Below are 144,179 nucleotides of genomic sequence, written 5' to 3'. Positions count from 1 at the left end.
CTTTGCCAGGAACCCCATCTCTAGTATTTTTGTTAAGGGTCCTGAAAGGTCAAGTAGTTTATCCTGGCAGGATCGCCAGGCTCTGTCCAGCCCTTTTTTCGGATCACAAGACCATTTCTTCATAAAATTGACCATGGTAGGGTCTACCTCTGGAGTGTCCGCCACTTTGCTTTCCAGGTCTGGCGTGGGACATTGAGATTTAAGCCTCGCCCTGGACTTCCTTATCAAAGCTTCATCAGGAAGGGGGGACCAATTGCATGAGCGTGGGTGAGTAATTTTGGACGGGTCAAAGGTAAACACCTTTGAGGGGCTGGGGCCTGGGTTCGAATTCCGATCTCGTCATCTCTCTTTACTGAGGCCAGGAACATCATCCTGGTCACTATCGGAATAGGCCTTGGATGAGTCTGAACTTGACAGGTCAAATCCCTTAGAGGGATCTTCTGAGGATGATGCCTGTGGCTGAGAGTGACAATAACAGTGTTCATTCTGGATCGTCGTAGACAATTTTTCAAAGACCTCAGAATGCCATACTTCAACCCCTTTCATTTTGCCCTTCGTCTTTGCCCTCTGTGTGCGAAGCTGGAGTGGTAATCAGGTCACCTGAGGCTGGGAGAGGTGGAAGCCAGCCTTGCCTACGTGCGAAGCCCTTAAGATGGGAGGTCAGGGGGCCTAGTGCTCTGGCCAGACCTTTATTAACAGACAATTGGACACTGGATTCCAGTGCTTCTACCAAACTTTCTTCAAAAGAAGGGGGAAACTCTTGGTATTGCTCTCTGTCCTCTTCATAGGGGTCATATTGGGCCATTCTGAAGCAAGAACCCCAAAGTAGACGTGAATATATGGCTGTAGCCCAAATGAGGGGGTGAGCAACCCCACCAGGTGCAGTTTTCAAGTTAAAGAGTGGAGGGAGGCACCTGGAGCACTCTAGGCAGAGCCTATGCACAGATTCTACAATCCTGGGCACTCTCTGATGCCCCAGGGCATGGGGAGCTATGTAAGGCACAGGGAGGAAGACTGAACATCATTTCGGATTAAGAGGACCAACAACATGGAGCGGACCGCTAATGCTGCCTCCACGCCTACAACAACTTGGAGAAAACTTGCGCGCCTGCCAGAAGTGCAGCCGAGACTAGAACATAGAGACGTGACTGACCAAGATGGTGGCCGCGTCTCTGCTCCCTCTCCTGCTCCACAAAAAAAAGGTGGATTGCGAATAATCACCTCTCTGGAGGTCGAAGTGCTCCCAGCTGAAAAGGAAATACCAGCGTAACAATCACAGGCTTCGGCATTCGAGGCGCGTCATGCCGATGAAATTAAAACACATGAACAATGCAATATAAACATTAGCCAAGACGTGCACTTAACTGGCTGCGGAGCAGCAAAGAAAGAGGAAGTCTTGTGATGTCAGGAGTTTATATATGTGGTCTATCTATATGGTTGGTACATGGTTATTGAAGTTATGGGGTATGTGGTTTTAAAAAAATCTCTACTTTTATTGGCTGCTGAGTAAATAAAAGCTTGGAAAGAGAAACATAATCTGAGCCTCTATTCCTGACATAGAATTAGCGGTAATGGTGAGGGCGCAGGTCACACTAGGGCATTATGTGGCACTTGGAGCAGTCAACAATAAATGAGTGGCTGCTGACACTCATTTAGCATTATTTTTCTGTTTTTATATTCTTATTTGCAATAGAGTGCCAGGACAAAAATAAGTACAATTGCATGAAGCATGTTGCCAAGTATGGGAAAGGGCTAGATGGCGCCCCTAGTGGTAAAACTGTACGAAAATCCAGCGGTGCAGCTTCGTAGGAAGGGTCTGCTGACGGGACCCCCAGGAATGGGAATGACAGAGCCACCCGTTTTCAAACTTGCCACCCCTGGGTTTCATTAACGAGGACTGTCGATGTCATCTCCCTCGCAGCCAGTCACAATCAAGGAAAGGTGTGGGCGGGTCCGCGGGCTCACCTATCCTGGGGGACTACCTACCGCGCAGGCGCGTCGCGCTATCACTCCCTTCTACCAATCCAGAAGGGTGTTAACGTCAAACTGGCAGGCCGCACCGGTAGCGTGCGTCCCTGCGCCGCGGCGGCCATTTCACAGCCTGCCGACGGGGCCCCTGGTTCAGGAAAGGGGGGAGGGTGCGCCGTTTCGCCTGACTCTAAGATGGCGGGCGCCGCGGCTTCACCCTCGACCTTGCGTCATCGGCGTGCGCCGCCGGAGTGCAGATTGCCTTCGGACGTTGCTGGGCCTTGGCTCCCCGCCTGTGGAGGATCCGGTTCGCGCCGTGAATTCTCGTGAAACCCAATGGAGGAAGAGTCGAGCGTGGCCTCCGCTGGCGACGGCGTCGAGCCCAGCGCGGCGGACAGCGACGATTCTCCGCTGCGCAGGGAGAAGCCCCGCACTCCCGAGAGGAGAGGGAGCCGGTCCTCCCGGAGCTCGTCCTCCTCCTCGAGCAGCAGCAGCACGTCCAGCGGCAGCTCGTCGTCCTCTAGCAGCGGCTCGTCGTCCAGCAGCTCCTCTAGCAGCAGCAGCAGCAGCTCGTCGTCCCAGAGCTCATCCAGCAGGGGGTGGTCCCCCAAGAGGGGGTCCGCCAGGGCCCGCCCACAGTCCCCCAGGAAGAGCCTGTCCCCCCAGGGCGCCTGCAGCGGCAGCCCCTCGCCTGAGAGGTCAGCCGCCAGGAGGCGGGCCGGCGAGAGCCCAGGCTTCGCAAGCCGCAAGTGGTGGTCCTCGTCTCCGGAGAGGGGTGCCAGCCTGTCACCCCAAGGGGCGTGCAGCGCCAGCGAGTCACCCCCCAGGGCATCCAGCCGGAGCCGGTCACCCGCAGACATATCTAGCAGGTGCCACTCCGTTGCACAGGTGTCCGGCACCAGCTCCCCCCGAGCAGCATCCGCCAGCAGTCGGTCGCCCCGAGGAGCATCCCGGGGTAGAACGTATCATAGCGGAACGTCCAAGAGGCACCAGACGTCACCAGATGGAGCCCCGCGCTCGTCTGCTCCGTCGTCTACCATCCAAAGAAATGGCAATGACAATGAGGGCTCCACATCTTACAGAGCCCAGGAGCGGGCCCCATCACCTTCATCGTCTCAGCTTCCTCGCGTCGCTTATGGTCTCAAAGTTTCAAACATATGCAGCAACTCCAAGAGCAAGAAGATCAAAAACTTCCTCAAACAGCGCTTCAGGTATTTTGGGCACTTGGTCACTGCTACTATCCAAGGTACTGGCCAGAATCGTTACGGCCTTTTATTTTTCAAATACGGGCTTGATCGAGAGAAAGCCCTGAAGGCAAAAGTTAAAAACCCTTTTGGAAAGGCCCTTCAGATGGAATGTTGGGATGGGCCCCTACCAGTCAAACAGGCTGAAGGGTCAACACCTCAAACTTCCAGTGCTACTTACGGTCTCAGGGTCACAAATATAGATGTTGGTGTTGACAAGCAACGCCTCCTAATAAGATTGAAGTGGGAGTTCCGAAGATTTGGAAATGTAGTCTCGGTTGTGATCCAAGGTGAGGGCAAAGACCGTTATGGTCTAGTGTTCTACAAACATCAGAAAGAATTGAAGAAAGCTCTTATTTCCAAAAACAAGTTCAGAACCTCTGTTGGAGATCTTAAAGTGACACCATTAAATGAGCCCCCATTAAACAGCCAAGGACAGCTAAGCCACATCATTAAGCAAGAGAAAATTGAAGCTCCCACTGAAAGGCACCACAAGGATCAAGCACTGCTGTCCTCCATATCTGTGGAAAGACAGAGTGCCATTGATTCTAAGTCCCCTGATGTTTCCCCGCCACACTCTCCCAGTCGTAGCTTTGCACTGAAGGTTACAAATATTGGTTTCCACTTTAAAAATAAAGTGCTTAAAAGGAATCTTTCACATCCTGTGATTAAAAGGTTTCTTAAGAGAGAGTTTATGATGTTTGGAAATGTGACTTCCTTGGAGACTTACGGTTCTGCTAAAAACTGCTATGCTCTGGTGTTCTTCAAGCATCGAAGACAACAGAAAAAGGCCATTGCCAATAAAAAAAGGTTCCGTTTCCTTACTAAGAAATCTAAAGTAATGGAGTGGGACGGGCTACCACCAATCAAGGAAAATAGGCACAACCTGCCTAAGATACATTCAAGGAGGTACAGCAGGAGTCCAATACATTTGTCCCGGATTGCTTCCAGGAGATCCAGATACAGCAGAAGCAGGTCCCCCCTTATGCCCCAATCTGGCATTAGGAGAAGCATTCACAGCAGGAGTTCATCATCTTCTTCCCACAGATCTAAGAACAGATCTTCCCGATCCAGAGCTAGGCACAGCAGGAGCCAGTCACCCTATCGTAGAAGCAGACGCACTCGGAGCCGGTCACCCTATTCCTACCGACCGGCCCAGGTGCTGTCAGAAACTAAGCATGAACAGAAGGCTATTACCGCAGATACACCACGGTGTGTAGTAATTGAGAATGAGAGGTCATCTGCACAGAGCCCCCTGGTTAGGAATCGTACAATATTAGGTCTGAGTGAAATGTCTTCATCTCTTCACAAAGCCTCTTTGACACTTTGGATTAACAACCTGGCAGAAACAATAACAAGTGCAGACCTCTGTACAGCTTTCCAAACTTTTGGAGAGGTACAACATATTGAAATTCGGGAAGGTTTCCAGAATCGTTGTAAACAGGCCTTCTTGCAGTACAGTGCTATCCGCTGTGTTTACAAAGCTATTGAGCAGATGAATGGGAGATTTTTCGGTAACAGGAAACTCCAGCTAGATTTTGCATATCCACGACATGCTACAAACTCTGTCTGGGTGTACGGGCTCCTCTTAGCCAAAACCACACAACTACATTTAACTTCTGTTTTTGAAGCGTTTGGGCCTGTGTTGAAATTGTTGCATGATCCTATACAGGGAACAGCGCTCGTTCTTTACAGTGATACAGCTTGTGCCAGAAAAGCTGTAGAAGAAATGGACATGAACCGCATTGCTGGACACAGAGTCAGGGTGGGCTATGCAAATTTACGATGTCAGCTAGGCTTTTGTCATTCCATGGAATCTTCAGGGCAATCTGTTGGAGACTTCTATAAGCTAGTGGGTGTCTCGTAAAATTGAACACTGGCAAATATGAAAATCTGCCAGTATTGACTTGTTGTGTCTAATGTTATTTTCTCATGTTTTCATGGAGAACAGTTTCAAACCCAAAATGGGTAGAGCATTTAGGAATTTCAATCAATATATGATTAATATTTTTTGGGAAATAAATGGCTCTGAAAATTCTCTACAAATGTAAACCTGTTGGACATTATTTCAGCTGTTAATTGAGCCTGATTTTGCTATTGTAGCCCAGGCTGGTTTCTTCTCTTAGGATTCATAATCTGTCTCTGACCATCTTAGGATGTGTATTGTTTTTTGTTTTCGTAACTTTTTTTTTTTTTTTTACCCTTTCCCCATTTTGTAGATTCTTTAAATTTATTTTTACGTTCACCACGTTTATAGAAATGTCTCAGACAGAGCAGAATAGGAGTTATCAGACTAAGGCAACACAAGACTATTATTGTGAAAGAGTTCTATAAAATAGTTTCATTTTATAGTTAAAAATCGTTGGATAGCATTTGAAACCAATTTTAAGCACAAGCCTTTTCCTGAAGATTATTTTTTATTTATTTTTCTTTTTTTGGAGAGTTTTTGCCCCACTGCTAAGATAATACTTTTCCTGTTTACAATTCATTTTAATCTCTTCTCGATGTATATGTCAGTGCACCCGTTAGTTATGTATAATGTTTCTTTTGTTCATGAATGAAGAAGATAGTCAGACCTGGTGAGTGCTAGGGTGTTTGGTCTTTTGAATATCCACATGCATACTAATCTTTCTCAAAGAATGTTTTATGTATTTAAATTGAAGAATGATTCTAAATAGAGTATTATGAAATGTTGAGTTGTGGATGGTGGAATGAGTAGCTTTAGGTTTAGAAGCACATTGTATTGATAGGGGTGGCCTAATATTGACTCTTTATATTTCAAACAAAAAGTTGAAGGAAAGTTTAGGTTGACAGGTGTGGTGTCCTGTATGTAGCCTGCAAAGGGCATGGCCTCGAGCTATGCAGTGTAGCGGCTGTATACACGGACTGGGCGGCATGGCCTTCTGCCCCAAACATCATATTAAAGACAGACTATGACTTGACTGCATCCATGTACTGTTGCATCTTTATCTTACATCCACATAGGTTCTACTGAATGTGCACCAGAAAAGGGATTCTGTATAGGTGAAGAGGGTTTGTGACGTAGCACATACAGCCTATGCTCAGGGCAAGGGCAAGCCTAACTCCAATGGTTATGGATTTGGTTTTCTAGTTTGAGCAAGTAAGAGAAGCTTAAGCACAGGGAAGCTGTGCCACTTTTGTCCACAATACAGGCTAGTTCTCAACAGCAGAATGCCGAAATCAATCAGCTGTAGCTGCCAACCATTTTATCCTAAAACTCTTAGAGCGTATCATGGAGATGTCTCTGTTCACAACATGGTCCTTCATGGTCCATTAGCTTAGTTGGTTCTAAACAAAGGGGCCTGATAATACAAGGTACACAAGCTGCCTGTTGTGAGGCAGAGAGCACCCATAGCCTAGATAAAGCTGACCTGGTATTAATCAACTGTGGGTGCTTGTCCCTTTATACCCTATGAAAGATGTCTTTCCTAACCCTAATGTCCCCATCCTCCCATCTTAACCTAGCTCCCTCTCTCCCACCTCTGCCCCACACTTTTCTTTAAAGATATTTGAATGTATTGGTGGGAGGACTGGTTCCTTTATCCTTCTTGGACAGAATACTAGTAACACACCAATAGCGGAACAGTGACCCCCAAACAGCAATAAATAGTGCAGGACCATAGTGACACCAGTAGGCCTTATATGCTACATAGGGACTAAACTGACTTTGAGAGAAGATGGTTTTATGTGCTGAGAATGGGTGATGTTGCCATGCCAAACTATTTAGACATGTTTTCTGGAATATGCTATCAGCAGAGAGGCTGCATACTGTATCTGGTAAATCTAACAAGTCCTCAAAATAGAAAATGCAATGCTGTAAAATAATTGCATAATGCAAGATAATGCCCTGCCTGGATACTGTTGATTCTGTATTGAACACATTCACCATGGGTTTGGTGCTATGGTGAAGCTATGAGGTTGCAGCAAGCGACGTGTACAGACTCTGAAAACATTGAATCTGGGAATTATAGTGACTGTGGATGTGGGTTCCTGAGAAATCTCTGGCATTCATAGGTCTGCACATGCCAGACAACAAACATAACTACAAAGGAAACAATGCTAGAAGAGGATAACTCTGTCTCATTCGTAAGAAGGCGGAACAAGTTGTTAGGGTGTCTGCTCTCCAAGGAAAAAGCTTAGGAAGAATCGCCCAGCTGGATGTTGGAAAATCCGTAACCCCACAGTTTGAAGACTGCAACACTCCTCTACATAGGCCTTAAAAGAGTAAAATACAGTTTACCCATACAGCAATCCAGCGAGACTGAATACATGTCAAGCATTGCCACAGCTGACGTGGATGAGTTAAAGGGCTGTAAAACCCATATTGCCCTGGGGAATAACACTTCACTTTCACACATTAGGAATTAGGTTTGAAAGCCTTTAAGATATGCTCAATTCTCTTCCTACAAACCACTGCACCCACACAGTAAATTGCATGTGAAAACTTGTGTTGATGACCCAATTCTGCCAAACTGCTTTCATTGTAATTTTTCTGTTGAATGACATTCACAAAGCTGACTAACCCTGTGCTATGAATGCCTTTCGTGGCACATTGGGTTTGCTTTTTCCAAATGCATTTCTTGGTTGTGACTGTTCATTTTCTGGGGGATACCCTTAAACCCCCATCTTTTTTTCTTCTCCATTGCGCCACCTCTCTGTGACAGCACTCAAATATATATATATATATTTAGTGTTATGCTGCTTCAGTAGAGATGGGATGTTACAGGTAGAATGTGTGATATAGGTTACTAAGCATGCAGGTTGGAAGGTTGGTTTATCTTGTGAGATCTTCGGCTCAACAGTGCTGAAGTACTGTTACTCCTTATATTACCTGTATCAGGAAAATAAACTGGATGTGAAGCTGTGCCATGTGTATAGTCTCCTTTCCCTCACCCTCCACCTGACGCCAAATGGGCCTGGGAGCAACAGGACATCTTGTCGATGTATCCTGCGATTGAGTGATCAAGTTTAGATGTGTCATTGAAACAGTCATCTGTCTTTCATTTCAAACTTTTGCTTGTTATTGAATAAAACAAACGTCTGAAATACGCTATACTGTATGTGTTGTGGCATGTATAGACCTGTTATGGAGTTGCTGCTTGTGTACTGCGAATATATGTGGCTTTTGAGGGGAATTGTTGCAAATGGATTCCACCCATTTAGTCCACCTGGATTTTTCACTTTCGATTCTGTTTTTTTATTTTTTTTATTTATTTTTTTAACCTTTATATTGAGTGATGCTTTCTAGCTGAATGGCAAGAACATGGTAATTTGACCTAGTGTCTGCCTTTTAAGGTAAGGCCGCTATGTTTCAGCTAAAGTAAGGAGTGCTGGGTAGGTTACTTATGAACACGTGTTTCAGCTGTGTGTGTGAGACTTCTGTTGTGCTTAGTCCATTAACTGCACACAGGTAGTTTGGCGCCGAAGGGCAGCTGCTGGGATTGGTGCTTTGCTGGCCCGAGGTAGGCCTGCTAATATTAGTGGGCCCTCAAATAGGTTTTACTGAAAAATCTGTAGTGCTTTCTCTTGTTTATACATATAAGTAAACATCTGCCTTAAAGTACAGTTTTGCTCAACTTAGGCCTATACAGTCCAGCAAGTTGTCAAACTAGAGCAAAGTATGCACATTGACTGACTTTGACTATGCAGGTCCCAAAAACACACACACAAACATCTTATGGAATTGTCATTTTTACTTTACTCAACTCATAATCAGAATTCAGGTATTTGTCCCACGTGCTGGGCCAAGTTAGTTAATTTGCTCCCAAGGAAAGAGGAACAAAGGAATTTTGCCCCAGTGCCTGGGAGCGTGGGGGACATCTGAAACTGATAGTTAATTGTCACACTGCGTCTGGTCTGCAACTGCCCAGGCCTTCTGAACTAAGGAAGTGCAGTTGCTGATACCACTTTGTCAATTTTGTGAGCAAACGGATAATTCTCCAAATTGTCTTTAGTTAATTATTTTAGATTTTTAATTGACTAAACATTTTTTTGCAAATGTTTAAAATAATTGTTAGGGCCTTGGTTAGGTTCCTACAACATTAGCAAAACATTTTAAAAAGGCCTTTCTTTAGTTGGCCTGTCCCCCCAAAAAAAGGGATTCTAAATATCTAAAAATGTCTTAACTTTAGTTTAAAAAAAAAAAAGGACAGATGCAGCGAGCAAGACCCAGGAGTTCAACCTGGAAGATTATGAGACATATAGCTATGGCCAATTAAGGAGACTGCAGACTGTACCAAATTGGAACTGGAAAAAGCTTCAATGCAGAGAAACTTAAGTTTCTGGTGGCCCAGTATGAAAATGATAATCCCCGGATGATGGAGAAGATGCATCTGTGGTGGGTGAAGAAAATCCTGTGGAAAATGGGGATGAGTGTAGCTCCTCTTCTATCAGAAGCTCCAGAGCACCCACAGAAACAGACTTGGACATTGCCAGGCTAACCAAGAGACTGCATTGGAGAGTCAGCTCTTGGAAATAAAAACAACAGAGAAAAGAGTTGCTTAGGAGCCATCTCTGCTGGTTGCAGCATGCAAGTGTTGAGGGAGAAATCTTTCAACACTAAACTCCCAAAGGGAGTTGTGCCACCTTTCACTGCAGGGAATGATATAGTAAAGTGGTTCTCTGCCTTTGAAAGAGCCTTCTTCGGGTGGAAAATTGAGAAGAAACATTGGGGCACAAAGTTCTGAGTTATTCTTACGAATGTGCAGGGATAGACTCCTGACACTGAATGAGACAGATTCTAAATCCTATGACCTCATGAAGGGTATCCTGATTGAGGGCTTTGGATTTACAAATGAAGAGTACAGAATAAAATTCAGGGAGGCTTGAAAAACCCGGAGCTAGACCAAGGTAGACTCTGTGGACTATTCAGTGAAAAAGGTATTTGGCTTGCTGGAAACAAGGTACAAGTCTATTGTTTCAGTGATTGGCCAGGAATATCCCAAAAAGTGACTGACTTTTGTCAGTCCTATCCCACCTGCAAGGCCAGTGGCAAAGCAGGTGGGCACTTAAATGCCTCCCTAATGCCACGCCCAGTGGTTGGTGTACCCTTTGAAAGGGTAGAGGTCAACAATGTTGGCCCCCTTTACCCTTGGACAGTATCAGGACACAGATACATACTAGAGGTAGTGGATCATGTCACTAGGTATCCTGAAGCTATTCCCCTTAGGACCATTACTGCACCTGTAGTTGCCAAAGCCCTCCGGGGTATCTTCACCAGGGTAAGGTTCCCATAGGAGGTAGTATCAGACTGGTTCAAACTTCATGTCTGCATACTGGAAACATGTGGCAGGAATGTGGGGTGACCTATAAGTTCACCACCCCATACCATCCACAAACCAGTGGGCTGGTTGAAAGATTTAACCTGACCTTAAAAGGCATGATTGGAGGACTCCCTGAAAAGCTCAGTAGGAGATGGGATGTCCTGCTTCCTTGCCTGCTTCCTTGATTGCTGTTTGCCTACAGAGAAGTGCCACAAAAGGGAGTAGGTTTATCTTTGTTTGAAGTTTTGTTTGGGCAGCCTGTTAGGGGGCCAGTAAGTCTTTTTAGGGAAGGCTGGGAGAAGCCTCTCAAAGCGCCTAAGCAAGATATTGTACACTATGTGATAGGCCTATGTTCAAGAATGGCTGAGTACATGGAGAAAGCCAGCAAAAATCTTCAGGCCAGCCAGGAGATGCAAAAGCTCTGGTATGACGAAAAAGCTGCTATGGAGTTCCAACCAGGGCAGAAAGTTTGGGTGTTGGAGTCTGTTGCTCCAAGGGCCCTCCAGGACAAATGGTCTGGGCCCTATCCCATACTTGAAAGAAAAGGAGCTGTCACCTATTTATTTGACCTGGGCAGTTGCAAAATTTGCAAAAGAAAAATCCATGTCAGCCACAAAAACTCCTTTTATGTTAGAGCTGGCTGCGCCAATCGTCCAGTAACTTCCTCCAGAGTCGAGGTACCATTCTGCAACAAAGAAGAAACCAGAAACCCATTGAGGGTCACTTCACTTACCGGCCACTAACACCCAAACCAGGAGTGGCAGCCGGACCTAACAACACACCAACGACCATGAGGACAAACCCTGCAAGTGTGCCAAGATTGGTGGCACTGTGCTCTCCAGTGGCCAAACCGTACCAATACCTCGGGTACTGGTCAGCTGACGTTGGACCCAAGGTAAACCAGCACGTCCGGGGCTGGAAAAGGGCCAGGAGGAACCCCCAGTTGAAGGACTTCAGAAACACCCTGGACCTCCCACCAAAGTGCCTCCATTGTCCTGTAAGCGATCCTTAAAGTGACTTACCTACAGATCGCAGGAGAATCCTTGCGCACAGCTCCTGGCTCACAGATTCGCTCGGCACCCCGCCACCCTGTGCCCTGCAACGAAGAACCTGATGGGCTCTAAGGGTCCCCCACCCCTTGCAACCTCGACACTCCGAGGGGGCCCCAAGGAACCAACTCTAAACTTACCTGTGCAGAGTTTTCCAAGTGGTCCCTCTCAGTGTCCCTGCTCCAGCTCTAGAGACTTTTCACTGCTGCTCCCACTGGAACCGGGACCAGCCAAAACTTTTCCAGCTGGCACAGTGTGCCCACCAATGACCTCAACCAACCTGCAAAAGAAGAACTTGGTAACTCCAACTGTACGATTTTATATGTATTTTTAAACGTGAATTGCCACTGATTCCTGTTGTGCGTAATTACACACAAAAAGACTATTTTAATTAAACTTCAAAAATCCATATCTCAAAAAGTACTTAACCTATTTTGATAATCTTGGTATTAAAAATTACATAAAATCTGAAGTATTTTAATATATTGGTCTCGAGTTATTCCTTTGACAGATGCAGCGATCAAGACCCAGGAGTTCAACCTAGAATATTATGAGGCATACAGCTATGGCCAATTAAGGAGACTCTGCCGACTGTACCAAAGTGGTACTGGAAAAAGCTCCATTGCAAAGAAACTTAAGTTTCTGGTGGCCCAGTATGAAAATGATAATCCCCTGATGATGCATCTATGGTGGGTGAAGAAGATCCTGTGGAAAATGGGTATGAGTGTAGCTCCTCTTCTATCGGAAACTCCAGAGCACCCACAGAAACAGACTTGGACATTGCCAGGCTAACCAAGAGACTGCATTGGAGAGTCAGCTCTTGGAAATAAAAACAACAGAGAAAAGAGTTGCTTAGGAGCCATCTCTGCTGGTTGAAGCATACAAGTGTTGAGGGAGAAATCTTTCAACACTTAACTCCCAAAAGGAGTTGTGCCACCTTTCACTGCAGGGAATGATATAGTAAAGTGGTTTTCTGCCTTTGAAAGAGCCTGCTTCGGGTGGAACATTGAGAAGAAACATTGGGGCACAGAGTTCTGAGAGTTATTCTCACAAATGTGCAGGGATAGGCTCCTGACACTGAATGAGACAGATTCTAAATCCTATGACCTCATGAAGGGTATAATGATTGAGGGCTTTGGATTTACAACTGAAGAGTACAGAATAAAATTCAGGGAGGCTCGAAAAACCCAGAGCTAGACCAGGGTAGACTCTGTGGACTATTCAGTGAAAATTGAAGGTGGTTGGCTTGCTGGAAACAAGGTACAAGTCTATGATGGGCTATCTAACCATCTGCTTAGTAATTGTTTCAGTGATAGGCTACATCAACGTCTGGTAGACCTGGTCCACCTTCCCCTCAACAACTGGGGAGGAAGGCAGACCATTGGGTCAAGTCAATGGTGGCTAAGAGTATCACTGCTGGAGGAGACCAAAAGAAAGAGGCCAAAAGGCCCACCCAAGGGAAAGATGGGAACACCAACAACAAAGTATTTTCCAGGCTGCATAAACCTGTACACCAGGGTGGGCCCAGAGATGCCTCGCGTCCGGGGGCTTGTACAAAGGGAGACACTTTGACCCCAGCAAGGCTTGGTGCCATGACTGCAAAACTAAAAGCCACAAAACTGGAAACTCTAGCTGTAAGAACAAAAATAATGCCTCTATTCAATCTACAATAAATACAGTTTCCAATCTCCAGATGGGGTCAGAGGTCTGGCCTTGCCATGTCAGTGACCCCACAGTGGCAACATTAGTCACTGAGCGTGGGTTAGAATTATCCTGTGCTGCCTGGCCAAGAAATATGCAAAAATACAGGCACCACCCTTTGATTAATGGGGAGAAAGTAGAAGCACTGTGGAACACAGGAGCTAGTGTTACCAAGGTAACCCAGCAACTGGTCCACTCAAATCAGTTCCTTGTAGGTAACCAATGCTGACAGTGTGACAAAGGTCCATCCCATGGCTATGGTAGCCTTAGACTGGGGGGGGAGGGGGTCCTGGGGGGAAGTAGGGAAAAAACAAGTGGTGTGTACTCATCCATACCTGTAGATTGTCTGCTTGGAAATGACCTGGAGCATCCCTCCTGGACTGATGTAGAAATGAAGACCCTTGCAGCAATCCCAAGGATCCATGACTGGGCATGTGTCAAGACAAGAAAACAAAGTTCAGAGAGGAAAAAGGACAGCTTAATCTTAAAATAGTGGACCAGCCTACCAAGAAAAAAAAACAAGAAGACTGGGGGAGCAGCTTCAAAACAGATCCGACAACAGGACCCCTCTTCTCAAGAGGAGGAGTCAATCTTCTTGGAGGAAACTGAGCCAGAAGAGTCGAGGTACCATTCTGCAACAAAGAAGAAACCAGCAACCCATTGAGGGTCACTTCACTGACAGGCCACTAACACCCAAACCAGGAGTCGCAGCCAGACCTAACGACACACCAACGACCATGAGGACAAACCCTGCAAGTGTGCCAAGTTTGGTGGCACTGCACCCTCCAGTGGAACCGTACCAATACCTGGGCTACTGGTCAGCTGACGTCGGACACCAGGAAAACAAGCCTGCTCGGGGTTGAAAAAGGACCAGGAAGAAGCCCCAGTTGAGGGACTTCAGAAACACTCCAGACCTGCCAGAATGCCTCCGTTGTCCTGTAAGTGACCCTTAAAGTCACTTACTTCCAGATCACAAGGGCATCCTGCTCACAGCTCCTGGCTCACCGATTCATTCTGCACACGGCCGCCGTGTGCCCTGTGACAAATAACTCGATGTGATATAAGGGTGTCCCTCCCACTTGCAACCTCGACACTCCAGAGACTTAGCATCGCTGCTCCTGCCGGAACCGGAAGCTGCCCGAACTTCTCCAGCTGGCACACCGACGACCTCAACCAACCTCCAAAAGAAGAACTTGGTAACAACTGTATGATTTTATATGTATTTTAAAGGGTGACCTTCCATTGATTCCTATGGTGCGTTAGTATGCACAAAAATACAATTTTTATTAAACTTCAAAACTCCATATCTCAAAAAGAATTTAACCAATTTTGATAATCTTGGTCTTAAAAATTACATAAGAAATTCCATGATTGATACTGTGAGTACAACAAATGCTTTGCACTTCTCCAAGATTGGCCTAACTCCTCGACCAAGCTACCATATAAATTAGAGCATTAGGTGATCTAGTTTTGTACCTCTGTAAACCAACGTGTGGCTGCCTGGACCCCCTGCAGAGTGTGCCTAGCTTTGCACACTACATAAAAGGTCAGCCTCCTACAACCAGCTCCCAGCAGCGTGTGTGTTTTTAGAAGCCAAGACACCTGTTGAAAAAGGTCCTGTAATTAGCACTCACTGCCAGAAGCAAAAGAAGCTAAAGGTAAGCAAAGGTGGGTCAGTGGGGCCCAAGTTATGCACTTTAGAAGGGTTGGCACAAGTGTATTGTTTAATATATAAAATTACTTCCTTTGGGAAAGGGCCATGCAATGAGCAACTGGTGCGTGTGGTGGACTGGGTTCCTTTGGCCAAAAAGGAGAATGATGACTTACAGGTTGCTTACCCACCCCTTGTGCGGGCAGGAGGCAGGCATACCCTTCTCTGAGGAACACTTTGTATTGATGAAGCCTTTCAGAGGCTGCATGGATGATAGTCCAGTGGATACCAGCTCTGGCTTGTGCTTCATAGCTCCCCAGCAGCCCCCCCACCAAAAAAAACCCTGCCATTGTGGATGTCCTCAGTGGGACCCAGACACCTTAAATTAAAAGAGAGAACAAAATTACAGCAAAATTAAAAGGCACGTTAGGAAAACTAACTTTCAACCCTCCTCAGAGTGACACAAAGAAAACACAAACACCAGGCAAGGCTCCGGAACAGATTAAATGTTTCTTGAGGTACCAAGGTTTATTGGCAGGGCCAAGGCAGAAGGCAGACACACATCTCAGTGTTATGTCTTACAAGCTGGCATTTTCTGCCCTGAAGCATATAAGTCAGGAAGTTATATAAGTGCTGTCACAGCAAAACCCCAATAGGGGACACAGTCCAAACATGGGCAAGCATATACAAAAAGTAATGCTGCATATACAGAACTTCAAGACCACAGAGTAACATTATACATATCACAGTGTGAGCAGAGACAAGTGAACGGACAACAGGTGGACCCTAAGGAAAAGGGGGCTGGGTTGCTGACTGGCTGAACTTAAAGTGTGAGACCGAGCTAAACTTAACAACGTGGCTTGAAGAAGTTTATTTGCACAGTAGGCATAGGTGTCAGAGATACAAGCAGGGAAGTCTTGGGGCAGTGAATGTGGAGGAGTGGAACCATTCTGTGAAAGAGAGGAGCAAGCATCTTGGTAAAAGAAAATAATAAATAGCTTACAGGGATTCAGATAATGGAGGAAAGAATTGGAAATAAAGTATCATATCTATAGGTACATACATGGGAATATATATATATTTCTCAACAATACCTCCTTTTTGATAGTAATATCATACACAATTGCCTAAATATATATTCATGGCAGAAGTATAGTAATAACAATGTATCAATAAAATACATATTGTCGGATGGCATTACACATTTGTTTTAGATGAAATACAGATATTATCATCTAGCTATACACCTACGAGATATTCATTGTTCAAACATAGACAAAATGATATGCTAGTACCCAATGCATTCATGTGTTATGGGTCTGTAGCCACTAAATCAAACATTTGTTTGTGTGCTTCGTCTATATCTTGTATTCTAAGATATCTGTGGGCTAGCTCCTGCTCTGTAGGAGGTAGAACTTTAACTGAAGAAATCGAGTAGATGCTCTTACTGCAGAATTACTGGAGCATGGCAGAAGTTATAGATATGAAGTCTTTCTGTTACTCAGTTCTAAGCCACTTTCTCTGATTGTCAGTAAAGCAATGTCACGCAGTGTGCTGTCCTCTGCTTCTCCTACTAGTCTGCTGTCGTCTTGTTGAGGGGCCATTTCACGGACCTGCCCTGCGGTGTCCTCTTCAGTCTATTTTTCTGCAGGTGTGACCATCACCCATCTTCGGGACTATGTTGGGTGCTTCACTCAACTCCATCAGTTGATGTCACCTGACACTTGATGAGGAGCTCTCAGTGTGGATCTTAGGAATGGTCTGGTCTGTCTCCCCCTTTCCTGGTATGTTGCGCTGCTCCACAGGTTGCAGGGGCTCATCCGTTGCGGGCACCTCTGTCTCTGTTGTTGTTGGTGCGGGTCTGCACCTAGTGCCAGGAATCCACTCAGAACACCCTGCACCATCACTGCCGTTTGCGTCACCAGGAGCACGAGGTGTGGTCCAGTCCACCTACAACTAAGAGAAACATCTTTAGTTTTTCTCACCATGACCATGTCTCCAGCTTTTAAAAGGATGTGTGGGCTCTGAGGACGGATGGGGCAAAGTTTCCTTCACCTGGAGATGGTGAGGCCTCAAGACTGCTGACAACTTTATGGCATAGTCAACAATGTTTTCATTTGTCCACAGCAGTGCTGCTTCAGATGCTGGGAGAGGTAACTTCAACCCAACAGACATAGGCCGCCCCATCAGTGCCTCATGGGGGGGGACATGAGGGTTGTTTTAGATGTCGTTGCCCTTATGGCATGCATCATTAAAGGCAGTGCATCAGGCCATTTCAGGCCTGTTGCATAAGTTGTCTTTACTGATGTATTTTGTATTGTGGAGGTCATCCTCTCCACCTGTCCTGAACTTTGGGTGTGTTAAGGGGCATGCAGTTTCCACTCTATTCCCAAACATTCACACATCTTTTGCACAACCGCAGCCACAAAATCACCCCTGCTGTCACTGTTTATGCCCTGGGGGACCCCAAATCAGGGCATGATATCTTTCATCAAGCATCGCACTTCAGTTGCTGCATCATTCTTTCTTGTGGGAAACGCCTCCACCCATTTTGAAAATTGATCCACACGCACCAGCAAATATTAAAATCCATTCAATGGGGGCATATAGACAAAGTCTATTTGGACGTTGGTAAACGGCCCCCTGTGGTACTGGTAAGTGATCATGTGTAGCAGGGGACCAGACTTTAGTATGTTTGGCACAGACAAGACATTGGAGCAGAATTGTACAGTGAAGGCTATTATCTCTGGTGCAAACCATTCCTGTTTAATTAGCTCATTCATCTCCCCTTGTGTCAAGTGAGTGAGTCCATGAGCAAGCCCTGTAAGGGGAAGGAACCTACTGCGCAGAGCCACAGGTCTCCTATCCTGGTGGACCCATACTCCCTCATCATTTTGCTCACACCCAGAATCAATCCACACTATTTCCTCAGCTGGTTTTGCAGACCATTGTGCTTCCTTTGCATCAGCTAGCAACAATTGTCTCTGAATAGGCTGATTTTGGGGAATGCTTTTTGCCACTAGGCGAACCATCTATACTGGCTGTAACATGCTCTCTCTTGCTGCTGTGTCAGCCATGGAGTTTCCTCTGGCTGTCTTGATATTAGCTCCTGTACATGCCTCGCATTAGAGCTGCACTTTCAATTATGGTGTCTACTGTTGTTATTGCATACCCTGCTCTGTAATCAGTGTCTGTTAGTCTACTGGAGGAACCACCAGTGCACCACTCATAGTCTGCATTTTCTAATGGTGTCAATTGTAAATCTGGTCTGGGGGTGGTGCATGTTTGTACAACCTAAACACAATCATGGTCAGGGGTCTCATCAGAATCACTTATTGCAGGTAATAATGTTGCCAATTAACAGGAGAGCATTTTCTTTTTTTTTAATGGTGATATTAGTGTTAGACAACAACGTGACCTCACAACCCGTGTGCCTAGCCTCCAACAATTGCTGTGTTGCTGTTGATGACAACAACAACTGTACCGAATGTGGCACATAAACAATACAAGGGTAGTCCATCACGATGGGAGCTGCCGTCTCTACCATCACAGCGGCAGCGACCTCTGCTCTGAAACAGGCTGGATGCCCAGTCACTGCCAAAGGCAAAGTCACAGAGTAATACGCCACAGGTCTTTTTCCAGAGCCATGCTGCTGTGTGAGCACACCATTTGCAATGCCATTGTGCTCTGACACATAGAGATGGAAGGGCAGTTTGTAATCAGGCATCCCCAGTGCTGGTGCAGTACACAATGCACATTTCAGTTTCTTGAAGTATTCTGCAAGTGCATTAGTCCATACAAGGTTGTTGGGTGCATTTTGTTGTGTGCATTTCCTCAAGAATGCATCATAGGATCTGTACTCAGGGATCCACTGGCGGCAGTAGTTCATCATCCCCAGAAACAACATCATTCCTTCCTTGGTGGACTGGGGCTGCATACTTTGAATCATTTTTATTCTGTCATAGGCAGCCTGTACCACATAACCAAGGTAAGCCACTTCTTTTTGGCAGCACTGACATTTTGACAATGAGGCTTTGTGTCCTCTCTCTTGGAGGTGGTTCAGCAGAGCTACAGTGTCTTTTATACAAGCCTCAAGTGATGGGAATGCCACAAGGAGATCATCAGTGTACTGCAAGATGACACTGCTGCCTTCCAGGTGTAGGCTGTCCAGGTCTCTCTTTGCTGCCTGTGCATAGACCGTGGGACTCTTTGTGAAGTCTTGGGCCAGTCTTGTGAAAGTGCACTGGGTATCTTTTATTGTGAAGGTAAAGAGGTACTCACTCCCTGGATGGACTCTAATACTGAAAAACACACTTGCAAGACTTAACTGAAACGTACTCTGCTTCTGCAGGTATAGAAGATAATATAGTATTGGTGTCAGGCACAACAGGTGCTAAGGGAACCACAATGTTGTTTATCTGGCGTAAATCCTGTATGAATCTATATTGCCTAGTGTTGCGCTTGGGCAATAGAATTATTGGACTATTACAGGGGCTATTGGTCTTTTTAATAACACCCTCTTGTAAGATAGACTCAATCACAGGTTGTATTCCCTCCTCTGCCTGAGGTGACAGTCTACATTGACTCACATAAGGTAGTTTTGCATTTTCCTTAAGCGTCAATTTATGTGGACGGCATGTTTTTAACTATCCTGCCTCATTTTTGTGTTTTGCCCAAATCTCTGAGTTCAGTTGTTCTAGGACCTTGTTTTTAGTCAGCTGTAAAGTCATATTCCCTTCAAGCGTGTCAAAACCTACAGCCCTGTTGTTTCTGAGCATACACAACATTCAACACCATCCTTCTCCATCTCCAACACAGTCACAACTCCCAAAGGAAATGTAAAATCCCCAGTTCTTGGTAAGTCCCGGAGACATTTGACCATGGGGTTCAATTTTTTTGGGTAGAATCCTGGTGCTACAGCTATAGGTGTGTGCTGTTCTGAAGCTGGCCCTAAAAGAATTTCTCTTCCTGTGGTCCTAAGTCAATGCTCACTGCTGCAGTTAGCGCTCTGTTAATCAATTCTAACCTGCGCTCAGGTGCTTGTAAGTAAATCCTATTTCTTGAAAGCATATACTGTTGCAGAAATTGTGGCAGATGAGGTACCTCCCCAGCATGCTGGCGGGGCACATCCATATTAAAATTAAGAAATCAACCATTTTATCTCCTACCTTAGTTGGAAACATTGTATTCTCTTCAGGTGTGTCAGATACCTTCATCAGAAAGCATTGAGCTCATTGGTTTCCGCTGCATGGGTCATCTCTCTCTCTCTGCGTCATCCTATATTCCTACTTGTTTTCTCTGGAAAGCGTTCCTCATGCAGTGCTGTTTCTTCTGTGGGCTTCTTGGCATGGGCAAGAATAACACTGATCCGTACTCTTGTCTCCGTGCTGGTATCCTTGCCCTTCATTTTATCTATACTGTGCCCCTGTGTTATTCAATAATGTAAGCCCTAGCTTGCATCTCTCATTCAAAGGTACTATTCCTCAAGAAAACAGCAAAACCTCTGCCCTGTCCTTAATCTGCAATTCTTCCTTTATCCAGTCTTGTTAGTTGCATAGTGACGGTCCCTCAAGCAAGTTCTAATCCACTGAGACACCAGCTCCTTCTTTTACTTACTTTTTTATTGACACTGCATAATGCATCAAAAGGGGGTCAATCAGTTTCATTCTTGGTCCTAGGATGGACCCGTGGTGTTCAATTTAGTTCCAAGAGGGCTGAATCAAAGCCAGAAATTCATTGCTACCACTCTCTCAATTCTTCCATGTATTTAAATTACTAATGATGATACTGTGAAACAGTTTACATGTATTCAGCATCATTTTGACCCTCTTTTTCTAAACAAATGAAAGCCCCAAGACATTATCAGAGAGACAAGTTTTTTTGTTGTTTCTACATTTTCATATATTAGCACTTTTTACCTAGTACGTTCTGGTTTGTATATTACTAGTAGTGGGTTCTTCTACCTTGTAATATTTAGGAAATGTAATACAAAGGAAATAAGTTATTGTTAAACTACTCTTCAAAATTACAAGCATACATTATATATATATTTTATTTGGTTCCTAGTGCCTATTTAGAACAAATTGCACTCCAGAGTGCGTTTTTTTTTTTTACTTTTAGGAAATTTTGCTCATTCAATGTGGTGAGTGCTAACATGACACTACCCTGTTTGCATGTTTGTGGAAGAGAGGAGCCATCTCAAATGAGGGCACAGCTGCAAGCCTCCCTACAAAAAGAATCTGTTGCAAACCATAAGAAATAGAAGCAAAACTGCTGAAAAGAAATAGCCTCTCCTCCAAACAAGCTCACCCTTTTTATCTTCTTTATTATTATTACAAGTGGTATATACTAAATGTATAAATTGCTTTAACACAATTAAAAATGTACATGTATATATTTAAAATATGGTTATTATCTGCAATCATGCTTTCACAGTCTAGTGTAGACCCTTCAGCAGTTTGCCAAGCTTTGAAGCAATTCTAACAGCCACTACAATAAATGGAGACCGTAATAAAAGTTGAAATCACACAAAAATATTTTCTTTCAAGAGGCTCTGAAAAGTTCTTGCCTATATATATATTTTTTTTTTTCAAATACTGCATTTAGCTTGCACCAGCAAGTGTGTGCATGTGTCCCTTTCAAATCATTTTGATAAAACCAGTTTAATCAGTGTACTGCTAAAAATATGATGTAAAGTAGGACTGCCACAGTTGTCATTACTTATTTGCATAACTTTGGATGAGGAAATATTCAAAGCTACCCTTGAGTATTTGTTTTGTAACAGCAGTGCAAGTGAGGGCTAAATACAGAAGCTTAGCATCTGACACCTAAACCTGATGTCGTAAATTCACATCCCTTGTCCCAACACAGTTAACAACTGCTGTTTAGTGTTTGACCTATGTGAGAGTCCCATCAGGGCTCTGCAGGGCCAGAAGCAAGATTGCTTTGCATCGACATTTTCAGTCTTTGGAAAGGTAGGATTTAAAATGCTGTTTTTGTATTTCTGTGCAGTACGCTCTCTAGCACCCATTAACAGCAGCAGGGAAAGGTAACCTTCCAAGGAACTGGCTCAAGAAAATTTAGAATGTCAGTATGCACATAGAAATCCTGTGCAAAAAGGTAGGCCAGGAGCTGGGGTACTTGAGACACACGGCAGCCATGAGGCCACATTGAAACTAAAGCTCACATTTTAATTTTGTCTCTAAGATACAGGAATATTGGCATTGTTGGAGCTCAAAATCATCCTATTTTGTACTCAAGATATTTACCTGTTCAGACACAGAAACCTGAGTGCGTAATTTACACCTGTTGAGACAAATGACACAGAAAAAGTAGCATCACCTTAAAAGTGTGCTTGAAGCTGTAGAAATGCAAAATATTAACTGCTTCTTAATCTGATGTTACTACAGTACACTTATGAAAAGGACGATTTAAAATGGTTATGTTGACAGAATAATGCAAATCTAATGATGTGCCGTAGCCTTTCTGTTGCCTTACATTGTAGTACACCATGAGAAGAAAGGGGTGCAAAAAGTTGTGGGAATTGGTCACATAGCTGATATTCACAGTAGTGATATTAGACATTATAAACATCATAAAAATGCAAAAAACGATTTTATTAAAATTAATTTTAAGAATATTTACATGTATGTATGTTTAGCAAACCTTGTGGTAGTTGGCCATATTCAGCCTTGGTCATTATTGAGTAATGTTCTAGGGTCTGCATGCAGTAGCTTCCCACTGTAATATGTCTTTATTCAGAATTTACATTTTATGTTCATCTCTTTATTGCTGCAAACATGTCTTTTACTGTATCCTAAAAATGTGTATCTTATCCTTTAGAAATAAGTAATTATTTCCCATCCAACCACAAATGTACTTGAAAGGTCTTTTTTAACGTAGTATACCATGTGACCAGGGCTAGTAAATTAAATGCTGCTAGTGGGCTGTAGTACTGGTTGTGCCACCCAGACGTAGCCCTTCAAACCTCTAACCTGTCCCAGGCCTGCCACTGCAGCCAGTGTGCACAGTTTACTGATACTTTCACCTAGCATCCATTAGGGCTGAGAGCTAGGGTTTGGGTGTTTTTTAGGGCTGGGGCCGTTCATTAGGGCTCAGAGCTAGGGTTGGGGTGTTTATTAGGGCTGGGGCCGTTCATTAGGGTTCAGAGCTAGGGTTGGGGTGTTTATTAGGGCTCAGAGCTAGGGTTGGGGTGTTTATTAGGGCTGGGGACTAGGTAGGTGGGGCATGTTCTTTTACGTTTACCTGTCCTGGTGGTGTCATACACACATTTATTTTTTTCTTCACTACTGTGATAGATCTTATGACTGTCAAATTGATCTAATCCCAGGTGTGATACTCCCCAACTGTCGTGTATATGCCGTGTCAGAACATGAAAATCAACATTTACGAAAATATCTAGATCAATTCTTGGAGAATTGTTTCATCCGTCCTTCTAAGTCTCCTGCAGCCTCTCCTTTGGTTTTTGTTCCAAAGGCGAATTAAGATCTTCAAGCTTGTATCGACTATAGGGGTTTGAACAAAGTCACCATCAAGAATAAATATCCCTTGCCTCTAATTCCGGTTTTGCTGGAACAAGTAAAGAAAGCAAAAATCTACACAAAGCTTGATCTACGAGGTGCTTATCTTTTGGTCAGAATGAGAGAGGGCGATGAATGGAAAACAGCGTTCAAGACAAGATATGGCCTTCTTGAATACACCGTCATGCCATTTGGTCTGTGTAATGCTCCAGCTGCATTTCAATTTTTCTTGAATGACGTTCTTAGAAAATATCTTGACATATTTGCCATAGTCTAAATCAATGACATTTTGATCTACTCTGACAATGAAAATAAACATGTACAACATGTCAAGAAAATTCTTGCAGCCCTTCGAAAGCAACATTTATATTGCAAACTAACCAAGTGTGAGTTTCATGTTACCACAGTTGAGTTTTTGGGGGTTATCCTTACCCCTCAAGGTATGGTGATGGCAGAAAAGAAAGTAAAAGCCATATCAGATTGGCCCACTCCAAAGACTGTTCGTGATGTACAATGTTTCCTGGGGTTTGCAAATTTTTACCGGAGGTTCATAAATCACTTCTCCCAGACAGTGGCCCCAATCACTAAGCTACTAAGAAAGAAAGAAAAATGTGTATGGTCTCCAGAAGCGGATTAAGCCTTCTCAACTTTGAAGGAAGCATCTTCCACTGCCCCAGTCCTGATTCACCCAGATGCAGATCGTCCCTTCATAGTGGAAGCTGATGCTTCAGATGTAGCAATAGGTGCAGTCTTGTCGCAACGAAGCAAAGACACTGTCCAACTTCATCCTGTGGCTTATATGTCTCGGAAACTGAACGAAGCCGAACAGAACTATGTCATTGCTGAAAAAGAGCTTCTAGCAATTTGTGATACCTTTAAAGAATGGAAACATCATTTGTTGGGTGCCAAATACACTGTCACAGTATATACTGCCCATCGCAATCTCCAGTTCATGAGTTCCGCCAGGCTTTTGACTCCTCGGCAATTACAATGGATGTTGTTTTTTGCCGAATTTGATTTTGTGGTAACTTTCCGACCTGGTAAAGACAATCGCAAAGCTGATGCTTTGTCCCGCCAAGAATCTACCACGTTGCCTGCAGTTCAAACCTCCAGAGCTATCATTGCTCCAGACAAAGTCCTATGTATCATAAAAACTGAAGATTTCTTTGAAGACATCCGTAATTCTTTCACTGTTGAAAATGGCAGGCATGGGCCCAAGCAGATCCCAAAAGGTCAATCAAGCAAGGATTACCTTTTCATGACGTTTGTTTGTTCGTGCCCACTACCAAACTTCGCAAGATAGTGTTTCATTGGTTGCATGTTATACCTACGGCAGGTCATCCAGGTACTACTAAGACTCTTAATTAATCCAACACTATTTTTGGTGGCCTACCCTCACAAAAGATGTAAAAGCAATGGTAAACAACTGCGAAGTCTGTGCTCGCATTAAAACAAGTCATACATAACCAAAAGGGTTGTTGCATCCACTTCCAACTCCTAGTCGTCCTTGGGAGCACATCTCTTTAGACTTTATTACAGGTCTACCAGTGGTTCAACAACATTCAATAATCCGAGTGGTAGTAGATAGTCTTACAAAATATGGACATTTCATTGCCTGTAAGAAATTGCCCACCTCCAGTGAACTGGCAACTATTTTACTGAATAGAGTGGTTCGTTATCATGGACTGCCTCTCCGATCAAGGGTCACAATTTGCCTCCAATTTCTGGAAGACATGGTGCAAAACACTTCAAGTGACATCCACACTATCTGCTAGCCACCATCCCCAAACAGATGGTCAAACTGAGAGACTAAATCAAACTTTGAAGCAATACCTGCGTGCTTCTGCTAAAAAAGCACTTCATTCTTGGGCATCAATGCTCTGATTAGCTGAGTTAGCCTACAATAACTCATACCACACTTCTACTGGCGTCACACCCTTTTTGGGCTTGTTTGGCTATCATCCTGACACCTTGCCCATCACAATCCCTCAAGAAAGTTCTCTTACACCAGCTGTATCCGAAACCATTCAACATCTGCATCAAACCCTGAAATTTATGTAACAGCATTTAGAAAAGGCCAAACAAAAATACAAAAAGCATTATGATAAGAAACATTGTGAGGGACCGCAGTATCAACCAGGTGATAAAGTGTAGCTTTCCACAAAACATATAGACTTCAAGAAGAAGCACATGTTCAACCCCAAGTTCATAGGTCCTTACACTGTCCTTCAGCAAATCAATCCTGTGACCTATAAACTACAATTGCCACGATCATTACGGATTCATCCAGTGTTCCACACTTCCCTCTTGAAAAAAGCAGTCCAGAAGGTCCGCCCTCATCCACCTCCAGTTCTAGTACAGGGGGAAATAGAATACGAAGTCAAAAAAGTGTTGGATTCCAAACTGAGAGGGCGTAATCTATGCTACTTAATCTCATGGAAAGGTTATGGCCCTGAAAGTAACTCATGGGTTTCCGTATCTGATATCCATGCTCCGGTACTTGTGAGGCGTTTGCATCGTCTCAATCCAGACAAACCAGGCCCTAGAGCGCGTCTGGGAGAGGGGAGTACTGTCAACATCAGGGCAGTGCGTGCTATACAGGCGACTAGAATGCAAAAACCTAGCAATTTCAAGCTAACATAATTTATGCATTGTGCTGATATGCTGTTGTTTAACCTTTTGCATTGCAGAGTTTAATACCGAAGACTTATGTTCAGCGTGCATATAAATACTGTTCATATGCAATGTACTGCTGCAGGCTTTCAGACTGTGTCAGGGTGTGGTCCCTTTCCAGGGCCTTCTAGAAGCTTTTCCTGCAGCATGCCTGGGTGTGGTTGTGGGCTGGGCTAACGCTCTATAAAAGGGAGCCAGCCCAGCTCCACCTGCTCACTATTCAGAGGTCCCGGTGCAGAGCAGCAGCAACTTCCTGAGCTCCTATTCCGGAGGCCTACTTTGATCTTCCAGGCCTTGCCCTTTTCACTTTGCTGGTGATTCTAGATCGGGGCGGTAAGACGGAGGACGGGCTGGGCCCTCAATCCCGTTCTCGAAAGCTTTCGAGTTCTTGGGCCTAATTTGCATTCGTTTCCTGTGTTTAATTCATGTTCTTCATTGTATGCTACCATTTCTTGGCATTCCTATGGTGGTATTCGAATCGGCAAGACGCGCAATTCATTTCCTGTGTGTAATTCATGTTATTCCTTGTATGCTACCATTTCTTGGCATTCATATGGTAGCCTTCGAATAGAAATCATTCAGATTATTTCCTGATTCTCATTGCAATACATTATACTTGAATTTGAAAGTTGTATTAAACCTTTCTTGGTTCCCTCACAGGTATCCAGATATCTTGAAGCCTAGTTATTTAATTCCATGCTTAAATTGTCCATATTTTCAGAATGACAATGCTTAGAGTCATAGCCTAGTACTGATTAATATGATATAATCTTGATATTGTGTGTTTTAACCTTTTGCTTTCCACAGGTCTCCTTCCCAGCTGTTCCCTACCTAATCCCCTTTTCCCCACTTGGACTCTCTTAGACTCTGTGACATTCTAATCAGAGTATTGGAGCTGTCTTGTGGTGGACGTGTTGGGAACATGTGCAGACCCCGAGGATCTGGTGTCTCTGACAGTTATTGGCAAATACCACTGGCTCAAGAAGTCAGATGTAAAACAGCCTTCTCAACGCCTTCAGGACTCTATCAATTCAAAGTAATGCCGTTTGGATTGCATGGCGCCCCAGCCACCTTCCAAAGGCTTATGGATAGAATCTTAGTAAAACACCAACAACATGCTGCCGCTTACCTCAATGATATTGTCCTATTCAGTCCTTCCATGGGATATGATCTTTTATATTTAGACAAGGTCTTGAAATCTCTTAGGAAAGCAAAACTCACAGTAAATCCCAGTAGGTGTAAGCTAGCCCAAAGTTCTATTCAATATCTAGGGGACGATATTGGACAGGGCACTATCCATCCCCAAATGGCTAAAATCCAGGCAATACAAGAGATACCATACCCCACTACAAAAAAAACAAGTATGTTCCTTTTTGGGACTGGTTAGATATTACAGGAGGGTCATTCCCCACTTTGCAGAGAAAGCTGCCCCATTAACCAATTTATTACAGGGAAGAAATCCCAATTGTATTCCTGCCCTAACCAGTCAACAAACAGATAGTTTTGATACTCTACAACATAGTCTATGCACCAATCCAGTGTTATGTTGTCTGGACTTCACCAAGCCTTTTGTGCTTCAGTCGGACGCTTCTACTCATGGGTTAGGTGCTGTATTATTACAACCCGTTGTTCACAAGGACTTACACCCGGTGGTTTACATCAGTAGAAAACTATTACCTTGTGAACAGCAGTATCTGACCATAGAAAAGGAATGTTTGGCCATTAAGTGGCCCGTGGAATTCCTTCAATATTACTTGCTGGGCCGCCATTTTTCCATCCTCACTGATCATGCCCGCTGACCTGGCTAGCCCAATACAAGGACACGAATCCAGGGATCCTTCGTTGGTTCTTAGCTCTTCAACTTTTCTCCTTCCGGGTTACACATCTTCCGGGGAAGCACCAGATCACAGCTGACTACTTGTCCCACATGCCTGGACCATCATGGCCCGATCGGCTATCCTGAGAGGGGGAGTTCTGTACCGGCATCCCCGTTACATGATTGCCGCCAGCAAAGACAGTTGCCGGGGCAACATCTGACAACGGAATTGGAAAGTGCTCTGGGGGCACTTCCTGACGAGAAGACTCGGCTACCTCGGAGTACTTCTAGGGTCAGGATGATGCGAGAGGGCAGAAACAAAAGACAGACAGCGTGAGCGACGAGGAGGAGGAGAGAGCAAAAGGAGACTCAGGACGCCGGCAGCAAGAAGAGAGCAGCAACCCAAGAAAAGAAGATGATGTGGAGGAGCAAGGAGACGCAGAGAGGCAGGAGGGGGAGGAGGAAAACAACGCAAGGGAAGAAAGAGACACGGAGGAGCAGAAACCGGAGGGAAGAGGCGACGCGAGGAAGGAGGAGGACAGAGAGCAGGTGTGACGGAGGACAACGGAGAGCAAGATCGGGTGAAGAAAGACAGGAGCCTGACACCAGAAAGCCCTGCCATGTTCCTGAAGAGACGTGGCTGCACAAGATACCATTCTTTTTCTTACAGGATCTCCCATTGGAGTAAAAGGGGAAGGAGAGAGGGTGAGGGGACGATCAGGGGAACTAACCCTATAGAAAAGAGATGGAAAGGGAAACGCTTTGTTACAAGCACCTGTGCATGCCCGACACGTGTGACACCTGTGCGATCCCTCCTCACGTCCACAGTCACTCCCTTCCCTGGTGGACCCGCCCTATAATATATTAAACCACCTACCTGAAACCTGTTTTTTCTCCTCTCTTCTTCCCGAGGCACACCAGTCCAAGCAGGAGGCGACTCCAGAGGAGTAAAGACATCACTTAGAGGGAAAGAAAGAAGATAAAAAAGGACCTTAATATGTAGTAACCATCTTATCCCAAAACATACTCAGGAAATAAAAAGAATACGCAGACAACCCAATTAGAGCTCGTAGTCCATCTGTTACGTACAACAATTTGACACTTACAGGGACCTTCTCTGGTCACAGGGAACTTGGTACCATCAGTACCTTTTGCAAGGGACTTAACTGTGTGCCAGGGGTGTGCCAATCGTGAGAACAATGGTACAGTTTTTGGGAAAGACCACTGATGCTGAGGCCTGGTTAGCAGGATCCCAGCACACTCTCAGTCAAGTCAGCATCAATAGCAGGCAAAACGTTGGGGGGGATAACCATGCCAAAGAGGGCACTTTCCTACATGTATTGTCTGCTGAGCTGACAGCTAAGGCCTTCATACTCTCTGACAATTCCATTTACAAGGAGTATATGACTTATCAGAACTGGATTCAACAAGCAATTGAGACTGCCCTTCTGCTCAAGGAAATACTAGTGCTGTTGCGACCCTCAGCGTTCTGGTATGAAGATACACTCCGCTCTGCCAAACTTGAATGGAAAAAAATTGAAACACTTTGGTGAGTCAACCATGCCAATGAGGCCAGATTTAAATTGTAAACTGCATGGAAGGCATAAAAAGTCTTTCAAATTAACTATACTTTAGCTAACCCTTTGTAGGAGGCTGGACTGGCTTGTAGTGAGTACCAAGGGGTACTTGCACCTTGCACCAGGCCCAGTTATCCCTTATTAGTGTATAGGGTGTCTAGCAGCTTAGGCTGATAGATAATGGTAGCTTAGCAGAGCAGCTTAGGCTGAACTAGGAGACGTGTGAAGCTACTACAGTACCACTTAGTGTCATATGCACAATAGCATAAGAAAACACAATACACAAGTATACTAAAAATAAAGGTACTTTATTTTTATGACAATATGCCAAAGTATCTTAGAGTGTACCCTCAGTGAGAGGATAGGAAATATACACAAGATATATATGCACAATAGCAAAAATATGCAGTATAGTCTTAGAAAACAGTGCAAACAATGTATAGTTACAATAGGATGCAATGGGGAAACATAGGGATAGGGGCAACACAAACCATATACTCAAAAAGTGGAATGCGAACCACGAATGGACCCCAAACCTATGTGACCTTGTAGAGGGTCGCTGGGACTATTAGAAAATAGTGAGAGTTAGAAAAATAACCCTCCCCAAGACCCTGAAAAGTGAGTGCAAAGTGCACTAAAGTTCCCCTAAGGACAACGAAGTCGTATTAGAGGAATAATGCAGGAAAGACACAAACCAACAATGCAACAACTGTGGATTTCCAATCTAGGGTACCTGTGGAACAAGGGGACCAAGTCCAAAAGTCACAAGCAAGTCGGAGATGGGCATATGCCCAGGAAATGCCAGCTGTGGATGCAAAGAAGCTTCTACTGGTCAGAAGAAGCTGAGGTTTCTGCAGGAACGAAAAGGGCTGGAGACTTCCCCTTTGGTGGACGGATCCCTCTCGCCGTGGAGAGTCGTGCAGAAGTGTTTTCCCGCCGAAAGAACGCCAACAAGCCTTGCTAGCTGCAAATCGTGCGGTTAGCGTTTTTGGACGCTGCTGTGGCCCTGGAGGGACCAGGAGGTCGCAAATTGGACCAGGAGAGAGAGGGGACGTCGAGCAAGACAAGGAGCCCTCTCAGCAGCAGGTAGCACCCGGAGAAGTGCCAGAAACAGGCACTACGAGGATGCGTGAAACGGTGCTCACCCGAAGTCGCACAAAGGAGTCCCACGTCGCCGGAGACCAACTTAGAAAGTCGTGCAATGCAGGTTAGAGTGCCGTGGACCCAGGCTTGGCTGTGCACAAAGGATTTCCGCCGGAAGTGCACAGGGGCCGGAGTAGCTGCAAAAGTCGCGGTTCCCAGCAATGCAGCCCAGCGAGGTGAGGCAAGGACTTACCTCCACCAAACTTGGACTGAAGAGTCACTGGACTGTGGGGGTCACTTGGACAGAGTCGCTGGATTCGAGGGACCTCGCTCGTCGTGCTGAGAGGAGACCCAAGGGACCGGTAATGCAGCTTTTTGGTGCCTGCGGTTGCAGGGGGAAGATTCCGTCGACCCACTGGAGATTTCTTCGGAGCTTCTGGTGCAGAGAGGAGGCAGACTACCCCCACAGCATGCACAAGCAGGAAAACAGTCGAGAAGGCGGCAGGATCAGCGTTACAGAGTTGCAGTAGTCGTCTTTGCTACTATGTTGCAGGTTTGCAGGCTTCCAGCGCGGTCAGCAGTCGATTCCTTGGCAGAAGGTGAAGAGAGAGATGCAGAGGAACTCGGATGAGCTCTTGCATTCGTTATCTAAAGTTTCCCCAGAGACAGAGACCCTAAATAGCCAGAAAAGAGGGTTTGGCTACTTAGGAGAGAGGATAGGCTAGCAACACCTGAAGGAGCCTATCACAAGGAGTCTCTGACGTCACCTGGTGGCACTGGCCACTCAGAGCAGTCCAGTGTGCCAGCAGCACCTCTGTTTCCAAGATGGCAGGGGAGGTGCAGGTCAGGGCAGTGGTCACTCCCCTTTCCTTTGTCCAATTTCGCGCCAGAGCAGGGCTAAGGGGTCCCCTGAACCGGTGTAGACTGGCTTATGCAGAATTGGGCACATCTGTGCCCAAGAAAGCATTTCCAGAGGCTGGGGGAGGCTACTCCTCCCCTGCCTTAACACCATTTTCCAAAGGGAGAGGGTGTAACACCCTCTCTCAGAGGAAGTCCTTTGTTCTGCCATCCTGGGCCAGGCCTGGCTGGACCCCAGGAGGGCAGATGCCTGTCTGAGGGGTTGGACGCAGCAGCAGCTGCAGTGAAACCCCAGGAAGGGCAGTTTGGCAGTACCAGGGTCTGTGCTACAGACCACTGGGATCATGGGATTGTGCCAACTATGCCAGGATGGCATAGAGGGGGCAATTCCATGATCATAGACATGTTACATGGCCATATTCGGAGTTACCATTGTGAAGCTACATATAGGTAGTGACCTATATGTAGTGCACGTGTGTAATGGTGTCCCCGCACTCACAAAGTTCAGGGAATTGGCTCTGAACAATGTGGGGGCACCTTGGCTAGTGCCAGGGTGCCCTCACACTAAGTAACTTTGCACCTAACCTTTACCAGGTAAAGGTTAGACATATAGGTGACTTATAAGTTACTTAAGTGCAGTGTAAAATGGCTGTGAAATAACGTGGACGTTATTTCACTCAGGCTGCAGTGGCAGGCCTGTGTAAGAATTGTCAGAGCTCCCTATGGGTGGCAAAAGAAATGCTGCAGCCCATAGGGATCTCCTGGAACCCCAATACCCTGGGTACCTCAGTACCATATACTAGGGAATTATAAGGGTGTTCCAGTAAGCCAATGTAAATTGGTAAAATGGTCACTAGCCTGTTAGTGACAATTTGGAAAGAAATGAGAGAGCATAACCACTGAGGTTCTGATTAGCAGAGCCTCAGTGAGACAGTTAGTCACTACACAGGTAACACATTCAGGCACACTTATGAGCACTGGGGCCCTGGGTTACCAGGGTCCCAGTGACACATACAACTAAAACAACATATATACAGTGAAAAATGGGGGTAACATGCCAGGCAAGATGGTACTTTCCTACACCCTTCCTGTCTCCTAAACAGTCGGTTCATCTCCTACGTTAAGCAACAGTTCATCTGATTTTTTGTGGGAAAAGTAAAGGTATATTGGAGAGGCTGGGACATTAGACTGACAATGCTAATAGTCATCAGTCAGCTGCAGAAGGCCTCAGTGAGGCTATATGCAAATCCTACGAGTCCATGAAATGCCCAAGAAAGGAAGATTTGGGTCAAATGACTCATGAAGCCTTCTCTGACATTGACAATTCAATTAGTTCTGATTCATCTCTGGATCATGTCCCTCTTAAGTTCTAGATTACCATGGTGGTGTCACTTACTAGTTCGATGCATGAAATATGTAATATTTCCTTACCAAGGGGGCCCGTCCCATCCGAAAGGAAAAAAACCATGGGGTACCCTGCTAAAAAAAAGAAAAAAGACTGTGGCAGACCCTGAGGTGCTCAGCACCTATAGCCCAATCTCTATGCTGCCGTTCCCTGTTAATACCTTTGAAAGCTTTGTGAACTACAACGTATCAGACTTTTTGGAGACTTTCTGCATACAGCTCAATCAGGATTTTGCCCAGCACATGCGACTGAATCAGCAGATCCATCTTCCTCCTTTTAGATCCGAATTTAAGGCAGCAAGCCAGGGAGTTCTGCAGGAGTCTACCTTACGTTTACCATCTATCTTAGACTTCTAATTCAGCTAATCCGGTCACATGGGACGAGTGTGATGGCTATTCTGACGACACCCATCTCATACTGTCGGACGAGCTTTCTACCTCAAAGCCTTTGAGGATTTTCACAATTGCATAAAGGAGGTCTTGGGCCTGGTTCAGGTGGAACTCATTAAAGTTCAATGCGCGGAAAACGGAAATTCTGTGTTCCACAGGGAAACACACGCCATCGCCTTCCGCAGATGTTTGGCCTTGAGTTGTTAACACTGGTCCAATGGCTTCCACCTCAGTTTGTTATCTTGGCGTCCTTATCGATAAGGACCTGACTCCTCCAAGCCATGTTAACGGACTTTATACTACAAGCTTCTCCACATTAGGTGTCCTTAGGAAAACTGTACAGTTTTTACCTGCCCATACTCTATTGGTTGTAGTACACTCTACTGTTCTAAGCAGGCTTGATTATTGCAATGCACTTCACCTGGACTCTCCTGAGTTTCTTGTTAGGTGACTCCTTTGAATCCAGGCAGCAGCCACCAGACTAGCTCTGTCCCGACCGCCTATCATCCACCTTTGAAGCATTAGACCCTATGTACTGGTTACCCTTGCAAAACAAGCATTGGCAAAGCCAATAAGCCTCAGCAATCCGAGAGCTATAGGCGTTGGCAATGCTAATGCATTTGTGTACATCAATCAAAAATAGCCCCAGAGCCGTACACAAATGCTTTAACATTGCCACGCTTATAGCTCTCGGATTGCCTAGCTATATTGGCTATTTGATATATAATTCCATCTTCACAAGGGACTATTTCACATCTGAAAAATAGTCTCAATCATTACACTGTTTGCCACATTCAGTTTTTTATCTTGTGTATTCATTGTATAGAGAATGCATTTGTTTCTTTTTGTTCTTCAGCAGTGACAAATACATAGGTCTGTATTTAATGAACTATATAGCATGTATGCATTCAATGCATTCAACAAGCATTTGTACATACCAATATTCAAATGATTTACTATATAAACCCTTTTGCTGCTGGGCATTTCCCCTGTTAGGTGATAAGCCTTTTTTTGTCTATTTGGGGGAGTTCACGCTTAGGCCCTCATATCTTTTTGTCCACATAAGCTACCCATGCCAAATTTACGTCCTTTTTTCCAACATCCTAGGGATTCTAGAGGTACCCAGAGATTGTGGGTTCCCCTTGAGGAAACCAAGAAATTAGTCAAAATACAGCTTAAATTTTGTTTTTGCTTTGTTGTTTGTTGTTGCTGTTGGAGTCGGATTGCAAGAGGAAGAGGAAGCGATTCCCCATCCATCCCTACCCAGGGTAGGGGGGTGGGAGGCCCACGATGGAAGCAGTAGTGCTCCACACCCTGTGGCCCGGGTGCAGGTTGCATCGTTTACGTCTTCTGCACCCGAGTGGTGCAGCTGAGGATGTAACCGTTACATCCTGGGCACCCAAGGGGTTAAAGCTAGACGTCTTGGATTTGCCAGTGATTGTTTTAGAGTAAAAGAGCTTTTAGTATCAGCAAAAACTATGTGTATGTGTATATGAATGTATGCATGCGTGGGTGTATGTGTGTGTGCATATGTATGTATGACTATGCGCGCATATGTGTATTTGTATGTATGTATGTATGGGATGTTTGCATAGTGATTACCTCACAGAAAAGCAACGGAGGGCTTACAGGGTCAGAGGCAAAGATAGAGCGAGGGCTAGCCAGGTCGAGCCGGAGGGGAGGGTAAGCAGACCCAGTGGGGGCTCCAGGATTACCAGGAACGCAGAGGAATGTGGCCTATAGTGGTTTCAGTGCCAGTTCTGGGATTTTCGGAATCTTAAAGAAGGAACTAAGGGCCAGATGTAGCAAAGGTTTTTACCCATTCTGTGTCTACGGGAAAAAGTGTTCGTACATATGGCCCTAAGTATCTGGGAGTGGTCACCTCTTTAAGAGACTTTATACTGCAGTTGGTTTAAATGGCATCAGGGCATTAAGTGGGCTCGATCTCCCCGATCCTTAAATCCAGCAATAATTAAACACAGGCATTGAAACGGGTCCTACCGGGACATTTATTCATGTCATTAACTTCACAGGCGACATCACACTGATGGAATTCTGAACAATTAATGTTAAAAAGTTTTAAGGTAATCCGTGTCAGTGAAGTGGTTCCAGTTTATATTTAACATGGTTAACATAATCCTGCATTCCCAAACAGTGTTTTTTCTTTTTTCCGAATGTTGTGTTTATGTATTTTTCTTTGTTCTTGCAGACTTTGCTCTTGTATAGTGCGTACTTTGAAATGACTGGTTTCCGAGTACGTATAGCAGAGCACCAGCCTGGCTGCGGGTAACAAGGTGGTCAGAACACGTGCACATCCAATTCTTGGCCTCTCTGCAGAGCGTAGAGCAGGAATCACTTGCAGTTGTGGTTGTATGCAAATGTGAGTGGAGGTGCAGAGTTATCAAAATATTGACAACACAAAAGTAAAAGAAAATGCAGTGCAGTGGGTGTTATTTGTTTGTGCTGAGGAAGTGAATGAGATCCGGGGAAGTTCAGGCAGGCGAGAGTGAAATGTAGGTGTTGAACAGGAAAAAGATGAGATATGCAGAAATGAAAGATGTGGGGAGTTAGAAGATGTGTCTATCACAGACTGCAGGGGGCAGTGGTGTGGAGGTAAGACCCGGGTGAGACGCTCGGAAGACCACTACAACCCCCCCCCCCCTCACGCGTTCGTAGACCGTGCTAATGTTTAAATCAGTCTTCTACTGTTAGAATTGAAACAGTTTCAATATTATTTAAAACTAATCATCAATGTTACTCATTTATCTTAAACAGCTAACAACCTTTGACAAAGCCAATAGGCCTCACTTGTTTTAGGTTTAAGTCAGTTGTTCTGGTATATATCTGAATGCAATAACAGAAAGTTTTGAGAGTGCCAGGTGGCTGTCGAGTGGAAAGCCATGGGAAGCACAGAAGTTTACCTTACATTTAAAAGGCACACCATTAATTACGCATGTTACTTGGAAATAATTAGCCCACCCCGCCTTTAGAGACCCTCCGCTTTTTATTTCTTTCACCCAAAGCCCTGCACAGCATACTTGCATGGGCAGCAACACGTTTGGCACTGAGATACTAATCATTCATGCAGGCATACAAACAAACACACATGCATGAAGGGGCCGGCGCAGCGCTCAGAAATGAAAACAGAGCGACCGAGGGAGTGCAACATTTAGAAGGTGGAAGGTCCGGGGGGTGGGGGGGGAGAGGAGGGTCCCCGAGGGCCTTTGCTATGGGAGCACTTGACATGGAATGGGCTTCCCGTTGGACTTGTGCCTGCTCAGGCCGGAGAGGGGGCCACTGAGGGCAGTGGGAAGGGAGGGTAGTCGTTTTCATCACTGGGGGCTCTTTAAACCCTTCCAGGGCCTGTCCCTGTCACGAGTTTCACAAAAAAGATATAAAGATCTGCTGAGGAGGCCAGAGCTCACTGCAACCTTTGTGGTAGATGCTAATTTCTCCCCAACTTGTAAAATGTAGACTAGAACATGATTTACATGAAATGGGGAAATAAGTATAAACAGCCGAGGACTGCCAGAGACCTGGAGCAGGGGAACTATCATAGGATCAAATAACAAGCTGCTGGGCGAGAAAAAGGAACAAACCTTTGCAATGCATTGGGTCTCGCATTTGCTCAAGTTAGAGCTATTAGCGTTGTAAACGCCTAACCGGACTTTTCTTGACACACAAATTACAAGAAAAAAAACACACTGTGATCCCGCTATGTAAAATGCAGTGCAATCGCGCTGTGTGGAAAATAAAAAGATAAAGTAGTCCCGAAACCATGCTGAAAACATCGAGCCTTGTATGTTTTCAGTAGTTTACCAGTTCTGTGTAGGTGGGCTAAACACTAGAAAAGGCATGACGCATGCATGCCTTTCACAAATGAAAGCAAGCGGATTTTAAAAATCAAGCCCACGAACCAATGAAAGTGACTGACGTGACATGGGGGGTGGTTAGAAGCCCAAAGAGAGATTACAGCATGGGACGGAGCGCTTTGCGGTCGCCCCTAAAAAAGGCAAGCAGGCAGACGGTTAGGAAGGGCGAAACAGGAATACTATCTGAAAACTGCAGGGAGAGCGCTTTACAAATATTTCAAGTTTGTGAAGCAGAATGTCAGTATCTATATTTTACAAAAAAATATATTAAAATGCCAGAAGCAAGTTACAGAACAGAAACGGAATGAGGAGGTGAATAATAAAACCTGTGAAGAAAAAGAAGCAACAAGGTTGGGGCAGGTGGGAAGGAGGTTGTAAAATTAGGAGCACTTGTGTTGAGTGCCCCAACATAAAGAACAAGCATTTGCAATGCAATGGGTCTCAGGTTTGCCCGAGTTAGAGCGATTAGTGTTGTAAACTTTTAACCGTCCTTTTCTTGCCAGATAAACTGAAAATTAAAAGTAAAACAGTTTCACACAACCGAGCAGATTCAAAGCGCCACAGCATGAGCATGAAGGAGACAAACAAAAGGAAAAGGAAGTTCACTTGCAGTGAAACTTAGCAGCAAAAGCGCAATAAGCCACATAACAGGGTCAGTGGCCAAGGTGGTGACAAAACCACTTCCAGAGGGAAAAACCTAACCCATTTACCAATCTTATCAATGGATTTTTGAGGGGAAAGCCCACGAACGAGTGGTAGTGATGGGCATGTGTTTGGCGTGGTTAAAAGCCCAGATGCATACCAACATGAATGTATGTATTTATGCTCAACCTAAAAAAGTAGCTTCTAAGATAGGAGGGGTGGAAGGACACAAGTACTTGGGGCAATCTTTTGGGGGGAGGACTAAACACAAGAAGAGGCATGAGCATGCATGCCATGGACAAATGGGCACAAAGGATACGAGAGGGACGAAGGAGCGAGCAAACAGTCTATGTGCGGCTGATGGCCACAGACTGAAAACTACATGTTTTTTTGAGACAGAGCGTGCGCTGTCTAGCCGAGACCTAAAAAGCATTGTGTTTAAATCCTTGTGTACTGAGCATCGGAACAGCCATCGTAGTCTACAGCAGACATTTGCCTGTTACTGCCCCGCTTGTCTTGCTCCACTAACACTAATCTTGCATCCAACCCCAAATTTATAAAGATCCAGACTTGTGGTGGAGCATTCCCTCTCCAGGCGACCTTTCCCTGAATGGGCTCCCTCATTCTTTGTCGGCTAATGAACACTCATTGCTTTTGGAAGGGCTCTGAAAACCTGGCTTTATGCAATATTGATTTATTTATCCCTTGTCTTCTTAGTTTCTTGAATTCATCCATCAGTCAGTACCCTTCAGCAGCAGGACACTGTTTTAGACATCAGTAGTGCTCAATAAATGCCAGTGATAACATTAATAATGCAAAAAATAATAACAGTAGAAGTAGAGGTTTCTTGAAGGAAAAACATATTTTCTACATTATTAAAAAAGTTAGCAAGAGAATTTCAGCTGGTGCAGACGATTTTTTTCATGAGAAGAGAGACACATGCATATGTTCACAAGACAAAAATGTTAATCATGAAAATGTTCCAGACATACTCCTGGAAATCTGCGACGGCTGCTCGTTTTTAGAGATTCTACTGGAAACTTTTGCGAATTCCTTGAAAGTGGTAAATCAGCCCCATAAATCTACAGCTTCAGATATACCGCTGGCTGACCCAGACCCTGAGAAACACCTTTTCTCTCAGAACGCTGCAGATGGTGCACTGACCCTCTGAGCTATGCTATCATCCTCTGGGTAATGCATCGGGCGGCCATGGTCTGCCTTTGGAGTCTATTGTACCAAAGCTAACAAATGGAAGAATTTCATACGGTCTCTTACTGTTCAGTGACACACTCCTGCTAAGGCATACCAAAGGGCCTTGTTCAAAAACTGGTGGGCGCCCCGTCTGCCAAATGAAGAATGCTTTGATGTCATGTCAATGCCACTCTACTGTTTGCTACTTTTTGGCAGATGTGGTGCTCCGGCGAACTCTAAATAAAGCAAGCAGTCCTGTTTTCCGGCCAACAGCACTGCCCATCTTGGAACCTGCAGTTTGTGCTTCCGGTTGCAGGTACAGACCCCAAGCCCCAGTGCGCCAGGTGCTACTGGTTGAAAAATGGGGGATGGATGAAAGCCAAACAGGAAATTAGACCACTTGACAGCAGAGCACGTGTCATCCCAAGCAGGGTCATCCCAAGCAGGGTCAACCCAAGCAGGGTCAACCCAAGCAGGGTCAACCCAAGCAGGGTCAACTCAAGTGGGGTTAATCCAATGAAGGCAGAATTCCTGTTAGTTGCCTAGAAGAGCATAGAAGACATTACACGCATGAACCTTGGCGGCTCCAAACCACAACTGTCACCAAATGCCACGTCACTCGGTTTCACTCTGGAACATATTGGCAAAGTCAATAGGTGCGCCCTGGTACCAGCTCTCTTGTGTACAAAAAAGTGAAACCATTTCTTCCACAAAGCGACTTCAGAACTACTCAAGCCCTTGTTCCTGGGCTGTGGTAACCCCTGCTCCATGGTCCCCCAGATTCCACATTGGCACCCCTCAGGGGCATCCTGCAGCCCGCAGGATGTATCATCAGGCCTGATGGAACATGATCACATCACCCCAAACCTGATGGAAAACCATTGGCTCCCCTTAATGGCCTACAGCATCTTCTAAACCAGCTGCCTCATTTACAGAGCCGCCACATCCAGCCCTCTCCAGCCCCCGCTTGTCTTGCGTTCAGGCGCACCATCTCTGGTGGTTCTCGGCACACCCAGAGTCAGGACACCACCGGTGTACAGACTGGCGCGTATAAAAGAAAAAACAAGGCTGCAGGCCGTTTCCATCCATGCCCCCAGCATCTGGAGCGACATCCCTGTATCCACAAGAGTGCCACCAGGCCTGCCCCCACGCTGCCCTAATTCAGGAAAGGATTGAAGACTCGCCTTTTTAAAGAACACTAGCTCACGATACATCAACCATCCGCGAGCCAGCTTCCCCCCTATCACTCAGTGTCTTTAAGCTCCCCTTTGAGCATTTAATGCGCCGAGCTGCCTTCAGGCTAGGTTCACCCTATACATACATGGATACATGCATAGATATATATGGAGTAATTCTAAGGCAACCTAACAAATGACTTCTTATCAATGACACACCACACATGAGCACTGCAGCTGCGCACTTTTGGTTGATAACTGATGAATTCTGGGAGCTGTAGTCTTTGTCCACACCCTTTGAAGTCACTGAACTACCACCCGGATTACAAGACTTTGTTAAAGAAAAGGCAGTGACTGGAAACATGCCACCAGGTGACGGAGGGAGGTGGCCCATCTGGACTGACTAAGGGCGAGCCCCGGCCTCACACTGAGTGCTCTCTTAGAGTTGGCCGACATGTGCATGGCAGTGCCCCAGCCCTGTCACCTCTAGAGTACAAAGACTGACATGTGACTGACTCTAAGATCGGCCTCCTTTATTTCTGAGGGAAAGGCAATGTGATTGGACTGTACACTTTCAACTCTCAGAATCAAAGACTGACCCCTAACTCTCCCGTTCCCCAGGCCCACGTCTGACTAGTGAGTCCAGTCCATGCTTTTTTTCTTAGCGTTATGGGACTCGTGGTTTTATTTAGCCCAGTATAAAACCAGGACTACATGTCCCAGAAGTCTAAGAAAATCTAGGCTGGCCTTACTAGTCACTCGTGGCAGCTCTCTCCCAGCCCTTCTGAGCTCCCAGTGACTCTGCCCCGGCCCTTCCCTGCCCCACCGGACTCTGCAGCCCTCGGCTCACGCCTCTTTAAACCCTGCTGGCCGGGCCTGCCCCCGGAGGTATAAATGCGCCTCACCTGAGGGGTGCGGCTTTTCCAGTTGTGGGTGGTAACTGGTTTCTCCTGTTGCCTGGGAGCGCGTTATAAGGTGGGCAGGTGAGTGGGCGCCTCATACTGCATGCCACAGGTACTGGGTGAGATCTTTTGGGGAACCGGGGAGGGGTCAGCTCCTTGAGGCCCTCTCACCCCACTCTTGGCGCCCCACCCTGCAAGCCCAGGGGGCAATTTTTTTTTCGTGTGTGTTGAGGTGCTTATGAATAAAGCTCCTGGAGACCCTCTCAGCCTAATCTTGGCGCGCTGGGATTTTAACTCTATTGTTTAGAAAGGAAAATAGCCAGTCCCTGCCCCACCCCTCACCTCGGAAATCTTGTTCTTGGAGCAGGACAGAGGATGCCACAGGCTTGTCAGCGCTCCCCTTCACTTGGCCAATTCTTGTCTCCCTTCATAGCGCCTCGCGGAGGACTCCGAGCCTTTCGGTCGCCAGGCGCTACATTTCCTGAACACATGGAGAACCGAGGCCGGTCAGTTTTTCAGTAAAGGCGTGTCTGATCCTGCAAAGCTCAGTGAAGACCACCTTGGCGCTATACGTGTCACTGGCTCCGACAACCACAGCTCCTTCAGTTATACCAAGACACAGGCCCCTTTAACATGGGTTTTTCATTCATGCAGGCATCCCACCGAGGGCCTTCTCACCCTCAAGGCACTTGCTGTTTGTCCTTATGCCCCCAATCCATGAGATCCCTGCTGTCTGTACCCACCCACACTCAAACTATAATGGGGGAAGGTTCAAAACTACAAGTCCCAGCATCCTTTGTTCTCCTGGCTGAAGAACCAGGAGTAGCAGAAACTCAAACTCGTGACTATAGGCAAGAGAGCAGCTGTGGGTTGTAAACTCGTTCTCCAGGGGGCTTTGTACCTCAGGCCCCATGTCATGATAGCCCCTTGTCAGACTGCAGCTATCTCAGATTACAGAACAGAGAGGGTGGTGGCTGTCGCCAGTGCACAAGTCCTAAACAAGCAGTGGCAAAGCCAATAGGACTCGCTTCTGCGAGTTATGGGTTTATTTTAGAGGTGTTGTACAGTACTTTTAAAGTTTTATTCGAAGTTGCCATGAAACAGCCATTTATTTTTTTTTGATTTACTAAAGCCTAAGAGATTGATCTTTGAATTAAAATATGAAAAGGGACGTAATTGGTAACACTGACAATGGCTCTCTTAAAAAAAGTATTATGCTATAGTGAATACTGCACTTTTTATAGGGGTTTGGGGGTGCTTAATGTACAGAATGGGATGGGTAGTGTTGGGGAAGAAGGTGAACATTGGGTAGTGTGTTAACTACTTATCAATTTCACTGGAAAGGAATGTTTAATTTCTGAAGTAATTTAAATTGATGGAAATGATTGCAATTATGGTACACGCGTGAAAAGAGGAGTGACGTGTCCACCCTAACATTGCAAGTGAAGAGAGGTGAGAAGCGCACCTTTCTAATTTCTCAAGAGACGGAATGGACAGAGTTTGTGTACAACAGGCAAGCAGTTCCCAGAGTTTGATGACACGTGTGCTTCAGCTAAAATGAAAGCTTTTTGTTTTGAAAAGCACAGCAAAGGTGTGTCCTTGAGGCTCGTTTTTTGGCGCAGTAAAGTTGAAAATAAAACTTAGGGGTGTCGGGTGAAGTGCAGTAGCAAACATTATTGAAAGCTGTCTCACTTAAGGAAATTAGGGCAGCATTGTATGAGGCGGAATAAACACGCTTTCAAAGCTGAAAGTAAATGTTGCCCTCGTGGTCGCTTTTTGGGTATCCATAAGCTAACATTAGTGGAGGGTAATATCTTCCTGTGCACCATGCACACTTCCTGTGTTAGTGACAACTACTGGTTAAAGCTGTCTAAAAAACGAACTGAAAAGGAGCAATGTGAGGGGAATAAAATTAGATTGTGACTGAGGTGCAGTCGCTAATACTGGCTAAGCCGCCTATCATAACAAATGCACGCGCACTGCCTGAGGCGGGATAAAGTAACACACAAGCGCTCACATGCAAGCCCTGTGTCACTTCAAATAAGAAAACGAGCTCCTTGTAGGAAAGTACCATCTTGCCTGGCATGTTACCCCCATTTTTCACTGTATATATGTTGTTTTAGTTGTATGTGTCACTGGGACCCTGTTCACCAGGGCCCCAGTGCTCATAAGTGTGCCTGAATGTGTTACCTGTGTAGTGACTAACTGTCTCACTGAGGCTCTGCTAATCAGAACCTCAGTGGTTATGCTCTCTCATTTCTTTCTAAATTGTCACTAACAGGCTAGTGACCAATTTTACCAATTTACATTGGCTTACTGGAACACCCTTATAATTCCCAAGTATATGGTACTGAGGTACCCAGGGTATTGGGGTTCCAGGAGATCCCTATGGGCTGCAGCATTTCTTTTGCCACCCATAGGGAGCTCTGACAATTCTTACACAGGCCTGCCACTGCAGCCTGAGTGAAATAACGTCCACGTTATTTCACAGCCATTTTACACTGCACTTAAGTAACTTATAAGTCACCTATATGTCTAACCTTTACCTGGTAAAGGTTAGGTGCAAAGTTACTTAGTGTGAGGGCACCCTGGCACTAGCCAAGGTGCCCCCACATTGTTCAGGGCCAATTCCCTGAACTTTGTGAGTGCGGGGACACCATTACACGCGTGCACTACATATAGGTCACTACCTATATGTAGCTTCACAATGGTAACTCCGAATATGGCCATGTAACATGTCTATGATCATGGAATTGCCCCCTCTATGCCATCCTGGCATAGTTGGCACAATTCCATGATCCCAGTGGTCTGTAGCACAGACCCTGGTACTGCCAAACTGCCTTTCCTGGGGTTTCACTGCAGCTGCTGCTGCTGCCAACCCCTCAGACAGGTTTCTGCCCTCCTGGGGTCAAGCCAGGCTTGTCCCAGGATGGCAGAACAAAGGACTTCCTCTGAGAGAGGGTGTTACACCCTCTCCCTTTGGAAAATGGTGTGAAGACAGGGGAGGAGTAGCCTCCCCCTGCCTCTGGAAATGCTTTCCTGGGCACAGATGTGCCCAATTCTGCATAAGCCAGTCTACACCGGTTCAGGGGACCCCTTAGCCCTGCTCTGGCACGAAACTGGACAAAGGAAAGGGGAGTGACCACTCCCCTGACCTGCACCTCCCCTGGGAGGTGTCCAGAGCTCCTCCAGTGTGCTCCCGACCTCTGCCATCTTGGAAACAGAGGTGCTGCTGGCACACTGGACTGCTCTGAGTGGCCAGTGCCACCAGGTGACGTCAGACTCCTTCTGATAGGCTCCTTCAGGTGTTGCTAGCCTATCCTCTCTCCTAAGTAGCCAAACCCTCTTTTCTGGCTATTTAGGGTCTCTGTCTCTGGGGAAACTTTAGATAACGAATGCAAGAGCTCATCAGAGTTCCTCTGCATCTCTCTCTTCACCTTCTGCCAAGGAATCGACTGCTGACCGCGCTGGAAGCCTGCAACACTGCAACAAAGTAGCAAAGACGACTACTGCAACTCTGTAACGCTGATCCTGCCGCCTTCTCGACTGTTTTCCTGGTGGTGCATGCTGTGGGGGTAGTCTGCCTCCTCTCTGCACTAGAAGCTCCGAAGAAATCTCCCGTGGGTCGACGGAATCTTCCCCCTGCAACCGCAGGCACCAAAAAGCTGCATTACCAGTCCCTTGGGTCTCCTCTCAGCACGACGAGCGAGGTCCCTCGAATCCAGCAACTCTGTCCAAGTGACTCCCACAGTCCAGTGACTCTTCAGTCCAAGTTTGGTGGAGGTAAGTCCTTGCCTCACCTCGCTAGACTGCATTGCTGGGAACCGCGACTTTTGCAGCTACTCCGGCCCCTGTGCACTTCCGGCGGAAATCCTTTGTGCACAGCCAAGCCTGGGTCCACGGCACTCTAACCTGCATTGCACGACTTTCTAAGTTGGTCTCTGGCGACGTGGGACTCCTTTGTGTAACTTCGGGTGAGCACCGTTTCACGCATCCTCGTAGTGCCGGTTTCTGGCACTTCTCCAGGTGCTACCTGCTGCTGAGGGCTCCTTGTCTTGCTCGACGTCCCCTTCCTCTCCTGGTCCAATTTGCGACCTCCTGGTCCCTCCAGGGCCATAGCAGCATCCAAAAACGCTAACCGCACGATTTGCAGCTAGCAAGGCTTGTTGGCCTTCTTTCGGCGGGAAAACACTTCTGCACGACTCTCCACGGCGAGAGGGATCCGTCCACCAAAGGGGAAGTCTATAGCCCTTTTCGTTCCTGCAGAAACCTCAGCTTCTTCTGTCCAGTAGAAGCTTCTTTGCACCCACAGCTGGCATTTCCTGGGCATATGCCCATTTCCGACTTGCTTGTGACTTTTGGACTTGGTCCCCTTGTTCCACAGGTACCCTAGATTGGAAATCCATCGTTGTTGCATTGTTGGTTTGTGTCTTTCCTGCATTATTCCTCTATCACGACTTCTTTGTCCTTAGGGGAACTTTAGTGCACTTTGCACTCACTTTTCAGGGTCTTGGGGAGGGTTATTTTTCTAACTCTCACTATTTTCTAATAGTCCCAGCGACCCTCTACAAGGTCACATAGGTTTGGGGTCCATTCGTGGTTTGCATTCCACTTTTGGAGTATATGGTTTGTGTTGCCCCTATCCCTATGTGTCCCCATTGCATCCTATTGTAACTATACATTGTTTGCACTGTTTTCTAAGACAATACTGCATATTTTTGCTATTGTGTATATATATCTTGTGTATATTTCCTATCCTCTCACTGAGGGTACACTCTAAGATACTTTGGCATATTGTCATAAAAATAAAGTACCTTTATTTTTAGTATAACTGTGTATTGTGTTTTCTTATGATATTGTGCAAGTGACACTTGTGGTACTGTAGTAGCTTCACACGTCTCCTAGTTCAGCCTAAGCTGCTCTGCTAAGCTACCATTATCTATCAGCCTAAGCTGCTAGACACCCTCTACACTAATAAGGGATAACTGGGCCTGGTGCAAGGTGCAATTACCCCTTGGTACTCACTACAAGCCAGTCCAGCCTCCTACACTCCTCGTCCTGCTTTCACGGGCAATGTTATGGGCGGGGAGTGGGAATGGGTTACAATTTTTTTTTTTTTTTATTATTATTATTATTATTATTATTTTTTTTTTTTAACTCGTCCACATTATCTAATTTGCAGCACAATCGCAAAACGTTGCACAGCTGGGGCTTGAATTAGTTCCTCCGCTTCACAGGCCACAGCTCTGCACATAAAACACACGGCAATGAGGGTCTTGTCTGCAGATCAGAGGCCTTTGAAGCTGTGAACCGGTAAAAGTCAAGCTTCATGGTTGGAAGCACATTCTGTCTCACAGGAAACAGAATGGGAGTGTGTGTGTAGCAGCAAGGATGTGGTGACGTGTGCTTGAGCTAAGAACAAACACTCACTTGCAAAACCATGCAGTCACACATTAAATACATAGACTCAGGCACAAATGGTTTTTTTTGTTCTTTTTTACCAGTAAAGATGTAGCCAAGCTGCAGTTAGAGTGCTGGAAGCGAAATAAGCAAGCAGATGCAGACACTGGGAGGGTGCAGATGACCGTCAACTACAAAAGATGCCCTCTTTTGAGTGGCTCAGCCAAAAGACAAAAATAATCCCACAAGCAGTGTAAAGACGCAGCTACTTGGGCCATGATCTATAGGCGGATCACATTCAAGAAGATGGATTTTCAAACCTTAGTGCTGATCAACAATTATGAATGGCTTTGAAGTCATCCTTTTATAAGTAGTAGAGGCCTCTAGGCTCACAAACAGTAAACAAAATGTCTCAAGGAGATGGTGCATGTGCTCTCTAAGCGAGACTGTTGCACCTGGCCCTTTTTGCAGGGTCATCCCCACTCTTTTTGCCTACTTCCTCCTAATTTTTCTGATCAGTTTTTGTTGGCTTTATGACTCTGGACACTTTAACGCTGCTAACCAGTGCTAAAGTGCATATGCTGTTTGAGTAAATTGTATGTGTATATTGGCTTATCCATGATTTGCATGTTTGATTTACCAGTAAGTCCCTAGTAAAGTGTACTAGAGGTGCCCAGGGCCTGTAAATCAAATGCTACTAGGGGGCCTGCAGCACTGGTTGTGCCACCCACATAAGTAGCCCTGTAAACATGGCTCAGACCTGCCACTTCAGTGTGTGTGCAGGTTTAAACTGCCAATTCAACCTGGCAAGTGTACCCACATGCCAGGCATAAACCTTCCCTTTTACTACATGTCAAGCATCCCTAAAGTAGGCCCTAGGTAGCCCCAGGGGCAGGGTGCAGTGTATGTTTAAAGTAGGACATACACTACTGTGTTTTATGTCCTAACAGTGAAATACTGCCAAATTCGGTTTTCACTCTGCAAGGCCCATCTCTCTCACAGGTTAACATGGGGTCTGCCTTTAAGTAGCCTTAAAGTGCATATTCCCTTCGAGACAGACACAAATGTCGAGTTTAAGGTCTCTGAACTCCCAATTTAAAAATGAATCTTTTAGTGAAGTTGTTTTTTAAATTGTCTGTTTGAAAACACCACTTTTAGAAAGTAGGCATTTGCTTGCTTAAACCATTCTGTGACTCTGCCTGTTTGTGGATTGTCTGGGCCAATTTGACAGTTGGGCTGTTTTGTCACTCTCTAGACAGTGACACAAAAGGAGGCTGGGGTGTAGCCTGCATATCCTGATGAGCCATCTGATCTAGAGGGGAGAGAAGAGTGGTCTTTCACTCCTGAAAGGACTGTGCCTGCCCTCGCACAATGCAGTTTTTTTCAATCCCCTGGTGTCCGCCTGTGGCCTGTCCTGGCCTGGACAATGAAGGATCTCACAAACACTTGAGAGTTTGTTTTTGTTTGCCAACTTAAAAGGCAGAAAGGGGTATAAGAAGACTCAAAACCCCAGACTTTTAGAATCTTTCTGGAATCAAGAGGAACCTCTGCCCAGGAGAAGAGCTGAAGGAGTACTGTCCCTTTGCAGTGTTGCTTTGCTGGACTGGCCTACAGTTGCTGCTTCTGCATGAAAAGAGAGAAAATGGTGAACTTTGCTGTGTTCTGCTTGAGAAAGTTCTCAAGGTCTTGGAGTAGAGCTTGCCTCCTGTTGGAAGTCTCAGGGACACCAAAGACTTCAGTTTCCTCCACCTGCAGCACTTGGAAATGTTTTGTGCTGTTCAAGAGGAGAAACCACTGCGGAGCCGCTGGCCTGCACCGTGACCTGTCAACGCTGCACAACCCCACTTCGCACCGCAACCCTGGTATCACCGACGCGGTCATTGAACGACTTCACAGAGCTGCTGCCCGCAGCATGACCTATGGGCCCTGCACTCTGGCATCGCCTGCTCATACTGCAGCCTGGGCACCCCCGACAACGCTCTTGCTGATAGTGGCGCTGGTGCCTCCACCGTGGCCTGTAGACACCGCTTGTGAGGTACACAAAGCACCATCCCGTCCCGCACCGCAGCCCCATTCTACCCACGCCAGAATCATTGACCCCAGTGTCGTCACCAGGCATCACTTCCTGCACCGTGGCCTGTGGAAACCATTCGTGAGGGTTTCAAAGCACCGTCCTGTCCCGTCCTGCTAGCTTGGGCCTACCGATGGCTGCACTGTGAGCTGGTGACGCTGCACAGTGCCGCTTCACACCGCAGCCCTGGTCTCATTGACGCTGCTGTATGCGGTCACTGAGCCGCTGCCTGCACCGTGACCTGTGAGCACTGCACATCGCACTGTCCCGCTTCGCACCGCAGCTCCGACTCCTTCCATGCCAGCGCACCTGATTACATCAGCCAATAGTTCGATCTGCAACGTGTGTGACTTCAAAGGCGCGACGACTCCGGAACCAACATAGCGACATCAGCGACACCACTCTCCGGAGCTCACCGCGAGAATCGCGTCACCCTGCAATTCCAAAGGAACAGTTTGCAGGTCTTCCCAACACCTTAGCTAGCCCGCAATGCTGCGGCCGGCCTGAACTATTGGTTTTGTTCATGACTGTGATAGCCCCTGCTGGAGCTATTGACTTCAAGGAACTGTATTTCTGAGTAAATCTTGCAAAATTCATATCTTTAGCCCTGTATGTTGGATTTTTATCGTTTTTGTCTTGTTTTACACAGACAAATATTGGATTTTTTTCTAAAACTGGTGTGGTGTCCTTTTGTAGTGTTTTCACTTATTACTGTGCGTTATGTGCAAATGCTTTACACATTGCTTCTGAGATAAGCATGACTGCTAGTGCCAAGATACCAAGGGGGTGTGCAACGGTTATCTGAGTGGGTATCTCGCTTATACTGACTAGAGTGAGGGCCCCTACTTCGCAGGGGTGCAAACCAACTGTCAACTAGAGACCCCATTTCTAACCGAGCCATAAAAAAAAGTGGGGGGGGGGGGGCTAACCACTTTTGGCAGTATGCAAGTGACATCACAGCATGTGACATCACAGTGTGACATTGCATGTGGCGTCTCAGGATTTGACCTCACAGGAAATTGCATCAGAATCCATGACCTCACAGGAAGTGGTATTGCAAGAAGTAGCATAAGATCTTAAGACATCACATATGTTTAGCAGGTCTTTAATGAGTGCACTGAAGGACTTTTAGATTTAATGATTGATATTTTGCACTGGGGTTGTTCAAAAAAAGTAAAGCAACCCTGACACAAAATCTGGATATCAACTTTTACATTTAGTTTTTTAAATCTCTGCCACAACGAACTGCCAACAAGGAGAAATGTGGCAGTGAATTTGCTCTGCTGAATTCCTTGAAAAGTCTGCATTTTAAAATCGTCTTGGATTAAGACACCTGCTGCACAGATAATTATGTGCCCAGTAAATCCAAGGGAATAATAATCATGGAAAGATAACTCTGGGGGTTAACACATTTGCTGGAGAGATCTAGGTTTATCTAGTTCCAGTTTTTAATCAAAGTAGCACAAAGTGTTAATATGTCTTCTGCAAATACATCGTGTAATATGCACATGACAATGTTTTATTTTATGTAGCTATGTGTGGGTTACTGCCTTTAACAGGGCGATTCTTTTTCTTATCAGCAGTTATTAAATTGTAATTGGTCTAATATAGCACAGTGAGTTATAAAGGACATGTAACTCCTACATCTTGCAACCATCACTGTCTTATGTAGCACGTCCTGTACATTGATTTACATATGCACGATTTATTGTCAATGTATAATAAGCACATGTGACAAAGTGCTGACACCCTATATCCGAATGAGTAGGACAATAAAACAAATTAGTGGTACTTAAATTATTTGTGTAATTACTGTGACAAACCAGCACATCTCACACTCTTATAGTCAGGGCCACTGGAATCAAACGGCAGCAACGATTTTCACATAATTGTAGATTTTCCGCACTTACAACATAATCCATTGTCTGCCACGTAATCTGCAGATTCTAACAAAAAAAGGTTTCCAGCTCAAACAGTTCAAAATTTACTAAAAATGTGATAACGCATGTTGGAGCTCGGTGGAAGGACCTTGGCAAAGCTAGACTGGTCTCCTTTATATTGCTATATCTGTGTGTTAAACTGCTATTGATGAGATGCAACCAATGCTTAGAGTGCTACCAAGTTTAAATTAATACAGATTAGAAGGATTGGACACAACCACAGCAGAGTCCACCCGGCCTATATAGGATTTCCTGATCCATCCATATCGATGGGACTCGGCGTCATTAGGGTTGAGCAGACTACAAGTCCCAGAATGCACTGATTTAACTGCACTCCCAGGAGAAGAAACCAGGTGTCCTGGTGCCAAGTCCTGTTTTAACCCTGTTCATACCGTCCCCTCGCTTGGCGGGGGCCATGTTGATGCTTGCGGGGGCAGCCTGCCTCTCCATAGCTGATGGTGCCCTAGACGGTGCCAAGAGTAGGTTTGCCACAGCACCAGTCCTGACACTTCACTCGAGGCCCGAGGATGCCCTGTAGCTTCAGTTACATATCTGGGTGCAGGACCTTGGGTGGGTGTTAGTTTAAGGAATAATTAGGTAGAGTCCTTCCAAGAGGCCTATTGTGGGTTTACAAAGAACCTACAGGGGCTAACAGGCTGCCTCTACTTACCATTGGTTTGCTAAATTGTCACTCATTTGCTTGCCTCTTATTGTATGGCTTTTCCTGTTTCCACTTCTCCATATTGTTTGTCCCGCCCAGGAGCATAGCCTCTTTGATTGGCTGGCTTCTATTCCTCCATTAGGGGGTGGGAAGGAGTAGTACGTGGAAAATTGCGGCTTGCACCCCCAACCTTGGGGAAAGAGTGCTTTTTCTAATTTTTCTTTTTTTTTTTTTTTACATTTCATTATTTACCAATCTACTTCAAAAATGGCAACTGTAATTCTGTGCGCATATGTGTATACTGATGCGTGTGTGCACCTAGAACACTTTTTTTTTTTTTTTTTTTTCCCTTGCCCACCTAGCTGTTGGTGTAGCCAGTAGAGCCAGAAGACGTCAGCAAAGCCAATAGGCCGCAGCGGCTTCACCTGTTGGCTTTGACAATGCTTGTGTTTCAGATGGGACTTCTTTTTAAGTATCAGACTTTTACCGGGAGAAAGAGGCGGAAAATTGAGAAACATGAGAGAGGAAACAGTGACATTAAGGGGGGGGGGGGGGGGCGACAGGTGGAAGAAAAACTGGAAAACGGTGACTGGGAAGACAGAAAAGCAAGAGAAAGATGGAGGAAGAAGAAATGGGAAGAGCCTACAAAAGGAGAGGCGTGAGGGAGAATCCACACTCGGCAACCTCGGGACCCTGCACCCCAGGCTGGTTTGGAAAAAATGGGCTACCCAGGACTTCTTTTTATTATATACATTTATTAAATGCTGCTCCGGGTGGGTCCTCGCGCCAGGGCGCCCCACTTAGGCCACGCATGGCCAGAGCAGGGACAGATTTGCAGGATAACCACTGACCCCGAAAATGTTTCCCCTTAGACCGGTTTTTCGCCTCATTCCCTCCATAGTGCCATGCGCTTGGTGCCCTCTGCACAGGGGGGGGGGGGGGGTTTGCTGGGGCACAGACCCAGCAGTGCTAGTGTCCGTTCTGGACTGACTACTGGGGACCAGCACGGACCCTTTCATCTGCCCACTGGGGGTCACGCCCCGTGATGGGCGGCCCTCTACATCCTCTTCGAAATGTCTTTATTGGCATTTTATTAAAATCTCATCTCCGCTGGGTGCACAGGATACAATAATAATCTGTTCATTAAGTGGGCGCACAAACACACCCCAGCATGTTTACATGAATATTCGGGTAGCGGATCAGACGTCAATATGGAGGGGTAGCGGGGTGTAGGGAACGCAATGAATGATAACCCGATGGGCATCGTGCGCCCCGCTCTGCCGAGGAGTAGCCGGGGTGCGCATCACGAGATAAAGCAAAACAGTACCTTCCGAACCCTCTGGCCGGCTCTGTGCAGCCCCCCGGGATGCGGGGCGCGAGTGTCCGGAGTGTACTGCCACATGGAGGATATGTGGGCGGGGGGGTACCCCAGGGGGGGACGGGTGGAGGGACTAACCTTCAGACCTCCCTCTAGGAGAATGCAGGGTCTTTTGATGTCTGGTAAATAGATCAGTGGGCCGCCCAGTGGTATAATCTGCCCCACCTAGAAGTGGGGGGGGGGGGGATTTAGGCTGTCAATCAAAGAAGGGGGGGGCGGATTCAGGCTGTCAATCAATCTGAGGATATCCGTACCGTGCATCATTGCGCCCCCCCCCCAAGCATCCCCACCCCACAATCTGCGGTCGTGTACCATGGCGTCTTCTGCCAGTGGCTCTCTGCGTCCTTATCCAACCACAAACAATTACGAGCATACTCAACGTTGGTAAATGTCGACTCTAATATGATGTGATTCCAAAAATGAAGTCTTGCTGTCACAGCCGATGGTGTCTGCCCCCTTCCTCGGCTGCGCCCTGGTCTCTTAGGACCCCTGGTAGCTGCTGGGTGCCCCCTATGTGGGCAGAGGGTCATCCCAGGAACCAAGGGTTTGGTTGCAGAGTGGCCAGGTAATCCCACTTATTCCTAGTCCTCCAGAAATGACCTCCAAAAGGGACACTTTCTGTGTTACTTACTCCAAGGCATTGTGAGTGGTGATCATAGTTCCTTCAATGCATTTCCACGTGCATGGACGGCGTTCAGTGGGAGGCCAACATTTGATCCTTTGTGTAAGAAATTAGGTGATTAGTTTGGGATAGATACACACCTCGGGTAATAACCAAATAACCACAACCTCTGTCTGAGTTAATCACAAAGGTAAGTAAATAAACATGAGCTCCGCCCCTGGTAGCTATGGCCCAGAGCAGCTAGGCTTGCCTTACAGACAATGTGGAAAGTATTTATGCAGTACCAAAACAGTAACAAAAGTCCAACAGCAAAACAATAAACATCCCAAAGCAAATTAGAAAATATAAACGTTAAAACACCGAAGTGAATAAAAAGCCAATAAGGGAAACAAGAAATATAAATACTTAAAAATTTAAGAAGAAATTGTGCCAAGAAGCACAAAGTACTGATGATGGAAAATGTTCAGGGTACTAAAGGACCTGGGAGTAATTTGTCCTGGTAACAATATATAGAGGGTCAGATACACTGATTAGGTTTGTCTTGGTGAAAGATTTTACCTTCTGACTAACTCTTGAAGTTCCAATCCACCACAGCAGTACACCTCTAAAGCACCCCCCCCCCCCTCCCCCCAGGACCTTAGAGGAGGCACTTGGAGACTCACGGGGTCAGAGTCCATTCCAGCTCCAGTTGCCACTGCTCTGCTGGGCAACTGCAGGAAAGGCCTTCACCTTTAACTTTTGGTCCAGTCGTCTTTTGTCCTCCCTGGGTGTCCTTGTGGTGCTGGTGCTCATGGACAAGTCACTCTGATCATTCCGAACAGTTAATGATTAGACAATTGGGGGTGAGTAAGGTAACGGAGGCTTGGCTCTGCCAGCTGGGTAAGGCGGCTCTGAGGCTTGGCTTTGCTTGTTTGGTTCAGTAAGGTGGCTCCGAGTCTTGGCAGCGTCAGTTGGGGTGAGTAAGGCTGCTATGAGTTTTGCCTCTGCTACTGGAGGTGAGTAAGGCTGCTCTGAGGCTCGGCTCTGCTACTTGAGGTGAGTAAGGCTGCTCTGAGGCTCGGCTCTGCTACTTGAGGTGAGTAAGGCTGCTATGAGGCTTGGCTCTGCTAGTTGAGGTGAGTAAGGAAGCTGAGGCTCAGCTCTGCCAGTTGGTGACTCTGCATCTCGGGTGTAAGTTGGGTGAGTGAGGTGACTGTCTTTACTCCCCATCAGTAACACACATTGTGACTGCCAGTGACAGTGTCTGGTTGGAGGAGAGTGCGGAGAGACCACGCCGGCTCCTGTGGGCATCACCTGCCAGTCCCAGCCTCTGGGACCCTCTGGATGGAGCTGGGATACCTTCTCTGCTGGGGAGCTTGATGGGTGGCCCCCGAAGGATCTCACTGCCCCCCCCCCCCATCCTCCCTTAAGGCCCCTCGGGCCTCCCTTTGTGCCGGCTTCCCCGGAAGTGCTCTACTGCCCTGAGATGTGACTGCCTGCGCCCCGGCCCAGCCGACCTACTCCGATCTTAAAGCACCGAAACATCGTGCCAACCTGCAATAATTAACACTGGTATTTTTTGTAGTGTTTCGCTTCGTTAAAAATTGGTGCATTTTGGTAGGAAAATTAGAAAATGTTGTTCCCACATACATATTGGAGTGGAGGATTAAATGGGCTGGTGAACGGTGCGTGTTTAAATTGGGCCGGTGGCAGCCAAGCGATAAGTGGGAGGTAAAAGGCACCTTAAGTCGTATTTCCATCCCGCATCCCCACTCGACACTTCCATCAAGGACGTGTGCTGCTGTGTCGGACATCTGACTACACTGTTGACTCGGTGATGCCTATTGGCTTTGACCTCAGGGACTCCTTGCCGAGACCCCGCCTTTCCTAACACCCTAAGGCACCTGGGAGCCGTTCCCTTACCTCGCTTCTCCATAGGGTCCTGTAGTGACCTAACGGACTCGGACCCAGCCCCACTAGCCTCCCGGTGCCCGGCCTCCTGCAGAGCTGCTGGGCAGAGCTTGCTGGGCAGGGCTGCTTCCCCGGGTGCTTAGTCCCACGATGCTTTGGGAACAGCTCACCCCTGACACCATGGCCTCCAGGCCTTTGTGGCCCCTCCTCTCTGGGCCCAAATTTTACCTTTTGGTCCTGCACTTGGCCCTCCCTCCCCCACTCCCCACTGTGTGCACAGGTAACACCCACCCCTCACTGCTTGCACGTGGCCCCCCACCACTCTTTGTTCACAGGTAACCACCACCCCTCACTGCTTGCACGTGGCCCTACCTTCCCACCACCCTTTTGTGTGCACGTGACCCCCCTCCTCACCTCTGTGCACACGTGCCCTCCCTCCCTCCCGCCACTCATTGTGTGCTCGCTTCCAGTTTTCACTGCAATAACCTTTGTTTTCTTTCCTGTCGTTTCAGGCTTTGTGGTCACAAGGGGTCTGCTGCCGCAGCCGGCACCTCTGACAGGCCCTGGCGACCAGAAGGACCCCCTGGGCACACAGCAGCACTGACTGCCCGCTAGTTGTCGATGGTGCTTGGAAGCCCCTGTCCACCTCTCCTGGGCTCCTCTTAACTGAAGATCAGCTGTCCACCTTCACAGTTCTGGGTTGACTTTCAGAGTTCTCTGGTCTTGAGAGTTCTCCAACAGCATGAGCTACTACGAGACGCGTCGAACATCACTTCCAGGTGGTGCCCGGCGCCGCTCGTCTAGCTCGGACAGCCTGGCACAGCGGACCGTGGACTCGGTGCTCAGTGACCTGGCACCCGGATGGGCTGCCGTAGACTGTAGGCAAGCCTCGATGGTGAGCGAGGAGGCGAGGCTGAGGACATTCCAGCACTGGCCCTCCTCCGCGCCGGTCTCACCAGTGGATTTGGCTCGCTCCGGCTTCTTCTACCTGGGGCCTGGTGACCGGGTCCAGTGCTTCTCCTGCAGAGGGGTTCTCAAGTGCTGGGCCGCCGGAGAGAACGTCATGTCTGAACACCAGAAGTTCTTCCCAATCTGTCCCTTTGTGCTGGGCCGGGAGGTCCGCAACCGACCCAGGGTTCAGCCCCGAGGCAGGCGTCCAGACTGCATGGATGGGCAAATCCTGGGTCAGCTGCAGAGGATGGCCACCGAAGACACCCCAGTTCTGGACAACCCAGCCCACCCAGACATGGCTCTGGAGTGGACCCGCCTCTCCTCATTTCGATACTGGCCTCTTTATGCAGAGGGGCAGCCACAGCAGCTGGCCCGGGCCGGCTTCTTCTATGTAGGTAAGTGGCACCTTCTGGACTCGAACAATTGCTGCAACCCCAAGCAAGGTGTCAATGCCATTGCGCCAGAATCCCTACACATTCCTTTCCCGCTACTTGCCTAACTTCCATTCCTCACCTCAGCCTTGGCACCATCATTTTTATGTGCGATTAGTTATTGGCTCTTTTCTGTCTCATGTTCTGTATTGGTTAAGATGTTTATCGCTTGCAAGGGTATCCTGGTGATGAACAGGTGTGCACCCGGCTCTGCCTGAGATAGGTTGGTTAATCACCCACAGTGGTATCCTGGTGCCTCACCCTGCCTTGGGTGTGTTGGTTAATTGAAAAGCCTGGTCCTCAGCTTCTTGCAGAATTCAAGAAACGAGGAGAAGGCTCTCATGTGGAGTGGGAGGTTGTTCCTATTTTAGGAGCAGTGTTTGAGATTGCCTGACCTGATCTGGTTGTATGTATGTGTGGGATGTGTGCAAACAGGCGTCCTGGATGGTTGATATGGAGGGGGGGGGGGGGGGGTGTGACTGTTTACATAGCTAGAACCAAAGTTATGTATAGCTTTGAATATGTGAGGAGTTTGAAATGAGCTGCTCTGTATATTGGAAACTACTGGAACTCTCTGAGGTCTACTGTGATGAGTTTTCTCTGCAAGGCTGAGGATGAGTTTGGCTGCTGAGTTGTTTTGTTTGCAGTATTCTAGGGAGTTGCTTGTGATCCTCGCTTTTTTGGTGTTCCCATACTCCGACTTGCTGGTGGCTGGGGCATGAGTGACACTTTTTCTAGTGATGCTTGGGAGTCATTTAAAGAGTACATTACTTCGTTCACGCGTGCGGGCCTGTTCAGTTTGCTGTTGATCATTTCAAGGTTGCTGACGTGGGTGCTGGCTCTGCGTCAGTTCAGCCCGCCACCATTTGGACACCCATTGAGGTGTTCTTGAAGATCATTACTTGTGTCTTCTTGGAGTTGTGCTTGTGACAGTTTCATCCAGTTAGTGACTTCCATGTTGCAGGCGGTAAGTGTGTGTGCGGCCAACACTGGTAAGAGGTATCATGTTCATTGAATAGGGTGGGGATGAGCAGTAAACCTTAAAGGGCTCCACAGCACTTTGAAAGCTAGCAGATGCAGGGATGACAGGGTGACTGCTTGTGTTCTAGCCAATGAGAAGGAGCAGATGCGGTGTAGAGGGAGTCCTTGGATTCCAATCTTGTGCAGGCTCCTGATGAGGATGGGTGTGGGAGTATGTAAAATGCCCACTGCTCCCTTTGCTTACACTTGGCCTGGAGCGGTACAAAGGAGAGCATGTCCTTTCTGCCCCATCAGTTTAGCACAACTTTGCTTTTGTCAGTGTGGAACTTCTGACCTAATCACTAATTTGAAGTGTGAGCAGCAGTAACAAATGTAATCGCTTTTAAGAGTTCACCAGTGGTATGGCAGCCTTTTGACCACTGTAGAGCCTGTGCACATTTACTGATCCAACGTCAGCTGAGCCAAAATAGGCACCAGAACCATGTGGCGGTAGTGGTTGATGGTATGGGGTGCGTCCAGGCTTGGATGCAGGGTAGAAGAAATCGAGCAAACTACTGAAAGTAGTGGGTTTCCATTGTCTCCGGCAGTGGCTACTTTGCATCAGGGCTAATTGGGGAGTTTGTCGGCAGACTCGCAGCAAGTCTGTGTCCCTGATCCGAAGAGTCTCAAAGATGACTCCTGGTGCGGCAGCAACGCTCCATCTTTTACTTTGCTGTGCTCAACTAGACTGATGTTGGTGTGCAGTCCGTGGACTCCTGTTATGAGTGGGTACCCTCCGGTGCCAGACGGAGAGCAGAGCCTTCTAAGCGTGTTACCTGCATCCTCTTGATTGGTGGGTTTGGAAGACTAGCTGGACAGCTCATAGCCGGGCTGATGTGAAGGAGTGCTGCCTAGTTTGCTCTTCTGGGGGTAGTGACGGTGTTCAGGGGTGAAAGGTGAAGGAGCCTGGAAGGCACTGAGCTGTCCTTGTTTCGGATTCCGGATTCTAAACCAAGCCGTGGGTTCTGTTCAGGTTACTAACCAGTTAATGGTTAGTCATCACTTAAGACTGTCTTGCTCTGTAGACCAAATGGGAGTTGTGTGGAGAAGGGAGTTAATGTCATATGAGCACCCAGCATACCAAATATTCTTGACGTATGTGTGGGATTTGTGTGTAGCGGGATCAGAATGTGGCTGAGTTCAGGGGATTTAGGAATTTTGAGATCAGCCAGATTACTGGGGAGCAGGTTTTTGATAGGCTCACTTGCTCATATCCGAAAACACTGACAAACCAGAAAAGCTAATGTGGAGAGGTGCCAAAAATTTGTAGTGATGGTGCGGATAACTGGCCTAAAATGAGCTACTGATACATGACCCTAAGGTTTCCGCTGTCCCAGGAGGTCCACTCTCAGGTGGGCAAGAACAGACTTTTAAAAGCTAAGCAGCAATCATATCAACTCCGGCACTAGTGCATAATTTGACCTGGTGGTTTCCGCTACTCTGCACCTGCACTTATGACAATCTGCCCCATGGTGGTGCTATTTGTCTAATTTGAGATGAAGACAACAGTGCTTTATTAATTCAACATATGTTAAAAATGATTAGTACCTGCTGCCCAATCCATTTTTATAGCTTAGGGGGCCTGGAATAGTCTGAGTTGTCACACTTGTAAGGTGCCATGGTTAGTAGCTGTGTAGATGCTGTCAGCGCTGTAGCCCTGAAAGGGGGGGGGGGGGGTGGAGGCAATTAGTGGGGCAGGCTGCAATGGTCTCCTGATGAGGTCATTGGCACTTACTCTTTTTACAAATTAAGCACCGTCGGAAGGCAAAGCTACTTAAGGCACAAAAAAGGGCCCAAGATGTCTGAATTCTTTAGGCTTCCTGGGGCTCAGTCTGACCCCTGTGCGGCCTACATGATGTCTGGAACAAATATTCTTGAGCAAGTATCCAAATACACAGGCTAATATCAGATTATTGAATGGAATCAAACACAAGGGTGACCATCACAAGGTGCTATAGCGGCAACTTGAACAAAGAAATTACAAATCATTAGGGAACTAGTGTGCGAAAGTCGTACTTGTGTACTGAGCTCAACACCCTGGAACAAAGCCCTGTAGTGTCCTTTTTATCCTCTGAGAGGCCATGAGTGAGTCCAACACTGCCCCGCCCCCCCAAAAAAATAATAATAATCAACATTGGGAGTGAGGTGGAGGGTAATTGTTAACCTATACATCACCTCACCTAAATAGCAACTCTTGGGCTAGAACATGTCACACTAGTTCCCTCCCAAGCGCTACCAGAGAGGAAACTACTCAGCCCAGAAATAGTCAATTTTTTATGGCATGTAGCGTTTATGGACTGAGCAGTCCAGGTAGGTTGGGACAGGTTCACTATGACCCTGTGAACCCCAGGAACACCTCATCTGTGCAGGTGATGTCTTCCAACCACAAGTCCCAGCAGCAAGACTCACTCGTCTTCAAGACTTGGGCCCATTCTGATGAATGGCTGGCAACCAAGACCCACTCCTAGCTTGGAATCTCCTGGACATGCCCTGTGCATGGCTCTGTCCTCTATATGAAGCTCTGGCTGAGAGGCCAGTCCATGGACCCCTCAGGGCCAAGGTGGGATCCAGAGCCAGTAGAACACTCCCCTCCTGGCCAAGGAGGTACCCTGAGCCAAAGGAAAAGCCCACCCCCCTGGCAGAGCATGGCCAAGGTGAGTCCCAGAGGACCACCCCACTCATGGCCAAGGTGGGATCCAGAGGACCCCCCCTTTCATGGCCAAGGAGGTATCCTGAGCCAGATGAACACCTCTCCCACTGCCCCCCCACCCCTCTCCCCCGGGCATTGCCAAGGTGATGTCCAGATGACCACCCCTCATGGCCACGGTGGGCGGCAGAGGCACACCCCCCTCATGGCCAAGGTGGTAGCTAGAGCCAGAGGACCCCCCCGCCCCTCTCATGGCCAAGGTGGGTTCCAGAGCCAGCTGGAGGGTCTGCAATACTCCCGGGTAACCACGCTGGCCTTGTTTCTGGACAGATTTCGAGGAATGTATGAGGCCAAAGCCTAGTCGGACTAGTTTGCCTGGTTCTAGAGTTGTACACTTTAGCTGAGGCTTTGAGTCCTCTCCTGGAGCTGAGCAAGAGCTTCGCTTGGGAAATGGAGGTGAGTGTGTGATTCCGAATTGGGGGCGTTGAATGGAAGTGTCCATCTGAGCAGGTGAAGCGTGACCTGTTAGCTGTTCACTCAGTAGGAGTGACGCTTCCCGCCCAGGTTCACTCAGTGGGAGTGAGTTTCCCCAGCCAGTCCCAGCTTCCGACAAGGCTCGTTGTTGCCCACCCGCTCAGAGCTGTGTGTCAGACTGAGCTGTGGGTCGCCTGACCCCTCTAGTCAACCCACCTCAGAAGCGCTAATGAGGTTCCTACATAAAGCTAGACTTGGATCAAAGTGGGTATAAATCCACGCACTGTTTTGTACAAGAAACTCAAGTCTGGCCTTTATCTCTAAAACTGTGTGCCAATTTGTGGGTTGCAAGGCGTATTTTTTTTTTTTCTTTTGGCCGTAAATGTCCAAATAAAGATTCATTTATCTTGCCACATTTGTTGCGCAGCACACCAAAAATAAAGGTCTAATGTCAGGCTCAGTCTTCTGACAAATTGCTGCTTATTTTTTAACATGGAGATTAGCTTTTACGAACTCCTCTGAGTTTGGAGCCAGAGAAAGAAAACTAAAATGGAGAGAGGCTGCAAATGAACTGTGCAGATCAGCTGTTGGGAAACCAACATTGAAGCACATTTTAAATTCCAAAGTGTGATGGCAGCATCATGTTTAATAGCACAAAAATAAATCAAGGCACCTAACTTGGTGATGCACAAATGATAAATATTCACAAACTTAGTTTTAGTAATAAAACCGCATGTCTATGCAAAGTTAGTGATATTCCAATAGCAAATAAACGATCTGTAAATGATATTGCGCTGCCACACGATGCTTTAGTGACATTCAAAAATCACCCGCCTTATGTCCATGAAAGGTAGGTGGGTCGCAATGTTTGTCGCTCCAGTAAGCGGATTGTGTCTGTAAACAGTTCAGGAAGCAGCGCATTAAAATGCTTCCTTGTCACTGGGGGATGTTGCCAGACCTAGCTGGCTCAAAGGTGATGGTTAATAGATTAAATGCCTTGCTGGTGGACAAAACCCATGGCTTATGTCTGAACTGTGCCTGCAGGAACACCCCGCACAGAAGCTTTCTTCAGTTTCAAGGTGCCACAAAAGCAGCCCGCAGAATAGGTTTATAAATGAGGTAACCATCCAGCCGCATCATTTGCACCATGCAATGAAGAAATCCAGCCCAGGTTTCCCAGCCATGGGTGAAAATTGCATTTGTAGACTTAGGCTGGGAAGTCGTAAAGCGCCTACCAGCAGCAGGAGATAACAGCCATGGAAGGGGTGGTGAGAAGGCGCCTAGAGGCTTCAACAATGCCTACTACTCACTGAACAATAATGCCCAAACCAAGTCAAGAACTGTTTGTGCCAGCAGAGGACCCTCGTATGTGATGCTTGTTTACCAGCACGTCCCAGGTGGTTTTTGGGAAGTAGCTGGCCCAACATGGAACAACCGCTACCTTGCCAAGATAGCGCCTAGACAGCAGTACTGCTTCAATTGGGATGAAAAAGGTGTGAGGGCTATAAAATGGGCATTTCCAAATAAGAGTAACTAAAAAGCCTCAGGTCGACACGTGACAGGAGAGGTATCTGGGTGTGACAGTTAATGCACGTGATGTGGTGTTCTTCTAAGAGCAGAGTCTTCAGCTCTTTCCGAAATTGGAGCTTTATGATGGATTCAGGGACATTGTTCCAGATCTTGGACGCAAACATGAAAAAGGCCTGCTGCCTTGTTTATTTTTTACCCTTCTTAGTCTGCAGACTGATGGTATCCTGGCTACTGTTGTGCCAAGAACCACCAGAGATTTGGTGAGTTTGTCTGCAAGAAAACCAAGGGTGCTTTGCTGCTCGTGTTGGCCTCGTAAGTGATGGTTTTGAAGATGTGCGGATGGGGAGGGGGAGCCAGAGTTGTGCCATCAGCATGGAGTGATGTGATCATTTCTATAGACCCTGGATGAGATGTGCTGCAACGGATAGCTGGTACGGTACCAGCCCGTCCCCCCCTTTTTTATTTGTGAGTGTATTCCATCAGGGGAGGTAGGTGTCCAGAGTAAACCCAAACAACTTGACATTAAGTGAAAATACTTTTATCTAGATTCTGGTCACTGAGTTTCTTGTCAGGAATTCTGTCTTGGTTGGCTTGAGCTTCAGGAGGGCTCTGGACATTGGGGTCTGGATGATGCGCAGTCTGTGTTTGAGACATGGGATGTCTGAGGCAGAGCCATAGAGCTGCCAATACCAACGAGTACATGGAAGACGCTTCCGAGGAGAGCGGTGTATGTTCCGCTGGTTGACTAATCTTGATACTGTTGAGTGCAGCATCAAGCGGCTCAAACAAGGCACAGAATGGGACCCTGGGGAACTCCACAACTGTTTTGAAGCTTTTCTAACCTGTGGGTGCTCTTGTGAACAAACTGGGCATTATTACACATCGGATTTTTCTGTTTTCAAGATGGTGCACCTGTAAAGTTGTGTTCAGCTTGCAATTGGGAAAGTGTACCCTATTATATTGAATGCGCAGGGCAACCACAAAGTTGTGCTGCGATGGAGGCTGCGCATTCAAGTGAAGTATGGAGAAGCTGCTTTAAAGCCCCTCTGCCTTTCACAGTGCAGACTGCAATCCGACTGCACCTTGAAGTGGGGAGAGAACTCTTGCAGGCGGGGGCAATGCAGGACTAAACCCGCCTGCAAGGGGATGTCTTTGGGGGTCCATGGGACACTACCTCCATCCCCAGAAGCCTATCCTCACGAGGCGAACTGACAGCGCGCCACCTGACCGCTTGTTTGCGCCCATCTCTGGATTACGAGGCAGGGGCACCCAGATTCCCTAGTTTGCATGACCCGCATGCAAATGAAGGAACGCCCTCTAATGCTCGCGCTGGTGCCACAAGTGTGCCAGCACTATCAGTATCGCATAAGGGGCCGCACAAGCGTCTGTGGGCCCCATCTAGAATGCTGATGTGTCCCAAGGATGCCATGCCTGTTGCACCCGGGGGCACTTTCTGTAATACTGTCCCTGGTGTTGGTTGGAAAGGATGAAGGACCAGTGAAAAGTTGTTGGTGAATCCCATTCAAGACTCCAATGAGTACATGAGGGCGGATGGTGGATTGTCGAAGGCAGCTGAGAGGCTCGGCAATATCAGGAGGCAGGGTCATCATAAGTGGTCAAGAGGATGCTGCCCTCGATGTGTAAGGTGGCGGTCTCCATGCTACACCATCATCTGAAGATAGACTGGTAGTCATGCAGGCGATAGTTAGCTTTAGTGTGAACCTGGAGGTGGATAGAGACTGCATGTCAGTGAACCTGGCAGTACGTTGGTAGGTGAGGGATGGTCGATGGTTGGCAACATCAGGGTGTAGTGTAAGTTCCTTTAGTAGTGAGAGGATCTGTCTGATCTTCAGATCTTCTGGGAAACTGCCTTGAGTGAAGGAGGCATTGACAACGGTGAGTAGGGCTGAGATGAGTCCCAAAGAGCTTTGAAGGATGAGTGTAAGGCATCTTCAAAAGGAGGAGGGAGTGGAGCATGTCTGCGAGAGATGGGGCTTTAAATGATGACCATTGTGAAAATCCACAGGAAGGGGAGGGCTTAAGAGGTGAAGCAGGATTTGTGCTCTCGGATTCTTCCTTTCACTGAAGTAGTTTGCTCAAATTGCACTTTTCTGTGGATTGTGTGACAGCTGAGGATGGCAGAAGATTAATGCAATGTTTGATTGCCTTGAAACATCTTCTGCCTCTGTGAGTGGCTTCATTGATTCTGCAAAATAACTTCCTTTAGCTAACATGATGAGCTGCCTTTTTGTTGTATGGAGGCATTTCGGTACCATGAAGTCGTTGGGAATTTTGTTTTTATTTAATTTCTTCCCTGTCTGTGGATGGATGGTTTAGTTTCAGCAAGGTCTTTAAAGTACTGAAGGTTTTGGTCTGCACTTGGATGTTTTATTTGGGGTTGTCTGTTCACACATTTTCCAAAGGAACTGTTGAAGTTGTTTAGGAAGGTGTTCGTGTCGGACGTGGCACTGATACAGTGGGAGAGGAGTTCAAGCATTATGGGTTCTATTGGGGGGGTGTTTCAAGAATCAGGTTTGGTCTTCTCTTAGGTTGGCCTTGGTTTGTTGGTAGGGGGCTCAGCAGGAAGATGGGAACTGTATAGTGATTGGTCCAGCCCACATTATAGGTGGTTTGCATTGGATTGTGGGTCTTGTAGTTAAGACCAGGTCGAGGATGTGGCTACCACATGCTGTACCACTTTGTGTTGAGAGTGAGGATGAAGTTTCTTGTGTGAATGTGAGTTTGTTTTTTGTTTGTGCTGTCTGGGAGGTTTAGTCACTTGGAGGTGGCGTGGGGATGTCAGATAGGCGAAAAGTTCAGAGTTCATCAGTTTGGTCCTTGCTCATACTAGGAGGCCTGCAGACAAGATGGTTTGAGTTGCGGAGAGTAGAAATTGGCATGTGAGCAGCTCCATAGAGTTGACTGTTTCTTGCCTAGGGTGCAGGCCCACGCGGACGTCTGGATGATAGAGGCGTATTCTCAGATGTGTGCAGTCAATGTGTGGGATTCTGTGTCTATGGGAACATAGTCTATGGTGTGCAGGGATTAGAGGTGGACCATAATTCTGTGACTGGTGAGGTCTGGTGCATGGAGTACTGCAGAGCATGCATTCATGAGTTTGGAACATGTTTGAGGGCTGGTGGTAGTTAATGTGAGATCTAAAACATCCGGTCTATGTGTTATTCAAATGTTATGTGCATATTTGGGTGGTCTAGACTGAAGTATGATTGTGGGTATTGGCAGAATGGGGTGCTGTTTGAGACATAACATAATTTGTTACCAGAAGATATAATTATTAAATGGGGACAACGACCTCCGTTAAGCAACCAACACAAACCTTCACAGGTTGAACCACCAAAGCCACTTAATATGAGCTCAACTACCTGGTACGTATAGCACAGATAGGACAGGCTGAATTTACAGGTAATGTGTAAAGTATTTGTGCAGCACCAAAACAGTAATAAAATAAACACAACACAAGAATCCAAAACCAGTTTATAAAAATAAAGTACATCTGTGTAAATAAAATGACAACAAAACTCTAATTAGGGAAGCTGGAGATATGCATTTTCAAAGTAGTAAAAAAAAAAAAAAATGGCTCTAAAAAGCGTAAAGTGCCAACTGTAGTCAAATAGTCACGGTAGACTGGTCCTGGGTGTCTGGTGAGGGTGATAGAGCACAGGTTGGGACATAAACCAGGTTCAACTTGGTCAGATGTTTTACCTTGGGATTAAATCTCAAACGGAATCCCAAAATTCTAAGTAAGGCACCATGCTGTGGTGGAGGGCTTCACAAGATCAGATAACCTTTAGACAAGGTCCCTGTGAAGTTGCTGGTTTTTGGAGAGAGTTCGGAGCAGGGGAAATTCACATTGCCCGCGCTGGCTGGATACTCTTTGGTGCCATCTTCCAGGAAAGATTTACTCATTCACACCATCACTTTCTTGGAGCTTGCCTTTATCCAGCAAAGGAAGGCTGTAGACTGTAGCCTCAGGGGCCTCCACAGGGCTGGACAGTTTCCATGAGATCCCACAGATGAGGAATTGCAATCATGAAAAAGCTCAGTGGGGGGAAACCTGAATCTTCAGCCCAGTTGCAACACACCTTGGTCAGATTGGTCTGACAGTTTTGTCCTGGTCCTTCTCAGGTCTTGGGAGCCAAAAAAGTTTCTAAGTCCCAGGTATTCAGGCACACATACTAGAGATTTATAGGTTATGTAATAGGTTCATGTAAAAAGTGAAGCGCACATGCTTTACTACTGGTTAGAAGTGGTAGGGGGCATGGAGTTTACAGCCAGAAAAAACCCAGAAGTCAAAAGTCTGGAGGTACACCATGCAAAAGATGTATTTTCCTGATCATACCATGTCAGGGCCACCTAAGGCCAGAACCCCTGTTCCACTAAGAGCTCCAAACAGGTAAGGCCCTTGTCTGTGTCTATTTGCTGAGGAATCCCAGACAGTCTAGTCTCCTAAAGACTTAACTGAAGTAGGGAGAATGCAGAAAGGGATGTCACTTCCTGTGCAGACAGATGACAGGAAATCCAATGATGTCTATTCCTGTGGCAATTATTCTTGCTGTATTAGATAAAATGAATAACCATCGATTTGTGTTTTTTTTCTTTCTTTTTTTTCTTTTTTTGTTGTTGTTCTGACTAATAGTTGAAAATGCTTCCATTCTGAGACTGGGAGACTACTTTTTGGATGCATGTGGGGAATGGAGGTAGCAGTATTCAGTGTATCATCACTTCCGTTCACCACTTGACACCGCTTTTCTTCTGCAGTCTCACACTGTTGGTCACTTGATGCCCCCCCACCTCTTTTTGAAATCCTCATCTGCAGATCGAAGACTTTTCCAGAGCGACATGTAACTGTTGCTGTTTGTGGTGTGCAGCGGTAAAGAATTGGATCAGCACGTAGTCTAAATCACTTTAGGGCAAACTGAGAAGCAGCATGAGGCACTCGCAATGCCTTCAGTCTCACCTTTATGGGCTCTCAATCATGGCCCATCATGAACAACCATCCACAACTTGAACTGCTGCTTCCATTGCTTAATAAATTTAACTAGGACAAAATCCTTTTTTTGCCTAAGAATGGAACCAGGGCACCACATGAAAACTAACACAGCTGTTCCATGGGTCTCATTTACAGATGGATCTCTGTCACGTATGTAGACCTGTTACTATTCATATAAAAAAATTCAAGTAAATGTCAGAAATACAAAGGTCTTCTTTTTCAAGTGTCCCAAGGCAACATACTGTGCAACAATAAAATGATACGGGAACATCACATCCAATGATGCCAGAGTATCCAAAGATATCCATGGTAAGATCCAAGCCAAAGCTGGTCTTAAGTTGAGTTTAAAGTTGGTGCATAAAGTCACCACCTAACAGAAATATCTAAGACTTTGGTGTCATCATGTAGAAGGATAATTCCAACCCTTAAAATAAATCTGTTCATAAAAATCTACACTTCGACTTCCAATGGGGACTTTTTTGGGGAACCTGTGAATTACAGTCCTATGATAACTTTTTTTTTATTGTCTTTGATTCTTGCTCTGTTTCGGCCATAGAATAATTCACAAAAATCTGTAATCTTCACTATGCATATTCTGAATGTTGTAAACACTAGCATTGTCAACTGTTTATCACCTATCAACTATATTTAAACTGGTATCCATTCTAAGCAGACTTGCATCTTCATTGGAGTGTCTTCTGAGCCCCCCTCGTTACTAAATTGCTTTAAGTTGTAGGCAGATTGGGTGCCCTAGTTGGGCTCACGTTGTCCCTCTGGAGTAGGAAGAGGTGCTTCTTGACAGATGGATGTGGGGGCTGTTGCGGGCAGCCAGGCCCTGGCCACTGACTGTCCACTTATCTTCTACAGGCCATGGGGACCAGGTCAAGTGTTTCTACTGTGACGGAGGGCTTCGTAACTGGGAGGAAGATGATGACCCCTGGACAGAGCATGCCAAATGGTTTCCCAGGTAAGCAGTTTGTTAGACAAATATGAAATGCAGTTGGCTGCACTCTCCAGTGCTGGCACCTTCACTGAGGCCTGCGTGTGAACCTCCTGAGCTTGCCATAAAGCATTGTGAGACTGACTGGCAGACAGCCTCACTAGGCAGCTCAGATGGAGCAACCCAATAGATTATGATATTATGGGTCCCTGTTATTCCCTCAAGGGATACCTTCAGGTGGGTTTCTCTCCACTTGGGTTTTGACTTGTTTGGTTCACTTCTATGTCTGGATTGTGATTCTGGTGGCGTCTTGGTGTCCATGGGGACAGGGCCATGTTCTTGCTCTCTGCTACTATTTTCCTGCCATATTGCCCAGTGAATGATACATTGGGGGTGGGATCTTTTATTTTTCTCCTGACGGCTGAGTGAGTTAATTGGACAGTGAAGTAGATGGTTCTGGGTTACATTTATAGAAAATCCTGAATTTTAAGGCTGAAATCATGTCTAGAAACCTCAGTTGCTGGGTCCAGAGTTTGAGGTGACCCAAAAAGGAACTTAAGGTCAAGGAGACTGGGAGAAGAGCATTCTTCAGGCATTGACTCCAAGATCTCTCCTATAGTGGCGCAAAGGTACGTAGTGGCTTGTGAAGATCTAGCGAGATGCTGCAGTGGACTGCCTTGCTGTAACCTTGGAGACTTCTCATAAGCACTTGCTGGTGAGGTTTCTGTAACCCCCAAGTCACAGGCCCAGCACCTTGTCTTGACCTCTTAAGGTTAAGGGTAGCATGGAGCTTGGGAACAGTGCTACTGTCTGTTATGATGACTATGAAATGTAACTCCTCCAGCAGCACCCAATACCATTGGACTTTCTGGTGTGGCATCCTCGGAGCTCGATCGCTGTAGTGTGGTTAGTCACTCTGGCTGTGGTCTGCTAAGCGTTGCTTCTCATGAAACAATATCTTTATGATGCTCTGGTGCGGTGAGAGGTGTGGCTGGAGCTCAGGTGAGGCGAGAAGGCTTCACTAGATGTAGTCTTGGTGCTCAATGTCTCGGTTTAAACAGAAGTCAAATTGCTAGAAAGAGGAGACTGACCTGTAAGTTAATGCGTCCTGGGGTGATGCGATGAAACGTGTGGTAGTAAACAGTTGGTTTTTATATATTTAGAAATCTAAACATGGCATAAATACAGAATTCACTGGCATTTACGGTAAAATCCAATCTGATGTCTATTTCACACTAACATTGTAGCCATAACACTGTTACACCGTAGGTAGGCCATGCAGACAGTAGCTTAAACGCCTTTACTAGCCATGGGCCAACATGTGTCTCACAGTTTGAACTGAACTGTACCTCTTACAGACCAGTTCCACTCATTGCTGTTCAATTCAGATAACCCACTATATGATTTCGGATAACATAGAAAATGTTATCCAAGCCCCAGCCCCTGAGCTCATATAATTAACAAATGATTCAGACTTTAGACCGGGCCTTCGGACATTGTTTAGTCGTGTACAGCAACAGATGATTGCATTTCCCTGGGCAGATTCTAAAGGTAGTAATTATAAATGTTATCCTTGTTGACCTTCCAGGATTTTGTAAACTCTGGTACAAAAGTGGTATTTAACTCTACTCTAGCATGGGGACTAAATGAGATGAAACAAACAAGACCCCCATCATGCTGACTGGTCACTTGTCCTTAAGGCAGTAGTAGCTATGTCTATTTTTTACAGCTACAGTGGCGCAACACATGCTTTGTGTACAGTGACATGAAGGGTGATGCCTTTTTCTTTGTCCCCTTTTTTGAGGACCTGCTGGCCCTTATGATGCATATCTGGCCCTTCCAGATAATGGTGCTCTCATGCAGTTCTATGGAGCCTTGGGTGACTTTGTAACAAACATGACGCTTATGCTGTCTTAAAAGGGAATTATATCCTATGGCACTTGTAATACAGTGGATGGGATACTCCTCAGGTCTGTGCTTGTCTTGTCTTGTTTTATAATTCATAGTCAATGATTATAGAAAAGGGGGCAGAAAGGATCCACCCTCTAGATCGGAGGTGCAGTCCTTTATGTATATTAATATTTTGTGCAATTTAAGTTGGGTTGGCTTTACCCAATGAACTAACTCACTACTTCTGGCTTTTGGTTTAAAGCTTTTATTTCAAGACGTTCACCACCTCTCCGTGATCATGAAAACTGTAATGGTGTTTCCAAGCCTCTCTGCAAAAAATGTCCCTACAAAGAATTTGGTAGGGTATCAGAGCAGCCTTTTCTGTGTGTAGCTGCTACAGTAAACATGATTTCCCAGCTAACCCACAACAAGAGGTCACCCTCAACTGTACTTTGGTAACATAATCCTGGATGAGATGAACCAGCAAGAGCCTAATGCAGCAACTACTAAAATTAGTCCAGAGCCCACCACTGGGAGTTTAGTTCTAGGGCTTCCCAGATGATTCACTGCTTCTTCCCAAGCTTTAGTATCTGAGCTTTGTTCAAATTTGTGATTATAAAATGAGAATTTATATAAGGGCAGATTTTAGTCTGTCTTAGATGAGCAGTTGACATTTAGTGTAAAATCAGCAGGTTGTCAATGTACATTAGCCTGAGATGGAAATGGACTGGGTTAGTGGGAAAAGAGCTCTGTTTGGGTTGATCCGTAAGGTACATGTTAAAGTTCTTGGGGAATGAGGGGCCGCAGCCCACAGCTTCTCCTTGGCGCTCGCTGGAAGCTGGCCTGGGGACAACCATGGTAGATGCGCGGGGTCCGGCACCTTGAGTTCTCTATGGTGTACTTGCTGATGTTACTGACATCTGAGAGGATGTGTAGTAGTTGATACCCTCACCACCCAGGGTCGAGCACTGCTCCACCCCGGGGTATTTCCTATCCCGCCTGCTCTGTCCTTGCCCCCCCCCCTTCCTAGAACCCCCACCAGCCCACTATCTCCCTAGGCAGTGAGGCCCAGGGGCAGGGAGTACATTCTAATTGACTGATTTAGTTTGGCGGAGGAATTACTCCATCACAAAAGTGACGGATACCCTGTCCGCCGTATTGAAAGTTCCATAGGCTGTAATGGAAATGTAATATGGTGGATGGGATATCCATCAGGTTTGTGATGGGTAACCCCTCTGGCAAACTCTAAATCCGTCCTGAAGTCTCTACTGCTGTTGATGTACTCTGAGTAACTTATAGTTTTTTTTAGTTCTTAAGATGCTTAGGTAACATACATTTAAAACACAGTACTGGTACAGTTTACAAATTATCCGTCAGATTTGATCTGGGCCTGGGCGGCTGTCAGTTCTGCAGTGGCTACTGTAGTGGGTCTTGAGTCCTCTCAAAGTTGATTCTTTTCATTACAATTGATCATAACGACTGAAGGCTGTAAAGGAATGGGGTGTCTTGCCTATGTGAAGGCGACTTCTGTATTGTGCTGTTCAAATATATATTCTGTGACTGCTAAATAGCTAGAAGTTAGAGGGTGGGGTGAAGTTTCAAACCACTGCTAGTTATTGTTACTAAGTCACATTTGTTGCCCAAAGACAACAAAAGCGGTTGAGAGGACCTCCTATTAACACGTGATCCTATAGCAGTCATTGGCTGTGTCTGATCACACCCCTTCGGGTCTTCAGCAATAACCATCAGCCCCTCAGTCCTACTGTGTAACGAGCTTCCCATTTACCAAGTCTTCTGTCTAATCAATTGTTCAAACTGATGTTAACTGTGTAAACTCTGAGGTGGTCCTAAGCATTTTGGTCTAGATTTTAAGATTTTAGGAACAAATTAAAATAACGTGCAGACCACATTCTTGTTGAAGCAAAGGTAGCAATGTCTGGTTAATTCGGGTTTAACCTTGGTTTAATGGTTGCACCGCTCCTAAAAGCTTATTGGGCTAAGATTGCACCCCTTATTCCTTCTGGCAAGCCAAGACTAGATACAGAGTTTGAGTACTTGACGTTTGGGCATTTACCGACTCCCTTGGAATTAGTAGTGTCCTTGAAGTACACAAGTGAGATTGCGTGCATTAATTTGATAACATTTCTGAAAAGAGAAGTCACTCTAAGTTTAGCAAGAGTGCTTTCATGGCTCTCAAGACCTTATTTGATAACGGTTGTGTACACTTGCATTTTAAAGACTGAAGTGCAGGAGAGCGGTGCTGCAAGGCTGCTGTCTCTGGAGAAGGAAGGTTCTTTAAATAAGAAATCAATAATCGCCAAGAAGTCTGACTGGGCAGACTGCTCATGAATAGTTTTCAAATTCAAACCTATGATGCCAAGGGTTACTTTTCTGGTCTGTAGATTTCACAATTGTTGTGCTACAAAAAACTCCATTGCGTTTTGTGTTCACCATCTTTCACACGTGTACGTCCACTTAAGCAGTGAGGGGCTTCACCTCCGTTTAAAGTTTAATGATGTAAGAATATTTTTCACTTCTACTGTAATGTAGTGGCATTATTGTGTGCATTGAAAGTTGGATATTTTTCCATGGACGCGAAGGCTAAAACTACTTTTTATAGTAAAACATTCCATCTGTTGTGTGAAATGTTGATTAAATCCTAGTGCACGATTTTGGATGTAGTAAATTTCCACAGTAACAAGTGCATCTTAGTCACTCACTGGCTGCGTCTGGGACTCATACGTGTTCTGAAAGTTTCTGCAACTTGATGGTAAGTTAAAGTTAATTCTAGCCCACCTCTCATCTCCTCCCTTAGGTGTGAGTTCTTGCAGCATGTTCTGGGGCAAGATTACATCCTCAGTGTCCAAGAGCGGTACTTTGGAAGCCCAGGGGTCCAGGTAAGTTGCATGGGCTGTCTGAGTCGGTCTGTCAGACCTTGTGTATGGTCTTGGGTTACGCAGTACAGGGATGGGTGGATTAACCTTCAGAGTACAGTGGACAGATGGAGGAGGCCACACTCCAAGGGAGTGTAATTTGGTTCAAACTGGTACATTTTGAGGCTGTCTTTTTCCTTTGGGAATAATGCTTTATCACTGACTTTTCCATCTAGGATGGTATGATGAACACACCTCACTCATCGACCATACCCTGCGGACATTGGCATTAGATTTGAAAGTGGTCACGTGGCACAGTATTGGGTACTATTTTTGTATGAACTTGTGCCAAGTAACCAATGCCCAAGTCGTCAAACAAGGACATTGTTTGCCAGGTTTGCTTGTGGAATGTGAGTAAGCTGGTTTCTCTAACTCTCCCTCTCTCCAGAGGGTGTGTTTGGACTTCAAAGAAGTGCAGGAAAAACCTCCCATGGTCTGGGAGGAGGCCCTGGAAAGGTAGCTGCTGTCATTTATTGCCTGGGTTCATCTAGTTGCATCTGTCTGGGCAACTAGTGCAAGGTTCGCTCCTGGTCTTTTAACAATCTTGTATTTATTTCAGGCAGTTGGGCAGGAGACTGGGACAAGCCCCATGCAGCACCGAGGTGAGTTTGTGGCCTGTGTGCAACCATGTTGTTGATGCAGCGCCTCCTGTTTGTGTCTTCGTGGTCCTAATCGTGGCTCTGTTTGACTTGTGAATCAGCTGTGGTATGTATCTAGTTCATGCAGCATTGATCACTATTTCCATTGGCAGTCTGAATATACAAATGTTAAACAGACGTAATTTTACCACATTTACTTGCCCACTGTAAAATGACTTCTAACAATCCTATTTAAATAACCATGGGATGCTCAATTCTGGTTTCCTGCCAGGCAAATACCTATGGAATATCTGATTGCCGATTGTGTGCAGTTTTAGCTATATTGGCGAAGAGGCCCGTCATTTCTTTAACACTTGATGTTGAAAAGTGGACCAGATCTGTGACTGTTTCTTACCAGAAGCACCAATAGATCTGTCTTGAGAAAAAGGAATAGAGGGCCTGACAAAGTTATGGTTAGGGAAGTAAATTACTCTGAGTAAGTTAAACTGTAGTCAGCAGTCCCTTCCCTCATGTGCGAGAACAGACTGCAGAAGGATGGAAGAAGCAGAGAGGGGTGGTCTTAAAAGTGTCACTCTGGTACTCTTGAGAACCAGATTTCCTAGACTTGGACTGTTGGTGACTAAGACTCCCACCTACAGGAGTCCTGTGTATACTGATGTATACGTTTATTGCCGTATTCTGGATCTCTCACTATTGTGTAAATTCCATAGTTTCCCTGAATCAAGTAGATTTCTCTGTACGCCAGAAACACTCTAGAAATCGCACCTGCTCCTGATGCTGGACAAACTTCAGGGTTTGCTTTTTAGAGTCCAGTTCACAGAACTAAATACGCAGAGTATTTACTGAATTCGTAAGGGCAGAGTCTTCAGGGCACACGTTTCTCATCCGATGGGCATGCCTAGGAACATGTCCTGAGCCACTTGGTACTTCATATCTGCTTTGACTTTGGGCAAGACCTCAAAATTGGGCTGCTGCAGCGTAATTCTGAACTAGTCTTTAACCCTTTTTTCACCCCGAGATTGTAACCACTGGTAGGTGGAAAAACATCCTTCAGATGCTGCTGTAATAGTCAATGTTGCAAAAATGCTGTGACTGGGCCTTGGTTTTTATTCTCACTAGTTCACCTAACAATCCAACGGTCTCATTGAGTAGAGATTTTGTAGAAAGTCCCAGGGTGAAGAATGATTGCGTCCAATTGCAAACCTAACATTAAAGAATGTGTTCTTTGGTCTATGCTCATCTGAAAATCCATGCACCGTGATCTTGCAATGAAAGCCTACCTGCGCCCCTAATAAATTGGTTTTATTTTTCCTACTCCCTACTAAAACCTTAGCAACTTTGTGCCTATCGTTATCTCAGGCAGAAGCCATCCGCTACACTAGCAACCTTTTCTTACTGCGTATGTGTTGTAATCCCTACGGAGGAGCTTACACTCCTGTAGCCAGGAGTGTAGTATCAATAGGATGAAGCTGTGCCTCTCCCCACTCCCTATCACGGAGTTGGCCTGAATCAGGCTTCCATCTAGTGGTACCCAAGCTGGTGTTTGAGTTAGTGGGTCAGTAAAAGCGTGAATCTGTCTCTGAGTGGACTATCACTTCTTAGCTGCCCAGACCTCAAGCAGTTATGCATTCTCCATTTCTTAACACATACCAGTCCAAAGATAAGTCTCACCAGTTAAACCCTGTTCAAGCAGAGCTTATTGGCAGCACTTTCCAGGGATTTAGAGCTGTCCTTGTGGGTCCTGTGAGTTGGTCCAGTATTCCTGCTAGATGACTGCCATTAGCGGGATGATTGATCTCAAAGTAGGCCTCCTGCTTATTTATTACACTAACTGTAGTGATGTATAGAACCTGTGCTTGACTGGTATGGTCATACTCACCGATGGATAATGTTTCTCCAGAGCAGAGTCAAGTCTCGCCTCAGAACAGTACATTCTGTAGCGGACATTCTGGAACTCTTGGTAGCTTTTACCAGGGGTGTCCACGTAAAGATTGAGGGAGGTACTCTCCATAGATGGATGTCTTTCAATGGTAAAGTAGGCCTGTCCTGCCAAGTACCGTGTGACAGGTGGCCATGAGACTGTTACTGAAGCCTGGCATGGAAAACGTCAGTAGTAATGAGACTAGGACTTTGGGAATTACAATCTTGGTATCTGAACACACTTTGCATGTACTCTGACCCCATTTTGCTTCCACCAAAAGTAGATGTGATGGTGCTCGTGGGAGAGCGTCGTCTTAGGCCGGATCGTCAGTGTAAACCACATTGCCTTTTGCACAAGTCTAAAGCCGTGATGAGGCAGAGGATGGTTCAACACTGCCCCTTCTACCTCCCTGGCAAGCTGAAGAATTGGAGTCCATGTCGTAACCTCGGCTGTGGTCCATGCTCAGGCTTGGGGCTTGTATTATGGAGACTCCATCCCCACTGCCATAACCAAAACCCCTAACCCTCTCTTTGCACCCCCGCACTTGAACTGCATAACTCCCTCACTCCACATTGTACCTTGTTTTGTCTGAGATCATCCAACACAGATATTGGATATGGTTAACATCATTACAACTAATAATTTCTTTTTATTTAACATGTGGTTTCGACAGAAATGTGGTGTGCTGATGGGTTCCAAGTTCTCTCCATCCTATGCAAATCTGTTCATGGGATGGTTTGAAAACACATGGATTTGGGGCCCAGATTCTGTCATCTGGCAAACACATATACTGTTTTGGGGTTGCTATATAGATGACTGTATAATGATTTGGACAGGCGGTGAAGCAAAACTGATGGAATTTTGTAGGTTCTTAAATTCTAACAACATAAATTTTAAATTTACGTACCAATATAGTGCGGCTAGGATTGAATTTCTGGATGTGGAACTCTTCATTTGTGATGATAGGATTCATAGTAGGCTTTTCCGTAAGGCGACTGCTTGTAACTCTATTTTGCATGCTAAAAGTGCTCACCCCAGACATCAGGTGGCATCAATTCCCTATGGAGAATTTTTGAGGGCGAGACGTAACTGTAGCATAGATGCGGAATTTGTTACCCAGTTGAATGACATGGAAAGAAGGTTTTCAGTACGGGGTTACTCTAATAAGATTATTAAGAAAGCATGACTGAAAGCTAGACATATTGACAGAAAAGACACTTTGAGACTCAGAGTACAAAAAGAGACCAAGGAAACGTCTAGTGTGGTGAGGTTCGTAACGGATTTTAATGATGCTTCCTTGATTCTGAAGAGATTTATGATTAAACACTGGAGTATACTTATGCAGGAAGAGACATTGAAGGCTGTGGTAGCTGGAGGAGTCATTACATCATTTCGTAAAGGCAGAACCTTGAGAAATATATTAAGTCCTAGCTACACCACTATCTCCCCGAAGAAAACATGGTTATCTCAGAGAGGGGAGGGTTTTTACAAATGTGGCTCTTGCGGAGTCTGTCGTTGGGCATGTCACAAAATGCGAGAATTCTCTCATGATGACAAAACATTTGTTTTGCGCTCCATTATGGACTGTAACTCTAATTTTGTTGTATACATTGTTCGTTGTAAATGTACAAAAATGTATGTTGGAAGCACTATAAGAGCACTCAAAACTAGAATAGGAGAACATGTTCGGGTACTTAAAAATGGGGATGTGAGGTATCCCTTAGTAGCACATATGACTACCTGTGAAGCACAACCAACCAAAAAATGTTTTGAATTTTTTGGACTGGAACATGTCCCCCGTAACCCAAGAGGGGGCAATAGGGAATTGCGTCTTCGCAGACAAGAAGCACTGTGGATTATGAGACTCAGAACTGTAGAAACAGGATTGAATTCTGATAGGGAACTGGAATTTTTCTTGGGGGACGGAATTATTATTATTTTCTGTGCTATACAAGAGGTCAGTTGTGATTATATATAAGTACAATTTGTATATTTGCAAGTACGTGCAATATAAGTGTTTTTAATGTACTAATGTTATACAGTGTAAATAGAGTACATACGAATTTAAGATCAATGGCTCTTAAACGCACAACAACTCACAATCAATGAGTGGGGATTTGTTTCATTTTCCCCTTTTGATGTTATTCCTTTTATTCTTCAGTTTTTGAAATGTGGGGGTGACTAGTAGCTTTGATTTGAAAAATGGCATATTGTGTTTGACATTTAGGTTATTATAATATTATGGGTGCCCCATTGATGTAGTCTATTAATTAAGATTTGGCCTGTAATGTTAGTGCTAGTAGTAACAAAATCTCATTGTGGATTCAATTCTAATATTACTGTTTTTTGCTTAGAAACTGACTAAGTGTTTAGTGCTTCTTTATTAGGAGATACAGATTTTGTTTCTTTTCTTCCCCCCTATGTTTGTCTTTGGTACCCTCTGTGAATAGTGTGAATAGACTGCGTCTTATGGTAACTGCAGTGGTTGACGCAGTGGTGTGCCGTCTTTGTTGTTAGTGCCCCGGTCAGCTCGAATGCCGAACCCGGAAGTATATATAGCTTCCGGGTTCGGGTGTGCGCGTTCAGGGCACACGCTAGGCGTCCGTACTGGAAGACGCCACTTTTCTCGATAGATATCTGCCGTCCCAGCAAACTGGGGGTAAGCTGATCTAGATGTGCGTTTACACATTTTGCCAATAATGTAACTCTCCAGGATTGAGTTAGTGTCGGCACGTTGATAGTTATTTTCCGTGGTCTTGCAGCACAACTTATGGAGTAATTTTTAATATTATGGCACGGATTTCTGACTAAATGTTATAGTTACGGATTATGCCAGTCATGGTATATTCTGATCTATTAAAAGTTGTAACGTTTTGCTTTTACTAAGTATTAGTTTGTTTGAAAACACTTTTACTTCCCCTTTTTCTTCAACATTAGATTTTGAACATAGATTGGATATCAGTCACGCTGGAAGTTCATATTGGATTGGTATTAGTTGATAAATACTTGCCTTTAAATTGTGGTTGATTTATAAGGTATTTGAATACAAGTAATCTCTCTATGGGTACACGTATACACTATGGATTATGGGTGTTTGCTTTTTGGTGTTTATTGACTTGGGTCTTTCACGCATAGTTAAGCATGTTGTTAATTTCTGTTTTTTCATCACTCATGGGTGTTTTAGCAAAGTGCTCTTTAATTGGAGTTGGTTGTTGATCTCTTTCCTCTCACTTTTTATGAGGTGTTATTGACCAATAATTCCTCCTTTTGGTTTTGGTACACAATTGATGTGAACTGGGCGGTTAAGTACATTGATCTTAACTCGTGTATTATCTTTATGATTTCTAGCCCTGAAGAAGTCGTAAGGGATTTAAACATTTCCCAAGACGAAACATGTGTTGGCTGGATGTACAATCTACCTTTGATGTTCTGAACTTGTCAATAAATCTTTGGATTCATCAATGGACTCTGGAATTTGCTCTATGAGACATGGACCTTTGTGATATTGTCTATTTATCATATTAATTTATACATGGTTCTATAAGAGGGGACCCTCACTGTGTATTGTATTTGTTGTGAGGTTGTGTATACCTTAAGGGTAGGGTGTTTCCCTTGTGTGGTTCCCCTGTCACAACACATAGGGTACAGTGACATCCTTAGCGCCATATCTCCTCACCGTGCACCCCATTAACTTTTTCTTGTCATCCAACACAGACATTTTAAAACACATGCAACGTGGGCTCTGGCCAGAGCCCATCCTTTCATGGGGCCCCTGTTAAAGCCAGCACTGTTCTGCAGAGTCTCGCCCTGATGCCATTAAGTAATTACTAAACCACTCTGCTTTTAAAAGTTTTTCTTGAATGTATTTTTAATGTGAATGATGTGAGTCTTACAGACATTTTGCAGAGAAATTTTCACCTGAGCTCCTGTTCTGCATTTGTGCAAAGGTCTGCATTGGGAATCGATTGTGTGAAGTGTCCATTTTTTTTATTTGAAAATTGAAAATAGTCCTTAAGGCCATAAGCTTACTGGGATTTACTCCTTTCTATGCAGAGGCAGAGACTCGTGACCACGAGATGGAAACTAGGCCAACCCCAGCGAAGGATGCAGGTGATGTATGCCAGGATGAGCACTTGAGTGGCACCAGGGTTAGGAGACCATTACAGAGCAAGCACCACCTTAGGAGAGGGTTCGGATTCATCTTGAATTGGCTCCATGATCACTTACTCACCCTCTTTTTGCAGAAAGACACAGACTTCATCACTAACACAGTTATCCGCCATCTTTCCTCCTTGACCGCTAGAGTTTCTGGTTCAACACAGACTTGATACTACACTATAAGCGGAACGTCCATTGCTAGAAATTGCTCCTGCTTTCCTGGTTGCTGTGGAAGTCTTTGCTCAGTCCAATCCTTAACGACAGCTCAAAGCTCTGTGCACCCTTTAGATTCAGGAGCCATGGGACGTGCGGTGGGGGGTGGAAAGTTACTTGGTTGAGGAGCGAAGTGTACCTCAGTTGGACTAGTTTTGGATAGTTTTTTTAATAGTTTCTTCACTTTTCAGAGACCGCTGAAGAGCAATTGCGCCGGTTGCAGGAAGAGCGTATGTGCAAGATCTGCATGGACAACCAGGTGTCAATCGTCTTTGTTCCTTGTGGGCACCTGGTGGTCTGTCGGGAGTGCGCTCCTAGCCTCACGCAGTGTCCGATTTGCCGGGCCCCTATCAGGGGCAGCGTCCGCACATTCATGTCCTAGCAGCCTGGTGAGTTCCGGTGTTCAAGTTGCTGGAATATGACTGTCTGGCAGCTAAGAAAAGAAAACAGTGCTTTTAAATGCATGTTGTATGCATGCTTATAGGTAAGAATGTCCTTGTGAGTGTGTGAATGTGTGACTTCACTACTGCTACCCCTGGCATTTTGGTAAAAGGACACCCATGTGGAGTCCTTTCCTCTGTCCCTTGATCACTTGAGGGGTGGTGGTGGCAGCAAAGACCAGGTCTGTGCTGAGCTTGGCCACAACGCAAGTGCCATATGATGTGGGCTGCAGTGTTCATTCGGGGTGGAGTGATGAAGAGCAGCGGTAAAAGGAGGGAGGGCTAGTCTAAGACCTGGGGAGTTTGTATGCCATAAATATGTCCCCATTCATGGCTACTGTTGGATTGGAATCGAAAACAGAGTATGCAACTTTCCTTCATATTTGTCTGTTTTTTTTTTTGTTGTTTTTTTTTTCTTGCTCTAGATAGCTTCAACCAACCCTAGTTCTTCAGAGAAGAGATTGCATTTCCCCTGTTTGGGGAATCAACATCGACTTCCCAGGAGGAGTATCGGACCCTCTGTAACCAAGTGCCCATCCTGCCCAGTCACCTCTGCTTAACTGGGACTTTAAATCTGTTCATTTAGTTTCCAAGTTTGAACCTTTTTAATTTATATCTAAAATATTCTATTAAATAATGCAGAGTATCTTATTTATTAAAAATTGTTATAACCTTTATGAAATAGGCTTGGGAGTATACTATTTTAGAAGTGTTGTGCAATAAAGATTATCTATTTTGAATGGCTGCTGGAGTCTTCTTCTTTATACAGGTGACATTTCCGACATGGCATCCGTGGGTCTTTCCACAATCACCTCTATTGATAATGGCTGCCAGCTGCAAACTCCCAGCTTTCTTGAATTCAGAAGTTCAAGGGCACCAGAAAGGATGCAGCCTCAGAGGCGGGGCAACTTAACCTTGGATAAGTAGGGAAAAAGAGTTCCCACAGCTGAACATACCAGTGCTATAAGATGGGTGCTTTCTGTATTGCCTGTGTATACAGAAGTGTATCCATTAAGCAAACCTTTTGTAAAGGGTGGCAAATCACCTGTGAGGGTCCCCAGGAGCTGGGGTTGCTTGCTGCATCAAGTGAACAGTTCACCACGCACAGTCAGTCTTGTTTTCATTGCCAGAGTGATGAGGCTGTCTGAGGTGCAGAGGAAGGTTGTTCCAAGTTTTGGCTACTAGGTGAGCGATGGAGCATTCTCTGCTGTTGCTTTGGTGTACTTTTGGGGGGGGGGGGTGGGGGTTGTGTGTGTGTGTGTGTGTGCAAGTGTGCAAGAAAGAGGGAGACTGTTTGTACGTGTCTGGTCAGATGATGAAAAGTCATGCATTTGATGTATGCTGGTCCTTCCTTGTGCAGGGCTTTGCACACGCAGGTCAGCATATTGAACTGGCATCTCTTCGGGTTCAGAAGCCAGTGTAATGTCTTGAGGTAGGGTGTGAAGTGGATCAATCTGGGGAGGTCGAGGATTATGCTTGCAGCTGAAATGTGTATGGTCAATACTCTCTTCAGGAGGTGTTATTCCTACATAGAGGTTGTTTCCATAATCCACCAACTTGGTAATGAGGGCTTGAGTGATGGTCCTTCTGTTGATGGTTAGGAGCCCCCTGAAGATCTTGCAGAGCATCCATAGGGTGTGGAACCAGGCAGATGAGACTGCCTTTACCCGTTTCTTCCTAGATGGCTTGCTGTGCAAGATGCTGAGGATGCAGGTATGGTCTGTCAGCATGTGAGGTGGGCAGAGTTCCGCAGGCCGCCATGTGGTGTTCCATGGTGAGGGGTTGTTCCCAAAGATGACTTCCATCTGGTTTGAGTTGAGCTTGAGACTGTTGCGTAGGTTCTCATTATCCTAATGAGGCTACTGGATTTGGGTGGCAGAATTGCATAGACTGTGAGGTACTAAGTACAATGCCACACCATGTGACCCCTGTTGGCCTAATCGGGGTGTTCCAGCCAACTAGCAGCACCTCGCCTCTGTCCAAGAACAGGGATGATTGTGGCAACTGGGTGCATGAGACTCCTCCGGAATCGTGGTCGATCAGATCTTATCCCTTTCTCTGTTACGTTTGTCTCAAAGAGGCAAAGACAAACTGAGGCAGAATATAGTTCAAAAGGGCTTTATTGAAGTCGCTACATCTCAGATAAAATGGCATGTATTGCATTAACTAGGATGATAAAACACAAAAGCATAATTGTGACAAGGAGAGTGAAACACAAAAACAGTCCCACCATACTGTCACTGGGAATGATATATAGTTCTCCTACCTAAGCTATGTTAGAGCACAGCCTAATCAGCCCTTCAGGTTTTCCCCCTGGGAAAACATCATCCCTCTTACCTGAGTAAGGAAGCCTGTAGTCCAGAGAGACATTTCCTACTGAAAACGTAATGCTTTCCTAGGCAAAAGAACAATTGGAGAGAAATAAAACTTCACAAATATGGCTATTGGTTAAAAAAATAAAATAAAAAAAAAAAAGCAATGGTGAATAAAATCTAACTGGGCAAAAGTGCACAAGGGCAGGCCTAGGTCGCTAAAATAATGCATCTAAAATATGGTTTAATAGTTATACAACAAGACGGCTGTCCTTCATCCAGTCTCGTTCATCATACAGTTGTGGAAGTGAGTTCTGATGGTGGACGGGGACCTCTGACAGTGAGAGGAGGTGCTGGGTGTCGGTGGTGTAGGAGATGATTTTGAGTTTGTGTGATCTGATGGTGTTGGCTAACGGGATCATGTATGTGTTGGAGAGGGTGTGGCTAAGAGATGAACCTTGGGGGGGGGTGCCGCAGATAATCTTCTTGGGTTTCAAGGTGAACAGTGGGATATGGATTCTCTAGGTTCCTCCGGTGTGGTATGTGATCCATCTGAGGGTATTTCCCTGAATTTCGATGTGGCGGAGTCTATTGCTCAACATGTGATGGGAGACTGTTGAAAGCGGCCAGAAGGATGAGGGCTGCTGTTTCGTCAGTCCGAGGGCCCTGATGTTCTCAGTGGCTGTGACCAGGGCTTTCTCTGTGCTGAGGTTGGCTTGAAATCTGGATTGAGAGGGGTCTAGGAGGTTATTGTGTTCCAGGTGTTTGGTGAGATTCCCTTCTCGAATCTTTGCTGGAAAGGGAAGTAGGGAGATGGGCCGGTAGTTGAAGGTTCTGCTGGGTTGGTGGATGGCTTCTCCAGCAGGGGCCTCATTTTAGAGCATTTTCAGTCCTTGGATGGAGGTTAACGTGATTGGGTGGTGGTGGGGGGGGGGGGGTTTATGAACTTAAGCTCATCGCCAATCATCTTTCTCTTGAGATTGAAGGCATAGTGGGGGCAGGTGTCTGTGGGCTCTGTTGAGTGCACAAAGTTTATGTTTGAGATTCTGGCTCGAAGAGTAAGGGTGTCCTAAAGTGTAGAGATTACATTCAAAATATTAATAACACACTACCCTCCAACAGACTTGCACCTCCTAGTAGAGGTATGGAGGCTGGTTCAGTGAGTGTCTAAAAACCTACAGCATGACAAAAGGCAAAAGATTCAATATGGTGCAGGTAAAACCCAGGGAGACCGAAAGGTCCCTATTGGTCCCTGTCCTCCAAGCCAAGATGGAGGACTCTGCACAGACGGGGTCACCTCTGCTCTGGACACCTTAGGGGTGGTCCTTGCTGCAGTGATCTCTCCTACCTGTTTCCCCTAATTTTCCTGGCTGACTTGCTGCCAAAAGTGGGGCTTTGTCCAGGGGATGGGCATCTCCACTAACTGGAGTGCCCTGGGGCACTGCAACATGAGGCTTGAGCCTTTGAGGCTCACCGCCAGGTGTTACAGTTCCTGCAGGGGGAGGTGTGAAGCACCTCCACCCAGGACAGGCTTTGTTTCTGGCCAAAGAGTGCATAAAGGCAATCACCCATTGTGGTCAGAAACTTGTTTGAAAGTGGCAGGGTGGCAAATACCGGTCAGTCCTACACTAGCAGGTGGGCTAACATACAGGGGGCATCTCTAGGATGCCCTCTGTGTGCATTTTTCAATAAATCCCACACTGGCATCAGTGTGGGTTTATTGTAGTGTGAGGTTTAATACCTAACTTCCCAGTATTCAGTGAAGCCATTAGGGTGCTGTGGAGTTCGTAATGACAAACTTCCAGACCATATACGTAATATGGCTACACTGCACTTATAATGTCTAAGAATGGGCTTAGACACTGTAGGGGCACATTGCTCATGCAGGTATGCCCTCATCTGTGGTACAGTGAACCCTGCCTTAGGGCTGTAAGGCCTGCTAGAGGGGTGACTTACCTATGCCCCAGGCAGTGGTTTGTAGGCATGGCACCCTGAGAGGGGTGCCATGTCGACTATGCCTTTTCCTCCCCACCAGCACACACAAGCTGCAAGGAAGTGTGCATGGGCTGATTGAGGGGTCCCCTGGGTGGCATAATACATTCAGCAGTCCTTAGAGACCTTCCCTGGCCACAGGGCCTTTGGTATCATGGGTACCTTTTACAAGGGACTTAACTGTGTGCCAGGGTTTTGCCAATTGTGGAAACAAAGGTACAGTTTTAGGGAAAGAACACTGGTGCTGGGGCCTTGTTAGCAGGGTCCCAGTACACTTTCAATCAAAATTGGTATCAACACTAGGCAAAAAGTGGGGGGTAACCATGCCAACAGTGGCACTTTCCTACAAGAGCCTTCATATGAACACTGAGTTTAGGTCAAAGAGACTTGATATTTTAAGCAACACTAAAAATAGCATACTTTGTCATGCTGCTTAAACTGTCTATTTCAGTGTGACTTTTCCTAAATATCCCACTTCACTGCTCTCAGACTTTGGCATGTATTTATAAGTTCTATGAACAAACAACTGCCTGTAGCCAGTCCTAAAAACGGGATGACTGCAGTGCACCATTGGGGAGTAAAACTGCATATTTTCCCAGCAAAATTCCACGATATTCCATAACCGTTTTGAAAAAAATATATTTTTAGAGTGAAATGTGGTTTGCTGGTAGTATACATTATTATTTTGTATGCACAAATGTGCATTCTGGGTAAAAAAAAAAAAAGTATTGTGAGCTACCAGCAGGAGATTGGTTTAAGCCACAAAAGTGCCTCATGGCAACATATTTTCTGCATACATGCCAACATTATAGAAGAAAAAAGTGGGAGTTTTCTTTAAAAAAAAAAACAACAACAAAAAAAATCAGCAGAATGTATTATTTCCCCCCCATCAAATTCAATTGGGCCTGAATCGAGTTACTTTTGTGTGGGATATGCAAGTCTGCTGCAGCAGAATCGGATATTAGAAAAGCAAATATAAGTTTGTTTTTTTTTCTTTTTTTTTTCTTCCTCCTTTCCTGTCAGGAGCACGGGGAAAGTGAAATGGCAGGCAGAGAGAGTGTGATGCAAGTGCTGTGCACAGCCCTGCAGGAGCAGGTTACTGGCAGTGCATACTGAGGTACACAAGACCAGGTCCAGTCACCTGAACCCCACAGAGGAATCAGGTTTTTACATGCAGGAATCCGAAAGTGGGAGACTAGCCTTGAAATTGGGAGTGTCCTGCCTCAATCGGGATGGTTGGCACATATTGAAGCAGGTTACGGGCAGTGTATACTCAGAAGTACACAAGTCCAGGCCCTGTCGTCAACTGAAGCCCACAGAGGAGTCTGGTTTTTACATGCAAGAATTAGGGAGGAAAGGGGACGACATTATCCTTGAAATCGGTAGTCTCCCTTCTGAATCAGGAGGGTTGGCCGGTATGGAAGCATTTTACTGGTAGTGCACACTCTTTGGTACACAGGACCAGGCCCTGTCAACTGAAAACTCGCAGAGGAATCTGGTTTTTTTTACATGCAGGAATCGGGAGGCTGGACACTAGTCCTGAAATTGGTAGTCTCCCGCCTTACTTGGGAGGGTTGGCAGGTATGGAAGCAGGTTATGGCAGTGCATACTCTGAGTTACAGAAGACCAGTGCATGTCAACTGAAGCCAGCAGAGGAATCTGGTTTTTACATGCAGTAATTGGGAGGCAGGAGATTTGCTTTGAAATTGTTAGTCTGTCTGAATTAGGAGGATGGGGACATTAGCTTTGAAATCGGTTGTCTCTCTTTCTACCAGAACAAAGTTCTCACACTCAAAAATTATGCAGAATTGCACTGTTAAATTTCCAGTCATTTTGGGATTTTCGCATAATGTAAAGTTACACAAATTTCTCCAGCATAACAAAATGATTATAAGGTCAGCACTCTTCTTAGAAGCCAGTGATTCCTGCTGTTCTCTTTTGTCTAAAGGTGGTAAGAGGCAGAATGTTCTTCACTGGAAAGAAGGTAGAAGAGGCCACACAACCTTCAGCTATGTCACTGAGCTGGCTCCCTCCATAACATTCCCCAATGGAATAAAAAAAAAAAACACATTAGCTTTCGTGTCAAGACTTTTTCAATTATATTAAGAACACAGAGGTGAGGATTATACTTCCCTTTCCATGCTTTAATTTTTCAGCAGCCCATCAGAAAAACAAAACAAAGACACCACTTCCAGTGACACAGTACCACATGGCCACCGTAGAGCCTAGCCCTATGTAATCCACTTAGGGATATAACACCTCCTCTTTCTTTGCTTGAGTCCAAACAACAGTAAAAGTCACAACAAAAATCCACAATGGAGGGAAAACTGCAAACCATACATGAACTTCGACAGGACCTACAAAGATCCAACCAGTGAAGGGACCAATGAATCAGATCCGAGACGAAGATTTCAGATGACGGGAATGACGTCAGCTCAGAAGAATCAGGAGTCACTTGTCTTCATTGCCTAAGAATAAAAAAATAAATCGAGCCATAAACACTGGACTATACCCTTTGACATCTCAATATCATTTCTAAAGCGGAGAGTAAGAAAAGGAACACAACATGAAATCCAGACATATCAATAATGTGTGATATAATATTCAAAACACTTTTTCAAGGGAGGGATAATCCTCACCTCCATGTCCTTAATAGAATTGAAAAATTCTTGACACGAAAGCTAGAATTATTTTTATTCTATGTCAGGACTTGGAGCCTCTGATTATGCTAGTGCAAAGCTGATCTAGAACAATTGTTGCAATGTCTAAAATGGGTTTATAATAAAAGGCCTTAAAGGTAGACTCAGATGACCAGTCAGCCGCTCCTTAAAATGTTCTCTAAGCGATATCCTATAGAAAAAGCCTTAGAAGCCATGGCACCTCTTGCAGAGTGAGCCCCAAACTGAGAGGTATCAATGCCCGCCTCACTTTTAAACTACTGCATACATCTAGCCTGGGTGGCTGACGATACTGGGTGGAAAAGCTTTAGTAAAGAAATTAACTGACTGCCCATGTCAGAACAAAATTTGGCTGTACTCGCTTCATAATCTTTTAAACATTGTACAACACACAACTTCAACTTAGAATGATCTGGGAAACTAGGATAAAACACTGACATTTGGTATGGCGATAAATAGTATAGGATACCTCTTCAGGGGGAAAAACTCTGACAGATCTAATGCATTTATATCACAAACTTGTTTACAAGGTACCAAACACAACAGCTTAGTACATTTAGCAGAGAGCTGCTTCCTAGAAAGGTAATTATTAGCTGACCAGGATTCTAAGACTACATTTGCATCCCAAATAGTGCAGTTGAGGAGGGTTAGAATAACAAACTCCTCTAAGAAGTTTACCCACAATCAGAAGTTTGCCAATATGTTTACCCTTGATGGGAACATGTCCTGCTAAGATGGCCGACCTGTAATTATTTACAGATCTGTAGGCCATACCCGAAGCTGCCAAATGAGATAAGAAATGTAGGATCATAGCGCAATCAGCTCAGTATGGATCAATACATTGTTCACTGCACCAAATACGCCAGCGTTTCCAGACGGATGAGCAACGCTTCTGCGTGCTTGGGGCCCAGGATCTTGCGATGAAATCATGAGATTCACGCAAAAGTCTTGAGAGACCATCATTCCCTGGAATTCTCCACACCACCAGTGTCAGGAAGTGCGATTGCTTTAGAGGATGGGGAAGGCCAATCGGGTCCAGCAACATGTTCCAACAATGCAGAAGTATGACCGGAGGAGAGCAAGTCATCTCTAGAACTACAGGAAACCAGGCTTGAATCCTCCAGAGGGGGTCACAAGCACCATCTCTGCTCTCTGACGTCGCACTTGAGTCAGAACTCTGGGAATCACCATGAAGGGAGAAAAGGCGTATCCTAGGAACTGAGATCCGTCCTGCAGAAATGCATTGGTTGCCTGAGCTTCTGGATCTGGGCGCCAACTGAAAAAAACGATCCTACTGCCGATTGAGGCAAGACGCAAAGAGGTCTATCACCAAAGAGCCCCACAGGCGTTGGAGAGATTGAAATATTCTTGGATGAAGTCTCCAGTTGCTGAAGTCTCAAAGGTAACGAGACTGCAAATCGGCTGCTGTATTGCTCTGACCCGGGAGATACTCTGCCACTACTGAAATCTGTGGTTGAAGGCAAAAATGCCAAAAGTCCTTGGCAATCTCCACCAAGAGGCGAGATCTCGTCCCGCCAAGCCTGTTGACATAACGGACTGCTGAAATGTTGTACATCCGGAGAAGGATGCAACAATTCTACTTCTCCAGGGAGAGGCTGCGTATCGCAAAAGAACCTGCCAAGACTTCCAAGCAATTGATATGACAAGCTAGCTTTGCCATTGACCAATGACCCCCAGTAACTATCGAGCCGCAGCAGGCTCCCCAGCCCAGCGGCTGGCATTGGACTCGATCATGATCTTCGGAGATGAGCCAACGATCGCTTTGCCTTTCCAAGCATCCATATGATTGAGTCACCACTGGATCCCAGTCCTGGCCACGGGTGAGAGGGGAATGAGGGCAAAATAGCTGAGGACCTTTTAGAGATGGGAGATCTTCATCTCTGAAGGGCCCGATAATGGAGGGGAGCCAGAAATATACCATCATCCGTGCTAGGGATCCAAAAGATACCATCTGTTTGGACAACATCGTCCTCAACTCCCTTGGGGGGAGGAAGGATCAATTGAGCTAGGACAGAGTCCATGTGAAAGCCAAGAAACCCCAGCCTCTGGGAAGTAACCAGGATGGACTTCTGACTGTTGATGAAACCAAAGTCCTGAAGGAGAGATATTGCCTACTCTAGATGGGTCAGTATAAGAAGAGGGCACTGAGACATGATGATAAGGTCATCAAGATATATGATCAGACGTACCCCTTTATCCTGAAGGTGTTGCGCAATGGGGTGCATCACCTTTGTGAAGCCCCAAGGCGCTGAAGACAGGCCAAAAGGAAGAACCTTATTTTTGTACCAACGGTCCTGCCATAGGAACTGAAAAAATCTCTGAGGAGAAGGAAAAATAGGAATGGTCAGGTAAGTATCTTTTAAGTCTATGTGGACCATTCAATCTTTTTCTCTTAAGATATCCCCTAGCAAAGGTATGCCCTCCATCTTTAAATGGCGGTAAATTATCCAACCATTGAAATCCTTTAGATTTAGGACCAACCGGGAACTGTTGTCCTTCTTTTCTACTAGAAAAATTTGACTGAGGAAACCGTGAAGGTGAGGAGAGGAGTCCACTATGGCCAGTAGAGCTGTGACTTCCAAGGAGATGAACTCCCGATCTTGTAGGGAAAAAAACATTCCCGGAGGAGATACCCTCTATACTTGGGAATCATAAAATTCCAGTTTGAAACCCTTTATAGACTTCAGGACCCTGGTATCCTGAGTAATCTTTTGCCAATTGTGAACAAATAAAGCTGTCCTGCCCCCCAGAATCACTTCTGAACCCAAAATAAGTCTCACCTTTAGGACTGGGCTCCTGATAGGAGGTGTAGGATCCCTCAGATTTCCCCCTCCTCTGGGATGTTGCTAGGAGCCACGAGAGGGGCCTTGATAGTAATTGCGGCCGAAGGCTTGCCCTCTGTGGTATCCGGCCCTGGTAAAAAGGGGGCAAATAAACTTTTTTATGGATCCCTGAGCCTTGTCTAGGTTGGCATAAGTGGAGGTGAACTTGGAAAGTTATTTGAGGAAACGAGATCCAAAAAGTAGACCCTAAGCCAATGGGCCTGATTCAGAAGAGGCCAGATCCGTCAGTTTGGGATCCTTCTTGTTTAGAATGGAGCGCTGCATTTCACTAGAGATGATGCAGTTTGCGTTTATCAGAAAGCATAAGGCTTTCTGGGCCCGTCCAACCAAAACTTCCAGGTTCACAGAGACACCTGATTCCTTAGCCTGAAAACCCAGTTCCAGGATCTTAGTAGGAGGACCGGAGACATCCAGGAGTTTATCCTGACAACCCCGCCAGGCAATATCAATGCCTTGGAGAATTTTTTGAGATAGGTTACCAGGGTGGAGCCTTTCTCTGAGGTCTCAGTGACTTTTAAAGGGAAATCAGGTCTGGGGCATTCCAATCTCAGCTGAGATTGGACATCTTTGTCGAAACTATGGCAAATGTGTGTCTGAACATATTCGGCCACCTCCGAAGGCGGATTCCAGGAGGAAGATCTAGGATGGATGATATCTTCCGGTTCAAAAGTGAGTACTTTTAGAGGCTGAAAAGGCACTAGTGCAAGCCGGGATTTGGCCTCTTGTTTACGTGGAGGAGAATCAGTGCCTTTTTCTGGATTTTGGGGAGAAATCGAGGAATCAGAATCCTCCTTACTCTCATCTCTTGGATAAAGTAATTGTGACGAATAATCGTGATCCGTAACAAAGGATTTCATAAGTTGTTCAAAGTCAGTTTGATGAGGATCTGCATTGGAGACTGAGCTGGGGGGATCTTGTGAAAAGGGCAGCTCTTCCAGGCTGCGAGAATGTGGTATCCAGCCCTGCTGCTCAGCAAAACCCAATAAGTGATGCTTAATTGGCTGTATAGCTCGGGCCAAGGCCACATTGACAGTGTGTCTAACACCAGCATTGAGGGCATAGACAAGGTCTTGCTCAAATGACCCCACAGGATCATCATAAAAAGTACCTTCCCCAGAGTCTCCTTCATAACCAGCCATGGTGGACAATACCAGGTCACAAAAAGTGAGACTTTAAAGGCCAGACAATCTGCCAATAATAATTTCCAATGAAGAGGGGAAGAGTTGCTGACAGTCTTCAAAGCAGGCTTACAGTGCTCAGGAAAAATCCCAAGCTAGAAGTAAAGTGTGGAGGGAGGCCTGCTTAAAATGGGAAGGAAACACACAAAAAATCCACCAACAAAGTGGTATTTCAGTAAGGCAGATCCCAATTATAATTATTATAGCCCAACAGCACAGCCGAGTGGGTGTAGGACGGAGAGCAGGTGAATTCCTTGAGCAAACTGAGTACACGCATCTCTCACGTGTTCTGAGACCCCAGGGAACAATGCTGGACAGAGTCAGCCGAGCTGAGCATGCGCCCGAACCAGGAAATACCAAAATAGAAAGAGGACAGTGCGTCAGGCATATCACTCCCACTCCTCCAATGAGCAAAGCGAGGGTTAAGAAAAACCTTTGTCAGGAGGATAAACTCTCCCAAAATGAAGAAACGCAGGCGCCGAACAAAACGGAAGCGTCCGATTGAAGCCTACCGCCAATTATCATAAAACAATGGCACAAGATAAAGACGGCAGAACGGGCGGGCGATGGATTCAAAAATGGCCGCAATCACCGTACTTAGGAAAAAAAACAAGGGCGGTAACTGTCTGCGCAGCAGCAAAGAAGGAGGCGGCGGTATACCCCTGAGGGGTTTATAGAGGGCAGGCTCTGTGGCGCGCATGTGGCTCTGTGTCACAGGAAGTGATGTCTTTGTTTTTCTGATTGACTGCTGAAAAATTAAAGCATGGAAAGAGAAGCATAATCGGAGCCTCCGGTCCTGACCCAGAATCATTACCTGGGTATCTTGTAACCCCGACACCGCACCTCCTTCAATAACAAAACAAAAAATACATATACATTCTAACTGAAAAATAAAGGACACTTACGCAATTTAAGTCACACTGCAGAAAACTTACTCGAAATTCAATACGCAGATTTCCGCCCTAAATAAACTTGAAAACATTTTCAAAATACAGATTTTTTTTTTTTCATGACATACCTCAATTTTGTAACGCTTCCATGTTTTTGTGTGGGGGCGTGGCGAGTTTCCACCTTCCTTGACGGGCCTTGATTTCTTTAGGGCTCTTTTTCTGAGGCGGTGGAGCTGGGTTTGACGTCAGAGGCGCGCGCCGGAAGTGCGTCGCGGAGAAGACCGCTCAGTCGCGCGGCCGCCGGAGGGAGAAGATGGCGGCGGACAAGAGCGTGATGTTGGGCTACATGCAGGGCTCGCTGCCGCGCAAACCCTCGGTGCGTTTCGAGAAGGCGGACGACGACATGGACTTGGAGTCGGATGACGATGAGCAAGGGCTCCTCTCCTTACCGCCGAGCGGGCCCGGACCGCAGGGCGCGGCCTACAGCCTCATTGCGCCGAACCCTGGCCCTCGGGGGCCCTTACCGTCACCAGGAGGGCCTCGCCCGGACTACCCCGGACCCCAGCCTGTACCAGGGGGTCCCGGCAACCCTGGGTCCCTCGCTGCACCAGGGGGACAAACGCCTGGGTACCTCGGGCAGCTCTCTGGGTCTCGGGGGCCCACCCCTGGATTCCAGGACCGAGCCTCTGCTCCCCGGGCCCCGACCCCAGGCTACCAAGGCGGTCCCGCCCCTCTCTCATCCTCTCTGCGCCCTGGGCCCCCCTCCGGCCTCCTTAGGCCAGGCACCGAGGAACGTGGGGGTCTTTCTGTGCCCCGCCAACCTGTGGCTGGGTATCAAGGGGAGCCCTCCACTCTCCGAGGACTCTCACTGGACTCCAGGGAACCACGGCCTCTCCCCAGAGGACCCGCAGGCTACCAGGACCCGGCGTCTTTGTCCAAGGGATACACGGAGCCCAGCTCTCTCCCCAGGGCGTACACGGAGCCCAACTACCTTACCAAGGGTTACTCTGATCTAAACTCTATTACCAAGGGTTACACTGATCCCGGCTCTCTTTCCAAGGGTTACACTGATCCCGGCTCTCTTTCCAAGGGCTACACTGATCCCGGCTCTCTTTCCAAGGGCTACACTGTTCCCGGCTCTCTTTCCAAGGGTTACACTGTTCCCGGCTCTCTTTCCAAGGGTTACACTGATCCCGGCTCTCTTTCCAAGGGTTACACTGATCCCGGCTCTCTTTCCAAGGGTTACACTGATCCAGGCCCTCTTTCCAAGGGTTACACTGATCCAGGCCCTCTTTCCAAGGGTTACACTGATCCAGGCTCTCTTTCCAAGGGTTACACTGATCCAGGCTCTCTTTCCAAGGGTTACACTGATCCAGGCTCTCTTTCCAAGGGTTACACTGATCCAGGCTCTCTTTCCAAGGGTTACACTGATCCAGGCTCTCTTTCCAAGGGTTACACTGATCCAGGCTCTCTTTCCAAGGGTTACACTGATCCAGGCTCTCTTTCCAAGGGTTACACTGATCCAGGCTCTCTTTCCAAGGGTTACACTGATCCCAGCGCTCTATCCAAGGGTTTTACTGACCCAAGCTCCTTTTCCAAGGGTTTTACTGATCCCAGCTCTTTTTCCAAGGGTTTTACTGATCCCAGCTCTTTTTCCAAGGGTTTTACTGCTCCCAGCTCTTTTTCCAAGGGTTTTACTGCTCCCAGCTCTTTTTCCAAGGGTTTCACTGCTCCCAGCTCTTTTTCCAAGGGTTTCACTGCTCCCAGCTCTTTTTCCAAGGGTTTCACAGACCCCAGCTCTTTTTCCAAGGGTTTCACTGGCCCCAGCTCTTTTTCCAAGGGTTTCACTGGCCCCAGCTCTTTTTCCAAGGGTTTCACTGACCCCAGCTCTTTTTCCAAGGGTTTCACTGACCCCAGCTCTTTTTCCAAGGGTTTCACTGACCCCAGCTCTTTTTCCAAGGGTTTCACTGACCCCAGCTCTTTTTCCAAGGGTTTCACTGACCCCAGCTCTTTTTCCAAGGGTTTTACTGACCCCAGCTCTCTTTCGAAGGGTTTTACTGACCCCAGCTCTCTTTCGAAGGGCTACACGGACCCCAGCTCTCTTTCGAAGGGCTACACGGACCCCAGCTCTCTTTCGAAGGGCTACACGGACCCCAGCTCTCTTTCGAAGGGCTACACGGACCCCAGCTCGCTTTCCAAGGGCTACACTGATCCAAACTCTGGTACTAAGGGTTACACTGATCCAAACTCTGGTACTAAGGGTTACACTGATCCAAACTCTGGTACTAAGGGTTACACTGATCCAAACTCTTTTAACAAGGGTTCCAGTGGTTCCAGTGGTTCTAACTCTTTTACCAAGGGCTACATTGAGCCCAATTCTCTTACCAAGGGCTACACTGAGCCCAATTCTCTTCCCAGGGTCCACACGGAGCTCGGCTCTCTCAACAAGGGCTACACTGAGCTCAGCTCCCTTACCAGGGGTTACACGGAGTCCAGCTCTCTCCCCAGAGGACCCACAAGCTACCAGGACCAGTCATCTCTGCCCAAGGGCTACACTGAGAAAAGTATTCTTTCCAGGGAATACCAGGGTCCTAACTCCTTGTCTAGAAGCTACCAGGAGAGTTACTCTCATCACTCTGGGCGTCAGGAATCCTCTCTGTCAAGTAGCCACACATCTAGTTACCAGGGATCTTCCTCTGTGCCACAGGGGTCACTTTCTGCTTCTCAATGGCCGAGTTATAAAGATTCTACAGAGCAGGGACAGTCCCTATTTAACCGCGGCTCTGCTCAGCAGGCTCCCTACTCAAAGCCAGCCACCAGTGTTGGTCCTGTTTCTGGTGGGGCTAACCTGGGATACCCATCTAGACAGTGTGGACCCCTCATTACCGAACAAGAGCACACTTTTTCTCGTCTCGCACCCTCCCAGGAACACCCCTCTGTCCAACAACCACCCCTTCTAACACACCCAGAAAATCCTGTTTCAACCCACCATCCTCCGTCGTATACCACATACCATGACCTGCAACCTTCTGCCAAGCAAGAGTATTCGGCGTCCCTGGAGTCAACCACAAATCGAGACTCCCCTTCAGTCCACCGTCATCCTCCCGGATCCCTTCCCGCCAGTCAAACACGTTCTCAAGATGTCGACTGGGCAGCTTCCCATTCTGGACCTCAGCAGTCGTCCTGCTTTCCTACCTTATTCCCTGCCTATCAGAAAGCACAGTCATCCACCTTCACTTCGAAGCCCACTGTCGTTGATCAGGGGCCAGTCTCAATCTATTCTGCAGTGGAAACACCTTCCTCTACCTATCGGGGCCTGCCTCTAGCTTCTTCTGTACTCCGAGCAGCTCGTTCTGATGATCTGATGCTCCCGTCCGCTCACGAGGGCTCCAATTCTTTACGCTCAGAGGGCTTGCGTTCCAGCGACCTCTATGCTGGGCCCATACAGATACATCGCAATGTGGCTGATCTGGCAACGCGTGAGGAGAAGCCAGTGAGGAGTTTCAGGAGGCATTTCAGAAGCCAGTCCCCCCCATCTCGAACTGCATCTCCTCAGAGGCGTCCAGGGCGCAGCCGAAGCCGCTCCCCATACTCATCACAAACAAGGGACCGGTCTCCCCAAAGACGGGTTAGGAGAAGCAGGTCGCCAGGTTCAGTCGGTGAGCGCCGTAGATCACCTCAGAGGCCACCCAGGCGAAATAGATCGCCGCCAAACCAGTCTCCGCACCGGCTGAGCAAGATAAGCAGGTCTCCCCTTTTACCACCCAGGTATCGACCCACCCGACCAGCGAGCACAAGAAATAGTAGCAGATCACCACATTTAGGTGGGCCAGGGAACCGCTCACCTCCCCGGCGGTCTGGGGCCACCAGGGGCAGGTCAAGTCGTTTACGCAGGCCTAGGCAGCGGTCTCCCCAGAGGGGCCCTCGTCGGAGCCCAGTGCCATACTCTCCGCGTAGGATGCGGTCCCCCAAAAAGGAAGGTGATCGCAACAGGAGCCGGTCACCTCGCTCCCTCCGAAATCGGTCCCTACCAAGAGGAGAGAGACAAAGTAGAAGCCCTTTGCCACGGGGGTACCTGGCCAGAGCCCGCTCTGCGGACAGGGGTGCCAGGCCAGTTGGCCAGCCTTCATCTATATCCAGAAATCGGTCACCACTTCCAAGGTCCAGAAAGGGGGGATTGCGGTCCCGTGACCGGTCGCCGCGGTCCAGAGCCAGACACACAAAAAGCAGATCACCAGTGCCTAAAAACCTGTCTCCGCCACAGCAAGGAGAGGACAGTCAAGCCGTATCGCATCCCGGGAGGGGTATATCTCCGGTATACAGGCTAGCCTCCAGACTTGAGAAAAGCAGTTCGCCCCCAAAAAGTAAAGACCCTGAAACTGAGGCCAGACACACTGGAGAAACATTGCCAGAACCACCTTTACCCAGGAATTGGCAATCTCAGAATCCAAGAAACCCGCAGAATAGCATGTTGTCGAGCTCATCTGCGCCCTCGAAACAGTTTACTCCACAGCCAAGGCCCACCAGCGGCAGTTCAGTGCTACCCCCCAAGATGTGGCCTTTGAATAAAGGGCAGTCATCCCAGAACCAGGCTCCTTCATTAGCGAACCATGGTCAGCGCCAGCCCTTGCGGCCACTGATGCCGCCAAAACGCTTACTACAAGACCGAAGGAGAAGCGCCTCGCCTCCAATGAAGCGCTCCCCAGAAATGGAGGCAGAGCATCAGGCGGAGCTGCTTCCATCTGAGGCCCAGCCTTCACCAGAAGAGGCCCAGGATTACTCTGAAACAGCAGAAGACCCAGATGGCCCCCCGCTGCAACACTATGGAGTCCGGATCGAGCCTTTCCCATCCCGAAGCTCCAATAAAGACATTTCTTATGCCGCTTTCCGAGTCTTCAAGCAGTTTGGTTACGTGTCTTCCATTGAGATCCACGGCGCCGAGGAATGTCGGTTTTGTTTGGTTTTCTACCGAGATGAGGTGGCTCGCGAGAAGGCCCTTGGGTCTGCCCAGGGGGTCGAACTTCTAATGCAAGCCGTGTCCGTCTCGGCTTACGACGGGCCACAGACGGAAAGCAATGTTGTCTTTCGTCCGTCTTCCACGAAGGCAATTACAAAGCCACTGATGCAGTTTAGCAAAAACGCCACCAAGACTCTCTTCATCAAAAACCTGGACAGCAGCCTGGCGCGTGGCGACCTCCACCTGACCTTCCAGGCATATGGGCGAATATTAGAAATCAATGTGAAGAAGAAGTTTAACGAGTCCTCCAGCCTGGCCTTCATCCAGTACAGTGACACCCTGAGCGTCACCAGAGCCATCAAAGCCATGAATGGGGCCCCCCTGGGGGACAACACCCTCATTTTAACTTACGCACAAACTGAGCCCACCAAGTGTGTGTGGCTAGATGGTCTCAAAGGGTTGTCTCAGGTGTACCTCACCAATCTCTTCTCTCGATATGGACCGGTGGCACTCACGGCCATCGACGCAGTGCACAGCAAGGCCTTGGTTTTCTTTTATGAAGTCGAGCACGCGCAGAGTGCTGTGAACGCCATGAAAGGGCAGAGGCTCGCCGGCTGCTTTGTGGCAGTGGACTATGCCAACTACGAGTGTCAGACGGACTTCTACTGCACCATGCACTCCACAGAGCAAGACGTGGCCGAGCTCTACCAGTTCTTGATGGCAGACCAGTGAGCGTCTTGGCAGATCAGTGCATGTTCTCAAAGGCGTTCAGTTAATTAGACACTTGTACATAGTTTGGTGCGTGGTAAACCGTTCCATGGACCTAATGGATGCACCCTTTACTATATATATATATATATATATATATATATATATATATATATATATATATATATATATATATATATATACACAATTATAATTTTGAAACGTACCACAGTTATATAACACACACTTGAGTAATATAGCTTTATTTGGAGCATGTTCAATCAAAATCAAGCCAAGACAGCTTAAGGCACAAATCTGGGTCCGTTTTAGGAAGCACCATTTGGGTGTCCTCCCCCTTTTTTTTAATTTTTTTATTTTTTCAAGATCTAAAAGATTTTGCTCCATTTGTCTTGTTTTGTCCACTTGTTTCATTTTATAGAAGCATAACAAATGTTTGGAATGTGTGTTTTATTTCAGGGGATCTGCTCGTTGTTGATGTATATCTTTTCTCCCGCCCTTTTCTACTGTCACCTGGCTTCACTGGTTTGACACATGTCGCCTGCTGACTATTTTATTAATGATTAGTAATAATTTTTCTCTCACCTGGTAGGTATATGAAAATTCAAAAGCAATTTTTTAAGCTACCCAAACATCTGTGTTATGTTAATTTTCGATGCAATTGCTTTTCCTGTTAGTTTTCAGCAGTGAAGTGTTTGGTCTAGGAGAGAGTTTCCCGTTTGCCTCTATTGTGCTTTAAGTCATTACAATGGTGATTATACCTGTATGAGAAAGTAACTTGTAAAATACCTGCTGCATGGAGCATAGAGGCACTCCTTTGAAGTTCTTTGTAGTTGTTCTTTAGAATACATCGTTGTTGGCTGTGGCTAAAGATGTAAAGTGCACATTTCCTGATATTTTGCCGGAGGGCAGTTCTGTGCAGCACCTCCCCGTGGTTCACTTTTCTGGCACTTTTTCTTCCATCATAACAGTTGAGAAAGCAGTCATTCACTAAAAGATATAGTGTGAAATACATTCATGCTCTTACTGTTAAATTGTTCAAATCCCTGTTGCTTGGGTAAACATTGTCAAGGGGAGCTTTAGTCATAAAAAATTAGACTAGCATTTTGATTGAAACGGAAAGTGGAGTGATGCAGTTATTTCCCTTAGAGACCCCATACGGCTGACTTTTGCCTTGGACAGTTCTTGCACCAGATCTAAAGCAGAAGGGTTGATAGTGCATTGAGTCAGACATTCCAGCCAGCCTCTAATAAAACATGTTCTACGTTTTGGTCTTTGATTTGACAGCAGTTGGCAGAGTCAAATTGTAAGAGTTAAATTTGAAGTGCGATGGGGAGGATGCGTCACATGCATTAAAAAAGTGGATTCTAGCGGTGCATCATGGGGTTCTACATTACTGTCCCAGGGGACATTTCCTGGCTTCAGACGGTGCTGAGACACCTCACCTATAAACAGATAAATTCCTTGTGTCACAGAGGATTTGGTGTCTGTGGCTGCAGCATGTTAGATGGCTAACACCCCTTGCTGTTAGATTTACAGGACATAACACTTTCCATGTTAGTTCGGCGGCAATGTATTCTGTGGTTTTGTATTGGTGGAAGGGGCACACTAGTGTATACGCTGACCATCTTTGGGACATTCAATGTAATGTTGCATTTTACACTGCACCATAAGTTGAGTGGCATGATGAAAACAGTGAGGCACCGGAGATATCCCATGTTCTGACATGTACCTAGTACATTGTACTGAATTTGGGAGGTTTGGGCAACTGGAGCGAAGAGCCAATGCCAGAACCTCCTTGACACTGAACCCCTGTTTTGGCTCTGCTGTGGCCTTCCATCATTCTGGCCTTGGTGTGCTTGGGGACTGCTGTTAGAATCCAGCTTGGTGCCCTTGAAGGGCAGGTGAAGATGATGCTTTGTGACTTGAGTCTGAACTGCGAGGTTCCTTCAAGAACAATGTGGCAGCACACAAATGCGCTAAAGAAGCAAGTGATACCGAATGGATGTTCTTCATGGACCGATGTTGCAGGTGGACGGGACCACATTTAGTGGCGGCGTTTGGGAGAACGTTTTGTGCTGGCTAAACAGGTAAGAACTGATCTTTGCCATTTTAGGGTTCGGTGGGCTCCGCATGGAAAGTGCTATGGCGTCTCTTCTTGCTCTTAAATTTTTAGAATAAAGAAGCTACCCAGATTTGAGCTGTGCCTTGTGAGTGTGTGTATGTATTTCTCAAAACAATATGCATAAATTATGTAAAACAGAAGAGGGAACTCTGGGTGGGTTCAAAGTTTAGGTGGAGAGTAACTCCAGTATAGAGCACCCTACTACACCAGCAACATTAACATTATATTTATATATTATATACATTTTCTAGCACATTTTTTAAGCATAGGGTTAACACAGTGCCATCCCATAGTCACAGAATGGGTATAACCCTTTGAGATACCTGGCCCTAAGCCTTTCGCCATTTCTATAGCAAAGTCTTAAAGCTTAGGATTAGTATAATGCCATCCTCGCCGAGCTGAAAAAGTGTACCACTCACCGGTGAGGTGGTTCTTACTGAAGCCATGTCTTCAGTTCCTTCGTGAAGCTGGTGAGGGGGGTGGTTTGTCTAATGAGGGGAGGAAGGGCGTTCCAGGCGGTGGCTGTGTGCTAGGAAAAGGAGTGTTCTCCTTTTCCTGCTGCGGGATACTTATGCAAGAGAGCTGGGCTGAGTGTGGGGCCCTGTGGAGTTTGTCGCTGGTTCAGGTATGCTGGTCCGGTGTTGTGGAGGGCTTTGTGTGCGTGGAGGAGGATCTTGAAGGTGATTATTTTCTCTATGGTAAGCCAGTGCAGTGTACACAGATGTTGCGAGGTGTGGCAGTGTCGAGGACCAGTCTAGCAGTGGCATTCTGGATGTTTTGTAGTTTGGGGTGAGTTTCTTGTTGATTCTGTCGTCGAGTGCGTTGCCATAGTCCAGTCTGCTGGTGATGAGGGCTTGTGCTACGGTCTTTCTGTGTTCAAGGGGGTCCATTTGAAGGACTTGTGGAGGGTGTGTATGCTGGTGGATGTGACTGGGTTGATTTGATGGTTCATGCTGAGGGTTGAGTCCAGGATGATTCCAAGGTTGCAAGCTTGGCTTGTGGGGGTGGCAGGTTTCTGAGGCTGGGTGGCCATAATGAGTTGTTCTACGTGTTGGGTTGAGGGCCCATGATGAGTACTTCTGTCTTGTTTGTGTTGAGCTGAAGGCAGCTGTTTCTCATCCAGTTAGCGACTGCTTCCGTGCCTTCGAGGTGGTTGTGTCTGGCTTTGGGTTTGTTGGAAAGGATTAGTAGGGTGTCAATGGCATAGGAGATGATGTTGATTCGTAGCTTCTGACGAGCGGGCCCATGTAGACGCTGAACAGCGTGGGGCTAATGGAGGATCTCTTGGGAACTCCACAGGTGGTGGGTTTGGGGTCTGCGAGGAAGGGGGCGAGTCTCACTCGTTTCTTTCTGCCACAGAAGAAGGATTGGATCCAGTCAAGGGCCTTGTCTCTGATGCCGGCTTTGTGGAGTCTTCTTATCGGGGTGTGATGAGACCGTGTCGAAGGCTGCCGAGAGGTCTAGCAGGATGAGTGCCGCTGTCTCTCCTTGTCCAGCAGGGTGCGGATGTTGCCTGTTGCGGCCAGGAGGGCTGTTTCAGTGCTGTTTTTTTCCTGAATCTGGATTGGGAGATGTCGAGGATGTTGTGGTCTTCTAAAAACGTGGCAAGTTGGCTGTGGACAGCTTTTTCGATGACATTCGCAGGACACGGGAGTAGTGAGATGGGCCTGATGTTGTTGAAGTTGGTGGAGGCTGCCGAGGGTTTCTTGAGGAGGGGGTTGATCTCGGCGTGTTTCCAGTCATCGGAAGGTGGTGGCAGCTAGTAAGTGGTTGATGGTGAGGCGGAGCTTGGGGGCGATGGTGTTGGCGGCTTTGCTGAAAATGTGGTGGGACCATGGGTCAGTGGGGGCCTGGGAGTGTATGAACCTCATTGTTCTCAGAGTATCTTCGGTGGTGAGGGGGGTCGAGGTGGTGATAGTTGGTGTTGGGTTTTGGTAGAGGGTGTGCAGAGGTTGTCCTTGCTGAAACTGTTGTAGATGGTCTTGATTTTGTGGTGGTAGTAGGTGTTGAGTCTGTCACAGAGGTCCTGTGAGGGTGGGATGTACATTGTTTCACTGTTGGGTTGGGCAAACTCCTTGAAGATGCCCATATTCTCTTAGAGTGCACGACTCGCTGGATCTGGGTTGGGGGCCTTCTCTCACTCACAGTTCAGCAGTCATTCATCTGCATTTCAGTTCTGCACAGTGTATTTTCCTGATTTGGCTGTCCCCTCCATGTGTTAAGATTTCTACCTTTGTTCTTATTCTTAGGAGCACTCGCAAGGCTTGGCGCACACACCAGTCTACCTCTACTTGTTAACTTCTGGCCCGGGGTGCTTAGAATATATATATATATTTTTTTTGTGTGAGCTTAGGAAGCAGGCTCACCTTGAGAAGCCGTGGTTGTGTAACATCCAACAGTTTGACTCCATCACAATAGGATATAGCGGGTGGAAGCAATGTCACACCTCTGTTTCTGCACCCCCTACCACTTATTAGTTTACTACAGACTTCTTACTTACTGAAACTCTGAAGGGAGCGGCCAGTCCAAAGCTTTCAGCCTGGCACAATTAGTAGTGGTAATAATCATGTTGCCTCTCATGAAGAGGTGGACTACATGAATTCTTACCCATGGCACAAATGCTGATCTCAGCCAAACAGGTTTGGCAACATTGATCTTAGGCCTCTACGGAAAAAATCTGAAGCATATGTATTTTTTCTCTGACTTCATAGCTCCCTTTTTTTTCTTAATGAGGAACAAAAGTTTTTAAATGCCCCTTTCTGTTCAGTTCATTATTTTTCAGCTTTCAACTGAGCAGTGTTCAGCTGATGGGTGACTGATGTTTAGTGATTTTGCATACTAAAATTAGAGCTTATACTTTGTGCTAATTATACATTTTAAATGATAATTCAGTGCCTCTGTAGGGGCCTGGTATACTAAGGAAGGCCCAGTTCATTATTTTGGGGGGGGGGGGGGGGGGGGGGGTTAGAGCTGTGAAGTAAGTGAACACTTGCGGCTGTGTGCATCTTCAGATGCCATGGTATCACAGGCCAAAGCACGACAGGGGAATATATGACCAACACAAAGTAAATGCCAGGAATTTTTTTTTTAGAGTATGGTAACAAGTCATTTTGTAAACTTCTGCAGGTCTGCCAGCGATCCTCCATGTATACCACCAAGATGTCCCTAAATGCTTAGTTCTAAAGTACAGACACCCACTGCTAGACCTTAAACTGATTTTTCACTTCTTTTAGGCCAGTATGAACTGAAGTGGAGCAAAGATAACCGCAGATCTTCCCCGAAGAACAGTAGATGCTAGGGATAAGTTTGTTTGGTAAGTAGCCCCGCCTCCCCCAACCCCAAAATGTTTCAGTGTCTTGTAGTCAGTCTACAGTACTGTGCTTATTAAGACCAGGTTTTAGGTAGAAGCAGTATGGATTTAAATAGCAATCTGTATTTTTGTACACCCTTCTGATTTTGTTTCCATACATTCTTGAGCCCCATAGTGTTGGCATCTATATTTGTGTAGATAATCTATATTGTGTATCATGTATACATCCTCATGCTACTCCGCTCCCATTACTGTGTGCTCTGAGTACCAGTGACTGGCTGTTTTATTGTGTAACATGATGCTAGACATCAGTCAATAAAACTTCCCACCACAGAACAAAAATGTCACCAATGCCTTGCTTGTTGCGGACATTTCCATATCAGTGGAAGTTAAAACATTCTTGAGCAGCCATCAAACCTTATTTACAAGATATTCCTCTTCTGTTTCTATAGTGTTTTCGACCAGTTTCAGTATATTCTTTCAATGCCATAGACCACTCTTTGTAAGTGACCTTATGAGAGCCTGTGTCTCTGCTTGGTGAACACATTTAAGTCTCTCCTGGATGTTCTTCATTTGAATTGCAGAGGAGGCTCTCAAAGCCCAGGTTACAGGTGACGTAATTGTATGATTCAGAGGAGAAAATATGGTGAGAGGAATCCTATGCTGGCCATGGATAGTGCAACTAAGCCGCCATCTGATACTGCTTTGGATTTTTTTTATTTTTATCCCAGTTCCAGGACTATCGCTTGCTTTTGAGAGAGGTCCTAGAACCGTGGGTATGCACATGTCTTCCTACGGGAAAGTTTTTGGATTGCTGTATTGCCTATGAGGGTCGATCTTCTGACAGACCCGAATGGCTTTTGCATATGTGCTTGCATGCTTTGGCTACATCTCTCGAAGGGTTAACTTTTGTTCATTGCCTTGATGTATTAACTGTCTAAGGGAAGGATTGTTAAAAATAGGTATTTCTAGTTGTAGACTCTTTACCGTAGAATTTCCCCCAGGTGTCAGTCTAGATCTGGAGGTTTATCTCAAGCAATCCCCCTGCGTGCCATCCAGGGGCACCAGTTGACTCAATTGACGGGTTCGTCGGATATGACTTCGTGGATCCTATATAGACGGTTGACTGGACTTTTCCAGAAGCTTTTTTGATATTCTTGAGTATCAATGTCATCACAGAAGACCGGCTTGAAGCCTTGTGACTCCTGTCACGAATGATGTCCGTGACTGAGCCACACATTGTGGTTCTCTGTTGTTTCGGAGAGCGGCCATGACCCAAAGTTGTGCTTAATGCCATGTCATGATCCCGAAAGCTAAAAGGGAATGGCCCATAAAGCTAATTGTGGCCAGGAACTCCGCTCCATGTCAGTCCCGTTTGTGGGGAAGGTCCTGTGACAGCCCGCAGAGCTCACTCTTCACCGTCTCACTCGAGTCCTCTAGATGCTTGGGTAAGCACAAGAAGAAATTAAAGAGCAGCATTCTTTGACTTCACCCCGTTGGTCGGATGATTTAACCCAGGAAAAGGAGCATCAAGGCTCTAGGCCTCAGTCTTGGGAGCATACTTCTGTGCCGGCTCTGCACCTCCCTGAGTTTCCAGGAGCCGGAGCCACCCCCTGCCCAGCCCCGCGAGTTCTATAAGGCCATCCGCCTCCTCTTTGGACAGTCTGACCCTGTCTGAGCTCCTTTGGGTTCCGCTCAGGTGGCTTCGGCCTCAGCTCTGAAGGGCACCCAGGGATCTGTTTCCAAACCATTCTGTCGTCCCTCTGCTACACTGCCAGACAACTGTTCCGAAGTCAGTGCTTTCAACAGCACCCAGGCCCCTGGTCGACATCTATCCCATACTCAATGCCGTCTCCGACATGCTCTCTAAGTCGACTCAGGACCTCCGTGTTGAAGAGGAGGGTGGCCGAAGTTCTGGGACCCGAGCTACCTTTGGTGTTTTTCAATACCACCTCCTTGACAAGTGCTTGAGCCTGGGGCTTCCTCTTCAGAAACTCTTTCGCTATTTAATGCTGCCCTCACTGATGTTCTGCTGGGGACTTGGTCCAAACAGAGCACAGTGGCTCCTATTAGCAGAACAATAGCCCGCTGCCATAGGCTAGTGCGTAATTACCCAGGGTTCCTGACACAACACCCCACTCACTGAGAGCTTGGTTATCCAGGCCTCCTCCTCCACAGGCACATTCCCTCTTCTATCTCCAGACAGGGAATCCAACAGACTGGATCAGCTTGGGAAAAGGATGTTTTCTTCCTCCAGTCTGGGTTTGGGTCCATGAACACTGGATCCCTTTTCCGCCGTTACACCAATACTTTAGGGGACACAGTTGTGCAGCTGCTGACACAGGTCCCGGATGCAACCCAGTCCATTCTCTCTCAAGCTGTTACTGATGGGAGAGATGCTGGGAAGTTCACAATAAGATGTAGGCTGGATGCAACAGCCGCCCTAGATAGATGGTTGCATCAACGGCTTTGAGGTGCCCGCTTGGTTGAGTACATCTGGCTTTTCAGGGGATGTCCACGATGCTCTTTTGGACATGCCCTTTGATGGAACCCATCTCTACGTCAACAACAGACTCTGCGCTTCAGAACTTTAAGAAGTCCCAGGCTACAGTCCGGTCTGTGGGCCTCACAGCTGCTCCCCTCCTTCCTTGGTCTGATTTTTCACCCCTTTTGTGGCCACAGAAGGGAAGCAAACCATGTCGGTTTCCCTCCAGCCACTGTGCTGTGTATGCTGGCCAGCCTCTGCATGGCTTAGGACGTGGAATCCAATGTCCTTGTTGAGCCAGAGGTCTGCCCAGTCCACCACCCCTCCTGCTGCAGCCTCCAAACCTTCCAATCAGGAACTAGTTAGATGCAGGATTCACCGTCACCTGCCCCACTGGCAATCCATAATGGCAGACAGATGGGTTATGCAAATATTCTGAAGGGCTAATCCCTCCCCTTAGAGATTATCCTTTCATCCGTTCCACTATTGAACATTCAGATAACGGAGGATCACCTGGCACTTACCAGCGAGGTTACAGCTCTCTTGGCCAAGGGAGCCATATGGATGATCCCTGTGCCGCAAGCAGGTTGTGGTGGTTGTTGCCCAAAAAGGACCGAGGCCTCTGCCCTATCCAATTTTCACTCTGGATCAAGTCCTATCTATCCTGGACCGAGGAGACTGGATGGTAGCGCTTGAGTTGCAGGGCGCATATTTCCATACTCCTGTCCTGCCTACCCAGCTCGTCTGCGCAGGACAGGGTTTTCAGTCCCCCACCCCACCTTGAAGACTGGCTGTTGAAGGCGGGCTCGCCCCAGGCTGTCATCTTCCAACGCCAGGCTATGGCGGATCTCCTGCATTATTTGGGGCTCACTATAAACATGCCAAAGTCACACCTGACTCCCTCTGAGATGCTCCCTCTCATCTGACCTGTTCTGGGCACATTGCAGTTTTGGGCGGAGAGTGCAGGATATTCAGACTAGGATACTGACAGCCTTTATCCTGAATTTCAGTGAGAGTGGCTGAGGCTGTTGGGCTTCATGGCCTCCTGCATCCTGCTAGTAATTCATGCCAGATGCCATATGTGGTCTCTACAGTGGGACCTGAAGTTCTGGTAGGTGCAGCATCGGAGGGTCTCTCTGACATGGTCTAAATATCAGAGGGAACTGCGCAAGATCTGCTGTGGTGGCTTTTGAACTGCAATTGGGTCAGAGCAGATCCTTCTCCAATCCCCAACCATATCTCTCTGTGGTGACAGACGCGTCACTCCTGGGATGGGCTGCCACACAGTCGAAGATCAGAGGCATCTGGTCTCGGGCGGATTCCAGGCTCTATATCCATCCCTTGGAAGTCAGGGCGGTGAGGCTAGCATTGAAAGCATTCCTTCCCTTTCCCAAGGGGAAAGTGGTGCAGGTGCTATTGGACATCACCGCCGTGTGGTACTGTAACAAGCAGGACCTGGTGGGGTCGTGGACCCTTTGTTAGGAGGCTCTGTGCCTATGGACATGGCTGGAACATCAGAGCATATCCCTGGTAGTTGCTACATCGGGGGTGGAGGCTCTGGGATCTCTGAATGCCAGAGCAGACGTACTGAGCCTTCAGTGCCTGGCCGATCGCAAATAGTCTCTCCATCCGCAGGCTGCTTTGTGTGTTGGTGCTTCCAAGATGGCACTTGTTAGGTGATTTATTTATTTATTTATTTATTTTTATTTTTTTTTGGTTTCAAGTAGGATTATGGCCTCCTTTCCGCCTTCTGCACCCCCCAACCCCATTGGACAGAGTTCTCAGGATCAAGAACGGCCAGTCTTGAGTAATTTTAGTGGCGTTTGACTGGGCAAGAAGTCTGGTGTCCTGAGCATTGCCATTGATCCTCAAATCAGACTGCCCCTTTGAGAGGACCTTCTGTAGCAGCAGCAGGGGACAGAGATTGAGTGGAGTCTGTAATACCATTTTAGTAGCCAGGAGTCCCTACACCAAAATGGTATATGCTTGTCCTTGAAACAAATTTGTGACATGGTGCATACACAACTGTTGACCTCCCCTGGCAGAGGTTGTATTTTTGTTCTTTCTCTAGGCCTGCAGGGCTCTGCCTTGGGCACCCTAAAGTGTTTCTTGTCTGCTAGATCTGCATTTCTGAGATTACGTGAACAACCCTCCTTGCTTAAATCTCCTATTCTGAGAGGTCGTATCCATATATTTCCTCCTTCACTGTTCATATTGCCCCAATGGTATTTGAACTTGCTTCTTACTTTTCTAATATGTGCTCCTTTCGAGCCACTTCATAACTGACCCTTTAGCCTTCTTACTCTAAAGACAGCTTTTTTGTAGCCATAAATTCTGCCTGCAGGGTCAGTGAGCATCAGGCTTTCCTCGAAGCCACTTTTCATTTCCACTGATCCTGACAAAGTAGTACTTAGTACCAGGGCTTCCTTTTTTACCAAAAGTATTCACACCCTTTCATGTAGGCCAGTCCACCACCTTGCTTTCCTCGTAGCCACTTTTCATTTCCACCGATCCTGACAAAGTAGTACTTCGTACCAGAGCTTCCTTTTTACAAAAAGTGGTCACGCCCTTTCATTTAGGCCAGTCCACCACCTTGCATACTTTTTACGCCAACCCCTCCACCCCCACGGAAGAGCAGAGACTCCACAGCCTAGACCCAAGAAGAATGTTGCTGTTCTTTCTTCCTCGTACCAATGAGTTCTGGGTGTATGATGAACTCTTTGTGGGATATGTAGGTGCGAAGAACAGTTGGACAGTGCAAAAGAGAACCACCATTACACAAGTTCATCAGTCACTACTGCCCGTAGAGTCTAGTCAGGAAGGATGGATAGTTTGTCCATTTGGTCCTGCAGGACTTCCTAGTATGATGTTAGTTCACAAACCCACCTCCAGTGATGGTATTGCCTGGGTATTTATTCTAAGGTAAGGAATCTGAAACTAGAAGTCTCTATCAGATTAACAAATTACTTACAGTTGGTAAGAAATTACCTGGTAGAGGCATTCTAATTGCAGATGCCTTGCAACCCACCCATCCTCCCCACTCTGCAAACTGATTTCTAGTAACAGGGACTTCCCTTTCAGGGCCCTAGTTATGATGGAGACTGGTCTGTGTTCTCCATGGCTCTGCTCCTGTGGTGTTAGAAATGGGGCCTCTAGTTGTCAGTTTATTCTCTGACCAAGTAGGGACCCTCACTCTAGTCAGGGTAACAGTCATGCACCTATAATAACCCCCTGGTCACTCCCTTGGTAGCTTGGCACAAGCAGTGAGGCTTCTCTCGGAGGCAATGTGTAGATATTTGTACCCACACACAGTAACACAGTGAAGACACCAGAAGAGTACTCCTCGCCAGTTTACAAAAAAATAAAAATAAATATCCAAGTTAAACAAGATCAAAATGACACAGATCGCACATACACCAGAAAAGATATACATTTTTAATGTTGATTTGTAATAGGAATCAATGGATTTGGTGTTTTAGCACAAAGTACCTGGTATGCGTCAAAAATAAGGCTGTAAAAGAGGCGATGCTTCAGAAAAGTAAGCAATGCATCAGTTCCTTAATTGCAAGTGAGGTTCTGCATTGATTCTTTACCCACCTGGTAGGCGATGTGTCACTTCTTGCCCTGCAAGAAAACGATGCAGTGACTTCTGGCCTCTCACCCTTGGTTCCTTGCGATGATGTTGAAGACTTGATGCACAGGGATGATTCGTGGAAAATCCAGACGCACAGCAACAATGGATCCACGCTGAAGCAGGCACAGAGTCAGTATTTTTTCCCCAACTGCAGTGCAGGCGCTGCTCTAATGCCTGCGATGCACGCATTTATTTTTAGGTCACCAGCTTCTTCCAGGGGTCCAGGGACTGGATTTGGCACCACTTATCAAGTCAGGACTGTAAGAAGCTGGCTCAGTTTATGGTGTGGCACCCTATGCTGAGTCCTGGCAGCCCGTAATGATAGTCTTCAGGTGTCCAGATAACAAGTTCTCTGGGGGTAGCGAAGGCACGCAGGAGGAATGTATAGTACTTGCATTACCACAAGTCAGTCTGTAACTGTTCACAAGAAAGAACCACACCAGGTGCCACTCAGAGTAGGTGGGCAAGATGGTAGACCTCCATTTACAGACTGTCTCTTTTTGGCTAACGGTAGCCAACCTGATCAGAGAGTCTCCCCAGCTATCTGCCGCTTCATGAAGAATTTCAGTTAAAGCCGTATTTGCGTGGCAGATTAATGGGGAATCAGAGCTTGGGCACTTCACATACACTGACCGGTGCTAGTCTGGTGGCTCAGTGGGTTAAAGCATTCATTGCGGTGCTCTGCATTTGACCCCATGGGCACAGTTTCAACTTCAGAAAGGTCCACTCAGACGTTTCATCTTTCTAAGGTCGATTAATATAGAACTGTTCAGTTACGAAGAATCATTTGTTATCGGTCTCTAATACCAAATGTCTCTAGGGGATTTACTTGTACACTGTAAATATACTTGTAGTGTTTTGTATTATAATTGGTTTTATATAGCACTTACTAGCTGATACATTGAAGCACTCTATAGTGGATAATGCAGTCCTTTGTAGGCCAAAGTTAGTGGTTAATCGAGTTGCTTATTGTGGTAGAATAGTTGGTTATTGGTTTTGCCTTGTGCTCTAAGCACACTGAAGAAATTCTTCAATTTTCAAGTGGTGCTGTATTACGTTAATAGGGGTTGGGTGTAGTTATTATAGTGTTAAAGTGAGTGGAGAGAGTGCGATGCGGAAACGGGATGGAGAAGGTTAGATAATGTCACATCAGGGAGAGGTTAAACAGAATGAGAAACTGTGAATTCTGGAAGTGTGATGTGTAGATTGTTTAGAAAATGTTAGATAATGCAAGAATGATTCCTCTGAAGGAGAGTTTAGAATTTGAAAGTAGGGGTGTTTACTGAAGTTTTGTAGTTAATGAGGTGGCTGACGTGATCGGGTAGGGTAAACTAAAAGGAAGTAAAACATGCAGTGGATCATTAAAACCGAAAAGTAGGATCGGGAGTAATCCCAGCTACAAATTGGTTTGTTTTCCTGCAGACATTTTTGAGGTAGAATGTAATCTGCGTAGTGTTTGGAGTAGAAAGAAAGGCTGGAAGTTGACTATCTGCAGGTGGGTGTTTAATTTGTTCCGTCTCGGGTTCTGTGGATGGTGCTGATACTGTCTGTTCTTAATACATAGATGTTGAACATCGCTACTAGATGGCGTTGAACACTAATATACATAGATATATATCTGTGTGTAAATATATTGTTTTTTAAAGGCGCACAGTGCTATATGGTGTATCTGGATATGTTTGCTAGGTATGTCCGGGATTTTGTTTGATACAGACGTATGGGTATTTGAGTTTCTGTGGAGATGTGGTGCGCTCTGATATCTGGATTTGTTAGCTAGTTTTGGCTGTTAAAGCGCTTCCTGACTTTTCTGTAGGCAGAAAATGAAGTTATGTGAATTCTGTCTTTGATCAGATTGTCACAAACCAACTCTTTACCACTGTTCTGAACTCATAACAGTTTCTCAGCGGCTCTGATCTTAATACGTTGGGAATTTTAGATTTGTTGCCTGAAGGGCGAATGGACTGCTGCTGATTATTTATATTTTTTATTTTAATTTTTTTCTATTATCAGGAATTAAGCACAGTGCCAGCCTGAAACATAATTTTCTGGGTTGGAAATATTTATGATTTCTGTTTACATTAATTTTTTTGGCCTGTACCATTAACAGCTCAGTGACTCACAGTAGGCTGAAAGATGAGGATCTTGCTTTTGAGCACGGGTAGAGCCTTCAGCACTGTAGAAATGTGTTATACATGCGGTCTCCCCACTGTGTTTTGGGTTTTTTTTTTTGCCTTTTGATAGCTGAGAGGAGTGCTGTTCTATAGTCTCTTAACATAGCCAATATTTGAGATGAGTAATGTTGCTTTTGAGGAAATTCAAGCTATGGAAAGATCTAAGTGTTTTCTTTTTGCTGGAACTTGAGTGGGTTAGCTTGTCCACTTGAGTTAATGGAAAGTGTAGAATCGGTGAAAAATCTGAGATTTTCCACGTTTTTTTGGCTGTTTATCACAGGGGTTGAAGTAAATTTCCCAGAAAAGAAATGGAGCGGATATATTTTACTTTTGTGTTTATTTCTAGTTTTTCACATAGAGAAACTTTGCAGTCTGAAATGCTTCTCCTGCTGTGTGTTGTGTAAGAAAATGCCACTGGTAGCCGCATTTTCATTTGAGTTTTACTTTTTTTTACCTATATTGCATAACCATCTAAATGCGTTATTTGGCGACATGTTACCAAAACAGTCTAATTGTCATGTAGTGTCTAGGGGGGGGGATACAAAAATGGTGGAGGGGAGAATTTGGTCCCAAAGTGATATTTTCCTTAGCAACCAGTGAAACGTTTAAATGGGGTCAACATAAACTAAGCATTAGAATCCTGGTAGGGCTTGGTCCGAAAAGCAATGCAGGTAAGTGTAGTTTCTCGGATTCTCAAGGTTCATTTGTTACACTGGAGACTGCTGGAGTTTGGACACTTATTTCCATGCGATTTATCTCTATTTGAGTACACTGGTCAACTGTCTGTACTCAGAGTTGTTAGAATTTACTTTGTTGTCCAATATACTGAATGGTATTCGAAGACCTGTTTCATGGTTCAATCCTTAGTAGACTGCTTATAAGTGTTCTGTAGTGCATTTTGAGCTCAACACTTGGTCCTGAGGATGGCCTCAAGTGCTCTTAAGACACCTGGAGACCGAAACGTCGACTAACCATCACAAATTGTAACCAATGGACTTCTTAACTCTTTCCCAAAGTAATCTTTTTGCAACAGCTTTAAATAAGAGTGACAGGGCAGTGGAGTGGTCACTTGGTCTGACACACACACATCACTGCCTGGACTATATACAATTTTGGTGATCTTGTTCTGACGACGAAACTGTGCTTTTTTAAAAATCATTTTAAATCTGTGTTGTAGGTCAATAAATACTTATTTGTCTTAATGACGAAGTACGCCTATTATGTATTATTTTTTTGATTGATCTATCGGTGGGCTATTATTCGTACCAAATTGTGTAAATTAGTAATTTATACATTTTCTCCTTCATGAGGTGATTGCAGGCAACATGAGTTCAGCGTCCTTTAAGCCTATACGTCTTATGTGGCGGTAGCAGTATTTTGTGGTGAAATACCTTGCTTGAATTCCTTCTTTTCCCCGTCCCACCACCCAGCATGTAGCTATTAAAGTAGCAGGTGTGTAGTATGAAGATAGTTTGGGGGTTGGGAAGGGGGCAGCGTGGCAATGAGGTCAGTTTTTGTGGAAGTGGTTAATCCTAAACATACTTGCTTCTCTTCGGTAAACTCGTTTCTGAGAGGATTCCTTCTGCACTCTCGGTAGCAGCAATGATTTCCTCAAGGTAATGCGTGAAATATGCCTGACCACTGACAAAAACAAAGAATATTAATGTAAGTAAAACTCCAACCCAGGTTACTTAAAAGGATAATTTAATAAGGAATACTGAAGCATGCCTCACGCCATCACAAAAAACAAATTCTATTGTTCATTAAAGTTACTAGAAATCTGCCGCAAAACAATATATAACATAACAAAATGTACCATGCAGCTCCTGTGAAACAAATGTCCCCATCTGCAGATGCAAAACTACTGTTCTATGTGACAAATGCACACAAAACAAATATCCCTGTCAATAAATGAACACAAAACTGATGTTTCTGATGACGCCACCCCCTCCTCCCTCCAAAAAAAGAAACCCTGTAGGCACACTATCCAGTGCTGCATTCCTTTCTGCTATTAACCAGGAACACTTTGAATATACAGTAGATGTAAACGTTAGTTTAATCGCGCGTGTGCGTTTTTCAAAATTGTGAAAGGTTTTTCAAGTATAAGTCCGTCACAGGGTCATCTTGAACGCAGATCTCTGGAAGACTGACTTTCAGTGGAGAAGTATCCAATCCCTTCATGGAGATGCCATACCCTTCCAGCAACAGAACATGTGCTAATCTTTCATCAGAATCTGCATTGTAGTGCCTTGTTGTAAATAGAAATAAACTTGCATTGTAACATGAACACTCTACTTCACCCACATCCTGAAAAGTTCTGAAGAGATGCTGGAATTGGATTGTAAGTACTGACCAAAATTAATAAAATGTATTATCCATCAAACTTACGAATACACGCACCCCACAGTTGTGTTCATTTCAAGTTTTCAATTCTACATTCAAGTCAAGCAAATGAGCATACACGAAAACCTGGGATGCGCAGCGAGTGTAGGATAGCTCGCAGTCTGACCTTCGATGATTGTCAGTTGCAGGATTACACTCTATACCATGTCATCCTTTTTTTTGTCCCTCGGGCTACTTTAATTCTTTTTAAAACTCTTATATAGGCTAGCAGTCAGTTCTGATAATGTTAACTAAACACAATCTTCTTTAACTAGATGAGCTTTAATGTTTCTAATGACTTCAACTGATTATTCCTGTCACTTTTCAAACCTTTACTGCAGTTGTTTACAAAGCAGTAGTTATGTTTGTTCAACTTTTTTTTTAATCAGTCTTTCAGATTCAAGGAAGCTATGATCTAGCCAGCACTGGTTTACTCTGTCCTACTTGCAAGATCTTTATGTGAATGTTTTTTTTTTTTTTTTTTTTTTTCAGTAGCTGACCATGAGCACCACATTTCACAACAACCTGAACTGCATCTGCCTGGTGCTTCCATCATTCACTCAATTTTTCAGTCAGTCAGGTCGGCCTCAATGACAAATATTCTGATCCCTGTGCCGAATCACCATCGTTAGTGGTATAAGAGCCACCAAAAAGAAGACACTGAGCAGGATGAGAGGTCGATGTGGGGATTCACACCGACTAAGCAGCGGCACTCCACTGCGTCTCCAAGTGACATCAACTGGAGATGAGAAAAAAAAAAAAAATGGCAACAGTGTATATGAATTACACCACTGACTGTTAAGTACTGAAGGTTAAATGCATGGACACTGGTAGCCCGGTCAATCCAAGCCCCACAAGGTCCTAGCGTGGCAAGCGCCTTTCCAGTTCTAACAGTCATGCAAGTTCATCCAGAGACTTCTACACTTGAGTACTCTTGACCTGGTTAGAGTGCTGGCAGTGGTGCAGTGTCGTTCCACACAACTATCAACCTTGCACAAGGCTGCCCTCGATCAGTGGAGTAAGGCTGATCCAGGCTGTGCTCATTCACCAGAGAAGATTGAGATGGCGAACAGGAGGCAGACATTTTCTGTAATTCCAACCCTTGGCTGTGTTGTGACGGCACGCGAAAGACCGTTAGAGATGGTTCTGCTGCAACCCCACGTCCTTTAGCCCAAACTGCACTATTGTAAGTGATCTCTCTTTATAAAATAGTATGCTCCGCTGCGTATAGAATTTGTACATGTGCGTTTCTGAAGTTGGTAGTATTTACTGGCTGTTTAACTGTATGGGTTGTGGCTATACGGGATGCATTAACTTGCTGACTGAAAAATTTAATTTAGTATTTTTTTTTGCATTTCCAAGGTTTAAGTGAGTATCATTGCTTCTGAAAATTTGCACTGTTTACCAATCTTCCCTTGGTGCGCTGAATTTAATTGAGTGCCTTATGTTAGTCGTGTTGAAAAGTACAACTTTTTGGGCCATGACCAAAGCACACATTGACGTGTGACGTTGCTGAAAATCCTTGCTGGTGTACTGAAGAAGACCACTTACCTTCTCCCACCGTCTGGAGACGAGGATTTTGTTTTTAAAACTGTCTCCAAGAGCCTGTGCTTGTACTCAGTGGTAGGTTCCTTCAGCATATTGGTCTTTCTCAGCGCTTGATGGTGCAGACCAAATACAGCTGATCACTCACTGATGGTTATTTCTTGTTTTGGGGCAAAAGAACTTCAAGCATCTGTGTTGGATGTTTATAGGCGTAATTGAGTCTTTGCGAGGCTGCAGATGTATCTTCAGAACATGCAAAAGTGTGAACTGGTAGATTAATTTGAACTTGGCTCCTTTGTGCTGTGTTCTTTGTTGAGTTACATTTATCCTTTGTCTCAGCAAAGTGATTTTCCTCCACATATGTGCCTCGAGACCTGCATTGTGAACATAGGTTCTTTCACCAGTTCCGTGAGTCTAGGTGCTTTCTGGGTTTTTCAATGTTCTTACCATTGCTGGTAGGTGGAGTAAGTCACTGACCCTTGCCTCCAAGGGGTTGTCTGGAGGGTAAACAGGATTCCTTTTCATCTCTCCAGAGGACTACCTTTAGAAGGTGCACTCATTGTGCCACTCTTTTGTTTTCCTCTGTGTCCACATTAGTAATACCCCATGCATATGCGTCCCAGTCAGTAATATCAAAGTGCTCCATAGCTCTTGTGTAATATGGCCCCTGGGGTTCTCTGGCTCTGAGTATGGTGCAGAATTGTCACTGGTGGGAATCTCTCTGGACCTAATGGCTTTGATAACCATATCACTTATACACAAGAATTACTAACAATAATATCCTGAGTTGTCCATCAAGCCTTACATTTGGTGTTATGCTCGAAGGGCAAAACTTCTTTTAAACCCTTTCAGAGGGATCATGCTTGCCATTATACAGGGGAGAGAATGAACCCAGGAGGCTGGTATATGAACTTACCAGAAAGCATCACACTTCTCTGACCTAATTGTAGAAGATGCCCATGAGAGATCTTTCCTCAAGCCCCTTACCTGATTTTGAAGGTCACTGTTGATTTCTTGCAGGCTGTCGGTGCTAGGGGATGTGGGCTCAAAACTTTTATACTATTGTTTTGGGACAGTGATGCTTAATTATTGTCTTCTTGCCTAGCACTTTCATGGAGCTCAAGTTTGGCCATCTCAACTTAACAGGATTTAACTACTCCTGGGTCTGACTGAACTGCTTTTCGGGGTTCCTTACCTGACATAAAGCATTTACATATCAGGTGTCTCATTAGATTTTTAAACGTATATGTAGTGTTTGCATTTGTTCCTTGTGGTCGTCTTAGTTTTTATGTTGAGCAATAATTGTGCACCATAACTTTGGCTAAAACATTGATGCTTCAGTGTTAGTTTTCTATGCACTTACTATCTAGTTTGTGGAGTTCAGTGTAATGTTATTAAAGAAGCCCTTGAAGAGCTGTTTTTTTACAGCTTGTGTTGAGTATAAAGCTGTCATCATCTCTGATCTTTATTGTATGTACTATAGAACATTACTCATATTTGTCAGGTCGCTGAAGTTGCTGGACCCCCTGGCTTCGGAAAGAGTCAAGGTTTGATTGTCCTCTATACGGATGGCCCAAATAACATTGAGAAACAGAAAAGTGAATTTTTTGTTGGTGTACACAACTGCTCTTGGTGAATGTAACTTGTAGATTAAGAAAGAATAGCAAAGCTTTTTTGGGATTCACAAGAGGCAGAAAAATTACTAGATTGTGCGGTATGTTTGAGTAAAAGTAATTATTCACAGCTATTACTGTGGCCAAAGTGTTATTCATGGCTGGGCTCTTTTAAGGTATATAGAATTTGCTTTGTCAGAATGACAAGTTTATGATTTCAACTAAAACTGTTTTGAGACCTAATTGAGGTGAAAAGGATGCCCTTTCCGAGGAAGAAGAGAATCAATGGAGGTTATTTTTTTATCTTGGCCAGTCCTGTGCGATATTAGGTTTATCTGCTGTGATGTTTCACATTAGAATGGAAAACTGGTCCTTAATGATTTTATGCTTGGACATGGGACAGGCCATTTTCAGGAAGTCCTGTTGGTTTTGCATGTTGGAGCTTATGTTGGGCAGAGCTTTTCTATGACATGGTAGCTAAAATGTTTTATAAACTCCTGAGAGTTCCTCTGTCCACATGTATGAGGCAAAACATAATGTTTAATTTGAACAGTTAACTTGCAAGCTAAATAATAATTATGCACTTGCCAATAATCCGTTTTCTGATACCCATTGAGGTATGCTGGTGTCTAGAATTAATTTGGCTTGTCTTGTGTAGGTGTGTGAATGAGATGCCAATGTGTTTTTCATTACATGCTTTCTTAAAGGAAAAGCTAAGTTCACATTGATTGGATGCCTTTGCCAGCCCCAGATATAGGGTTTCATAAAGTCACTTTACTTGCTCTCTCTGGCTACAGTGTTAGTCAAGGTTCCTTTTAAGCAAGTTCTGGAAATTTAAGGTTGGTTATCAGATATGATTTTAACCAACAACCCTTTTATTCTCAACTTACCGAGAGGAAATTTGAGCAAAAGGAGAATGGCACGGGATTCACTGCAAAGCTCCCCTAAAATGTGACGTGGTGCGAGTGGAGGATATCCTTCAGTTATTGTTCCTTAGCACTGCACCTTCTTCGAGGTAATGGAAGGCGAAACAATGATCAAGGAGAGAATGTCTGTGTTTTGCATGGTTGATCAGGGTGTGATGAATGCACGTTTATTACTGCAGACCTTTAAGCAAAGTGCAGGTTCTCAAAACTATATTGTAACGTTTATTTTATGTTTTTTGTTTTTTTAGGCCAAGGGCTCGGGAGAAGTATGATTGACTAAAAAATTGTAACAAGCCTCCTATTTCGGGACCAATGAACAGTGTCAAAGTAAGTATATGCGAGCACTGTCGCCCACTTCTCTCCGCCCCCTCCCCCCCCCCCCCCCCCCCACACACACACACACCCACCCCCGCACACACCAAATCCAAGCAAACTGATTACCCCATTTCCCCCATGCCTCCATGTTAGAAAATAGCACTGAACTTTACTTGACATCTTTACATTATCTTATCCTTCTTTCCCTTTATCCTTGCACTCTTACCACGGTCCCAAGCATCAGTTCTTCTTGTGAAATGCATTTCATATCCAGGCAGTAAGTCAGAGCCCTTTTATTTCCAAAAAAGCCTTTGGAGCTGCTTTTGCATTCGTTAAGTTTGTAGCTCTTCTCATGCTGTCACTCTGGACTTTCTGCAGATTGCCCTTCACACCTGGGTAATTGATTAGTTTTTGTCAGTGCACGCACATAATGCAACGTCTAATCCTCCTAGTGAACGGAATATACTTTTGATCAATTGTTTTAAAGTGCATTTAATACACAGATGTTTAAAATGCATAGCATTAGCCCTTTTCCCATCTTAAGTGGGCACCCCAAACTCTCAAATAGTAATGTTTTTTTCAAAGGAAATTTGGGAAGGCTTGTGTCGCAACTTGTTTAACGCTTGTGAATTTGCATTTCTGAACCACTAAATTTGGAGCAGTTCACCACTGTAGAATTTTTAGGCAACAGTTGTTAAAATACCTGACTTGCTAACACATCATATTCCTGATGTCTTAAATATTTGATAACTCGGACGCTGTACAGCGTAGTTGCCAAATATGCTGCGGAGTAAATAAGCTATTTGTGTGCTCCTGATAACTCTGAACCATGTGCTTGGGCAGCTGGCATACCTTGGGCTAACTCGTTACACCTGGTGTCTCCGACAAGTGGAGCGTGAGCTACCAGTAGTTCGCAGCCTGTCGTTCATTTTTAAATATGCAGAGTGATACATTTTTCTTTTTGAAGGAAAATTAGTGATGCTGGAGTCACATTTATGACCCATGGTGAGGCACAGAGGTGAATAATTAAAGCACTATGGTAATAGTTTTCTATAAAAGTCCTTGTCAAACTCATATTAGGGATGAGAACAAAATTGTTTTTCAATGCTTTTAATTTGGAGAAATTTAAAATTAAAAGTTGTCTTAATAATTAACTTTACATTTTCAAATTTATTTTCAAGGTTTTGCATTAACAAATAGACTTCTTGCTCACAGTTGCCAGTAGAACACCGTGCCATAATTATAACTTAGTGTTTTTATTTTTTAATGTTATGAACATTAGTGCTCTTCAAATTTCTTCTGTTTAAAAAATAAAATGTTTGTGCAGTACGTATAACTGTACCACATATGGTGAAAGGTATGTCTTGTGCCACAAGTACACATGAGGCAGGCTTTCAGCCAGGCAAGCTTGAATCCAGTGGCACAGTGAGCACGGGACCTACGTCTCGGGCATACCATTCCCTGGCACTTCGGGCTGGGCTGTTTCCACCAGGAACAAGGTCAAGACTGATTTGCATATGGCGGAGTCCAAACTGGGGTAGCATAGCACGCAAATAGACTGGTGGATTAAACCCAGATCTGTGACTGGGGTGAATGTTTTGATTGGTTCTGCATTCCAATAGTCCATTGTCTATTGCTTTTGCTTTTAAGTTATCATTAATGCAGCCATACCCAGCACTCCATCATACCTCTCTGAATATCTGCTTCAAGAGACCAAAGCATCTCGAGCAACCACAACATAGCCCGGCTTGAAATAAAAAAACTCAATCAAGAGGAAAAGGCCAGCTGCCCAAACTACTTGGAGGTTGCGTACTCTGTTCTTTAAAATACAAAATTTAAAAAAAGTCCTCCAGGAACAACTTCTGCCACCATTTAAAAAAAAAAAAAAAAATAGAACATAGTTCCGCTGTTGCTTTCCCAGCAGTGAAGAATTCTCCCTCCTTGGATAAGATCTGTTATCTCCAGGTAGGCTGGCCTTTTGTGAGTTACAAGCATTTCTCCCGTCTTAATCAGGAAGAGGAGCTCTAGTTTTTAACCTGACTAGAATCCTTTCTTGGTGCCGCTTTAGTTCTGGAACCTGTAACGGCAACATAATTGTTAACAAAAAAAAATTTAAACCTGTTGTTTTCTGTGTAATAGTCATTAAGAACATTTCCCTCCAGTTGAGGTACAATTACATAGTGTCATTCTCAACACAAGAGGTTAATGCAGAATTTTGTCAGGCTTTTGCCCTTTCGAGTGAGCATTGCTGTAGGATCAAGGGATAAATTCTATCTCAATCCATAATGTTTGACTGCAAATGTTAACTGTACATCACATCTCTTACAGAGCTCACGCACGTCAGTTCTGTCTTTTCGATTCACTAATGAGAACTAGATTCCTTAAACATGCTTCAAATGTACATGAAGATTTTGCCATGTCCACTTTTCTTTTAAGCTACCTTGCAAAGCTGTTTCCTTCCAGTTTTATGCAACTACTGCAGAACTTTGGTGATTTGACTCTTGTTGCTCTGTTTAAGTTAGTAGGCCTAGAGCGCTGTGGAGCTCTGTGAATCTTACCATAACTGTTGAATGCTTCAACTAAACATGATCCCAGGGCAAAATTGTTGCAGCAGAAACTGGTGGGAGGAACGCAGACTTTTGGTGCATGGTACAAAGCCTTGCTTTGAGATTGGACATTGTAAAATTAGCCACAAATATTTACCTTCTCAAGAGTCCACATTTGGACTTTATGCATTCTATTTTTTTCTTAGAATCCTCTTCAAAGTCGTTTTCCCTTTTTGTGTAAAGCTTCATTGGAATAGTTTATTCAGACCCAGCAAGTGCTTCTAGCCATGTCCTTACCATTACTTGAGTGGTTGACAGTCCATCAGAGATTGCACTAAAATGTAGCTGGTCCCACATTCTGCTTACACAACCATATTTAGTTTTCAGATTATGATACTCATGCTTAACATACGTATAAGTAATATTATGTTCGATGGCATATGTTGCTGCAGATACACATGTTTCGCACAGTCCGCTGCCTGGTGTTGGGCTCGGAGTATTACAAGTTGTTTTTCTTCGAAGAAGTCTTTTTTGGTCACGGGACCGAAGAAGGACTCCCTCTTCGGCTCCATTGCGCATGGGCGTCGACTCCATCTTAGATTGTTTTTTTCCGCTGTCGGGTTTGGACGTATTCCTTTTCGCTCCGTGTTTCGGTTCGGAAAGTTAGTCAGAATCTCGGAAGAAAGCGTCGGTATTGTTCCGTTCGGTATCGGGATAGTTAGGTACATCGACACCGATCATCGGAAGACTTTGGGGTAGCTTCGATTCCCCCATCGGGGCCTGGTCGGCCCGACCGCGTGCGACATCGAAGCTGATGGAACGGACCCCGTTTCGTTTCTGCCCAAAATGTCACAGTAAGTATCCTTATACAGATCAGCACTTGGTCTGTAACTTGTGCTTGTCCCCCGAGCACAAGGAGGATACCTGTGAGGCCTGTCGAGCCTTCCGGTCCAGAAAAACACTCCGGGACCGAAGAGCCAGGCGTCTACAAATGGCATCCACGCCAACAAAACAACGTTTCGACGAAGAGGAAACATTCTCGGTTCCGGAATCAGAATCCGGAGACTCCGACGTCGAACAACAGCAACAAACAGTGAGTAAGACGTCGAAAAATTAAAACCATCGAAGACAAAAGCCCAGGGGACGCCACTGCCAACATGCCATGGCTCGACCCATAAAACCGGCGACCCGTCGAAGGCGCCGAAAAAGGGCACGCCCATAGCGAAGACACCCGACTCCGGTCGAGGGACCGCCATGGAGCAACCTCGGAGCCGAGATAGCGGCTCCGAGAGGCAAAAACAAGATGCCGGCACCGAAAAACATCGGCACCGAGACACACTGCCGAAAGCCACAAAAATTCTGTCGGTGCCGAAGCCGAAAAAAGATTCTCTCTCGGCGCCGAAAAGTTCCACACCTTCATCCTACACAGAGGAACAAGGAATAAGTGGCCAGATGCACAGATTTGGACAAGAGCTCCAAAGTGTAGAATCAGACTACACACAAAAGAGACTGTACATCCAGCAAGACACAGGGAAGATATCCACCCTTCCCCCAATAATGAGGAAAAGAAGGATCGGACTTCTCAAGGATGACGCACAACCACAAGCCAAAGTGGTTAAAAAAAGTCACGCCTCCGCCCTCTCCACCACAACAGGCATCGCCGGCACAAACACCGCCACAAATGCACTCACCAGCGCAAACTACCATAAGTCAAGATAATCAGGATCAAGACGCTTGGGACCTATATGACACCCCAGTGCCGGACAATGATCCCGATTCATACCCCACAAAGCCGTCACCGCCAGAGGACAGTACCTCATACTCGCAACTGGTGGCTAGGGCTGCAGAATTCCACAATGTCCAACTGCATTCCGATCCTATAGAGGATGATTTTTTATTTAACACCCTCTCGGCTACACATAGCCAATATCAATGTCTCCCAATGCTACCAGGGATGTTACGGCACGCAAAACAAATTTTTGAAGAGCCCGTAAAATCAAGAGCCATCACCCCAAGGGTGGATAAGAAATACAAACCACCACCCACAGACCCAGTGTTTATTACTTCGCAGTTACCACCTGACTCCGTAGTAGTAGGGGCAGCTCGCAAGAGAGCAAATTCCCATACATCTGGCGACGCCCCACCTCCGGACAAAGAAAGCAGAAAATTTGATGCGGCAGGAAAAAGAGTAGCATCACAGGCAGCCAACCAGTGGCGCATCGCAAATTCTCAAGCGCTGCTGGCCAGATATGACCGCGCACACTGGGATGAGATGCAACTTCTCGTAGACCATCTTCCCCAGGAATACCAAAAAAGGGCGCAGCAAATAGTTGAAGAGGGACAAACGATCTCAAACAATCAAATCCGCTCTTCACTGGACGCAGCCGATACTGCAGCGAGAACAGTCAACACTGCTGTCACCATAAGGAGACACGCTTGGCTCCGCACTTCAGGCTTCAAACCTGAAATCCAGCAGGCTGTCCTTAATATGCCCTTCAACGAGAAACAACTTTTTGGCCCTGAAGTGGACACAGCCATTGAAAAACTTTAAAAGGACACAGACACGACCAAAGCCATGGGCGCACTCTACTCCCCGCAGAGCAGAGGCTCTTTTAGAAAAACTCCATTTAGAGGGGGGTTTCGTGGCCAACCCACAGACACCACCAGCCAACAAACAAGAACCACACCATATCCGGGTTCATTCCAAAGGGGAGGTTTCAGGGGATATAGAGGGGGTCAATTCCCAAGGAGTAGGGGAAGATTCCAGACTCCAAAAACACCTCCACCTAAACAGTGACTTTCAAGTCACACAACCCCTTCACTCAACACCAGTGGGGGGAAGACTAAGCCAATTCTACCAATCTTGGCAGCAGATTACAACAGACAATTGGGTATTAGCAATAATCCAACATGGCTATTGCATAGAATTCCACAAATTCCCACCAAACATCCCTCCAAAAACACGCAAAATGTCACCACAACATTTAGAACTTTTAGGACTAGAAGTTCAAGCACTACTGCAAAAGGATGCAATAGAGTTAGTACCAGTACAACAAAAAAACACAGGAGTTTACTCCCTGTACTTTCTAATTCCAAAAAGACAAAACATTAAGACCAATATTAGATCTCAGGACACTAAATACCTACATCATATCGGACCACTTTCACATGGTCACACTACAAGACATCATTCCACTGCTCAAACAGCAAGATTACATGACCACATTAACCTAAAAGATGCGTACTTTCATATACCGATACACCCTTCTCACAGAAAGTACCTAAGGTTCGTATTCAAAGGAATACATTACCAATTCAAAGTGTTGCCATTCGGAATAACAACTGCACCAAGAGTGTTCACAAAATGTCTAGCAGTAGTAGCAGCTCATATCAGGAGACAACAGATACATGTGTTTCCTTACCTGGACGATTGGCTAATCAAGACCAACACAGTAAAAAAAGTGCACAAACGACACCACATATGTCATACAAACCCTTCACAAACTGGGTTTCTCCATCAACTATACAAAATCACACCTCGAACCGTGTCAGACACAACAATATCTAGGAGCAACCATCAACACATCAAAGGGAATTGCCACTCCAAGTCCACAAAGAGTGCAAGCATTCCACAAGGTAATAAGTGCTATGTTTCCAAACCAAAAGATACAAGCAAAATTTGTGCTAAAACTTCTAGGCATGATGTCATCATGCATAGCCATTGTCCCAAACGCAAGACTACACATGCGACCCTTACAACAGTGCCTAGCATCACAATGGTCACAGGCACAGGGTCAACTTCAAGATCTGGTGTTGGTAGACCGCCAAACATACCTCTCGCTTCTATGGTGGAACAGCAACAATTTAAACAAAGGGCGGACATTTCAGGACCCAGTGCCTCAATACGTTATAACAACAGATGCTTCCATGACAGGGTGGGGAGCACACCTCAATCACCACAGCATTCAAGGACAATGGGATGTACACCAAACAAAATTTCATATCAATTACCTAGAACTGTTAGCAGTATTTCTAGCGTTAAAAGCCTTTCAACCCATAATAACACACAAATACATTCTTGTCAAAACAGACAACATGACAACAATGTATTACTTAAACAAACAAGGAGGAACACACGCAACACAATTGTGCCTCCTAACACAAAAAATATGGCAGTGGGCGATTCACAACAACATTCGCCTAATAGCACAATTTATTCCAGGGATCCAAAACCAACTAGCAGACAACCTTTCGCGAGACCACCAACAAGTCCACGAATGGGAAATTCACCCCCAAGTTCTGAACAAGTACTTTCAAATTTGGGGAACACCCCAGATAGATTTGTTCGCAACAAAAGAAAACGCAAAATGCCAAAACTTCGCATCCAGGTACCCACACCGCGAATCACAAGGCAATGCTCTATGGATGAGTTGGTCAGGGATATTTGCATACGCTTTTCCCCCTCTCCTTCCATATCTAGTAAACAAGTTGAGTCAAAAACCAACTCAAACTCATACTGATAGCACCCACATGGGCAAGACAACCTTGGTATACAACTCTACTAGACCTTTCACTAGTACCGCATGTCAAACTACCCAACAGACCAGATCTGTTAACACAACACAAACAACAGATCAGGCATCTAAACCCAGCATCATTGAATCTGGCAATTTGGCTCCTGAAATCCTAGAATTCGGACACTTAGACCTCACACAAGAATGCATGGAGGTCATAAAACAAGCTAGGAAAGCTTCCACTAGACACTGCTATGCATCTAAGTGGAAAAGATTTGTTTGCTACTGCCATACCAATCAAATCCAACCATTGCATGCCTCTACAAAGGACATAGTGGGATACTTACTACATTTGCAAAAAGCGAATCTCGCTTTTTCATCTATAAAAATACACCTCGCAGCAATATCTGCTTACCTACAAACTACTCATTCATCGTCTCTATTTAGAATACCAGTTATTAAAGCATTCATGGAAGGGCTAAAAAGAATTATACCACCAAGAACACCACCAGTTCCTTCATGGAACCTTAACATCGTCTTAACAAGACTCATGGGTCCACCTTTCGAACCCATGCATTCCTGTGAAATGCAATATCTAACCTGGAAAGTCGCATTTCTCATTGCAATCACATCCCTCAGAAGAGTAAGTGAAATACAGGCATTTACCATACAAGAACCATTTATTCAAATACACAAAAATAAAATAGTTCTAAGAACAAATCCAAAATTTCTACCAAAAGTAATCTCACCATTCCATTTAAATCAAACAGTAGAATTGCCAGTGTTCTTCCCACAACCAGATTCCGTGGCTGAAAGGGCACTACATACATTAGACATCAAAAGAGCACTAATGTACTACATTGACAGAACAAAGCTAATCAGGAAAACAAAACAACTGTTCATAGCTTTTCAAAAACCACACATAGGAAATCCAATCTCTAAACAAGGCATTGCTAGATGGATAGTCAGATGTATTCAAACATGCTATCTTAAAGCCAAAAGAGAATTGCCTATTACACCAAAGGCACACTCAACCAGAAAGAAAGGTGCTACAATGGCCTTTCTAGGAAACATTCCTATGAGCGAAATATGTAAGGCTGCAACCTGGTCTACGCCTCATACATTTACTAAACACTACTGTGTAGACGTACTAAATGCACAACAAGCTACAGTGGGCCAAGCTGTACTAAGAACATTATTCCAAACTACTTCAACTCCTACAGGCTAAACCACCGCTTTTAGGGGAGGTAACTGCTTTATAGTCTATGCGAAACATGTGTATCTGCAGCAACATATGCCATCGAACTGAAAATGTCACTTACCCAGTGTACATCTGTTCGTGGCATTAGTCGCTGCAGATTCACATGTGCCCTCCCGCCTCCCCGGGAAGCCTGTAGCCGTTTAGAAGTAGATCTTAAATCTTAAACATTTGTACATTTGTAAATAATTATTATAAACTTTTTATGTACATACGTATTCACTCCATTGCATGGGCACTATTTATAGCAAACAACTCCATCCTCACCCTCTGCGGGGAAAACAATCTAAGATGGAGTCGACGCCCATGCGCAATGGAGCCGAAGAGGGAGGAGTCCTTCGGTCCCGTGACCAAAAAAGACTTCTTCGAAGAAAAACAACTTGTAATACTCCGAGCCCAACACCAGGCAGCGGACTGTGCGAAACATGTGAATCTGCAGCAACATATGCCATCGAACATAATATTACTTATACGTATGTTAAGCATGAGTATCAGCGACTAATGCCACGAACAGATGTACACTGGGTAAGTGACATTTTCATTTTGTGCCACAATTTGGGGAGGGTGTTTGAGTCTCATTTGTGAGTGTTCTGATTTGAAAAGCCAGCCTTGGGTTTGGATATGGTGTGTGACTCCTACTGTGGTAGTCTAGTTCTCTCTTTCGTTTTGGCCATCAAACCTTTTAATGTCACACCTAGGGTTACCCAGAATTACACATATGAGAAAATATCACTTCAGTAAAATTGGCAGCTCTTAACCGAATTAACCATTCAAACATTGCAACTATGTTGAATTATCCCTTTTACAAATGTATTTGGTACATGATTGGCAAACTGGACTCCCCAAACGTGTAAAAGTATCCACTGTGCAATCCTTAATCAGACATGGCTGTAGAACTTGGAGTGTTATGTGAAGCAATGAATTTCCACCTTCACTAAGCGCCCCTCAATCCTCTCGAAACCACATTAGTAACATCCAGGACATGGATGATAAAGACCTTGCTTATGGTCCATTAGAGTGGCTCACTTCAACTGTTTTCTTTCACTAAAAACACATCGCTGTTACCAACCCAACATATTCCTTTACAGTATCACAAGGCACACCTATAAAATTACAAAAATGCAATTTCTCTGTATGTCAGTGATAATTTATTTTTTACTATTTTTCTTATTTGTTTTATCCAACATTGCTTTTTCAGGTATAAATTCATTTTTTATTTTTACATTGCAAGCATATATATTATCGTACATATTATAACAAATCAACACATTTTTATTATGAATGAAGCCTCAACAGTTTTTTTATAAAAAAAAAAAAAAAACACAACAATGGGATTCAATCACAAACATCCTGAGTTTGTTCGAAATAAAACAGCCCAAGAGTGGATAGCCAGCACATTCCGCGACCCCGTCACTTGTCTAGACTGGAAAACCTTGAATATCAAATCTCGATCTGATTTCACCAGTCATAGACCAAGCATGACTCCAGGACAGAACTTTATTGAGACCTAGTACGATATGTTCAACCGTGAAGGAGCATTATTGTATGAACTGTGGCACAAGATAAGAGTGGAAAGAAAAATGGATCAGGCTCTTAAGAAAACATCTTGCATATACCAGAGTCCGTCCGCAGTGTTCCATGGTTCTCGTATATACTTCCCATTTTAAATATCCTATTTCATGTATGAAAATCACATTAATGTTTTAAATATTGAACACACAACAATTTATCGTACTGCTATTAATGGTTACTGAAGAGTTATTGAATTATCAAATAAAAAAAATTCTCATTTCAAAAGAATTTCATACACAAGTATTTTTTATTTTCAGTCCAGTTTGAAAGCAAACACTGCACACATTTTTGTTGCTTCACGTCTGTCACTGAATATCTGTGACATACCTACAAACTGATAAAAACAATAAAAAGGATTTTCATCGTTAACAAATCACATGAAACATACAGTCGTCACTCAGCATACAAATACAAAAATACAAATAAAGGACACATTTATGCTTCTCTCATTGTGTTAAAAAAAAAAAAAAACAACACAGTTTCGGAACATACTTCCTTCAATCAAATATGGTCACCAGAAATAATTTTGACTCCTTAAATGATTACCTTATGTTAGCACGAATCCTCCTCCTTAATTGTACACTTTACTTCCTACACTTTACTTTAAAGTCTAAATGATCTTGCAAAATATTTGTATTCCCTTTACTGCTCTCAAGTCAGTAACACTGTAATACAACCAGACGGCTATAACTGCCATTAGTTTACTATCTGTCTTGCATTGTCTCCACTGTGCGTCAACATCAGCAAAGCAGACCAAATATTCTCATTGAGTTTAGAAGTGCGCAAACTCATAGTTGCTAAGAGTGATTAAATATTAGATCTTCATTTCTTAAGCCACACAGCAGTACCATAAAAATGAAAAAAAATCGAAGCTCTGCTAGCATAACAGCATTTATATACAATAAAAATGAAAATGACTTGTAAAAACACCACATTTAACATTAATTACATACTAGATTGTCACACTAATTAGGCCTCGAAACCATGAATCCCTGTCAAGGTTCTACAAAGAATAATGCCCTAATGTCAGTAAAATGATTCTGTTAAGTAAAACCCAAGCACAATTACTGTGAGTTCCCAGCTCACCTTCAGATTAATTCTCCTACACGCAAAATTTAACCAAACAAGAATTCAATCCTCCCTCTTATTTAAAAACTGTAGTAAACGTGTCAGATCACATCAATGTAGAATCACCTGCATCTTGCTTTTTACAACATTGTCACAAACTGTTAGCAGTCATCTCCTTAACATTCTTCTAAAAAAAAAAAACTAAAAAAAATAAACACCACAATTAGTCATATACCTGATACGCTAAATAGAAGCTTTCATACAATTTCAATTAGCTCATGGAAAAAAAATAACTGGAAACATCGTCAGTCTCATCAACACACACACACACACACTTTCAAGTGGTATACAAGTAGAGATTTGAACTTGCGTTCGGTTTGGCCACTTCGCCTCCGTTAGCTCCAAAGTGCTATTCCTGCTGTTGGCCAGATCACCTGTTTCTAATATGCTTAATGAACATATCCTGCTCTGCAAATGATAATTTCCTACATAACTCAAAATTCAAAAACATACTGACTCGAAAGTCATTCATATGTTAAAATCATAAATCAAAAGTCTTTTGCAGTCCTCCAACCTGTTAGATGTTCCCTTCCATATTGGCTTAGATTTATTGATGCCATTTGTCCAAAGGGCTGTCTTGTCTCTTGATGGATAGAGATCATGCCATATGTTTTTTTTCACAGTATCCAATACAACGAGGCAAAAGAAGATCCCATTGATGTTCCTTTTATGATGGTTCAATTGGTCTTGAAACAAACAAATCATTGCATAGAAATGTTTCTATAATTAGAGGTAAATACTCCACTCAATTGCGTTGCATCCCTGTTTGCCCAGTGGACTTCTTGAATATAAAGGATTTGTTTTGCACAGCGCTTTGAAAGTTTTGTTTAGGTGTGTGTGTGTTTTTTTTTTTTTTTTTTTTTTTGATTTTCTTGTTTGTTTTTAGGTCACCAAAATGTATGTTGAAAAACTTTATTCCCACAAAATGTTTATTTTAAGCCCAGGTGCGGTTTTGGGGAGTTCCTCTGTCACGATTTTCTTTTTAACATTCTGTCTTGGAGAATCCTAAAAGCTAGAGTGGAAGTGAAGTGACTGCAGCTGGTTCCACGTGGTCACCTTGTTGTTGGGAACCCTTATATGTTTAAAGACACTGCCGCATTAGACTTGGATACATTTTGAAAATAAAGTTTTGAAGCTTGGTAGAGCTGAAATTGATGGCCCAATTTTTGTATGGGTTACATGCTGTAAGAGTGATCTGTGTTTCTGTTAGAACATGTAACACTGACGCCTGAAAGTCTAGTATGTTGAATGTTACTTTCACTGGGTCCATATTGGGCATATTGTTGAAAATACTGGCACTTCTAAAAAAAGCTGTCTCATTAGACAGTTCCAGTGACTTATGTTGATAAACATTGGTTAGTGGAACAGAACCAGATGGCTCAATCACAGAGGGCTTGTCCAAAGTGTAGTAATCACCAAGTTATTGGTTTGCGTTGTGGTGTACGGAGCTCTGAATGTTTGTATACCGTAAATTATGGTCTATCTTTTTGGGACTTTTAGTCAGTCTATAATTGGAGAAACAAGCTATTTCATCATGAAGTCCTGTTGAATATTAAGCATTTCTATTTGTCGCAAGTATTTGTTGCTGTGTTCTGGGATTTTTTTTTTTTTTTTTTGTCTTTAGGATATCCAAGTGGCTTATCATATCAAATCATTAACATTTATAAAGCGCGCTACTCACCCGTGCGGGTCTCAAGGCGCTAGGGGAAAAAAGGGGGGGGGGGGGGGGGTTACTGCTGCTCGAAAAGCCAGGTTTTTAGGAGTCTACGGAATGCGGTGTGGTCCTGAGGTTGGTGGGGAGGGAGTTCCAGGTCTTGGCTGCCAGGAAGGAGAAAGACCTCCCACCCCCCGTGGAGCGGCGGATGCGAGGGACGGCAGTGAGCGCGAGGCAAGAGGAATGGAGGAGGCCGGTGGGGACGTAGAAGCTGAGGCGTCGGTTGAGGTATTCCGGTCCCTTGTTGTGGAGGGCTTTGTGTGCGTGGGTGAGAAGTCGAAAGGTGATTCTTTTGCTGACTGGGAGCCAATGCAGGTGTCTCAGGTGTGCGGAGATGTGGCTGTTGCGGGGTACGTCGAGGATGAGGCGGGCTGAGGCGTTTTGAATGCGTTGCAGGCGTTTTTGGTGTTTGGCTGTGGTCCCAGCGTAGAGGGTGTTGTCGTAGTCCAGGCGGCTCGTGACGAGGGCGTGGGTCACGGTTTTTCTAGTGTCGGCGGGGATCCAGCGGAAGATCTTGCGGAGGGTGAGGAAGCAGGCGGGGGACACAGCGTTGACTTGCTTAGTCATGGTGAGAAGAGGGTCCAAGATGAAGCCTAGGTTGCGGGCGTTGTCTGCGGGGCTCGGTGTGGTGCCGAAGGCCGTGGGCCACCAGGAGTCGTCCCAAGCGGATGGGGTGTTGCCGAGGATGAGGACTTCCGTTTTGTCAGAGTTCAGCTTTAGGCGGCTGAGTCTCATCCAATCTTCGTCCTTCATACCCTCTTGTAGGTTGGTTTTGGCGCTGGCGGGGTCCTTGGTGAGGGAGAGTATAAGTTGGGTGTCGTCGGCGTAGGAGGTGGTGATGATGTCGTGCTTGCGTACGATGTCGGCGAGGGGGCTCATGTAGACATTGAAGAGTGTCGGGCTGAGCGATGATATATGACCCATTTCTCTCAAGTGTCTTGCCATGGATGTTTTTTCATTAGTTTTGTTGCTTTGGTTTTCTGTTTAAGCACTTGTTGATGTTTTTTTCCCTGTTTTTCCTGCGATCTGAAGGTGGCAGTGCCACAAGTAGATCTGTAATGCATTTTAAATTTGTTTTCGGAAGGAAGGATTTACTTTTCATTACCTTGTTGAGTAGCATTGCAGTACCCTCAGTTGTAACCTGAGATTGTTCCACTTTTTTGACCCGCGTTTATTTTGAAATGTTTCAAACTTTTTGAGTTATTTTGCTTTAAATTTGCACTTTTGATGTACAAAAAATTGGTCTCTGAAAATGTAATTGAAGCATGGTTATTTTTGAAGTATTGGCCAGAGCATGATTTATTTTTTATTTTTAGTGCTGTGTTAAAAAAAAAACTAGACAAATGCCACTTTTTTGTTTCATATCTAGTTTGAATGCATCTTGTTTATTGTACATTCTTTTTTGTTTGCCTGTTGTAATATTTTAGGGGCTTATCACACTTTCTTGTTTTTCATTTTCTGGATTAGAGAGAATCCTTTTAAGTTTCATGGATCAGGGTAGAGAGCAATAATTCCTGTAAAAGTAGTTTTTTCCCATCACATTCGTGAACGTGTCTGGGGGTGTTTGAGTTGTAATTTGTCTATTACCTCAGTGTTTCTTTTTTATGTTCCCCATAAAATCAGACTGTCTAAGAATAATTTGTATAGAGTAATCATAGAATAGATGGTTGGACAGGTGGGAGGATTAATAGATCTGAGTTATGTACAGGTGAAGAAAACTAATGTAGGAAGTGTCATGCTTGCAGTTTCTCATGAGGTGTCAATTAAGTTTTGCTGTAGAGTAGTGGTGTATTTTAATTTTGTGGCTACTCCTGTGTGTGTGTATATATATATATATATAAATGTGTGTGTATATACACACACACTGGATTGCTGAAAAATTAAATTCAGATGTGCATACTTTATCAACAGAGCTGGTTTTAACTGACAAAGGCTGTTTCCTTCTTCAGTGACAAACCAATGTTAAGGTTGGGGTGTCTGGGTTTATAGAATTGCTTATACAGCACTTTTTAATAGTGTGCTCAAGTACTTTTGTAACATGCGCTAACTGATTTCCGTGCTTCTTTGACCTCTGTAAAACAAGCTGGTTGGCAAGCCCATCTGGTTTCGAAGATGTTTGCAGCCAGTACAGAGATCTGAGCACCAGACTGTCTAGAGAGACATCCTGCCATCTTTGAGAGGTTTCCTCATTTCAGTTTATAAACATTACTGTTGATTAATCACAATAGAAAGTTTTCTATTAAACTAGACCACTATTTTTTAAATCCAGATTTGGAGCACATTGTTCATAGCTCTTACTTTCTTTGAGATCAGCCTGGGTGCTAGTTTAAAACAGCTTGCTCCTAGTTCATCCGTTTCCTTCTGCGGGCCGCATCTTTGCAGTATTAGTAGATTTTCACTGAAGCTCATTCATTGATGCCAGCATATTCATTCAGTCGCTTCAGACTGGTGGAGCTATTCTTACAAAGGAACCTTAGCATGTTTTGCAAATTAGGTTCATTGGGGCTAAGGAGAAGAGGCTAATCTGCATGTGCACCACTGCTGAGCTGGCTGTAGAAGGCACCGTCCAAAGCTACGCTAATTTATAGGACATAATCCTAAAGCAGTGATGTGTGTTGTCTAGAAATCTGAACCTCGACTTGCAAATGGTATCCCAGGGCATGGTTTGCATGCTGGTGCTCTATGTACGTGCACTCTAGCCTGAGCAACTGTACAGATGGGTGCACCGAAATGCAGAAATCTAACCGTGGACTGGATAGCAAGTGAACAGCGTATGCCCACTATATCCCCTCTTTATCAAGGTTTTTTTGGAATACATATAATTCTACATTCGTGTGCCTTAAGGCATTGGTACTGTAGCAAATAAAACCAATGTGCCGACCCACATCAAACGTCCGTTGAGAAAGTGCTTTGGAGTTTTGCATTTTTTTTTTTTTGCATTGTCACTGTAGATTTTATTATTTTGTGTAATATTGTGATACTTTGAAGTTTTTAGAAATCACAGTGTAATATTTGTATGCGAATGTGCCTCATGCTATGCTTAATCCATAAACTCTAAAGCGGTGGTTCCTGGTTGTTCTCATTGACTCGAGTGTAACCCTTCTTTCCAAGTTGAAATGACGATTCACACAGCTATAAATCCACTTCATCCACACTAGCCTACAATCTGCCTTCTAACTGGCAATTCCCCAATCCTGCCCTACCATGAAGGTGCCTTTGCTCATGTCCTACTGCACAGTCTCTTGTAATACCTCACTCTTGCAAAACACTTAATTACTGGATCGCTTGATCTTATACATAAATGCACACTTAAGAGGTGTCCAAACATATACCAGTGACAACTTGACTTCCCTTACTAGACTGGTGACCCTTGCTAAAGTTCTCCAAAGGACCTCACGAGACACACACAGGATTCATGGGGTGAATATCCAAATGGGGAACACTTTCTCCAATCGTAGCTTGCTCACTTGTTGCATTTCCCAGATTTTCACCCTCTCTCCTGTGTTGTTACTTGTAAACTGAAACCTCTGAGAAATCTTGATGGAGGCGTCTGGTATCGTCCGTAACAGAAGTGTGGTGAATACTCAGTTATCTATTGAAATTTCCTCCGTTAAAGATGAATACATACTAAAAACGATAGCTATCAAATCAGCTCAACGGTATGTTGATAAATGTTCAACTCAATCCATAAACAACTGAATTTTTGGTCATTTCCACAACTCAAATCACCACAACTAACATGAAAATTGAGAAAAGAATTCAAAATTTTTCACCCGAGCTAAAATCTCTGGGTAGAAGTGACTATGGAACACACACACAGTGATGTGTGGGTGAAAAATTAGCACACATTACTCGCAAGATGTTCACCTAAAGATTGTAGTGCCAAGCTTGTGGTACGACCATCGCCACGTGTGCTCAATGCGTGGATGTGTTCACAAAAATCACACCTTTTGACACGCATACCATGATGTCATGTTTTTATTGTCTAGTGAACGCAGTCCATTCTTCAGGCTGGAAATGGAGATCTGTCAGCTACCATTTGGAGGCTGTGCATAAGGACAACACTCAGGTAAGGGTCTCCTGCATGACTAGCACATCTTAAAGATGGCCATAACGACTCTTGCCTCTGTCTCATCTTTCATCTGACCCTTTCTTATGTTCTTTGTTCTGTAGCCTCGCTGTCCCACTTGTGACCCCTACAAAGAACAGCCAGACTCCAGTGACGAGATAAAGCTCCGAGCAAGACTGCAGACAACCAGAGCACAAAAATCCATGCTTTGGAAGAACAACTGTGAGACAGTTGACAAGATATATAAACATTGCATCTGATGGGGCTTCATAGAGGAGTAGTTTGTGTGGGCGATGCAGCCTCATTATAGCACTGGTTGTAAAGACGCAAAAGAAGTTACTCTAATTTTGAAAGATGCTTTGTGAATAAAAGCTGTTTGCTTCGGTCTTCCTTTTATGTGCACTTTAGTTGCACCTTTTGTCTCATTTTTTGCTGCACGTCTGTCTTTAGGATTGTGATGGGTGTGAAAGCCAGTCAAACATTTTGCACTTTCATTCACACCCTGTTTATGACTAAAACATCACGGGACCGCTCAGTTATTCTTCTCGCCCCTGGATTCAAGAATGTTGATGTGGACTTGTCTGCAGGGATGCAATGATCATTCAACTCGACCCAAAAAAAATGTACTTCGTACACTGGGGTGGTGATTTAATAATTGTCCTCCTTGATCCACTACTGATCCGAAGCCCTAGATGTGCCCTTCTCTACCCAGATGTATTAATGCAATGTAGGTAAATGTGAATATGAATTGACACCAGTATAAAGCTCTGACCACTTTCCCCTTGTACAGTAAATCTACTCTGCACAGGTGTTTTAGTCTATGGCTATTTTTTCTAGCAGACCAGAAATAATGTGGAACTAAATAATTGTCAGGAGTATCGAGGACAAAGCTATTCTGAAGGTATGTTTCTGTAGGTAAACACAGTTTTGCTATATATAACTCCACATCTGTGTTCCTTGACAATCTATATCTTCAGGGTACGTAGATGTAGAGTTAAGAATGGTAAAGCTTTACTTACCTCTTTGTGCCATCTGGATATATTAGTCCTTGATATTTGACAAGATATTCTGCCAATGCAATATTTGTTTCCAATATTCTCTCAGTGATCCAGTTTTAGATCTTAATGTGTTCAGACCTAATCACTCTAAATTTGACCATACTGCAAAGGCACTTCTGGTGTAATTTCTTAATTTGGGTATACAGTTTGTAAATTTGCTAATATTAACTGGCTAGAACATTCTAAAGTCCTGCAGTCATGAAGCCATTTTTGGATACATCTATCTTCAAGAAAGACATACATAATGTTATCATGCTCCCTTATCACTGACTGTTTGAGATACTAACTACCCAGTGTTTACCAATAAATTTAATCAGTCAAAACCTGAGTATTTAAAGTTGTTTTACTTCTGATCTTTCTTGTTTGTGACAGCGGGAATTGTGAGAACCTGTGAAAACATTACCATTTCAAGAATATATATATATATTTTTTTTAAATCATCACAATTGCCAGAACGCCCTTTTGCGTGGTTTCTTCACTCCAGTATTAAGCTCCAAGGACACATTACAATTAGTTTTTGCTCAGGAAAGGGAAAGCGTCCGTGCCCAGTAGTTTCCATGTCTGAAAGTTTGTGGTGGTTTTGATGTATCGCTCTCTGGAATAGGAAGGGAAGTTGTTTGCCTCCTAGAATGTTCTTTTGTGTTGGACCCATGCTACAGTTATAATATTTTTTAAAGCTTTAGTGTTAAATGTTTCTGTGCCAGCAAGATACTTGTGTACAATTTTGTTCCAACGCGTTTGCTTTATTAAACTTATTTAGCAAGTTCTTCATGTGACTGGTTCTTATTAATGTCCTGATAGCTTTTATTAAAATAACTGGTTACCACACCTGCTGGAAAGGAGCAATATTCAAATCAGCTGTTCAGTAGTAAAAATCATATGTCAAAAGAAAGAGCCAGAACACCTGACTGGCTAAATAAACGTTTACTGCTGAGTGCACACGCCCGCACCAAAGAAGAGTCTGTCAAGTGGGTAAGCGTCTTTTGATGAGACATATTAACACTTGAACTCGCACAAAAATACTGAAACTGCACCACACCTTCCCCACATTGCCTAATCCCCCCCCCCCCCCCTCTCCCATATATGTGCCTTGATTTGATTATTCATGTGGAAGTTTATCTTTGCGAGTTCTATCTGTGACTTTCATGGTGATGCAATTGACACCTTCACATCTCTGTTGGGAGCTTGAATAACTTGTGCATGTTAATAGTGAGGCACCCATTTATCTTGTGCTATCCTCCTGTCTGCTGCAGGCTGATCTAGGATATCTGTTTCAAAGCTCTACTACATAGATGCCTCCCGGCTTCGGGAACCAGGCCCTTTCATTCACTTGGTCTGGACGTTTTGTGTGCTATATTGGTGGCATGCCCTTTTTTGGGCATGCTCCCCACGGGTCCTCCTCCCAAGATCTGAATTTCATGATGAGGTCTTGTATTGACTCACCTTACTATCTCTTGCTAACCATAAGCCACTATGCTATCTCCTTTTTGTGTATCAAATAATTTAACCTGTTGACCCACTTAGGATGTTAATGCAGTGCCTGCTTCCCTGTAATTTGCTCATATGACTTGATTCTATAGGGATGCATATCACTGTCCTTTGCTAGATTTATTCCTTCCTCAACTGACTGCTCTCTAGTACTCTCACTGACTGCCTTTTGCTCTGTGGCACCCTTTGTTAGACTGGCGTTGTCTAGCCTCCTTGAATGTCTACCTCTGGTTATCAGTGCTCCCCTCAACCTTTTATCGGACCTGCTGCAACTTTGCTGATGACCCCCATTATACCAAAGAACCTATCCTACTCCCAATTCCCCCCACAACACCAAGGATAGAATGCAGGCGTGTGGAGACGGACTTTAGGCAGATTTGTAGAGCTCACTACTACCTGTGAGTATCCTGGCGCTGAACAAGGTAGCCCCACCTAGGATTTACTGGTTTACTGAAAGCCAGGTCTTCAGCTTCTTGCAGAATTCAAGAATTACATATAGATAGATATATACGCACGTGTACATTGTTCATGCTTTAGTAGCGATGTAGGAGAATGCTCACCTGGTGGTTCTGGTTATCCGTATGCGAGGGATGTGTGCAAGTAGGAATCTGGATGAACTGGGATATCTGGAAGATTTGTGAAAGTAGATGTGATGGTTGTGATAAGCTGGGCCAGTATAATGTAGTTCTTTGAGCGTTTGGGTGAGAAGTTTGAATTGTATTTGATTGTGAGCTGGGTGCCAGTGGAGCTCTTTCAGATATGGTGTGATGTTAGTGCAGTGTGGAAGATTGACGATGAGTACTGCAAATTGTCTGCAGCCTTCTATTGAGTTTTTGTTGATCCTGGCATAGAGGGGTGCTCCTGTAGTCCCACTCGTGTGTGATACAGGTGTATGTGATGCGTTTCAAGATGCTGATTGGAAGTTGTTTGAAAATCTTTCTCAGCAGCTTCAGTGTATGGAAGCATGAGGCAGTGAATGCAGACTTAGCTGGTCATGAGAAGTTTGCTTTCTGATCGTCCCAAAGTAGTTGCGTGGGTGGTGGGGTGATGATTCTAGCTGTGAAGATCAACAGGTGGTAATTCTTGGTGATGTGCTTTTTCTGAAGATCACTATTTTAGTCTTGTTGTTCAGCTTTAGACGGTTGGACTTTATCCAGCAGGCAGTGTCAGTCATGCAGGCATTGAGCTTGATCGGAGTACTGGAAGAGAGAATGAGTTGTGTGTCAAAGCAGGGTACATTGATTTTCAAAGCGTAGGATGCTGGCTAGAGGAATTATGTATGTGTTGAAGAGGGTCAAGATTGGGGAGGATCTTTGCAGATGAGGTTGCAGGTGTCTTAGGTGCCAGCATGACTTAGTTTCAGGAAGGAGCAGAGCCATTGGATCCCCTGATTTAGTGTAGGCATTGTATGGCAATGGGAAACTGTCAAACACTTTGAAGTGTTCTAGAAGGATGAGGGTTGCTGTGTTTCTTCCAACCAGAATCGTGCATTTTCATGCTGTGGTTAGGTCTGAAACCAGACATGAGTGCTATCAAGAAGTTGGTGGCTGTTAAATTATTCAGTGAGATGTTTATAAATGATTTGCTCTCTTAAGACGTTTGCTGGGAATGCTAGCAGTGTTATTGTTCGTAGCTTATCTCACCAGAATGTGAGGGTTGGGAATTAGATGGCAGCCTGATATTTTAATCACTGTGCATGACTGGGAAAGGTCTGCACTTTCCTCCTCACATTGGGAACGAGCACGGGGAAGAGTGCTGGTTTTCCACTCACAACCGCACCTGTGAAGTAATGAGAAGGAATTTCAGTTGAATTGGTCGTCCATGAGGAGATCCTCAATGTCCCTGAATTTTTTGCAGTTCGAACTTAATAACCTTCTTTAAGCCTCTAAAACTCACCTTTTGAATTACTGTTGGAAACCTGAGAACTAATGAACCCCTACTTGCTACTGTGACATCTGCTGTGCCTCCACCTCCCTCCACAAATACATCCGGGTTAGGATTGGTTGTACCTACATCTGCCGCTAGGTCCATTTAATGTGCACTTCACTGCCTACATCTGCAGGGTCTGTGATATATAAATACAAAATTAACAATGGCACTTAAGTATGGAGACAAACTGGTAACACTTGAGGGAAATCGGGGGTAGAGAGCTGACTGATACATCTGTCTACTATGTACTTGCAAGGAGCAAGTCAGGGTTGTTGGAGGCACCTAATGGATGAGGGGCGAGTAGTGATGATCTCTCATATCCCGGTTGCGGCCGGCAAGCCATCCAGGCATCCATTGGAGTTGGGCAGCTAGAAAACAGAGTTCAAAGGAGGATGCACTCAGTCCACCCTCCCTGATTGGCAGTTGTAGTTTCTTCAAAGCAACCCTTCGTCGTCCTCTACCCCAGACAAGCTCCATACGTAAGGGATCTAGGGCCAGATGTATCAAAGGGTTTTACCCTTTCTGTGTCTATGGTAAAATGTGTTTGTACATATGGCCCCTAGTTCCTTAAAAAAAAAAAAAAAGTCTGGTGGGGTTGGAGAGGATGGGGGCGGACGTCACTGGTAGGTTAGTAAAGTAGAGGAGATGGGGCAGTGTTATCATTTTAGATAATGCAGTGCAGCCTGTGGTGGCTAGAGGGAGTTTAATCCAGAAGTAGACCAGGAATTTGAGGGAAGCTAGTACTTTGTGTAGATTTCCCTCATATAGATCTGCAGGGGATTAGTATAAGTGGATGCACTGTTAGTGTACAGCAAAAGCAGTCCAGGGAAAAAATCCAGCTTACTGATTTAGGCGGATTTTACATTACTATTTTAGATATGACACTTTTAACAAAGTGGGAATGTCTCTGCTTACAACTCTGGTGCTTTGCAGCCTGACTCCATGTCTTGGGCAGGATGACCACTCCTCTTTGAGCACACTTCCCTATACAGCCACCCATCAGGGAGGGTTAGGTGTAGCAGGGTTACAGCTGCATACTGATTGTCTTCCTGGGCTGGGAAAGAGGAAAGCGTGGCATACTTTACACTTGTATAGGCTGTGCCCTGCAATCACACAAAGGCCTTGTTTACTCCCTATTGATGTCTGGAACCAGGGTGGACGAGAAGGGAAATCATTCGAATTGGTCAGATCTAGCTGGAAACTTCTCCCACCTTCTAGAAGCTGGGCATTTTGAGTATAAGTACAGGGGCTCTTCCCCTATGATTTTTAGAGCACTTTTGGAACTGGGACTGTAACCTCTGTTGGAAGGTCTGCTGGACTGCAGAAAGGACTCACCTGGATTGCTCTTCTGTGTTTGAACTGCTGCTGCTGGGTGGCATAAAGGACTCCTTGGATTTTTTTTTTTGTGCTTGCTGCACTGCAGACCAGCTTCTCCCTGACTTTGGGGTTCCTGCAACACTGGTGGGCTGCTAGGAGGAATGGTTCAGTGAGCTAGCCTGCTTGCTCCCTTCTTCCCCCCTCAAGTGCCTCCCAAGGAGTCCAGTGCATGGAGGAGCACTGTGCCCAGCTCCTGGGCATCTTTTACAATCAGGTAAGGGGGAGTGTGGTACACTCCTCTTGGTGTTGAAGGTGCTTCTTCGTTTTATTTTTATTTTCTTTTATTGCTAGTTGTACTAGTGCCTGGTGAGTGCTTCTATATTTCTAGCGCCCATTACCTCATCCAGCGAGTGGGAGATCTGTATCTGCCTCTGGGCGTGTGGCGAGTGCCTATTTTATTTATTTTTTGCCTGCAATGCGAGTGCCGTGTGCCTGACCTCCTTTGTGCTCATATGCTCCCCGCCTCTCCCAAAGGAGAAGTGATGGAACAGACATAAAGGGCAGTGTGATGCTGTTCCTTTCCGTCTCAGGGGGCCTTGTAACTCAGAAATCGCTGTCCGTGACTGAGCCATTGAAATTTACTTTTGGCCCGACACAAAGCCAGACAGTTGCCCAGCAATAAAAGGGGCACTGCCTGAGTCGGGGCTGGCTGGCTGACTGTGCTCCAGGAGCCTCTGAAGCCTCGGGGAGCAAGACTCCGGCCCCAAGGAGCCACTGACATCTCTGAGGCCATCTGATTGCTGCTCCCAGGATTACTGAGGCAAGAGAATAACGCAACTGCTGTTACTGGTCCCATGTGTGAGACCTGCCTCCCCTAAAGTTGCAGGTCCCAGTCCCTGTTGGCATTAGGAAGGACTGCACAGTGGTACAGCTGCCATATTTCAGGATTGTGTTCTGGGGGTGTAACCATTGGCCCTAATGATTCTAGTTCCACTCTCACATACTTTGTGAGGCCCATGCAGGGGCTGATATCCAAGACAGCAGCCTGCTCCAAGGGTACCGCTGCGTTGAGACCAGCCACTCCGCTCTCGCTCTCCATGTCTCCCGGCGATTGTTTGGAAGCATGTCTACACCTGATTAATTTATCGTCAAAGATTAGGGTCCTAGGGCAATAATACACACAGGAAACTTTATTGTTTTGGTGACCAGTAAGGTACTTTTTTATATTTAGACCCTGGTAGGAACTATACTAACTAACTGATCCTGCAATTTGGTTGAGCCCCCTCCCCCGCCTCTCTCTGCTCTCCGGAATGGAATACGAACACAGGATCCCGACCTAGGTGAGTGGAATGTGTAGACGGTAATTGGGGTTACAAGAAAACCACAGAAGTAAGTAATAAAGCCCCCAGCGACAAGGAAAGAAGTAGTAAATCACTGGATTTTCCCGAGCCACCCAAAAGGAAGATGAAGAAAAGACACCCAGACAAAACTGCAAGCGGTGGATTCCTGGAGAAAAAGACCTGCGGAGCGAGGGGAACCAAGTCCAAAACTCACAGTGGAGTCCAGAGGGAGTAGGAGCTACTTCCCACCCAGATGTACATGCAGGAGTTGGTCGATGGTGATGAAGATAAGCTCCGCACTGCAGCCATGAAGCCAGAGAAGAGTTTCTGAGGGATGCAAAAGATGTTCCTTACTGGAATGAAGATTGCAGACGGGTGTCAGTGCAGGAATTCCACCAACAAGCCTTTGCAGTGACAAACTTGCGGTTAGTGGAAAAGTGGTGCTGCCGGACACCAGCAAGGCCCATGAGGACTCCACCCAGGAGCTGGAGTCAAAGGGGACACTCAGCGTTGCAGACCCACTGGAGCCGAGGCAGCACCCACACGATGGGGACACAAGTTGCAGAAAGATCCTGCGCCTCAGGAGAACCATGCAGGGGGCTGAGTGTTGCAGGAAGGAGTACTGGTGACTGGAGCTACACGTCTCCTGCAGATCTCTTGGAGGAGATGTAAACAAGCCTTGGCAGGTGCAAGGCACTTAGTGAACTGAGGTACTGCCCTGCATGGGAAGGCAAAGGCTTACCTCCACCAAAAGTTGGACAGCTGGCAGAGAGGACCAAAAGGACTACTTTTGACAACCACATTTGATGCAGGATCCACGTAGCTCAGGAAGGGAGACGATCCATGCAGCCGGTCGTCATTGTAGCAGGTGCATGCGGATGCAGGGGAGTGTCTCCTTCACTCCAAAGGAGATTCCTCCTCCTTGTGCAGGTTGAAGATTTGTTTTCTGAGGGTGTATGGGTGGTGAAATGTTGCAAAGATTGCAGGAGGCGTGGAAACAAAGTTGCAGAAGAGTTTTCTTCATTGATTACAGCGTTGTTGGTTTCTGGAGGGTCCAGTTGCAGTTCCAGTGGCCACAAGTCAAAGTGGAGGTTGCAGAGGAATCCTGTTGGAGTCTTGCAAGCCGAATCTTTGAACGCTCCCAAGAGAGAGACCCTAAATATCCCTGAAAGGGAGCTAGGTGGTTACCTGGCTAGGTGACCAATCAGGAGGGGGTTCTGAAGTCACCTGCCTAGCCTGGCCACTCAGATACTCCCACAGTTCCCTGCCAAAGGAACACGATGTCAGAACCCATGGACCACTGGAGGAACTCTGAGCACAACCCCTGCGGTGGTGATGGACAGGGGAGTGGTCACGCCACTTTCAATTTTCCAGTTTTGTGCTAGAGTAGGGACTGGGGTGGGGGAGAGGAGGGGATCCCTGAATCGGTGTGGACTGGTTTATGCACTGAGTGCCCTTCAAAGCATACCTGTGGCTTGGGGAGTCTTCCCCTCCCAAGCCAGTCACACCTTTTTAGGACCGAGCCTGCGTTGCATGCGCTCGTGCATGCGGATCGCAGCAAGACTCTTTAGCCATCAGAAAAGAGCTCGGAGCCCTGTCAATATCACGTCAGTGTTTTTTATTAATTCGTGGGCTTGCCTAATAAAATCTGCTTGCTTTCATTAGTCGAAGGCATGCATACGTCATGCCTTTACCGGTGGCTAGCATAACATAGTTAATTGCACTTTTTCGAGTTACATATATAAATGCACTTTTGCCTGATAGGTGAAAAGTCGGGTTAGGAGTTTACAACGCGATCCATTGCATTGCAGATGCTTGTTGTAAAGGGAGAGGGTGTTACCGCCCTCTCCCAAAGGAAAACCTTTGTTCTGCCTTCCTGGGCTTGATCAGATCGAGCTGCAAGAGGGCAGAAACCTGCCTGAGAGGTGGCAGCAGTTTGGGCTGCCTGGAAATGCCTGTAAGACTGGTAACAGCAGTGCTGGGGGTCCGCTAAGGAGCCCCTAG

At 45.5% G+C, this 144,179-nt stretch overlaps 1 protein-coding gene and 1 long non-coding RNA gene across 4 annotated transcripts; both read left to right on the top strand.

The window, feature by feature from the left end:
- Nucleotides 1-40,912: 40,912 nt before the first annotated feature.
- Nucleotides 40,913-80,852, top strand: LOC138266949 (baculoviral IAP repeat-containing protein 7-B-like). Of its 2 annotated transcripts, none has more exons than XM_069215749.1 (8): nt 40,913-41,100; nt 55,494-56,327; nt 67,913-68,012; nt 72,691-72,772; nt 73,368-73,410; nt 79,382-79,438; nt 79,891-80,088; nt 80,565-80,852. In XM_069215749.1, the coding sequence occupies exons 2-7, from the start codon at nt 55,724-55,726 to the stop codon at nt 80,079-80,081; spliced, it is 1,077 nt and encodes a 358-aa protein (XP_069071850.1). In that variant the 5' UTR covers nt 40,913-41,100; nt 55,494-55,723; the 3' UTR covers nt 80,082-80,088; nt 80,565-80,852. The 2 variants fall into 2 exon arrangements, with proteins under 2 accessions (XP_069071850.1, XP_069071851.1); XM_069215750.1 differs by having other exon boundaries at nt 41,052-41,092.
- A 17,070-nt stretch (nt 80,853-97,922) lies between these two features.
- Nucleotides 97,923-136,867, top strand: LOC138266948 (uncharacterized). Of its 2 annotated transcripts, XR_011199755.1 has the most exons (7): nt 99,050-99,826; nt 103,095-103,174; nt 114,336-115,029; nt 118,176-118,254; nt 129,884-129,992; nt 134,964-135,043; nt 135,148-136,867. It is a non-coding gene; the product is annotated as an uncharacterized lncRNA (long non-coding RNA). The 2 variants fall into 2 exon arrangements; XR_011199754.1 differs by lacking the exon at nt 129,884-129,992 and having other exon boundaries at nt 97,923-99,826.
- Nucleotides 136,868-144,179: the final 7,312 nt, after the last annotated feature.

Source organism: Pleurodeles waltl, chromosome 12 (assembly GCF_031143425.1).
Source record: "Pleurodeles waltl isolate 20211129_DDA chromosome 12, aPleWal1.hap1.20221129, whole genome shotgun sequence".
NCBI lineage: Eukaryota > Metazoa > Chordata > Amphibia > Caudata > Salamandridae > Pleurodeles > Pleurodeles waltl.
This window is presented reverse-complemented; position numbering and strand designations above follow the sequence as displayed.

Excerpts from the sequence above, each read along its gene's own strand:
- LOC138266949 (XM_069215749.1), top strand. The coding sequence starts at position 55,724 with ATGAGCTACTACGAGACGCGTCGAACATCACTTCCAGGTGGTGCCCGG. Across the intron at positions 68,013-72,690 it reads CATGCCAAATGGTTTCCCAG|GTGTGAGTTCTTGCAGCATG; the intron begins GTAAGCAGTTTG and ends CTCCTCCCTTAG. Across the intron at positions 72,773-73,367 it reads TTGGAAGCCCAGGGGTCCAG|GCAGTTGGGCAGGAGACTGG; the intron begins GTAAGTTGCATG and ends TATTTATTTCAG.